We start from the raw sequence: 144,179 nt of genomic DNA, 5'->3' as shown, positions 1-144,179 counted from the left end.
ATAAAGACATTGGAAGGGTCAAGAGAGGCGTTGGTTTTGTCAACATGCAGCTGAAAGCTGGTCCATCTCTGCGGACAATGTCACCAAAGGGCAGCATGTGGATGAGGAAGAGGAGGGAGCAAAGCATTGAACCTGTAGATACTTCAGATATAACGGTGATAGGGTGGGAAGAGAAGCTACTCCTGGCCATGATCAGATCGGTGAGTGAACCAAGCGAGGGTAGTCCCACCCAAAGAGGCCAGTGTCAGAGGAATAATGTGTCAGGTGAGTTTACTGCAGGTGTATGGGGAAATTTGCAGGGTCATGCGACTAATTGGACAGCTCTTTCAAAGAGCCGGCTCAGGTACGATGGGTCGAATGGCCTTCTGTGCAGTCTGATTCTATCATTTTATGTGTGGGGTGAGGGTGCAGAATGGTGGGCCCTGGAAAAATTTAAACCCAGGATTGAAAATTTCAACTGTAAGGCGACATTGAACTGAGAGTCAGTGAGGTTCAGTGAGGCCAAACAGGACCTGGATTGGGTTTGAAGATCGAAGATGAGTGGCCGGGCAGATGTGAACTGAAGTAATGGAGTCTGGGCTGAACAGAAGCATGGATGAGAGTTTCAATCGCAATCGGCTGATGAAGGAATGACGGCGGGTGAGAGAAGCACCGGGACTTTGTGACGGAGGTCAAATCGGGTCATGAGCTCTGCTCAGTTACACGGGACCAATTTTACTGGAGCCAAGAATCAAATGTAGAATAAAAGGGGAAACATCTGCCGTAAAACAATGGAGAGAGGAATGGCAATGAAGCTCGTTCAGTGTCCGACCCGTAATATCACCCACAGTCATTTCTCGGCAACAACCCTGAACCTGCCCTTTAGCTTTCCCCGTGTCAGAGACTCAAAATTCAGATTTTAAGTGGGAAACTGCAGGGGCATATAGAAATGGGTCTGTTTGGGTTCTTGGATTCAGTGTACACTATGGAGGTAACGCTGATAAATGAATCGGCAGGAGTTAACATGGTCAGATGTTGAGCTAACTGGCCTGTAGTTTCCTGCTTTCTGTCAACCTCCTTTCTTGAATAGATGAATTACATAGTTCAAGGGAACTCCTATAAAGACCCAGACAGCTCCTACATAGAACCAGACAGTTCCTACATAGAACCATACAGCTCCTGCACAGATTTGGACAGCTCCTACACAAATCCAGACAGCTCCAACCCAGACACAGACAGCCCCTGCAAAGAACCAGACAGGTCCTACACAGACAGGGGCAGCTAATTCAAAGACGCAGACATTTTCGACACTGACCCAGACGTCTCGTACACAGAGCCAGACTGCTGCAGCCCAGATGCAGAAAGCTCCTACACAGACGCATTGAGCGTCTACACAGACACAGACAGCTCCTATAGAGGCCCAGGCTGCTCCTCCGCAGAAACAGGTAGCTCCTACACAGGTCTCAGACAGCGCCTACACAGAACCACGCAGCACCTACACAGAACCAGACAGCTCCTATACAGATCCAGGCATTTCCTACAAAGAACCGGACAGCACCTACACAGACCGAGGCAGCTCCTACACAGAACCAAACAATTCCTATCCGGACCCACACGTCACATACACAGACATTACCTCACAGACGCTGATAGCTCCTAAACAGACCAAGAATGTTCCAACACAGGCCCCGCCATCTCCTACACAGAACCAGACGGTTTCTGCACAGACTCAGACAGCTCCCACACAGGCTTAGACACTCCTAAACAGATCCGGACAACACTAAAACCACGCAGGGAACGCCTACATCGACATAGACAGCTCCTCCACAGATCAAGTCAACACCTACACAGTCCCAGACAACTCCTACCCAGACCCATTTAACATCTACACAGACTCAGGCGGCCCCTACACAGATACTGACACTTATAAACTGACCCAGACGTACGTACTGATCCAAGTAGCTCCCAGACAGACTCATGGAGCTCCGACATAGACCCAGGGAGCTCCAAAACAGACCCAGGAAGCTCCGACACAGACCCAGGGAGCTCCCAGACAGACCCAGGGAGCACTGACACAGACCCAGGAAGCTTTGAAACAGACACATGGAGCTCCGATATAGACCCAGACACCTCGCACACAGACACCGACAGTTCCTGCACAGTCCCAGACAACACCTACACAGATACAGAGAGGTCCTACACAGACACAGAAATATGTGGAGCTCTCTCACAGAACCAAACAGCACATAAACTAACCCAAACCATTTCTACCAAGTACCTGACTGCACATGCACTTAACCAGTCTGATCCAACCCAGACCCAGACAGTTCCTACACAGCCCAAACAGCTCGTACTCAGATTCTGGCTGCTCCTACAAAGTGTGTGGCCCGTGTGTGTCTCAGTGTCAGCGCCTGTACATGTACAGTACACAGTGGATAAAATGTAATAATTCACTCCCGTCTGGTAATGAACGGCGTGTGTGTCTCAGTGTCAGCTCCTGTACATGTACAATACACAAAAAGCAAATGGAAATGATCACTCCTTCACTTACTGTATGGCCCCCGTGTCTGTCTCAATGTCAGCGCCTCTACATGCACAGTGAACAGAAACCAAACGGGAACGATACATTCCTTACTGGCGAATCGAATAACTAGGGCGGTAGATAGGCTTTAAAATAATGGAAGGGTGGTTGGGGGGTGTTCAGGTAAGGGCACATTTATTCGCCTCAAAAGAAAAGTCATGATTGTAGAGCAGAGCACGGATTTGGGTGAAAACAAGCAGAGTGTGTCACGAAGGGGCAGAGAGTTTAACAAAGATAATAGGGCAATAGTGACTAAGGTCACGTCAGGGTAAATAGTAAAAAGTTACAACTAAAGGCGCTAGATATGAATGCGTGAATCATTTGTAACAAGATAAATGAATTAATGGCACAAACAGAGATAAAAGGATTTGATCCAGTAGCCATTACTGAGACGTGGTTGCAGGGTGACAAAGATTGGGAACTAAATATTCCAGGGTAATGACCATCTTCTTCCAAGTGCCAGGCAATGATCATCTGCAACAAGAGAGAGGCAAACCACCTCCCCTTGACATTCAACGGCATTACCATCGCCGAATCCCCTAACATCAACATCCTGGGGGTCACCATTAAACAGAAATACAACTGGACCAGCCATATAAATACTGTGACTACAAGAGCAGGTCAGAGGCTGGGTATTCTGCGACGAGTGACTCACCTCCTGACTCCCCAAGGCCTTTCCACCATCTACAAGGCACAAGTCAGGAGTGTGATGGAATGCTGTCCCATTGCCTCGATGAGTGCAGCGCCAACAACACTAGAGAAGCTCGACACCATCCAGGACAAAGCAGCCCCCTTGATTGGCACCCCATCTACCACCCTAAACATTCACTCCCTTCACCACCGGCGCACCGTGGCTACATATGTCCCAGCCACCGGATGCACTGCAGCAATTCGACAAGGCTTCTTCGACAGCACCTCCAAAACCCGCGACCTCTACCACCTAGAAGGACAAGGGTACCAGGCACATGGGAACGACACCACCTGCACGTTCCCCTCCAAACCACACACCTTCCCGAGTTGGAAATATATGGATTTTCCTTCATCGTCGCTGGCTCAAAATCCTGGAACTCCCTCCCTAACAATAAAGTGGGAGCATCTTCACCACACGGACTGCAGCGGTTCAAGACGGCGGCTCACCACTACTTTCTCAAGGGCAATTAGGAATGGGAAATAAATGCTGGCCTCGCCAGCGACGCCCACATCCCATGAACAAATAAAAAAAAAATACCCGAAATGACTTTTGCTCATTCAGTGGACAACTAATGAACACAGTCCAAATGAAACTCAACAGCAACTCGCATTCACAGATCGCCTTTAATGTAATAAATATTCCCAAGGGGATTCACGGAGGGATGGGTAAAAACGGGCACAAAAGGAATAAGATGATATCAGGATGACTGGCGAAAACCTTGGTCAACGAGTGGGTTTATTGAGGGTGTAAAAGGAGGAGAAGCAAATGGAGAGACGGAGGTGATAAAGTTGGATTTCAAAAGTAGAATTAAATGTCTGAAGGAATGTGCACCAATGGTGGGATGAAGAGAGTGGAGGATGGTAAAATATAACAATAACTGCTTGCATTTATATAGCGCATTTAACACAGATTAATATCCTAAGCCTATTTACTGATTTCATAATCAGACAAAAATAGATCCCCAGACAAAGAAGGAGACATTAGAAAGGATGACTCAGGCTTGCAGCAAGAGATGGGTTTCATGGGAGGTCTGAAATAAGGAATGAACTGGCCATTATACAGCATCTTTCACGACGTCTGGACGTCCCAAAACGCGTTCCAATCAATGAAATACATTTCGAAGTGTAGTCACTGTGGTAATGTAGGATACGCGGCAGTCAATTTACACACAGCAAGATCCCAAAAAATTGCAATGAGGCAAATGATCACAAAATCGATTTTAGCAATGTTGGCTGAGAGATAAATATTGGCATCGGGGTGAACACGGTTATGTCTTCCTGAGATTTGCTGAAGGGCCCTCGGTTTAACGTGTCGTACGAAAGTCAGCACCTGAGACAGTGCAGCATCCCCTCACTACTAACCCTCAGACAGTGCAGCGCTCCCTCAGTACTGCCTCTTCGACAGGAAAGGACTCCCTCAGTACTGAAAATCCTAGAGTGCAGCAATCGTGCAGTACTGACCCTCCAACAGCACAGAGCTCCCGGCAATGCAGTGCTCCCTCAGTCCTGACACTCTGACAGTGTAATTTTCCCTCAGTTCTGCCCCTTCTACAGTACAGCACTCCCTCAGTCCCGACACTCCGACGGCAATGACCATCTCCAACAAGAGAGAGTCTAACTACCTCCCCTTAATATTCAACGGCATTACCAACTCAGAATCCGCCACCATCAACATTCTGGATCTCACCGTTGATTGAAACTTAACTGGACCAGCCATATAAACACTGTGGCTACAAGAGCAGGTCAGAGGCTGGGTATTCTGTGGCGAGTGATTCTCCTCCTGACTCCGCAAAGCCTTTCCACCATTTACAAGGCACAAGTCAGGAGTGTGATGGAATGCTCTCCACTTGCCTGGATGAGTGCAGCTCCAACAACACTCAAGAAGCTCGACACCATCCAGGACAAAGCAGCCTGCTTGATTGGCAACCCATCCAACACTCGAAACATTCACTCCCTTCACCACCGGCGCACTGTGGCTACATATGTCCCAGCCACCAGATGCACTGCAGCAATTCGCCAAGGCTTCTTCGACAGCACCTCCGAAACACGCGACCTCTACCAACTAGAAGGACAAGGGCAGCAGGCACATGGGAAGACCACCACCTGTTCGTTCCCGTCCAAGTCACACACCATCCTAACTTGGAATTATATCGCCGTTCCTTTATTGTCGATGGGTCAAAATCCTGGAATTCCCTTCCTAACAGTACTGTGGAAGAACCGTCACCATACGGACTGCAGCGGTTCAAGAAGGCGGCTCACCACCAGCTTCTGAAAGGCAATTAGGGATGTGCAATAAATGCTGGCCTTGCCAGCGACTTCCACATCTCATGAACGAATAAGAAAAATCCTACAGTACATCACTCCCGAGAGTGCAGCGCTCCCTCATTACTGGCCCTTCGACAGTAAAATGTTTCCTCAATGCTGCACTGCAAGCTTCGCCTGGATTACCTTTCCATGTATTATGGAGTGCAACTCGAACTTACAACCTTTTGATTGAGAGTTGATACAGGTACCACTGAGCCACGGCCGAGCACCTGAAAGGGGGAGAAGGAGATCGAGGAGCTTAAGGGCGACATTCTGGAGCATGGATTATGGCTGAAGGCACGGCAGTGGAAAATTGGACAATTGGACTGTGGATGCACAAGCGTCCAGTGGTGGAGGAGCGGAGTGTTTGGGAGGGGCTGTCGGGTTGGAGGAGGCTACAGAGATAGGGGGCAGAGGCTCTTAGCGACTCAACAGTCGATAAGTCAGCGGTGGGGTTGTAATCAATGTCAAGGATGATGAGTGGAGATTTTGGGGCCAAAGGCCATGTCTTCCCAATTTATGACTGGAGGAAATTGCGGCTCATTTAAAACAGAACGTGGGTCTGACAACTCAAAGGCATTGGAATGGCCAAGAGAGGCGGTGGCTTAGTCAGCTTGTCCATACATGTGGATTATGTCACCAAAGGGCAGCATGTAGATGAGGAAGAGGAGGGAGCCAATAATTGAACCTTCAGAGACATCAGTGATAACGGTGATAGGGTGGGAAGAGAAGCTTACCCCGGCTATGATCAGATAGATGAATGGAACTAAGTGAGGGTAGTCCCACCAAAAGAGTTCAGAGTCAGATGAATGAGGAGGTTACGGGTGAGTTTGATGTAATGTATGGGGAAATGTGCAGGGTTATGGGGAAAGAGCAGGGGAGTGCAACTGATTGTATAGTTCTTTCAAATAGCCGGAACAGGCACGAATGGTCGAATGGCCTCCTTCTGTGCTGTATTATTACATCATTTTATGTGTGGAGCGGGGAGGGGTGCGGATGTGGTGGGGTGAACAATGGAGGGATTTGAATCCAAGAATGAGAGTTTTAAATGTAAGTCGATGGGGAACTGGGAGCCAGTGAGGGTCAGTGAGGCCGAGCAGTACCCGGTGTAGGTCGGAAGGTGGAGGATGGATGGACGGCCAAGAGTGAACTGGAGGAATAGAGTCTGGAGGAGACAGAGACACTGATAAGGGTTTCAATGGCAATGGGCTGAGGAAGGAATGAAGGTGGGTGAGGGAAGCACGGGGCCTTTGTGATGGAGGTCAAATTGGGTCATAAGTTCAACTCAGTTCCACGGGGCCAATTTTACAGGCAAACATCTCCAGTAAAAGAACTGAGATAGGAATGGCAATGAAGCTCGTTCAATGTCCGACCTCTAATATCACCCACAGTCATTTCTCCGCTCCAATCCTGAACCTGGCCTTTAACTGTCCTTCTGTCAGAGACTCAAAATTCATGTTTTAACTGGGAAACTGCAGCACCTGAGTGAAACAGGTCTTTTTGTGTCACTGGATTCAGTGTACACTCCGGAGAAATCGACATAAATTATAAATGAGAGAACAGGAGTGAACATGTTCAATACAATGAGATGAAAACTGCAAATGAACTGCTCATTATTGTTGGATCAGTCCTGTATGAGCACAGCTTGTAACCTTATTCCTGAGTGAAGTCTTATTAAGGTAATGTCCTGGAATTTGAGGTATTTCTGTTATATCCACGTCAGCATTTTTCACTGGAGTGCAAGCTGTTGATGTGATGTGTTTGTTCAGGTGTCTGTAACTAATCGCAATAATCAGGGGTATAACCGTATCAGTGCAGACCTATCTCCTGTATAAATCCGGGCTCGTTGAAATGAATCAACTCACAGTGCCTGCTGGAGTTGTGGTTTCGAGGCCAACAGAAGTCACTGCTTCTCACAGAAATGGGATATCTGCTAATCCTTCTGATAGAAAATATTTATTATCCTGTTCTTGCAGCCTTTGGAGTTTCTGGTAAGCCGTAATCTCAGTTGTTAATGGTGTAAATCGCTGTTAACTGTGCTGCTGCACTTGGTATTTTATTTCTCCCATCATCTTTTACACAGCCACGTTTTCTTGTGTTCTATCAGTTAATGGAATGTCCTGTATTAGCTCTTTCGATCTTGTAGAAGCTGCATTATATCTGTTACGATCTTTGTAATCCAAACCTGGCAATGTTGCTGGATTATTCTCTGGACTGAATGTACTGTTGAATAATGGTATGTCCTTAATTTCTAAACGTTCGGTCTTGCAGCAATTGTATTATCTCTGTAATGTACTTTTTATATCCAAAACCTGACATTGTTACTGTATTAGTCCCTGTACTGAATGTAGCGGAATCAGGTGTCTGGTCTAAGAGCTGGTATCAGATCATCAGGAGCTGTGACAGTTTCATCTTGTGGAACTAACCTGTCCTGGAATATTTTTTCATCAATATGTTTTCAGTGATTGATAATGAGGCAGCTCACGGTCTCAGTGTTAAAAGGAGGCAACGCAATGTCCAGAAGACCATAACAGGTAGAAGTAGGGGTCGGCCATTTGGCCCTTTGCGCCTGCTTCGTCAATTAATGAGATCATGACTGATGGGATTTTTACCTCAACTCCACTTTCCCGTCTTTTCCCCATATCATTTGATTCACTTGCTGATCAAAAATTTGTCTAACTCAGCCTTGAATGTATTCAATGAGTCAGCCTCCACAGCTTTTTGGCGTAAAGAATTTCAAAGATTGACGACCCTCTGGGAGAAGAAATTCCTCCTCATTTCTGTCTTAAACGGGCGACCCCTTATTCTGAGACAATGTTCCCTAGTTTTAGATTGCACCATGAGTGGTACTATCCTGTCAGCATCCACCCCATCGAGTCTCCTCAGAATCTTATATGTTTCAATAAGATCTCCCCTCATTCTTTTCAACTCCAATGAGTACAGACCCAACCAGTTCAATCTTTCATCATGGGACAGCCCTTCCATACCCGGAATCAACCTCCTCAACCTTCTCTGAACTGCATCCAATGCAAGTATGTCCTTCCTTAAATAAGGGCACCAGAACTGTCCGCAGTACTCCAGGTGTGGTCTCACCATCACCCTGTACAGTTGTAGCATGACTTCCCTGCTTTCATACTCCATCCCCCTCGGAATAAAGGCCAATATTCCATTTGCCTTCCCGATTACCTGCTGCACCTGTATGCTGACCTTTTGTGATTTATGTATGAGGATACCCAGATTCCTCTGTACCGCAGCATTTTGTAATATTTCTGCATTCAAATAATATTTTGCTTTTTTATTTTTCTGCCCAAATTGGATGGCTTCTCATTTTCCCACATTATATTCCATCTGCCAAATTTTTGCCCATTCGCTTAATATCCCTTTGCAGACACTTTGTGTCCTCATCGCAACTTGCTTTTCCACCTATCTTTGTATCATCAGCAAAGTTGGCCAGAAGACACTCTGTTCCTTCATCCAAGTCATGAATATATATTGTAAATAGTTGAGGCCCCAGCACTGAGCCCTGCGGCATCCCACTAGTTACAAATTGCCATTTTGAAAATGACCATTTATCCCGACTTTTTGCTTTCTGTTAGTTAGCCAATCCTCTATCCATGCCAGTAGATTACCGCGAACCCAAGAGTTCTTATGTTGTGCAGTAAACTTTTTGGTGGCACCTTATCGAATGCCTTTTGGAAATCTAAATATACTGCATCCATTGGTTGCCTTTTATCCATCCTGCCCATTACTTACTCAAAGAACTCTAATACATTTGTCAGGCACGATTTCCCCTTCATAGAACCATGTTGACTCTCCTTGATTGTATTTTGAGTATCCAAATGTCTTGCTACTCTTTACTTAACAATGTATACTAGCATTTTCCCAATGACATATGTTAGGCCAACTGGTCTATCGTTACCTGCTTTCTGTCTCACTCCCTTCTTGAATGGCGATATTACGTTTGCAGTTTTCCAATCCGCTGAGACTTTTTCAGAATCTATTGAATTCAGAACGATTACAACCAATGCATCCATTACCTATGTATTCAGGTATTGCTGCAGTTATATAAGGTATTGGTGAGACCGCACCTGGAATACTGCATACAGTTTGGGTGTCCATACTTAAGAAAAGACATACTTGCTCTCGAGGCAGTACAAAGAAGGTTCACTCGGTTAATCCCGGGGCTGAGGGGGTGAACATATGAGGAGAGGTTGAGTAGATTGGGACTCTACTCATTGGAGTTCAGAAGAATGAGAGGCGATCTTATTGAAACATATAAGATTGTGAATGGGCTTGATCGGGTGGATGCGGTAAGGATGTTCCCAAGGATGGGTGAATCGAGAACTAGGGGGCATAATCTTAGAATAAGGGGCTGCTCTTTCAAAACTGAGATGAGGAGAAACTTCTTCACTCAGAGGGTATTAGGTCTGTGGAATTTGCTGCCCCAGGAAGCTGTGGAAGCCACATCATTAAATACATTTAAAACAGAAAAAAAACAGTTTCCTAGAAGTAAAGGCAATTAGGGGTTACGGGTAGCGGGCAGGAAATTGGACATGAATTTAAATTTTAGGTTAGGATTAGATCAGAATGGCGGAGCAGGCTCGAGGGGCCGATTGGCCTACTCCTGCTCCTATTTGTTATGTTCTTACATCCTAATAACACCATCAAGTCATATTTCCTCGTAATAATTTTACTGGAAGTTTCAGCAGTTCATTCCAATTAATTGATCACCGGGCTGCTGTTTTCTCTCTCTCTCTCTGATTCTCTGGCTTTCTCTATCTCTCTGTCTCTGTCTCTTACTGTCTCTCTTTCTCAATGCCCCTTTTCACTTCCGATTCAATCCTAACATTCTGCGTTTGCATTCTATTTATCTGCCCCGTGTTCCAACGATCCAATTCTCAGTGTCAGTTTCTTAAATGCTGAAGCCTTTGTGAAAAGTTTACTGTTTCCACAGATCATCCAGGTCTCCATCTTTTCACCGACACTGTTCACTTCATCTACAATGCATGGAATAAACAGAATAGAATGCCTCTTCCACAACATGCCTCACAATAATTGAAATTCCTTCTCCTGCAATTGCAAAGTACAACGTTAGATGGCGGCATTATTCAAATAACTGAACGCCACATCATCAATTCTGCTTAAAATCGACCATCGGATGCAAGCCATCAGGTCCAGTGGACTTGTGTCCTCCCTGCCCAATAGCATGGTTCAGTTAAACGGGGATTTAAATGTATTTATTAGATATCAATGTTATGAAAGATAATTTCAATTTGTGTGTATCTGATGCCGCTTCAGATGCCTGGCTACTGAACTGAGTTTTCTGCTGATTCTTTCAAATCTCATCCTCTGATTAACTGTGGATGAATTCAATGCAAAATGCAATGATTTCAGGTTATGTTGTATCAGTGTTGCATTGTATCTCTTGGAATTAAGAGCCCTTTTATTTATCTCTCGATTTGAAGCAGAAGTGATAATGTGGCGTTCAGTTATTTGAACAATGCCGCCATCTAACGCTGTACTTTGCAATTGCAGGAGAAGGAATTTCAATTATTGTGAGGCATGTTGTGGAAGAGGCATTCTATTCTGTTTATTCCATGAATTGTAGATGAAGTGAACAGTGTCGGTGAAAAGATGGAGACCTGGATGATCTGTGGAAACAGTAAACTTTTCACAAAGGCTTCAGCATTTAAGAAACTGACACTGAGAATTGGATCGTTGGAACACGGGGCAGGTGAATAGAATGCAAACGCAGAATGTTAGGATTGAATCGGAAGTGAAAAGGGGCATTGAGAAAGAGAGACAGTAAGAGACAGAGACAGAGAGATAGAGAAAGCCAGAGAATCAGAGAGAGAGAGAAAACAGCAGCCCGGTGATCAATTAATTGGAATGAACTGCTGAAACTTCCAGTAAAATTATTACGAGGAAATATGACTTGATGGTGTTATTAGGATGTAAGAACATAAGAAATAGGAGCAGGAGTAGGCCAATCGACCCCTCGAGCCTGCTCCGCCATTCTGATCTGATCCTAACCTAAAATTTAAATTCATGTCCAATTTCCTGCCCCCAACCCGTAACCCCTAATTCCCTTTACTTCTAGGAAACTGTTTTTTTCTGTTTTAAATGTATTTAATGATGTGGCTTCCACAGCTTCCTGGGGCAGCAAATTCCACAGACCTAATACCCTCTGAGTGAAGAAGTTTCTCCTCATCTCAGTTTTGAAAGAGCAGCCCCTTATTCTAAGATTATGCCCCCTAGTTCTAGATTCACCCATCCTTGGGAACATCCTTACCGCATCCACCCGATCAAGCCCCTTCACAATCTTATATGTTTCAATAAGATCGCCTCTCATTCTTCTGAACTCCAATGAGTAGAGTCCCAATCTACTCAACCTCTCCTCATATGTTCACCCCCTCAGCCCCGGGATTAACCGAGTGAACCTTCTTTGTACTGCCTCGAGAGCAAGTATGTCTTTTCTTAAGTATGGACACCCAAACTGTATGCAGTATTCCAGGTGCGTTCTCACCAATACCTTATATAACTGCAGCAATACCTCCCTGTTTTTATATTCTATCCCCCCAGCAATAAAAGCCAACATTCCGTTGGGCTTCTTGATCACCTGCTGCACCTGCATACCAACTTTTTGATTTTCTTGCACTTGGACCCCCCAGATCCATTTGCACTGCAGTACATTCCATTTTCTCGCCATTAAGATAATAACTTGCTCTCTGATATTTCCTGCCAAAGTGCATAACCTTACATTTTCCAATATTGTATTGCATCTGCTAAATTTCCGCCCACTCACCCAGCCTGTCTATATCCCCTTGCAGGTTGTTTATGTCCTGTTCACTCTCTCCTTTCCCTCCAATCTTTGTATCATCTGCAAACTTTGATATTTTACACTCGGTCCCCTCCTCCAAATCGTTAATACAGATTATAAAAAGTTGGGGACCCAGCACCGACCCCTACGGAACACCACTGGCTACTGGTTGCCAGTCCGAGAATGATCCATTTATCCCAACTCTCTGCTCCCTTTTAGATAACCAATCCTCCACCCATGCCAGAATATTACCCCCAATCCAGTGATTCTTTATCTTGAGCAATAATCTTTTATGTGGCACCTTGTCGAATGCCTTCTGAAAGTCTAAATACTCTACGTCCACTGGTTCCCCTTTATCCACCCTGTACCTGATGTCCTCAAAGAACTCAAGCAAATTTGTCAGAAATGACTTCCCCTTCGTAAATCCATGCTGACTTTGTCCTATTAAATTATGTTTATTCAAGTGTTCCGCTACTGTCTCCTTAATAACAGACTCCAAAATTTTACCCACCACAGCTGTTAGGCTAACTGGTCTATAATTTCCAGCCTTCTGCCTACTACCCTTTTTAAATAAGGGTGTTACATTCGCAGTTTTCCAATCTGCCAGGAACTTTGCCGAGTCCAGAGAATTTTGGAAAATTATGCCAAAGCATCCACAATCCCTACTGCCACTTCCCTCAAGACCCTAGGATGTCAGCCATCAGGTCCAGGGGATTTATCCGCCTTGAATCCCATTAATTTACTGAGTACCAATTCCTTAGTGATTTTCATCGTATTAAGCTCCTCCCCCATAGCCCCCTGTTTGTCCAGTGTTGGGATATTCTTAGTGTCCTCTACCCTAAAGACGGAAAAAAAATATTTGTTCAGCATTTTTGCCATCTCCATGAATCCCACCATTAATTTCCCGCTCTCATCCTCTAAGGGACCTAAGCTTGCCTTAGCCACCCTTTTTCTTTTTCTATAACTATAGAAACTCTTGCTATCTGTTTTTATATTTTTGCTAATTTATTTTCATAATCTATCTTCCCTTTCCTAATCAATCCTTTCGTTCCTTTTTGCCGTCGTTTGAAGACTTCCCAATCTTCTATCCGCCCACTAAGTTTGGCTACCTTATATGTCCTTGTTCTTAATCAGATACTATCCTTAATTTCTTTACTTAGCCACGGATGGCTGTCATTTCGTTTACACCCTTTTTTCCTCAGTGGAATATATATATTTTGAAAGTTGTAAAATAACTCCTTAAATGAACACCGCTGCTCATGTTCCGTCTTACACTTTAATCTATTTTCCCAGTCCACTTTAATCAATTCCGCTCTCATGCCATCATTGTCGCCTTTATTCAAGCTCATTACGCTTGTTTGAGAACGAACCTTCTCACCCTCTAATTGGATATGGAATGTAACCATGTTATGGTCACTCATTCCAAGGGGATCCTTAACTGGGATATTATTAATTAATCCTGGCTCATTACACAGGACCAGTTCCAAGGTTGCCTGCCTCCTTGTAGGATCAGTTACATACTGCTCAAGAAATCCATCCCGAATACACTCAATAAACTCTTCCTGAAGGCTGCCATGCCCAATTTGATTTGTCCACTTAATATGATAGTTAAAATCCCCCATAATTATAGCAGTTCCCTTATTACATGCCCCGACTTTTTCCTGATTAATACTTCTTCCAGCAGAGTTGCAACTATTAGGAGGCCTATATACTCCGCCCACTAGTGTTTTTTCCCCCTTATTATTCCTTATTGTCAGATGTTGTCAGATTGTGAGAGTTTTATGGTAGTCTCACCAGGTGTGTTTATCACTTTCCGGTCCTCAGTCTATTTAGGTGAATGTTCCTTCTCCCATTTCCTGACAGAATAAATAAGCATAATTTAACATAAGAACATAAGAAATAAGAGCAGGAGTAGGCATTATGGCCCCTCGAGCCTGCTCCACCATTTAAAGAGTTCATTGCTGATCTTCGACCTCAACTCCACTTTCCAGCCTGATCCCCATATCCATTTATTCCCCTACTATGCATAAATCTATTCATCTCAGTCTTGAATATATTCAATGACTCAGCATCCATAGCCTCCTTGTGTCGGGAATTCCAAAGATTCAGAAACCTCTGTGTGATGAAATTCCTCTTCATCTCAGTCTTGAATGGCCGACCTCTTATCATGCCACTATGCCCCTTAGTTCTAGACTCTCTTGCCAGGGATATCAATCTCTCAGCATCTACCCTGTGAAAACCCCTAATAATCTTATGTGTTTCAATGAGATCACCTCTCATTCTTCTAATCTCCAGAGAGAATGGGCCCATTCTTCGCAACCTCTCCTCATAGGACAACCCTCTCATCCCATTAATTTAAGTTGTGAACCTTCGTTGTACCGCTCCAAGGCAAGTATATCCTTCCTTAGATAAGGAGACCAAAACGATACGCAGTACCCCAGGTGAGGTCTCACTAAACCCCTGAACTACCGTCATGAGACTTCCTTACTCTTTTTCTGCAAACCCCTTGCAATAAAGGCCAACGTGCCATTTTCTTTCCTAATTGCTTGCCGTACCTGCATACTAACTTCTTGTGTTTCTTGTACGAGGACACCCAAGTCTCTCTGATTACCAACATTTCATAGTTTCTCACCATTTACAAATATTCTGTTTTTTATTCTTCCTGCCAAAGTGAATAACCTCACATTTCCCCACATTATACTCCATCTGCCATCTTCTTGCCCACTATTTAATCTCTCCATATCCCATTGAAGACCCTTTGTCTCCTCCTCACAGTTAACTTTCCCATCTACTTTTGTATCGTCAGCAAACTTGGATAAATTGCACTCGATCCCTTCATCTAAATCATTAATATAGATTGTAAATAGCTGAGGCCGAAGCAGTGATCCTTGCGGCACCCCACTAGTTACAGCCGGCCAACTTGAGAATGACCCGTTTATGCATACTCTCTGTTTTATGGCCTTTAACCAATCCTCTATTCATGCTATTATTTCCCCAATCCCATGAGCCCTTACCTTGTGTAACAACCATTTATGTGGCACCTTGTCGAATGTTTTTTGAAAATCCAAATATACTACGTATACTGGTTCTGCTAGTTACATCCTCAATAAAACACGAATCAATTTGTCAAACACGATTTCCCTTTCATAAAACCATGTTGACTCTGCCTAATCATATTATGATTTTCTACGTGCACTGTTACTACTTCCTTAATAATGGATTCCAGCATTTCCCGACGATCGCTATCAGGTTAACTGGTCTGTAGTTCCCTGTTATCTCTCTGCCTCCCTTCTGGAATAACGGGTCAACATTTGATACCTTCCAAACCACTGGGACCGTTCCAGAATCTAGTGAATTTTGGAAGATCATAACTAATGCATTTGTTATCTCTGCAGCCAGCTCCTTTAGAACCCAGGAATGTAGGTTATCAGGTCCATGGGATTTTTTGGCTTTTAGTCCCATTAGTTTGTCCAGTACTTTTTCTCCAGTGATATTAATTGATTTAACTTCCTCACTCCCATTTACCTCTTGGTTCTCTACTATTTCTGGTATTCTTTCTGTGTCTTCCATTATGAAGACAGACACAATATATTTGTTTAACACATCTGCCATTTCCTGATTCCCCATTATAATTTCTCCTGTCTCAGCCTCTAAGGAACCATCGCTTATTTTTGCTGTTCTCTTCCTTTTTGTAGAAGCTCTTACAATCTGTTTAAATATTTCTTGCTGATTTAATTTCATATTCTATTTTGTCTCTTTTTCTCAATTTTATGGTTGTCCTTTGTTGGTTTCTATAACTCTCCCAATCCCCAGGCTTATTATTCTTCTTGGCAACATCTTAAGCCTCTTCTTTCAATCTAATACTCTCCTTAACTTCTTTATGTGGAGATGCCGGTGATGGACTGGGGTAGAAAATTGTAAATAATTTTACAACACCAAGTTATAGTCCAGCAATTTTATTTTAAATTCACAAGCTTTCGGAGGCTTCCTCCTTCCTCAGGTGAATGTTGTGGAAATGAAATCCTCGAAATGAAATTGCATTTATAAATCACAGAACAATGCTTGATGATTATAGACAGTTTTTTCAACTGCCCGTTGCCAAGGCAATCAGTGTGCAGACAGACAGGTGTTACCTACAAGGTCTCCGAATATACAAATCACCAAAAAAAACAGAGATAGAGAGGTAGAAACATAGAAAAGACAGAAACTGACCCGTTATATTAAAAACAGATAACATTTGTTCGCTAGTGGGGTAACTTCTTTAGTTAGCCGCGGGTGGATCATTTTTCCAGTGGGGTTTTTATTTCTCATTGGAATGTATATTTGTTGAGAATATTGAAATATTTCTTTAAATGTTTGGCATTACTTTTTAACTGTCAAACCCTTTAATTTAATTTCCCAATCTACCTTTGACAACCCGCCCCTCATACCTATGTAACAAGTGTTATTTGAGTTAAGGACTAGTTTCTGACTGAACTACATTTCTTGACCGTTATGGATTATTAAGTTACTCTATTCAAAAAGTTATGTGTCAGTTTTATTCAATAAAAAATGAGGCTGTTTTTATGAATACAATTCAATTTAATTTTAATTGAATGCGCAAATAAATTTATTGAAATCATTTTCTATCCAACGAGCTGTTCTCTGACACCAATAACCACAGAAATCAATGTTTGAATTTATTGATTGGATTGTGTTTGTGCGACTTATAGATTAGATTTCCTCTGACACTCTGCTGCAGTCTCTTCCTGTGAATCCCAGCCTCTCCTCGAACTGCACTGAATACTTTCTCTCCTCACCCGTTGCTTCATTTTATCCGTTTTCCCAAACCATCTGCTCCTGACTCCCCTCCAGCTCCTGCATGTCCTTTTTCTTGACTCCCTCACAATCAAACGCACTGGCTTGGTCTCCAGCTGCATTTCCCGTTTTGTGCCAGCCCCTGTCGGCTCTCCTATTCCAGAGCAACAAAGCAGCTGCACAACCCTCTGTCCCGTCACATTCCCCACCCTTCACTGTCTTTCCCCATCCGTTTGGAGCTCAAATCCGGCTTTAATCCGATGGATTTCCGCTCAGTAAAAGCCCTTCTCATTCCCCACCGCCACTGCGTCCTCGCTCAGCCCTTCCAGTGGATCCGGCGCTCAATTTATTCACTTTCTGTAACAATTTCCCAATTCATTATTGATCATTGTGTTTAAAAACGTCTCTCTGCCCGAAAGCGCTGCCCAGGTCAGTGAATCAGTTTCCAACGTTTGATGCAGCAACAAAGCTGGAAATTTCACCCCAGATCCTCTCAAACTGCTGCTTTGGCTCCAGGTCTGATCAGTAATTTCTCTGCTTCCTTTTCTCTCTCTTACAGTTAACCTGTTGGCGATTGTGATCCTGTCCCGAGGAAAGTGCGGACTCTCCAAATGTATCAGTCGCTACCTGGTGGGAATGGCAGCGGCCGATCTTTTGGTCGTTATCACTGATGTGATATTGAGGCGGATTAATGCGATTAATTTGCCAGCTTCATTCGTGAACATTACTCCCGTGTGCAGTCTCGTTAATTTCACGGTGTTTGCAACGACAGAGGTTTCTGTCTGGCTCACAGTCGCTTTCACCTTTGATCGATTTGTGGCCATTTGTTGTGAGAAGCTGAAAACAAAATATTGCACCGAGAAAACGGCGGCTGTGGTTCTGGGAACAGTGAGTGTGCTGCGCTGTTTAGAGAGTCTCCCCTGGTACTTTGTATATGTAGCTTCATTTATAATTGATAATTTTCCTTGGTTTTGTGTCTTTAAAGCGAGCTTCAGTACTTCCCCTGCATGGGTCGCATTTGACATGTTTCACCGTATTTGAACCCCTTGTGTCCCGTTCTGTCTGAATTTGCTGCTCAATGGTCTAACGGTCAGACGTATTTTAGTGTCCAGTCGAGTCCGCAGGGGACTCCTGGGCCGAAGTAATGGAGAAGCTCACAAGTATCCGGAGATGGAAAACCGAAAGAAATCCATCATTTTACTCTTCAGTATATCGGGCAGTTTTATATTGTTATGGGTGACACAGATTGTATTTTCTATCTATCAGCGAATTACAAACATTTATTCTTACTTCACCACTGACCCTCTTTACATCACCGAACACACAGGAGGAATGCTGCAGCTTCTCAGTTCCTGCACAAACACGAGTATTTATGTCCTGACCCAAACCAAATTCAGAGAGGAGCTGAAGAACGCGGTGAAATACCCACTGAATCTAATTGTTAAATTAGTTAAATTATATAAAGAACTGAAGGGTTTCAAGCACTAGAAATGAATCCCATTTCATATTCTATCCCCTACACTTCACATTGGACAGACATTACATTTTATATTAGCAGCATTGAGCCCGGAAATTATCTTAAATCTGGTACTGATAATATGTATTATTGATAATCTGACCTATTGAGGCAGGAGTTGTTTTGCAGACGATACATTAATTGTTGCTCAAATGGCAGCATTGAAGAGCTCAGCTGGACTTCAACTAAATGGCCGCCCTGCACCGACATCAAAATGGGCAAATCTGGCAATCACGGTCACTGCAGTGGGATCAGAATGGGTGCAGTCTATATAAAAGGAGAAATAGAAGGAGAAAAATAGACAGACAGAAAGTCAGAGAGATAGATGATAGAGTTACGTTATGGGGCCAGGAGACACTGAGACACATGGGGCACAGGGAGAGGATGAGACAGATTTTGTGGGGATCCCTTGGTTACGTTATTGGACCAGGAAAGCCTGAAATTCAATTGGCACAGGGGCAGGGGGAGACCTGCCATTGGGGTGGTTCCTCGGTTAACTTATGGACCAGTAGACACTGAGACACGTGGTGCACAGAAGCAATGGGAGACAGGCTGTGAAGGGACCCCTGAGTTATGTTAGAGGACCGGTGACACTGAGACGTACGGGGCACAGAGGAAGGGGGAGAAAAGCTGCGAGCTTGACCCCTTAGTTACGTTATGGGACCAGCGACACTGACACACACACACACACACACACACACACACACACACACAGACTGTACAGTCAGCAGACACGTGTCCCTTCTACACAGATTAATGATGAATTGAAATCAGCTGTGCCAAAAGTGAATATGGGATTAAAATATCAAATTGAAATCACTTTGCTCCAGGGCTTCACAATTTAGCCTCAAGAGACTCTCTCAGAAGTTAATAGAATCGGAGTGAGTGAGAGAGAGAGAGGATGAGATAGTGAGGAGGTGATAGAAAGAGCGAGAGAGAGAGAGAATGAGACAGAGTGAGAGAGGGTGACAGAGAGAGAGACAGCGGGAGAATGAGGCGGGGAGACAGAAGAAGCAGAGAGAGAATGAAAAGGAGGCAGAGGGAATGAGCGTGAGAAAGAGAATTGGGCGGAGAGAGAGAGAATGAAACAGAGAGAATCAATCATAGATAGACTGAAAAAGATACATTCAGAGAGAGAGGTAATGTGGGAGAGAGGGGTTGTTGGTTAGATTGAAAAGAAGAATGAAAAATATGTGGGTCGAGTTGGCGTTTGGTTGCTCCAGCAATATCAGTTCAATCTGGGAAGAATTGGCCGAACCAGGCCAAAAGATTGGGGGAATTTTAAACGTCAACGAGTTGCACACAAGACCACGTAGGTTGGTATTTTCAGCCATCTTTTCCGCTGGTTGTAGATTCAATTGTCCAGGATCAGGTCCCGCCCGCAGAACCGACCATTTCCCCAGGTCGATATTGCGAGATTCCACCGATTGTGCTGGTTTGGGAAGCCTTTCAAATTGCTTCCGTTTTCTTAGGCGCGTAGGCAATAATTGGCGCGTTGCAAAAGGTTCTTCACATCAAAAAATATTTTAATATATTAACTTACTAAGGAATTGACTGGCGTACATCAATGAAACAAGTAAATGGTTCAATATAGTTGTTTAAAGTCATTTTCAGTGATTATAACCCATGTTACTCACAGGTGGGGGACTGGAAGCTCTTACTAAAAATGCTTATTTTTGGTGTTAAAAACCATTTTTAGCCGTATCAATAAAACTGCACCAGGTCAGCACTCTTAAATACATCAAACAGTGCTTTTTAATGAAAAGAAAATAAAGGAAATCATTACGTTCGATTACGCTGTCTGATTTTGCTGGTTTATTGAAGGTGATATGTTTGTGATTATGCAAATGATTTTTGAAGCAAACTTGAAATACCCTGATCCCTGGTCTGTGCAGATTATCTGATAGTTTACTGGGTAAAGGACCTGATCCCTGGCCTGTGCTGAATCTATGAGAGTTTACTGGATAAAAGCCGTGATCCCTGGTTTGTGCTGATTCTATGAGAGTTTACTGGGTAAAGGCTCTGATCCCTGGTCTGTGCTGATTCTATGAGAGTTTACTGGGTGAAGGCCCTGATCCCTGGTCTGTGTTGATTCTATGATAGTTTGCTGCGTAAAGGCTCTGATCTCTGGTCTGTGCTGATTCTATGATAGTTTACAGGGTAAAGGCCCTGATCCCTAGTCTGTGATGATTCTATCATAGTTTACTGGGTAAAGGCCCTGATCCCTGGTCTGTGCTAATTTTCTGATAGTTTACTGGGTAAAAGCCCTGATCCCTGGTCTGTGCTGATTCTATGAGAGTTTACTGGGTAAAGGCTCTGATCCCTGGTCTGTGCTGATTCTATGATAGTTTACTGGGTAAAGGCCCTCATCCCTGGTCTGTGCTGATTCCATCATAGTTTACTGGTTGAAGGCCCTTATCCCTCGTCTGTGCTGATTCTATGATAGTTTACTGGGTAAAGGCTCTGATCCCTGGTCTGTGCTGATTCTATGATGGTTTCCTGGGTAAAAGCCCTGATCCCTGGACTTTGCTGATTCTATGATAGTTTAAAGGGTAATGGCCCTGATCCTTGTTCTGTGATGATTCTATGATAGTTTACAGGGTAAAGGCCCTCATCCCTGGTCTGTGCTGATTCTATGATAGTTTACTGGGTAAAGGCTCTGATTCCTGGTCTGTGCTGATTCTATGATAGTTTACTGGGTAAAGGCCCTGATCACTGGTCTGTGCTGATTCCCTGAAAGTTTACTGGGTAAAGGCCCTGATCCATGTTTTTTGCTGATTCGCTGAAAATTTACTGGTTAAATGTTAACAAGTGTGTCAGTCTTCTCTTTTAACGAAGACTTGTGAATACCTTTATTAAGCAGAATCCAATAGGCTTCTTCTAAAGAAAATAAAGTCTCTCCTGTATTGAGAGCAGTTCAACAAACAGGTGCAATGAAACGTAAACGTACGTTCTTTAATTCCAGCCTGTTTCTGGATACATACAGTAGAGACAGCTCCTTCAGTATTGTACCGAAACGGAAAACTAACAGCAAAGAGCGTGGTCTTTTGAAGATCAAAACTTGGCTACAATCAGTGCATTCAGGACCCGAATGTTACAATGAAACGTGACAATATCTAATTAACCACTGTCAGCCCACACGTGCAGAACTTCACTGGATAAACAGCCTCACCAAATGTTAAAGCACATCTCGTAGCAAGGTCCACACACCCAACACACTTTCCCCCTTTTTAAAGTGAGCCTTCTTCTGCGAATTCATTGTCACGATCGTGGCAGTAGGAGTCCTCGTCAAGCAGCGGATGTGATATGTCTGTCTGTCTCTGTTTCCCTCTCTATCACTTCCTGTCCTTCTTTTTGTCTCTCTGTCTCTCCCTCCGTCTCTCTCTGTCCCTTTCTCTCTGTCTCTCTCTCTCTGTCTCGGATCTCTCTGTCTCTCTCTATTTCTCTCTGTGTCGCTCCCTGTGTCTCTCTACCTCTCTCTATCTCTCTCTCTCTTTCTCTATCTCTCTGTCTCTCTCTGTCCCCCTCTATCCTTCTGTCTCTCTCTCTGTCTCTCTCTCTCTCTGTCTCTGCTCTCTCTCTCTCTCTACCTCTCTCTGTCTCTCTCATTCTCTCACTGTGCCTCTCTCTCGCTCTCTCTCTCTTTCTCTGTCTCTGTCTCTATCTCTCTCACTCTGACTCTCTATCTCTCTCTCTGTCACTCTCTCGATCTGCTTCTCTCAGTCTATGTTTCTGTCCCACTCTTTCATTTAATTGTTAGAGTCAAAGAATCATAGAATCATAGAATGGTTACAATACCGAAAGAGGCCATTCGGCCCTTCGAATGCTTGCCGAATCTCTGCAAGAGCAATACTGCTAGTCCCACACCCCCGCCCTATCCCGGTAGCCCTGCAAAATGTTTCCCTTATCCAAGTCCCTCGATGTGTAAAAAAGTTTTTTTATCATGTCGCCTTTGGTTCTTGTGCCAGTCACCTTAAATCTATTTCCTCTGGTTCTTTACCATTCCGCCAATGGGAACAGTTTCTCTCTATCTGCTCTGTCTAGACCCTTCCTTATTTTGAATACCTCTATCAAATCTCCTCTCAACCGTTTCTGCTCTAAGGGGAACAACCCCAGTTTATCCAGTCCATTAACTTCACTGAAGTCCCTCATCCCTGGAATCATTCAAGCAAATCTCTTCTGCATCCTCTCGAAGGCCTTCATATCCTTCCAAAAGTGCGGTGCCTGGAACTGCACACAATACTCCAGTTGTGGCCGAACCAGTGTTTTATAAAGGTTCCCCATAACCTCCTTGCTTTTGTAATCTATGCCTCTATTTAGAAAGACCAGGATCCAGTATGTTTTTTAACCGCTTTCACAACCTGCCTTGCCACCTTCAAAGTTTTGTGCACACATAACCTCAAATCTGTCCGTCCTACAACCCTTTTAGAATTGTACCCTTTCGATTTTATTGCCTCCCCTCGTTCTTTCTCCGAAATGTATAACTTCTCACTTTCTGCGGTAAATTTCATCATCCACGTGTTCGCCCATTCCAGCAACGTGTCTATGACCTCTTGAGGTCCAACACTATCCGTCTCACTGTTCACTACCCTTCCAAGTTTTGTTTCATCAGCACATTTTGAATGATTTCCCTGTGCACACAAGTCCAAGTCATTAATATATCTCACAAAAAGCAACGGTCCTAGTACCGATCCCTGGAGAACACCTCTGTATACCACCCTCCAGTCCGAAAAACAAGCGTTCACCACTTCTCTCGGTTTCCTATTATTTAGCCAATTTCATATCCATGCTGCCACTGCCCCATTTATTCCATGGGTTTGAACTTTGATGACAGGCCTACCATGCAGCACTTTAACAAACGCCTTTTGGAAGTCCATATACACCACATTAACCGCATTGCCCTCATCTACTCTTTCTGTTCCCTCATCAAAAACTCAATCAATTCTAACTGCCCCGGATCGCCTTCCTCCACCCTTTAGGGTTCCCAGCCATCCAGTACTGTCCGGAGGCTCCAGGAATAAAAGATTAATCTCCTGGACATTACTGCGTGCAAAAATTTGGGAGAAAAACCATAACAAATTTAAACTTTGAACACTTTTGTTTATTAGTGATAAAAATATTGGAGAAAGAAAGGCTGTTTGACCGGGTGAGGGGTGAATGGGACTTGGTGCGAGTTAGGATCGGGCAGCGGGAGTTTTGGATGAGCTGAAGTTTAGAAAGGGTGGCAGATGGGATACCGGCCAGGAGAGCATTGGAATAGTGGAGTCTGGAGGTGACAAAGGCATGGATGAGGGTTTCACCTGCAGGTGAGCTGAGGCAGGGGCGGAGACGGGCTATGTTCCGGAGGTGTAAGTCGGCAGTCTTGGCAATGGAGCGGCTATGTATGTCTCTCTGTGTCTGTCTCTCTGTGTCTGTCTCTCTGTCTCTATCTCTCTCTCTCAGTACAGTAGTCAGGGTGGTGCTGTCCTTCAGATGACACGTTAAAGGGATGCCCTCACAGGTGAACGTAAAAGATCCCATGGCCACCTTTCGAAGAAGAGCAAGTTCTCCCCACTTTCCTGGCCATATTTATCACTCAAACAACATTTAGTGATCACCTACACAGATTACCTGGTCATCACCACATTGCTGTTCGTGGGATCTTGCTGTGCACAATTTGGATGCCGCCTTTCTAACATTTCAACAGTGACTATACTTCAAAATACTTCATTGGCTGTAAAACGCTTTGGGATATCCTGAGGTCATGAAAAGCGCTGTATAAATGTGATACTTTCTTTAAACTCACCTCAGTTCAAAATCAGGACAGATGTTTACCGGGGACAAAGTGACAAAAACTTTCCAGATTCGATTAAATGAATATTTAGTTTTCCAGTTGTGAAGGTCACTTTATGAAGCTTGGGCCTCGGTTACAATCTCTCAATGGCTCCACAAGTTCATCTGAAGGTCACGTTCGCTCCACACATAAGCCACAAATAGTTATGTCTCTCTGTGTTCTTGCAACGAACAAAGGGAGGAATTTGGGCCGGAGCAGAAGCTGATTTTCTGGCATTACTGAAGTGGGTGAAGATGAGCAATTGGGCCCACAGCATTCCTGCCCTCCCCACCACATCTGCGTTAACTAATATTTTTGTATTGCTAGATACAGCATGTAAGGGGTTAACTCCGAACACCACACAAAGTTTGCTTCTAACAAGACAGGTACCATTTGTAATCGCGAATCGGAAGTACAATCTCAAAGTTTGCGGTTGACGCCAAATTGGGAGGATTGGTTAATACTGAGGAGGGCTGCGATAAAATACACAAAGACTTTAATAAACTTGCTGATGGGCGTGTAAATGACAAATGAATTTCAAAGTAATCAGAGTGAGGCGATGCATTTTGGTAGGAGGAATAAGGAGGCCACAAACTTCTTGGAAAATAATATTCTATATGGGGAAGAGGAGCAATGGGATATCGGGGTACAAATACACAAATCATTAAAAGTAGCAACGCAAGTTAACAAAGTCATTAAAATAGCAAATAAAGCTCTGGGGTGCATTTCTATGGGATTGGAATTGAAAAGCAGGGAAATTATGTTCAGCTTGTATAAAGCCTTGGTTAGACCACACTTGGAGTACTGTGAACGGTTCTGGCCTCCATATTATGAAGAGGATATAGAAGATCGGAGGAGGTTAAAAAAATATTTAAAAGGATGATATCAGAATTGAAAGAGGCACTTCTCACATCACAAAGATTTTTTTTTGCTGATTTGCAACCTTTCCACTCCCAAAATCCTTCTGGGGAATATTACTGCAGGTGGAAACAGTAATAAAGTGATCGCACTTTCCCCACTGACCCGGAAACAACTCAGAGAAGCCCCTTTCACAGGGTTCGGGGCAAAGAACGGGCCTCAGTGAAAGAGATCGATTCCAGACACAGCTCAAACCCAACACCCAAAAACAGGGGCTGGAAGGAGCAAAGTGAGGACATGGGACACATTCCTTCTACACACACAGATTGTACAATCAGGAGAAATGTGTCCGTGTATGTAAAAAGAACAATTCATTCCCGCCTGGTGCTGTACGGCCCGTGTGTGTCTCAGTTTCAGCTCCTGTACATGTACAGCATGCAATGGGTAAAAGGGAACAATTCACTGCCGTCTGGTACTGTACGGCTCGTGTGTGTCTCTGTCAGCTCCTGTACATGTACAGCATGCAATGGGTAAAAGGGAACAATCTACTGCCGCCTGGTACTGTACGGCTCGTGTGTGTCTTTGTCAGCTCCTGTACATGTACAGCACACAGTCGGTAAAAGGGAAGGATTCACTCCAGTCTGGTACTGTACCGGTGTGTGTCTCAGTGTCAGTTTTTTTTATTCGTTCACGGGATGTGGGCGTCGCTGGCGAGGCCGGCATTTATTGCCCATCCATTATTGCCCTCGAGAAGTTGGTGGTGAGCAGCCTTCGTGAACCGCTGCAGTCCGTGTGGTGACGGTTCTCCCACAGTGCTGTTCGGAAGGGAGTTCCAGGATTTTGACCCAGCGACAATGAAGGAACGGCGATATATTTCCAAGTCTGGATGTTGTGTGACTTGGAGGGGAACGTGCAGGTGGTGTTGTTCCCATGTGCCTGCTGCTCTTGTCCTTCTTGGTGGTGGAGGTCGCGGGTTTGGGAGGTGCTGTCGAAGAAGCCTTGGCGAGTTGCTGCAGTGCATCCTGAGGATGGTACACACTGCAGCCACAGTGCGCCGGTGGTGAAGGGATGCCAATCAAGCGGGCTGCTTTATCTTGTATGGTGTCGAGCTTCTTGAGTGTTGTTGGAGCTGCACTCATCCAGGCAAGTGGAGAGTATTCCATCACATTCCTGACTTATGCCTTGCAGATGGTGGAAAGGCTTTGGGGAGTCAGGAGATGAGTCACACGCCGCAGAATACCCAGCCTCTGACCTGCTCTCGTAGCCACAGTATTTATATGGCTGGTCCAGTTAATTTTCTGGTCAATGGTGACCCGCAGGGTGTTGATGGTGGCGAACTCGGCGATGGTAATGCCGTTGAATGTCAAGGGGAGGTGGTTAGACTCTCTCTTGTTGGAGATGGTCATTGCCTGGCAATTATCTGGCGCGATTGTTACTTGCCACATATGAGCACAAGCCTGGATGTTGTCCAGGTCTTGCTGCATGCGGCTCGGACTGCTTCATTATTTGAGGGGTTGCGAATGGAACTCAACACTGTGCAGTCTTCAGCGAACTTCCCATTTCTGACCTTATGATGGAGGGAAGATGATTGATGAAGCAGCTGAAGATGTTTGGGCCTGGGACACTGCCCTGAGGAACTGGTGCAGCAATGTCCTGGGGCTGAGATGATTGGCCTCCAACAACCACTACCATCTTCCTTTGTGCTAGGTATGACTCCAGCCACTGGAGAGTTTTCCCCCTGATTCGCATTGACTTCAATTTTACAAGGGCTCCTTGGTGCCACACTCGGTCAAATGCTGCCTTGATGTCAAGGGCAGTCACTCTCACCTCACCTCTGGAATTCAGCTCTTTTGTCTATGTTTGGACCAAGGCTGTAATGAGGTCTGGAGCTCAGTGGTCCTGGCGGAACCCAAGCTGAGCATCGGTGAGCAGGTTATTGGTGAGTAAGTGCCGCTTGATAGCACTGTCGAAGACACCTTCCATCACTTTGCTGATGATTGAGAGTAGACTGATGGGGCGGTAATTGGCCGGATTGGATTTGTCCTGCTTTTTGTGGGCAGGACATACCTCGGCAATTTTCCACCTTGTCGGGTAGATGCCAGTGTTGTAGCTATACTGGAACAGCTTGGCTGGAGGCGCAGCTCGTTCTGGAGCACAAGTCTTCAGCACTACAGCTGGGATGTTGTCGGGGCCCATAGCCTTTGCTGCATCCAGTTCACTCAGCCGTTTCTTGATATCACGTGGAATGAATCGAATTGGCTGAAGACTGGCTTCCGTGATGGTGGGGATATCGGGAGGAGGTCGAGATGGATCATCCACTCGACACTTCTGGCTGAAGATGGTTGCAAACGCTTCAGCCTTGTCTTTTGCACTCACGTGCTGGACTCCGCCATCATTGAGGATGGGGATGTTTGCAGAGCCTCCTCCTCCCGTTAGTTGTTTAATTGTCCATCACCATTCACGACTGGATGTGGCAGGACTGCAGAGCTTTGATCTGATCCGTTGGTTGTGGAATCGCTTAGCTCTGTCTATGGCATGTTGCTTCCGCTGTTTAGCATGCATGTAGTCCTGAGTATAGCTTCACCAGGTTGGCACCTCATTTTTAGATACGCCTGGTGCTGCTCCTGGCATGCTCTTCTACAATCCTCATTGAATCAGGGTTGATCCCCTGGCTTGTTGGTAATGGTAGAGTGAGCAATATGCCGGGCCATGAGGTCACAGATTGTGCTGGAATACAATTCTGCTGCTGCTGATGGCCCACAGCTACTCATGGATTCCCAGATTTGAGCTGCTAGATCTGTTCTGAATCTATCCCATTTAGCACGGTGGTAGTGCCACACAACACGTTGGATGGTGTCCTCAGTGCGAAGACGGGACTTCATCTCCACGAGGACTGTGCGGTGGTCACTCCTACCAATACTGTCATGGACAGATGCATTTGCGACAGGTAGATTGGTGAGGACGAGGCCATGTCAGTTTTTCCCTCGTTTTGGTTCGCTCACCACCTGCCGCAGGCCCAGTCTCGCAGCTATGTCCTTCAGGACTCGGCCAGCTCGGTCAGTCGTGGTGCTACCGAGCCACTCTTGGTGATGGAGGAGGACTGATTCATCAGCTGAGGGAGGACGGTAGGTGGTAATTAGCAGGAGGTTTCCTTGCCCATGTTTGACCTGATTCCATGAGATTTCATGGGGTGCAGAGTCAATGTTGAGGACTCCCAGGGCCACTGCCTCCTGACTGTATATCACTGTACCGCCACCTCTGGTTCGTCTGTCCTGCCTGTGGGACAGGACAGGGATGGTGATGGAAGAGTCTGGGACTTTAGCTGAAAGGTATGATTCTGTGAGTGTGGCTCTGTCAGGCTGTTGCTTGACTAGTCTGTGTGACAGCTCTCCCAAATTTGGCACAAATCCCCAGATGTAAGTAAGGAGGACCTTGCAGGGTCGACTGGGCTTGGTTTGCCGTTTTCGTGTCCGGTGCCTCGTGGTCCGATGCCGGGTGGTCCGTCCGGTTTTTAAATTCTTATTATGACTTTTCGTAGCGAGATTTTACAACTGAGTGGCTTGCTAGGCCATTTCAGAGGGCAATTAAGAATTAACCCGCTCCTGTACATGTGCAGCACAGAGCGGGTAAAAGGGAACAATTCACTCCGGTCTGGTACTGTACGGCCCCCGTGTGTATCAGTGTCAACTCATGTACAATTGCAGCGTGTAAAAGGGATACTTTATGGGACCAGAAGTCAGCTGGAACACAGAGGGAGGAGAATACAGGCTTTGAGGGGGACCCCTTGGTTACGTTATTGGACAAGTGACACTGAGACACACACACACACACACACACACACATATACACAAACACACACAGACTGTACAGTCGGAAGACACGTGTCCCTTGTGCACACATTGATTGATTTGAGCTGAGCTGAGCCACAAATGAACATGGGATTAAAATATCGAATTCATATCAGTTCGGTCCAGAGCTTCACAATTTTGCTTCAATATACCTCTTCAGAAGCTGATAGAATGAGAGAGTGAGAGAGGTTGATAGCGAGAGAGAGAGAGAGAGTGGGAGAGGTGATAGAGAGAGAGACAGACAGAGAGAGAATGAGAGACAGTGAGAAAGGGTGCTCGAGAGAGAGAACGAGAGAGGATGAGACAGCGAGATAGAAAGAACAGAGGCAGAATGAAAATGAGGCAGAGAGAATGAGACAGAGAGACAGTGAATGCAACAGGGAGAATCAAGCATGGAGAGAATGAAACAGATACAGACAGAGAGACAGATACTGTGGGAGAGGTGTGTTGTTAAGGTAAATTCAAAAGGAGAATGTAAAATATAGGGTCTGAGTTTATATTTGTTTACACTGGTAATAATAGTTCAAACCGGGGGGAATCGGCCGAACCAGAGCAAAGGTTCGGGGGAATTTTAAACATCAGTGAGTTGCACCCAAAATCACTTAGTTTGCTGTTTTCGGCCATTGGTTGAAGATTCAATGTCCGGAATCAGGTCCCACCCACAGAACGCACCATGTTGCCAGGTCGACTTTGCGAGATTCCACTGATTGCGCTGAATCGGGAAGCCCTTCAAATTGCGCTCGTTGTCTTTGGCACACAGGCCAGAGTGGGCACATTTCAAAATGTTCTTTACATCATAAAATATTAATTTACTATCAAATTGACCAGTGTACATCAATGACGCATGAGGAGAGATTGAGTCGACTCGGCCTATAATTCACTAGAGTTTAGAAGAATGAGAGCTGATCTCATCGAAACATATAAAATTCTAACAGGACTAGACGGACTAAATACACGGAGGATGTTCCAGATGGCTGGGGAGTACAGAACCAGTGGTCACAGTCTCAGGATACGGGGTATGACATTTAGAACCGAGATGAGGAGACATTTCATCACTCAAAGGGAAGTGAACCTGTGGAATTCTCTACCAGAAGGCAGTGGAGGCCAATTCATCAGATGTATTCAAGAAGGAGATGGATATATTTCTTAATGCTAAAGGGATCAAGGGATATGGGGAAAAACCGGGAACAGGGTACTGAGTTCGACGATCAACCATGATCTAATTTAATGATGGAAGAGGCTCGTCGGGCTGAATGACCTACACCTGTTAGTATATTCCTAAATGCAACCATCCGCAATAAGGTTGTGGATGGCAAGGGCCTTGTTCAAAAGTGAATGGACATCTGGAGGGAGATGCGGAGAGAGGAGGTGTCTGGTCAGGGAGTGTCTGTAAATGCAGCAGAAATGGTGACCGGTCAGGGAGTGTCTGTAAATGAAGGAGAAATGGGGACTGTCTGGGAGTGTCTGTAAATGAAAGAGAATTGGTGATTGGTCATGGAGCGTCTGTAAATGAAGCAGAAATGGTGAAAAAGTAATGGGGTGTTTGTAAATGAAGGAGAAATGGTGATTAGTCAGGAAGTGTCTATAAATGAAGGAGAAATGGTGACTGGTCATGTCGTGTCTGTAAATAAAGGAGAAATGGTAACTGGACATGGATTGTCTGTAAATGAAGGATAAATGCTACCGGGTCTGGACGTATCTTTACATGAAGGAGAAACGGTGACGGGTCAGGGAGTGTCTGTAAATGAAGGAGAAATGGTGTCTGGTCACGGAGTGTCTATAAATGGGAGGAGAAATGGTGACAGGTCAGGGAATGTGTGCAAATGAAGGAGAAATGGCGACATGTCAGGGAGACTCTGCAATTGAAAGAGAAATGGTGATTGGTCAGGGAGTGTGTGTAAATGAAGGAAAATGGTGTCTGGTAAGTTAGTTTCTATAAATGGGCGGAGAAGTGGTGACAGGTCAGGGAGTTTCGATGAATGAAGGAGTAAAGCTGACGGGTCAGGGAGTGTCTATAAATGGGCGAAGACATGGTGACAGTTTAAGGAGTGTCTATCAATGAAGGAAAAATGGTGACGGGTTATATGGTGCCTGTAAATTAAGGAGAAATGGTGACCGGTCAGGGAGTGTCTGTAAATTAAGGAGAAATTGTGGCGGTCAGGGAGTGTCTGTGAATGATGGAGAAATTATGTTTGTTCATGAGTGTCTGTAAATGAAGAAGAAATGTTGACAGGTCAGGTAGACGGGTCAGGGAGCATCTATTAATGATGGAAAATTGCTGACGGATCAGGGAGAGTTTGTAAATGAAGGAGAAATGGTGAAGGGTCGGGGAGAGTTTGTAAATGAAGGAGAAATGGTGAAGGGTCGGGGAGCATCTATGGAATGAAGGAGAAATTGTGTTTGGTCAGGGAGTGTCTGTAAATGAAAGATACATTGTGATAGGTTAGAGATAGTCTTCAAATGAAGGAGAAATGGTGACTTGTCAGGGAGAGTCCGTTACTAAAATTGGGAGTTTTCACAGATGGACTGCTTACAGGCAGCTATAGGGAGGGACATAGTGTCGAAATGTAGGGCAGAACATATACGCACAGCCAGAGTCAGCATCTCCAGGAGAGGAGAGGGGAACCAGTGAGTGTTGAACTGAACCCAGTCAGAGTCAGCAACTTCAGGGGAGGAGAGCGAGCGGAACCAATGGGTGTAGAACTGAACCCAGTCAGAGTCAGCATCTTCAGGAGTGGAGAGGGGAACCAGTGAGTGTAGAACTGAACCCAGTCAGAGTCAGCATTGTCAGGAGAGGGGAGGGGAACCAGTGAGTGTAGAACTGAACCCAGTAAGAGTGTAAATCTTCAGGGGAAGAGACGAAGGGGAACCAGTGAGTGTAGAACTGAATCCAACCAGAGTCAGCACCTTCAGGGGAAGAGAGGGAGGGGAACCAGTGAGTGTAGAACTGAATCCAACCAGTGTCAGCACCTTCAGGGGAAGAGAGGTGGGGGAACCAGTTAGTGTAGAACTGAACCCAGTCAGAGTCAGGATCTTCAGGAGAGAGAGAGTGTCATTCTGGTGAATCTGCTCTGTACTCTCTTCAAGGCCAATATATGCAATATGTTCCAGCATTGACTGTGTTCATAACAGGACTGACTCACGCAGCACTGACTGTGCGTATAACAGGACTGACTGTCTCAGCACTGCCTGTGTGTAGATCAGGACTGAGTGTCCCAGCACTGACTGTGTGTATAACAGGACTGAGTGTCCCATCATTGACTGTGTGTATAACAGAACTGAGTGTCCCAGTATTCACTGTGTGTATAACAAGACTGAGTGTCCCAGTATTCACTGTGTGTATAACAGAACTGACTGTCCCAGCATTGAATGTGTGTATAACAGAACTGAGTGTCCCAGTATTCACTGTGTGTATAACAGAACTGACTGTCCCAGCATTGAATGTGTGTATAACAGAACTGAGTGTCCCAGTATTCACTGTATGTATAACAGGACTGAGTGTCCCAGCACTGACTGTGTGTATAACAGAACTGACTGTCCCAGCATTGACTGTGTGTATAACAGAACTGAGTGTCCCAGTATTCACTGTATGTATAACAGGACTGAGTGTCCCAGCACTGACTGTGTGTATAACAGGACTGAGTGTTCCAGCACTGACTGTGTGTATAACAGGACTGAGTGTCCCAGCACTGACTGTGTGTATAACAGGACTGAGTGTCCCATCATTGACTGTGTGTATAACAGAACTGAGTGTCCCAGTATTCACTGTGTGTATAACAAGACTGAGTGTCCCAGTATTCACTGTGTGTATAACAGAACTGACTGTCCCAGCATTGAATGTGTGTATAACAGAACTGAGTGTCCCAGTATTCACTGTATGTATAACAGGACTGAGTGTCCCAGCACTGACTGTGTGTATAACAGAACTGACTGTCCCAGCATTGACTGTGTGTATAACAGAACTGAGTGTCCCAGTATTCACTGTGTGTATAACAGAACTGAGTGTCCCAGCATTGAATGTGTGTATAACAGGAGTGAGTGTCCCAGCACTGACTGTGTGTATAACAGAACTGAGTGTCGCAGCACTGACTGTGTGTATATCAGGAGTGAGTGCCCCAGCAATGATTGTCCGTAGAGTGTACATGGGCTGTGGGAGGAGATAAATTGGTGGGGTAGAATCCATGACAGGGTGGAGTGACATGGGGTTGTCGGTGGAGATTAAATCGGTTGGAGGAACTTACAGAGATAGGGAAGGGGTGAGGACCATGGAGGGTTTTGAACACGAGGATGAGGACCTTAAAATAGAGGCAATGCCGGACCGGGAGCCAATGTAGTAACACATGAACAGAAACTTACGGTTCACTGCCCGGCAGGCAGGTGGAGAAGATATTGATGACCGCGGAGGAAAAGTCAGGGTCAAAGCAGCAGTCGAGGTTGCAGACTCAGCCTGTCAGGAACGGCTGGAACAAGACACGCACACACACACACACACACACACACACAGATCTTACAACAGAGCAGGGAGGGTCTCAAAGACCACCTCCCTCCCATGTCTGAATATACGATCGCCGTCTTCTCCAGCTCCTAAAATCAAGCTGCAGACTTCTCCTCCATTCATTTTCTACTCACCGAATTACAGCTTCCAGATACCCAGCACAACCCACTTAATAAATAATAATAATTAAGTCGAGAAAATTGAGAAGCTGGGATTACTCTCTTTGGAGCAGAGAAGGTTCAAAGGAGATTTACCAGAATGGTACCGGTGATGAGCGACTTCAGTTAAGGCGAGTGACTGGAAGAGCTGGGATTGTTGTCCTTAGAGCAGAGACGGTTTAGGGGAGATTTAATAGATGGTTTTAAAATGAGGAGGGGTTTTGATGGAGTCGATGGGGAGAAACTGTTGCCACTGGCGGGAGGGTCTGTAACCAGAGGACACAGATTGAATGGAATTGGGAAAAGAGCCAGAGGGAGATGAGGAGAATGTTTTCAGGCAGCGAGTTGTTCTGATCTGGAATTCACTGCCTGAAAGGGCGCTGGGAGCAGATTCAATAATAACTTTCAAAAGGGAATCGGATCAATCCTTGGAGTGCGGAAATTTGCGGGACTGTGGGGAAAGAGCATGGGGGAGTGGGACGAATCGGATCGCTATTTCACAGGGCCGGCACAGGCGCGATGGGCCGAGCGGCCTCTCTCTGTGCTATTTGATTCTTTCTCACTTTTGGGCTACGACCCACAGCCCGTTTGACGGGGAGGCGGTAGAGTGACTCCCCCACGAGCCCAGCTCGACACCGGTCGCTGCCAGAGTGGAGATTCACGGGGACCTCAGGAGGCCTCATGTAACTTCCCCCGTCACCCCGCACCCCGTCAACCCCGCTCGCCCCTCCCAGGCCATTCCCGGGTGCAGGCCCTTCCTCTGTCGGCCTCGCCCCCGCCCACAGCAGCAACCGCACGACTTCTGGCTCAAAGCCGCGATCATCACACACCCGGCGCCGACCTGTTGCAAAGGCAACGCGGCGCAAGGACCGCGTCTTGACGTCAGCGCGCTAAGGTGAGCGGCGCTGCTGCGTGTTACATGATGGGAGGAGTCAGCCCGGGGTAGCGGCGGGGGGGCGGGGGGTGGGGGGGGGGGGCGGGTGGAGGTGGTGCGGTGGAGGTGGTGACAGCTGTCAATCAAAGGGCCCGGTGGTTCCAAGAACTCCAGGGAATCTTGGATGTCAGGGGATATACGAGAATGGATTAGGAAAAAAAGGAGGGCTTTTGGCAGATACAAAAGGCTAAAGACGGAGGAAGCCCAAGAGGAGTACAAAAAGTGCAGGGGGATACTTAAAAAGGAAATTAGGTGATCAAGGAGGGGCCATGAAAAAACACTGGCGAGCAAAATAAAGGAAAAACCTAAGATGTTTTATAAGTATATTAAGGGTAAGAGGATAACTAGGGAAAAAATAGGGCCCATTAGGGACAAAAATGGCAATCTGTGTGTGCAGCCGGAAGATTTAGGAGGGGTTCTAAATGAATTTTTTGCATCTGTTTTCACTATGGAGAAGGACGACGTAGACATTGAAATACGACAGGGGGACTGTGATATACTCGAACATATTAACATCGAGCGGGGGGAGGAATTGTCGGTTCTAGCAGGCCTAAAAATAGATAAATCCCCAGGCCCGGACGAAATGTATGCCAGGCTACTGTGTGAGGAAAAGGAGGAGATTGCGGGGGCTCTAACACATATATTCAGAACCTCTCTGGCCACAGGGAATGTGCCAGACGACTGGAGAACCGATAATGTAGTACCATTATTCAAGAAGGGGAGTGGGGAAAAACAAGGGAACTACAGGCCAGTGAGACTAACATCAGTGGTTGGAAAATTATTGGAAAAAATTCTGAAGGACAAAATTAGTCTCCACTTGGAGAAGCAAGGATTAATCAGGGATAGTCAACATGGCTTTGTCAAGGGAAGATCATGTCTGACTAATTTGATTGAATTTTTTGAGGGGGTGACTAGGCGTGTGGATGAGGGTAACGCAGTGGATGTGGTATACATGAATTTCAGTAAGGCCTCCGATAAAGTCCCGCACAGGAGACTGGTCAAGAAGGTACGAGCCCATGGAATCCAGGGTGCCTTGGCAATTGGATACAAAACTGGCTTAGTGGCAGAAGGCAGAGGGTGATGGTCGAAGGTTGTTATTGTGACTGGAAGCCTGCGGCCAGTGGGGCACCACAGGGATCTGTGCTGGGGCCCTTGCTAGGAATCTTACAACACCAGGTTATAGTCCAACAAATTCATTTTAAAATCACAAGCTTTCGGAGATTATCCCCTTCGTCAGATGAATGAGTTGAAAGGTTCTCAAATCGCATATCTTATACTAAGTTGGGACAGCATCACACCAATCAAAAGGTGTCGTTGTTATTCAAACAGGCCAGTCACGGAGAACAGCACGTCCCAGTACACTGGATATACATTGTGTCGATTACACAGGCAGGCAGAACGAAACTCAAAATGGCAGAGAGAGAGAGAGAGAATATTAAAAAACATATAATTTTTTCCCCCTTTTTGCTGGTGGGGTTACGTGTAGCGTGACATGAACCCAAGATCCCGGTTGAGGCCGTCCTCATGGGTGGGGAACTTGGCTATCAACTTCTGCTCGACGATTTTGCGTTGTCGTGAGTCTCGAAGGCCGCATTGGAGAACGCTTACCCGAAGATCGGTGGCTGAATGTCCTTGACTGCTAAAGTCTTCCCCGACTGGGAGAGAACCCTCCTGTCTGGCGATTGTTGCGCGGTGTCCGTTCATCCGTTGTCGCAGTGTCTGCATGGTCTCGCCGATGTACCATGCTCCGGGGCATCCTTTCCTGCAACGTGTGAGGTAGACAACGTTGGCCGAGTCACAGGAGTATGAACCATGCACCTGGTGGGTGGTGTCCTCTCGTGTGATGGTGGTATCTGTGTCGATGATCTGGCATGTCTTGCAGAGGTTACCGTGGCAGGGTTGTGTGGTGTCGTGGACGCTGTTCTCCTGAAAGCTGGGTAATTTGCTGCGAACGATGGTCTGTTTGAGGTTGGGTGGCTGTTTAAAGGCGAGCAGTGGAGGCGTGGGGATGGCCTTAGCGAGGTGTTCGTCGTCATCGATGACATGTTGAAGGCTGCGGAGAACATGGTGTAGGGCCCCTGCTGTTTGTGGTCTACATTAACGACTTGGATATGAATGTAAAAGGTATGATCAGTAAGTTCGCTGATGATACAAAAATTGGTAGGGTGGTAAATAGCGAGGAGGATAGCCTCAGTCTGCAGGACGATATAGATGGGTTGGTCAGATGGGCGGAACAGTGGCAAATGGAATTTAACCTGGAAAAGTGCGAGGTGATGCACTTTGGAGGGACTAACAAGGCAAGGGAATACACAATGAATGGGAGGACCCTAGGCAAGACAGAGGGTCAGAGGGATCTTGGTGTGCAAGTTCACAGATCCCTGAAGGCGGCGGAACAGGTAGATAAGGTGGTAACGAAGGCATATGGGATACTTGCCTTTATTAGCCGAGGCATAGAATATAAGAGCAAGGAGGTTATGATGGAGCTGTATAAAACACTGGTTAGGCCACAGCTGGAATACTGTGTGCAGTTCTGGTCGCCGCACTACAGGAAGGATGTGATCGCTTTGGAGAGGGTGCAGAGGAGATTCACCAGGATGTTACCAGGGCTGGAGCGCTTCAGCTATGAAGAGAGACTGGGAAGATTGGGTTTGTTTTCCTTGGAGCAGAGGAGGCTGAGGGGGGACATGAATGAGGTGTACAAAATTATGAGGGGCACAGATAGGATGGATACTAAGGAGCTTTTTCCCTTCATTGAGGGTTCCATAACAAGGGGGCATAGATTCAAGGTAAAAGGCGGGAGGTTTAGAGGGGATTTGAGAAATAACTTTTTCACCCAGAGGGTGCTTGGAGTCTGGAACTCACTGCCTGAGAGGGTTGTGGAGGCAGGAACCCTCACAACATTCAAGAAGCATTTGGATGAGCACTTGAAATGCCGCAGTATACAAGGCTACGGACCAAATGCTGGAATATGGGATTGGATTAGACTGGACTTGATGGCCGGCGCGGACACGATGTGCCGAAGGGCCTCTATCCGTGCTGTATAACTCTATGACTCTATGATTCAGCGCTCACTGCGCAAAGGGTTTGGAGAATTTGTTTAAAAATGCATATCTGCAATAATGAAATTAAAATATAAAGGTACAAAAAAAGGGAAAAATTGCAAATAATATAAACTGAATTAAAAACAGAAACGTCCAAACTCATATAAGGCTGACGGTCTGGGTCCTCCCGCCACTATAAGTCTTCTCTACCTGGGGCACAGGAGGCGCAGAATGATTGAATGTAACCTTTTTAATGCAGACGGCGCTGGATGTATGGAATGGACCAGCAAGGGAGGCAGTGGGGCCTAATTATATCAGCAAATTCCAGAGAGTTGGCGAAATACCTGACAGCAGTACCTTGGGATATGACAGACGAGAAATTGGGACCTTTAAGTTTTGGACATGTGCAGTAACTTTTCGTGATTGTTGTACCTGGACACCCAAATCCATTTGCTCCTCCACAGCCCCTAGTTTCTCATCATTAAGACATTAATCCTGTTTCTCACCTGGTGCCTGCAACAGATGTTCTTTTGATAACTCCGCACATCTCTACTGTCCGGCTGTGTTTCCATTGTTCACTGTCCAATAACAGCACACACGGTGAGACTGGAACTTTTATAAAATATTTCAAGATATACTTTATTTCATAAAATGTATGGATACACACACTTCAATGTAAATACCACAATTGCAATTCAAAACAATAGAATAGATATCGTGCACGCTACGATTCCATTATTACAATTGAAAACATGGAACATATTTTCAAATATATGCTGCACAATACAAGATGAAATGGCCTTACACGGTGGTCTTTCCCCATAGAGCTTTTGGGCAGGCCGCATCTTACTTCACTGCGTCCCACAGCACGGAATCCTGGACCTTGGAGTGTGCCAGGTGACAATACTCGGCCGTGAACAGCTCCTTCAGCTAGAAGACCAGCTGGTCTTAGGAAGACCGGAGGGCCTCCTTCACCGAGTTGATGGCCTTCCAGCAGCAGTTGATATCTATCTTGAGGTGCGTCCCAGGAAACTGCCAGCAGAGCACTGCATCCTGTGTTACCGAGCTGTTGGGGTTGAACCCCACTTCGACTCCACGGTATCGGTGTCCTGTCGCTGTGGAGGGAGGATTTCACCTTTTACCTGAATAACCGGATCCATTTGCCCACATTCATGTCAGTGTTTGGCAAACATTATCTGATGTCTTTCACACACCTGGCGAACCTTGGGGTCAGAGATGTCGTGGTAATTTCACCTTCACTGCTTGGTCGATCAACTGACGGAACAGAAATTAAAATCGGGCCGGTTCTGTAAAGAGCGGGTGATCCCCTCTCCCAGTTCAGCCCCCAGCGATGGTGAAAATTTCCCTCCACGTGTTGTGAACAGTGCAGTTTGAGAAAATGGACCAGTTTGTGGGCTTCGAAGATTGATACCAGGGCGGAGGTCAGGAAAGGTGTGGTCGATTTTATGTATCCCCGCCTGGCTGAAATGGCGTGAAAGAGGCTAGTAAATGGTATCAGGTCACTTACCGCCCCTTTAACGCTGGCGCTCCTGCCTCCACCAACGTGGGTAGGGTCCTGAGAAGAGCGGCCGGATAAACACCCTCCTGTTTCCGGTCAGGCCACGTGAAATATGTAAATCAGAGTATTATGACGTAAACGGGACACCATTTAATGTTATTTACAAATGGGTGCAGGAGCCGCCATTTCGATGGGCATTGGTCCAGAACACCGAGACTTTTCTTTTTAACTTATATTTTGCTGGGCGAGGAAGAGCAGGAGAGCTTTCCCTTGTCCTGCTAGTGCCATGAGTGATATCGCGAAACCTGTTCGTATCGGAAATGTATCAGGCGGTTTCCTTATAGATCTGTGTCCCATTCAACTCCTTGCAGTGAGTAAACTTTGCTGCACAGCAGCTCAGAGAGGAAACGATCTCCGGAACTCCCCACTGGAGTTTGAAATTACATTAATATTTTACCAGTTAGTAACGGTCCGGGTGTTGGTCCATTATTATTCTGTTTTGGTCAAAACAAATGTCCCAATGAACAGGACGCTGTCTGACCCTGACAGCTCACCCTCAGTCCATCCCACCGGGCAGTGTGTGTGATGGGAAATATTTATCACCAAAAAGGAGGATTTGATTTTTTACATTTCAGGATTAAACATTTAATACTGAAATCATATTACTTCCAGACTAATAACAGCAAACCATTTCATGTCAGGATCACATCTTGTATTATTTCACAACACTGCATTTGTCGGGTAAAATATAATTCCTGTCTGCTATATCCAAATTTATTGAAAGTATCGGATTGATATTGGTTACTTTAGTTATCTCATTGATGTCAATAGATAGTAAAATCAGTCGCGGTGAATAAAGGGCGCCCGATCCGCTACCGCCCATCTAAGGTCACCGCCAAACGTGAAACTCTAATTGACTCTAATTGAGTTTTATTTAATTTCGGATGGAAAGTCGTCAGATGTTTCTATGATTTAACTAGTGTAACAATTAGATTCAGTGCGTATTTCACCCCATTATTCAGCTCCTCTCTGAATTTAGTCTGGGTCACAGCATAAATACACGTGTTGGTGCAGGAACTGAGAAGTTGAAGCATGACTCCGGCTGATTCAATGTCACTGACCGCATAGGACTGGGCGTTTGTTATACGCAGAGAGATAAAGTAAAAAACGAGCGTGCTCCATAACAATATAAAACTGCCTGATATACAGAAGAGTAAAATGATGGATTTCCTTCGGTTCTCCATCTCTGGATCCTTGTGATTCTCTCCTTTGCTGCGGCCCCGGAGTCCACTGCGGACTCTAATGGCCGATAAAATGTGCCTGGCGGTGAGAACATTGAACAGCAAAATCAGAATGAATGGGAGACAAGACATTAACACAAGATTAAACAGGTCAAACGCTGCCCATGCGGGTAAAGTAAAATAGGTCGGTTTCAAGACACAACCTCGGGGTACATTGTCCATTATATATTCCGGGTCTAATACAAAATACCAGGGAATGTTTAGTAAACAGCTCAGCGCACTCACCACCCCGATAACAGCAGCCGCCGTTTTCTCAGTGCAATATTTTGTTTTCAGCTTCTGACAACAAATGGCCACAAATCGATCAAAGGTGAAAAACACTGTGAACCAGACAGAGGTCGCTATGGCTGCAAAACTCACGACAACAGTAAGACGGCACACAGGGGTAATGGTCAAGAATGAAACTGGGAAATAAATAACAACAGTGCGCCACATTATGATATCAGTGATAACGACCAGGAGATCGGCCGCTGCCATTCCCATAAGGTAGCGAGTGATACATTTGGAGAGTCCGCACTTTCCTCGGGACAGGATCACAATCGCCACCAAGTTAACTGTAAGAGAGAGAAACGGAAGGAGAGAAATTACTGATCAGACCTGGAGCCAAAGCAGCCGTTTCACAGCATCTTTGCTGAAATTTCTCACTTTGTTGCTGCAACAAACGCTGGAAACTGATTTACCTCCCTGGGCAGCGCAAATGGGCAGAGAAATGTTTTAAACACAATGATCAATAACGATTTGGGAAATCGTAACAGAATTTGAATAAAATGGGCAACGGAACCGCTGGAAGGCCCGAGTGAGGGCGCAATGCCGGTTGGGAAGGAGAAGGACTTTTACCGACCGGGAATCCAGCGGGTTAAATGCGGATTTGGGCTCCACATGGACTAGAAAGTGAGCGAGTGCCGGTGAGATGAGGGGACAGGGTGAGGTGCTGCCAGTCTTTTGCTCTGGGTTCAGAGAACCGACAGGAGCCTGCACTAAACGGGAAAGTCGGAGATCCACGCCCGTGTATTTGAGGCTTCCGATCGGAACGGAAGTGGCAGCTGGAGGCCGAGCGAATGAGTGAGATTAGGAGGGAGATAAGGAAAAGGACGTTTGGTGCTGGAGGGGAGTCAGGAGCAGATGGCTTGTGAAAGCAGATAAAATGAAGGAATGAATAAGGAGACAGATGATTCAGTGCTGTGGGAGGAGAGGCTGGGATTCACAGGGAGAGACTGCAGCAGAGTGTGAGAGGAAATCTAATCCATAGGTCTCAGTAACACAATCCATTTTATAAATTCAAACTCTAATTTCTGTGTTTATTGGAGCAGCTCGTTGGTTACATAATGGTTTTCAATAAATTTATTTTGCACGTTCAATTATAATTAAATTGCATAAGAACATTAGAAATAAGAGAAGGATTAGGCCATCAGGCTCCTCGAGCCTGCTCCGCCATTTAACAGGATCATGGCTGATCTTCTACCTCATCGCCATTTTCCTACACCATCCCCATATCCCGTGATGCCCTTATGATCTAGAAATCTATGGATCTCTGTTTTGAATGTACTCAATGACTGAGCCTCCACAGCCCTCTGGGGTAGAGAATTCCAAACATTCACCGCCCTCTGAGTGAAGAAATGTCTCCTCATTTCAGTCCTCAATCGCCTACCCCTTATTCTGAGACTGTGACCCTGCTTCTAGACTTCCCAGCCAGGGGAAACATCCAACTTGCAGCTACCCTGTCGAGCCCTGAAATTAAAATGCATAAATTAAATTAGCACAGCTTCCAGAATACCATTTCTTAATAATTCAATGCGATCAAGAATTCACTGATTTTATTCTTTAAATACATTTCAGTTTTGTTTATGTATTCAGTCAGTAAACAAGTAAAAGGAATATTCATATAAACAGACTGAGGTCCTGATCGCAATAAACCCATCCGGAGCGAGTACAATAAAACTCTCACAATCTGAAAACATCCTAATAACACCTTCAAGTCACATTTCCTCTTCATAATTGTATTGGAAGTTTCAGCATTTCATTCCAATGAATTATTCACACCGCTACCGCTCTCTCCCTCTCTCTCTCTCTGTCTCACTCTCTCTCATTCTGCGTGTGTATCTATCTCTCTCTCCCCCAATGTCTGCCTTTCTCTCTCTGTCTCTCCTTCTCGCGTTCCATCTCCCCCTCCCTCTCGTTTTTCTTCTCAGTCTCTTTCCCTATCACTACTCTCAATCTCTCCGTACTCTCTCTACTCTCTTACTCAATGCTTCTTTTCACAGCTGAACAAATCCTAACATCCTGCACCCGCCTTCTCTTCCCCAGCCCCGTGTTCCAACGATCCGATTCTCAGTGTCAGTTTGTAAAATCGTGAAGCCTCTGTGCACAGTTTAATGTTGCTACAGATCATCCAAGTCTCCACCTGTTCACCTGCACTGTTCACTTCATCTACAATGCATGGAATAAACAGAATCGAATGCCTCTTCCAGACACACCTCACAATAATTGAAATTCCTTTTCCTGTAATTATAAAGTACAGCGTTAGATGGCGGCATTGTTCAATTAACAAAACGCCATCATCACCGCTGCGACTGATAATCCACAGGTGAATAGAAGGGCTCATGATTCGAACAGATAAAGTGCAAACTGATGCAACATAACCACAAAACATTACATTTTACAGTGAATTCATCCACAGTGAATCAGAGGAGATGTGAAGGAATCAGCAGTAAACTCAGTTCAGTAGTCCGACTTCTAGAGCTGCGTCAGATGCACACATAATGAAATAATATTTCTTAACAGTGATAACCAATAAATACATTGAAATCCCAGTTTAACTGAACTACGTCATTGTGGAGGGAGGACATTGCGCTCCCTCCTTGTAACATTGAGGCCGTGAGCTCTCCGTGTGGTGAAGGTTCTCCCATAGTGCTGTTCGGAAGGGAGTCCAGGATTTTGACCCAGCGACGATGAAGGAACGGCGATATATTTCCAAGTCGGGATGGTGTGTCTTGGAGGGGAACGTGCAGGTGGTGTTTTTCCCATGTGCCTGCTGCCCTTGTCCTTCCAGATGGTAGAGGTCGCGGGTTTGGGAGGTGCTGTCGAAGAAGCCTTGGCGAGTTGCTGCAGTGCATCCTGTGGATGGTACACACTGCAGCCACAGTGCACTGGTGGTGAAGGGAGTGAATGTTTAGGGTGGTGAATGCGGTGCCAATCAATCGGGCTGCTTTATCTTGGATTGTGTCAAGCTTCTTGAGTGTTGTTGGAGCTGCACTCATCCAGGCAAGTGGAGACTATTCCAACACTCTCCTGGCTTGTGCCTTGTAGATAACGTTAACAAATCCTGATGGTCAGATACCTACTCTTATCCCAGACATCTGATTCCAATACATTCAGTACAGAGATCAATCCAGTAGCAATGCCAGGGTAGGACAAACAACATTCACTACAGATATAATGCAATTGCTACAGGGCCGAACGTTTAGAAGGATAGTCTGTATCCACGCTAAATTCAGTGCAGAGAATAATCCAGTAACAATTCCAGCGTTGGATATGTAAAGATCATAACAGATATAATGCAGCTGCTACAAGACCAAACGTTTTGAAGTTATAGACATAACATTATTGAACAGTATCTTCAGTGCAGAGAACAATCCATTCAGAGTGCCAGATTTGGATGTACAAAAGCTAATTGCAGATATAATGCAGCTCTTACAAGACTGAAAGAGCAGACTTTACAGATTCCAACATTCAACTGATATAAGAGAACAGGTGGCAGCGTAAAACATGGTGGGAGAAAAAATAATTAGCCAAGTACAACATCACAGTTAACACCGATTTACAATGTTGACAGATGAGATAATGGCTTACCTGGAACTCCAATGGCGGCAATTAATGGATAGTAAATGCTTTCTATATGGAACATTAATGAATATCCCATTTCTGTGAGAAGCAGTGATTTCTGTTGATCTGAACACCGGAGCTCCGGCAGGCACTCTGAGCTGATAAATTGCAACAAGCCCTGATTTATATAGGGGATAAATCTCCACTGACACGGTTATACCCCTGATCATTGCTATGAGTAACAGTCACTTGAACAAACACATTACATCAGCAGCTTTGTCTCCAATATAAATAATGACGTGCATATATCACAAACATCTCAAAGTTCAGAACCTTGCTTTAATCAGACCTCTCTCAGGAATAAAATTAAAAGTTGTGCTCAGAAAGGACTGGTCCAACAACAATGAGCGGCTTCATTTACAGTTTTCATATAATTGTATTCACCATGTTCAATCCTGCCGATTCATTTATAAATTTTACCGATTTTACCGCGTGTTCCCTGAATCCAGGGACACCAGCAGACCCGCTTCATTGAGTGCCTGCAGTTTCCCAGTTATAATATGAACATTGAGTCTCTGACACGGCGATAGTGAAAGGCCACGTTGAGGATTGCAGCCGAGAAATGACTGTGTGTGATATTAGGGGTCGGACACTGAACGAGCTTCATTGCCATTCCTCTCTCCATTATTTTACTGCAGATGTTTACCCTTTTATTTTATATTGGTTGACGGCTCCAGTAAAAATGGTCCAGTGTAACCCCGAGCTAAGCTCATGACCCGATTTGACCTCCATCACAAAGGCTCCGTGCTTCCCTCACTCGCCTCCATTCCTTCCTCAGCCCATTGCCATTGAAACCCTCATCATGCCTCTGACCCCCCAGACTCCATTCCTCCAATGCACTCATGGCCAGCCAGCCAACCTCCAACTTCCAACCAGTACCAGTTCCTGCTTGTCCTCACTGACACCCACTGATCGCCTAACATTTCAAATTTTCATCCTGGAGTTTAAATCCCTCCATGGCCCGCTCCACCCCATCTCTGCCCAGTCTTCCACACCTACAAGAAACCCACCCGTGACCTCCTCATTCATCGATCTTTGGCCTATTTTGGTGGGACTACGATCACTTGGTTCCACCCACCAATCTGATCATAGCCAGGAGAAGCTTCTCTTCCCACCCTATCACCGTTATATCTGATGTCTCTAAAGGGTCAATGCTTGGCTCCCTCCCCTTCCTCATCCACATGCTGCCCTTTGGTGACATTGTCAGCACACATGGACCAGCTTTTAGATGGTCGCTAACAAAACCACCGCCTGACTTGAACCATCCAATGTCTTTGTGTTGTCAGAGCGACACTCTTTTTTAGATGATTCACAATTTCCTCCAGTTAAAAATTTGGAATTCATGATCGTTGGCCCCAAAATCACCACATCCTAGCCAATGATTATATCCTCACCTCTCTCGTGTTGATTGGTGAGTCCTTCACCAATCACCCAAGTCCTTGCTGACCTGTATTACCTTACGGTCTCCCAAGCTTGTAGTTCATTTTTATTCTTTCTTACAAATAAATCCACTAGGGACTCACCCCTCCCTATCTCTGTAACCTCCTCCAGCTCCGCAGCCCCTGCCAAACACTCCGCTCTTCCACCTCTGGCCGATTGTGCAACAGCAGGCCATTTGGCCTACTTTTGACAGCCGTGCCTTCAGCCTTATCCACGCTCCAAAATTCCCTCCCAACTCCACGCCATCTCCATCTCTCCCTTTCAGCCAGGGATCAGCGGTTGCAGTTTCGCTACTGAGTTAGAAGGTTGTGCGTTCAAATCTCACTTCAGAGACTTGAGCACATAACCCAGGCTGATAATGCAGCGCAGTACTGAGGGAGCACTGCACTGCACTGTACCGACGAAGGTGTCGGCTTTTATCGGACTCATTAAACCGAGGGCCCATCTGTCCTTTCATGTAGATGTGATAGATGCCATGGCAATATTCGAAAAGGAGCAGTGGAGTTCTCCCTGGTGTCCTGGGAAATATTTATCCCACAAGCATCATTATTAATACCGATTTTCTGGTAATTTATCTCATTGTAGTTTGTGGGAGATAGTTGTTTGCAAATTGACTGGCGCGTTTCCTACATTACCACACTCACTGCACTTCAAAATGTACTTCATTGACTGCAATGCGTTTTCGGGCGTCCTGGGGTCTTGAAAGGTGCTATATAAAGGCAAGCTCTTTCATTCGTTCAGACATTCGAAGGACGCCATCTCTTGTTTTATGACTTTGTCATCCCTCCTAATGTCTCCTTCTTTGGCTTGGGGTGCATTTTGCCCGTTTATACCACAGTATTCGGCTTGGGATATTTATCAATGTTAAATGCTCTACATAAATACATGATGTGGAGATGCCGGTGATGGACTGGGGTTGACAATTGTAAACAATTTTACAACACCAAGTTATGGTCCAACAAATTTATTTTAAATTCCACAAGCTTTCGGAGGCTTCCTCCTTCCTCAGGTGAACGGTATGGAAATGACATTTTCGAATCCTTCGCATTTGAAAATCACAGAACAAACAATGCCTGGTGATTACTGCCCGTTGCCAAGGCAATCACAGTGAGAAGACAGAAAGGTGTCACCTAAAAGGCCACGGAATATACAAACCCCCCCAAAAAAAGAGAGAGAGAGAGAAGGAAGACAGTCAATGACCCGTTAACGGGATGGTGAAGGGAGTTCACCATCCCAAGGAATCCTCCTAACCCAGCAGGCCAGCTGATACATCTGATTCCAATGTCACAATAGTAGGGAAAATGTGAGGGTGTTGCAAACTGACGAGACTGTGACTAGTGAAAACGGGAGACAATGCTCAGTGGGAGCTACTGGCGAGAATTTGATGGCAGTCTCAGGTCAACTCTACTGAAAACGGTTTAACATCACTGAGGGGCACTGAGAATTTGTAAAGTAAGTTTTCTAGCTCCATTTGGAGGCCTTTACTGCTTCCGCTCACTGTATTGCTTTCGCCTTAGAGCTGCTACATTGGCTCTGCAAAGACCAAGGTTGTATTTTCTGTTCGTCATGAAGCAGTTTTCTTTAGAAATATGAAGGATTCTAACACAGAATTTGAAGGCCAAGTTCTATTTAATTTTAAATCAATTTCTTGTTCAGTTACAGAATTTGGGTTGTTGCGTGTTACAAATGACAAATCTGAGTTTGAACCACACCCGCAGAGCTGCTGCAACTCTCTGTAAATTTGTCGAACGTGCACGTATTATTTACACATGTAAATGGGTTTCCGCCGCACTTACGCTGAAGTTATGGTGATGGAGTGGGAGCAGCAGAGAATGAGAGAGGGGAACCCGGCATACAAAAGGGAGGTAGAGATGAAGAGAGGGGAACTGTATGGATAAAGGGGAGAGAGAGAAGACGATGGAGCAGCGCCGAGGAAACTATAGGTTCACTCATGTTCATTCCCTCTTTATGATTGCATGGCCGTCTCCTATTCTCTCTCTGTCTCCTTTATCCCTCGGTTCTCCTTTCATTCTTTCTCACTCCCCTTTACCACTCGGTTTTCTTATCATTCTCTCTCTCCGTTATCCCTCGGTTCTCCTCTTATTTTCTCTCTCCCCTTTATCTTCCTCGGCCTCCTCTCCCATTCTCCCTCGCCCTTTTATATGCCTGGTGTCCCTCTTTCATTCTCTCTCTCAATCTTTGTCTCCCCATTATTCTCTTGTTCTCGCCTCCTATTCTCTCTCCCCCTTTATCCACGCAGTTCCCCTCTCTTCATCTCCACCTCCCTTTTGTATGTCGGGTTCCCCTCTCTCATTCTCTCTCTCAGTCTTTCTCTCTCCCCATTATCCTCCTATTCTCCTCTCCATTTCTCTCTCTCCCCTTTATCCACCTCGATTCCTTCTCTTTTTCCTCTCTCCCCTTTATCCGCCTGGTTCCCCTCTCTCATTCTCTACCTCCCTTTTATTTGTGGTGTCACATCGTTCACCTGACGAAGGACGAAGCCTCCGAAAGCTTGTGAATTTAAAATAAAATTGCTGGGCTATAACTTGGTGTTGTAAAATTGTTTACAATTCCCTTTTATTTGCCAGATTCACCTCTCTCATTCTCGCGCTCTCTCTCTCATCATCCGGGTTCTCTTCTCTCAATCTCTTTCTCTTCTTAAACCACCGCTTCTCCCCTCCCATTCTCCCTCGCTCCTCCTCTATTCTCTTGTTGTCTCACTCGTTGGCTCTCTCCTCTATTAGTCTGTTCCCAATCTTTCCCTCTCTCCGTTTCTTCCCAGAAGTGAATTTCTTGAGTGTTTTCAGGACAGCTTTCTGCAACAATATACTCTCGAACCAAGAAGGGGGCAGGCCAAATTAGCTTTAACAATGAGTAATGAGCCAGGTTTGGCTAACAGCCTAATAATGCATGAACATTAATCGAATAGCGATCATGATATGATCAAGTTCAACGCTGTGTTTGAAAGGGAGAAACCCGTAACAGCGACTGAGATTCTAAATTTAGGTAAGGCCGACTTCACCGGATGAAACAGAGACTGTCCACAGTAAACTGGGAAAATCCGTTCATGGGTAAAACGACAGAAGATCAGTGGGAAGTGTCCAAAAAGAATTTTCCGTGATACAGAAACAATTTATCGCCAAAAAGAAAAACAGCCATGGATGACAAAAGAGGTAAGGGACAACACAAAACTAAAAGAAGAAGCATACAAAAATGCAAAAATAGCACAGATACTGGCGACTGGGAGAGATACAAGGAACAGCAAAGGATGACAAAACAGATATTAATAGCTACAAAAAGGGAGTATGAAAAGAAACTTGCAAGAGATGTCAAAATCAATACAATTTTTTTCACAATTTATATTTGGAAAATGAGAGTGATCAAAGGCAATGTGGGTCCCTTAAAAACTGATAATGGTGATATTGTAATTGAAAATAAGGGAGTGGCACAAATGTTAATTAATTACTCTGCGTCAGTATTTAGAGTAGAGGAAGAGGATCGCCTGCTGAATGCTCCACGGAAACTAATTTTGAATCAGGGATGAGGAATCACCATAATTAACGCAAGCAAATTAACAGTAATGAAGAAAATAATGGCATTAAAGAGTGGCAAATCCGCAGAATCAAATGGTTTCCACCCCAAGGTTTTGAAGAAAGTAGGTGAGAACATTGCAGAAGCTCGAACTATTATCTTCCAAAGTTCACTCGATTCAGGAATTGTTCCTTTGGAATGGAAAATTGCACAAGCCACTCGGCTATTTAAGAAAGGTGAGAGGGAAACCAGGGAATTATGGATCAGCTAGCCTCACATCTGTTGTCGGGAAATTCCTAGAGTCTATAATTTAGGATGGAGTGACTGAACACCTTGAATCAGTGATTTCCAATCACTCCGATAGGGCACAGTTTGGAAACAGTTTTCCGGCTGGTAGAAAGCAGATAATTGAAGATTTGCGGTTGGTTGTTGGCAAATAAGTTGATCTCCGCGTTCATTTAAAAATCAAAAACAATTAAACCGTCCGAGCCAAAGGCATCCGTTTTAGGTTGTCTGTGCTGATGGTCATTTGAAATGTTGCTGACCTTAAAACAGTGCAGCGTTTGCGACGTGCAATTGCACGGAGCCCTGAGCAGATCTAGTGACGGAAATTAGCTGATCACTGAGGGTCTGCCGGTACCTTGTGGTGGGGAAGATATGTTTGGAATCGGGTCTATTCCCCACCGATTCGTTGCAACTCGAGTCAGATAAGCAATGAATGGAGACGGTGCGCAACAAAGCGCCGAGATTCTGCGGCCAATCACATAGTCCCGCTGGCATTGAGCAGCATGGAGCAGTGACTAGTCATCAGCACAGTGGGAAAAGGCAGTTACGGAACGGTGCAGCTGGTGAGACAGGTGAAGAACATGAAACTGGTAAAGAGTGGGCGGCAGAGAAAGGCTGCTCACCAACCCGTCCCAGGTTGGATAGATGATACCACCATTTTCATCAAAAGTTCTTCTGCTAGGATTGTAAGCTGAGCAGCTCTTTATCGAAGGGAGTAGCCCGACAAAAACACCGTCCCTGCCTTAAGATAAAGGCCCACCGTTTCGGCTGTCTGCAAACTGACTTCATTTGTTCAATATCGTAATGAGGACCTTTCAAAAACTCTTGAATATTGTGTTAATGTGTCATTATCAAACGTGTTGGGGAAGAGGGGAGAGAAGGGAGACTAATTAACTAAAGTTTATGGTGTTTTCCGATCAGAGTTTGTATTGTTCCATCCACTGAAGGGCAAGAGAACTGCACGCACCTGAAGCTGAAACCGAGACAGCCTCACATCCAGACCCCTGGACAAAACCTACCTCGAGATTGAAGAGGGTCAACCAGGATCAAAGCAGTGCAGAGTGAGCTCAGAGAGGATAATGGAAACACAGCAGGAAAAGAAGTATTTCAGCAGCTCCGACACGAAGGAGGACAGCAACAAACTAGAAAGTCGCTATCAGTTCTGCGGGCACACTTTGAGAATCACTTGGGACTCCAGCAATAACCTTGTGATACCAGCAATAATCTGGGAAGCTGTAAGTCCAATGTTTGTTGTAAATGCTTGGATCTGATCCAGGGAAACAAAACCCAGAGCCTCTTCCTTCCACTACAGCAACCGCCCCACCCCTCCAACCCCACCCCCGCCATGTTGAGCAAGCCCTACTCGATGCATTGGTTTTGCAGACGAACATACATAAGAACATCTGAGTTGCTGGAAGAAAGGTTAATGTACATCTTGCTCACCGTCTACATCCCTGGTAGTCACATGACACAGTGAGAACCGAGTTGCAGACTAATAATAGCAATGGAACCCCATCAATTAGTCTCCATCAGACCCAGCCATGAGGCGAGGAAAACCCTCGCTTGTTGAGAGCTTTGGGAATCATAGGTCCAAAGTCACATGTTCCTTCCAAGTCTGCTCCACTCACCACATGTCATGTCTCCAATTAATCGTCTACTTGCCCACTCATTTAACCTGTTTATGTCCTTTAGCAGACACTTTGTTTCCTCATCACAGCTTATTTTCCCACCTCGCTTTGTATCGTCAGCAAAAACTGGATATATCACACTTTGTTCCTTCATCTAAGTCATTAATATAGATTGTAAAAAGCTGAGGCCCAAGCAGGGATCCCTGTGGCACCCCACTAGTTACAGCCTGACAACCTGAATATGACCCGTTTATCATTACTCTCTGTTTTCTGTCCGTTAACCAATCCTCTATCTATTCTAATATATAACCCCCAAACTCATGAGCCACTTTTTACTCATTTACTCTATCATAAGCGTTTCTGAATTTGAACACATCTTTTGAATCTCACCTTAACCTCCTCTGGTCTAAAAGAACAACCCCAGCTTCTCCAGTCTCCCCACTGAACTGAAGTCCCTCATCCATGGTACCTTTCTAGTAAATCGACACTGCACTGCCCCTAAAGCCTTGACATTCTCCCTAACGTGGTGCTCAGGATTAGACACAATCCTCCAGCTGCGGCCTCACCAGTGATTTATAAAGGTTTAGCGTCACTTCCTTCCTTTTGTATTCTGCGCCAATTCTGATAAATCAAGGGTCCCGTATGCTTTTTGAACAGCCTTCCCAACTTGTCTTGCCAACTTCAAATATTTGTGTACGAACACCCCGAGTTCTCTCTGTTCCTGTACCCCCTTCAAAATGGTAACATTTTGTTTATATTGCCTCTCCTTATTCTCCCTATCAAAGTTTATCATTTCACAGTTCTCTGCGTTCAATTTCATCTCCCTTGTGTGTCTGGTCTCCTGAAATCTGTTCTTAGCCTCCACATTGTTTACTGCGTTTCCGAGTTTCGTGTCATCTGCAAACTTTGAAATTATACCCTCTATACCCAAGTCCAGTTCATTAATATATATCAAAAAGATCAATGGTGCTAATACCAACTGGGGAACACATCCAGCCTGAAAAATAACCGTTCACAACTACTCTCTGCATTCTGTCTCTGAGCCAATTTCATATCCACGCTACCACTCTCCCGTTAATCCCATGGGCATCAATGTTGCGAACTCATCTACAACGTGGTACTTTGAAAATTCATGTCAACAAACATAACTGCACGAACACCATCAACCTCATTAATTACTTCATCAAATAACTCAATCAAGTTTATCAAACACGATTTGCCTTTAAGAAATCCGTGCTGACAGTAATTTATTAAAACATGTTTTTCCAAGTGACAATTAATTTTGTCCCAGATTAATGTCTCTAAAAGTTTCCCCACCACCGACGTTAGGCTGACTGGCCTTTAGTTACCTGTTTTATCCTTCTCCCCTTTTTCGAACAGGAGAACAACATTTGCAACCAGTCATTCCTCTGGCACCATCCCCATATCCAAGGAGGATTGAAAGATTGTGGCTATAACCTCTGCTATTTCCACCCTTACTTCCCACAACAACCTAGGATGCATCCCACCTGGACCGCGCGGCTTTTCTACTTTGAGTACTGCCAACCGTTTTAGTGCATCCTCTACTATCTCTTCCTTTAGTGGGACATTGGCAGCATCCTCTTTTTTTTGTGAATGTAGATGCAAAGTATTCATGTAGTACCCCAGCCGCCACTCCACAATGAGTTCGTTCTTTTCTCGCTAATTGGCCCCACCCTTCCTTTGACTATCCTTTTGCTATTTGTCTGTTTATAAAAGACTTTACTGTTCCCTTTTATGTTATCTGTCACTGTTTTCTCGTACACTCTCTTCGCCCGTGTTATTTCCTTCATCAGTTCTCCTCTGCACTTTATGTATTCTGCTTCATTTTCTAATATATCATGGTACTGACATTGGTCATAAGCCTCCTTTCTCTGTTTCGTTTTAGTCTCTATATTTTCAGTTATCCAGTGAGCTCCAGCTTTGGATGCCCTTCCTATCTCCCTCATAGGAATATGCTTAATTTGCGCCCGAACTCGCTTCTCCTTGAAGACCTTCCATTGCTTATTTACTGTTTTTACAGCCAGTCTTTGTTTGCATTCAACATGGGCCGGATCCCTTTTCAACTCACTGAAATTACCCCTCAGCGCCTTCAAGTTTGATTGATCAATGTCTCTTTCCATAAATACTCTACACCTAATATATAACATCCATGGCACCATGTTCTGTCTTCATACCATCCATGGCACCATGTTCTGTCTTCATACCATCCATGGCACCATGTTCTGTCTTCATACCATCCATGGCACCATGTTCTGTCTACGTACCATCCATGGCACCATGTTCTGTCTTCATACCATCCATGGCACCATGTTCTGTCTTCATACCATCCATGGCACCATGTTCTGTCTTCATACCATCCATGGCACCATGTTCTGTCTTCATACCATCCATGGCACCATGTTCTGTCTTCATACCATCCATGGCACAATGTTCTGTCTTCATACCATCCATGGCACCATGTTCTGTCTTCATACCATCCATGGCACCATGTTCTGTCTTCATACCATCCATGGCACCATGTTCTGTCTACGTACCATCCATGGCACCATGTTCTGTCTTCATACCATCCATGGCACCATGTTCTGTCTTCATACCATCCATGGCACCATGTTCTGTCTACGTACCATCCATGGCACCATTAAATTGTTTTTACCCGCCAGGCCACATTTACAGGGTTTTCCTCCTCCCTGACACAATGTAATGGGTATATAACCTTCTTGTATCATGTCTTGGATTTATACGTTCCAAGTCACCATACCGTGGGTTTATGCCGTCGTTATCGTCATGTACTCGGTTTGTACCCCAGCTGGCACAAAGTACTGAATGATGTATCCTCCTTGCAATCAATATGGGGTTAATACTCCACCAGCACCATGTATTATGTTTACACCCTCCTTGATCCCCTACACTGGGAATCCACCATCCTTGACACCCGACACTGGGTATCCACCATCCTTGATCCCCTACATTGTGTATCCACCATCCTTGATACCCTACATTGGGTATCCACCATCCTTGATCCCCTACATTGGGAATCCACCATCCTTGATCCCCTGCACTGGGTATCCACCATCCTTGATCCCCTACACTGGGTATCCACCATCCTTGATCCCCTACATTGGGTATCCACCATCCTTGATCCCCTACACAGGGTATCCACCATCTTTGACAACCTACACTGGGTATCCACCATCCTTGACACCCTACACTGGGTATCCACCATCCTTGCTACCCTCCATTGGGTATCCACCATCCTTGATCCCCTACACTGGGTATCCACCATCCTTGATCCCCTACACTGGGTATCCACCATTCCTGATCCCCTGCATTGGGTATCCACCATCCTTGACACCCTACACTGGGTATCCACCATCCTTGATACCCTACATTGGGTATCCACTATCCTTGGCAACTTGTGCGGTATAAACACGATTGTTAGCACCGTGCGCGAGGTATTTATTTTTATTTCTTCATGGGATGTGGGCGTCGCTGACCATGGCAGTATTTATTGCCCATCGCTAATTCCCCTTGAGTATACACAATCCTTAGCACCATGCGCGGTGTGTGCACCATCTTTGACACCATTCCCGTTGTATACACGCCATCATTGACACCATGCGCGGGGTATACCCTATCCTTGACAACAAATATTGAGTTTATACCCATCACAACACGATGTTCAGATTTTTATATCTTCCTTGGAACTAAGTACTGGATTTATATCTTCCTTGGAATTACTTACTGGCTTGCACCCTCCCTTGCTCCCTCCCTTGCACCCTCCCTTGCTCCTTCCCTTGCACCTTCCCTTGCACGGATCCCTGCACCCTCCCATGCTCCCACCCTTGCATCCACGCTTGCTCTCTCCCTTGCACCCTCCCTTGCACACAACCTTGCTCCCTCCCTTGCACCTTCCCTTACACTGATCCCTGCAATCTACCATGCTCCCATCCTTGTATCCACGCTTGCTCTCTCCCTTGCACCCTCCCTTGTTCCAAATCTTGCACCTTCCCTTGCACCTATCCTTGCACCCTCTCTTGCTCCGACACTTGCTCCCTCCCTTGCACCCTCCCTTGCAACCTCCCTTGTAGTGTGAACTTGGATTCAGATATTTGCAGGGGAATAAATTCTAACGTCAATGCCATATTTTGTTTCAGGGCCTCGTTCTCTGCCGGTTCTTTGAGAAAGAGAATATCAATTTTTCTGGGAAGAAGATGATTGAATTGGGGTCCGGCACTGGGATCTTGGGGATTCTTGCCATCCGGCTGGGTGAGTTAAAGGTTCCAAGCGATAGCACTTTGCATGTGAGAGGGAGAGCGATGAACTTTAATGGAATAGGACGGCTATATAGTGAAGGACCATGACAGTGACTGGTCACTGGGGTGATTAAACCCCCAGTAATATGCACGTTTTGTGAACGCTGCAGTCTGTTCTTTTGAGGTCCTTACTGTCAGGAACATAGGAACATGGGAACAGGAGTAGGCCATTCAGCCCCTCGTGCCTGCTCCGCCATTTGATAAGATCATGGCTGATTTGTGATCTAAATCCATATCCCTGCCTTTGGCCCATATCCCTAAATAGCTTTGGTTGCCAAAAAGCTATCTTTCTCAGGTTAAAATTTAGTAATTGATCTAGTATCAATTGCCGTTTGCGGAAGAGAGTTCCAAACCTCAACAACAATTTGTGTGCAGAAATGTTTTCTAATCTCGCTCCTGAAAGGTCTGGCTCTAATTTTTAAACTGCGCCCACTGCTCCTAAAATCCCCAACCAGCGGAAATAGTTTCTCTCTATCCACCCTATCTGTTCCCCTTAATATCTCATAAACATCGATCAGATCACTCCTTAACCTTCGAAACTCTAGAGAATACTACCCCAATTTGTGTAATCTCTCCTCGTAACTTAACCCTTGAAGTCCGGGTATCATTCTACTAAACGACGCTGCACTCCCTCCAAGGCCAATATGTCCTTCCGAAGGTGCGGTGGCCTGAACTGCTCACTGTACTCCAGGTGCGATCTAACCGGGGTTGAAAGTACTTCACCTCCAGTTTTGTTCTGTTTGAAAGAGAATGCTTTCAAAGCACAGGACCCTTACCTCAGGTAATAAGATTGATGCCTCAGAAAAGTCGCAGCTTTCAAGACTCAGCCGCTCCACCTGCCATTTTGGAGCAAGTCCCTCCTCCCATCGGGAAGCGGGATTTCAATTGAACTGCTGTTGATCTGTGAAAATCCAGTAAACGTAAAATTCCAGTAAATGAAAAAGTCAAACATTTGAACACTTTTCTCCTTGAGCTGATGAGCTGAGAACTAGATACCTATCAGAAATGGACTGGTTATATTCAATGTAATATTTGCACAACATCCTGAACATCTCGACTCTGAACAGATATTAAAAGGGGAAGCTGCAGCTTTTGATCATGTTTTTGAGTACTTGTGAGCTCCAGTCACGTGTCCAGCACCCAACTGATGGCCAAATTATGTACCATAAAACAGTAAGCATGCTTTAGAATAAAATAATGAAGCTGTCCGTGCCGGCATACAGCACAATCTGGACAATATCCGGGCTTGGCTGTTATGTAGCAAGTAACATTCGCGCCAGACAAGAGCCAGGCAATGACCATCACCAACAAGACAGAGTCTAACCAACTCCCCTTGACATCAAACGGAATTACCATCGCCGAATCCCCCACCATCATCATCCTGGGGGTCACCATTGACCAGAAACTTAACTGGGCCAAATGCTGCCTTGATGTCAAGGGCAGTAACTCTCACCTCACCTCTCGAATTCAGGTCTCTTTTCCATGTTTGGAACAAGGCTGCAATGAGGTCTGGAGCCGAGTGGTCCTGGCGGAACGAATTCAAACCGGTTCTGGCCAGTTCAGACCAGTGACTGAACTCCTGGTCACCCCAGTTCAAAAGTCAGTGTCTTTGTTAGCACTTCGAATTAAGCTCAATAGGTTTCTGCAGCCTCTGGCCAACACCATGTTTGGACCAAGGCTGTAATGAGGTCAGGAGCCGAGTGGTCATGGCAGAACCCAAACTGAGCATCGGTGAGCAGGTTATTGGTGAGTAAGTGCCGCTTGATAGCACTGTCAACATCGTCCATCACTTTGGCGATGATTGAGAGCAAGCTGATGGCGCGGTAATTGGCCGGATTGGATTTGTCCCGCTTTTTGTGGACAGGACATACCTGGGCATATTTCCACTTTTTAGTCGGATAGATGACAGAGTTGTAGCTGTACTCGAACAGTTCCGGACGGGGCACAGCTTGTTCTGGAGTACAGGTCTTCAACACTGCAGCCGGGATGTTGTCGGGACACACAGCCTTTGCCAGTCCATGAAATCAGACATTTATTGTTATCACGTGGTGTGAATGTTATTGGCTGAAGTCTGGTATCTGTGATGATGGGGACCTCAGGAAGAGGCTGAGAATGATCATCCACTTGGCACTTCTGGCTGCAGATTGTTGCAAGCGCATCAAACTTTGTTTTGCACTCAGGGAATCAAGGGATATGGGAATCGGGCGGGAAAGTGGAGTGGAGTTCGAAGAGCAGCCATGATCATATCGAATGAGGGAGCAGGCTCGAGGGGCCGTATGGCGTACTCCTGCTCCTATTTCTTATGTCCTTATGTTCCCATGTGCTGGGCTGCGCTCTTGTTGAGGATGAGAATGTTCATCGAGACTCCTTCTCCTATTGGTTGGTTAATTTGCGACCACCATTCGCGACTGGATGTGACCGGATTTCAGAGCTTTAACCTGATTGTTTGGTTTGGGGATTGCTGTACTCCGTGCACAGCATCGTGCTCCCTCTGTTTATAATGCCTGGTGCTCTTACTGTTTGTAATGCATGGTGCTCTCACTGTTTACAATGCCTGGTGCTCTCATTGTTTGGAATGCAAGGTGCTCTCACTGTTTATAATGCATGGTGCTATCACTGTTTATAATGCATGGTGCTCTCACTGTTTATAATGCCTGGTGCTCTCATTGTTTGGAATGCAAGGTGCTCTCACTGTTTGTAATGCATGGTGCTCTCACTGTTTACAATGCATGGTGCTCTCACTGTTTATATTGCATTTTGCTCTCACTGTTTATAATGCCTGGTGCTCTCATTGTTTGGAATGCAAGGTGCTCTCACTGTTTATAATGCATGGTGCTATCACTGTTTATAATGCATGGTGCTCTCACTTTTAACAATGCCTGGTGCTCTCACTGTTTGGAATGCATGCTGCTCTCACTATTTATAATGCATAGTGCTCTAACTGTTTATAATGCATAGTAATCTTTTGCTGTAGCTTCACCAAGTTGGCACCTGATTTTCAGATGTGCCTGGTGCCTCTCCAGGCATGCTCTTTTGCATTTCCCATTGAAACAGATTTGGTCACCAAGCTTGATTGTGATGGAGAAGTGAGGGATATTTCGGGCCCTGCGGTGACAAGATTGTTGTGGCATTCCATTATGCTGCTGCTTCGGGCCCACGGCGCCTCATGAGTGCCCGGTTTTGAGCTGCTAGATTTGTTATTAATCTATCCCGCTCAGCAGGGTGGTAGTGCCACACGACACGATGGACGGTTTCCTCAGTGTGAGGGCAGGTCTGTTTCTCAGAGTATGTCAGACCGTTGCTTGACTAGTTTGTGAGGCAGCTCTCCCGACTTTGCCAACAGTTCCCAATTGATAGCGAGGAGGAACTTGTAAGGTCAGCTGGGCTTGGTGTGCATTTTTCTGTCCCAATCCGATGCCGAGGTCGCAGCTTTATCCTTACTTTGATACCGCGGCGTTGTTCACAAGGCCACACGAGAGGGCAGTAAAGCATCAACCTCATTGGTGTTGGACTGGAGTCACACACAAACCAGATTGGTTAAGGACGGCAGGTTTCCTTCCCTAAAGGACATTAGTGAACCGATTGGGTTTTTGCGACAATCGGATAGTTTCATGGTCACTTTGGGGCGGATATTGACTTCGAGCGGCAGTTTAAAACGTGTGATAGCTAAAAATAGAAATCGGGAGGAATGTTCAACGGGAGACAAACTCGTTGTCATCGGTTTTACGCTATGGCAGAAAGTCAATATCGCCCCTTTTACTGATATCAGCTTTTTATATTGACATTTTTGAATTGAAAATCAAAATCTCAAACTGCCGCGGTTGGATTTGAACTCAAGGTGCTGGATTTTTATTCCGCAGTGTTGGATTACTAAATCCAGTGAAATAACCGCTGTGATAATGGAATCGCTGATCAATGCTGTGATACTGCACAAGTTCATCATTATAGATCACAGCCTTTGCTGTGTTAATCTGCTTTGCCCCGAATCCCTTTTGCCCACATTTACCATTTACAGGTTGGTGTCATTGGGAAACAATAAGTGAAGATACGTCATTGCTCCTTTACATTCTTCTGGCAGGTGGAGATGTGACCTTGACAGACAAACCAGAAGTTCTGAATCAAATAGAACTTAACGTGGCCAACAATGTCCCCTCTTCAATTATCCATCGGTCAAAAGTCTCTGCTCTCTCGTGGGGTGAAAACCATGATCAATTTCCGACAGACTACGATATCATCCTGGGATCCGATATCGTCTACAAGAAACGTGAATTCCAATTACTGCGAAATACCCTACAACATCTGAGCAGCCAAAACACTATCATTTACATCTGCTCGAAAATGCGTGAGTTCATGTGAGCCATGAATTTTCACGAGAAGCTCATTGCACAGCATTTTAACTCCGAAATTGTTCACAGTGTCCCAGAAAAAGAAATCAACCTGTACAAAGTGACCAAAAAAGTTCCTGGCGCTTATTAAGGAGGAAATTCCAGAGAATAGGGTGGAGGCAATTAAAGGTCTGATAATGGGAAGAAGCGAGGGGGAGAAGGGCACAACAGGCAAGAGTCAGAGGACTGAATGATTTAGGAGGAGGTTGCAGAGATAGAGGGATTGGGATTTCCATTTACTCGAACACCCTAACCCTGACACTCTTACCCTAAACCCTAACCCTAAACCTGATACCCTAACCCTAATGCTGACTTTATAGCCCTAGCCAAATCCTAACCTTCGCTCTAGTCCTAGCCCTAACCAAAACCCGAATCCTATTAATGCCATTATAATCTGACTAGAGTATTGTTGGCAGGGAGGGTTAGAGTTTAGGGTTAGGAACCCTCGATAGAGTCAGCTTCACCCTGTATCTAACTTCAGTCTAGCACTGCAGAACACAGCACAAGATTTACATTTTTCCCCTCCTGAAGTGTTGCTCTCCCAATACATTCACGTTTGTGTGATGATTGCATCAACGAAAGCTCCTTTAAATTGACCCAGTTGAAGACTGCGGTGATGTTGTGCAGCAGAGAGTATATTACGAGATCAATACTTAGGCCCTCCCTACCGTACAGCTGAGTGGGATAAACGGACTGCAGCCGTTCAAGAAGAAGGCTCACCACCACTTTCTCAAGGGCAACTAGGAAGAGGCAACAGATTCTTGATTGTCAGCGACGCCCACACCCTTATAATGAATATATAAAAAAAGAAAACTTGTGAAGTTCTCTGGTTCAAATTATTCCCTTTTCCGCATTTTGCTGTGAACTTCAATATAGAAAACACAAACGCTTTTACAAGAAGATTCACTCACGGGGACTTAGCTCAGTTTTAGCGGGGTACCAACTGGACACACGGAACTGACATCGTTCCCTAACCCCAACCGATTTGAACCCTGGTGCGGGAGGGTATCTGACACACTGTGACACCTGGTCCTCCTTTGCCTGGAGGCAAGATAGTACAGCTGGAGTCATTACAGCTAGATACAGGATAGTGCAGCTGGAGGCAATACAGCTAGATACAGGATAGTGCAGCTGGGGGCAGTACAGCTTGAGACAGGATAGTGCAGCTGGAGGCAATACAGCCAGATACAGGATAGTGCAGCTGGGGGCAGTACAGCCAGATACAGGATAGTGCAGCTGGAGGCAGTACAGCTAGATACAGGATAGTGCAGCTGGAGGCAATACAGCTAGATACTGGATAGTGCAGCTGGAGGCAGTACAGCTAGATACAGGGTAGTGCAGCTGGAGGCAATACAGCTAGATACAGGATAGTACAGCTGGAGGCAATACAGCTAGACAGGGGCTAATGCAGCTGGAGGCAATACAGCTAGATACAGGATAGTACAGCTCGAGGCAGATAGTGCAAAAGCAAGAAAGTTATCCTAATCCTTTATAAATCATTAGTTGGGCCTCAGGTTGACTATTGTGTTCAATTTGGGGCACGGTACCTCAGAATTGATGTCAAGGCCTTAGAGAGGTTGCAGAAGAGGTTTACTAGAATTGTACCAGGAATGGGGGAGTTCGGTTTTGTGGAGAGACTGGAGAAGCTGGGATTGTTCTCCTTAGAACTGACAAGGTCAAGTGGAGATTTGTTAGAAGTGTTCAAGATCATGAATGGTTATGAATGAGTAAATAAGGAGAAACTGCTTCCAGTGGTAGAAGGGTCGGTCATCAGAGGATAATGATTTAAGGTGATCGGCAAAAGAGCCAGGGGCGATATGAGGATAAATTTTTTATGCAGGGAGTTGTAACGATCTGGAATGCACTTTCTGTAAATGTGGTGGGTGCATATTCAATGTTAACTTTTTAAAGGGACTACGATAAATACTTGAGGCAAAAAAATTCGAGGGCTATGGGGGAAGAGCAGGGGTATTGGACTAATTTGATAGCTCTTTCAAAAAGCCGCACAGGCACGTTGGGCCAAATAGCTTCCTCCTGTGCTGTACCTACTATGATACTGTGATACTATGTGAAAGAGTTAGCAGGAATCTCAGTTCAGTGGCCAGACATCTAAAGCTGTGGAAGGAACACACACAATGAAATAATATTTCATAACAGTGATAACCAAAAAATACTTTGAAATCCCAGTTCAACTGAACCATGTTATTGGGAAGAAAGGACACTGCACTGACTCCTTGTAATACTGAGACCGTGAGCTGTCTCGATATCAATCACTGAAAACACATTCATGAAAATATATTCCAGGACAGGTTAGTTCCACAACATGAAACCGTTAACAGCTCCTCGTGGTATGATGCCACGCCTTAGCCCAATCATCTGATTTCAATACATTTAGTACAGATAATTAGCCAGTAACATTCTCAGGGCTGGATACACATAGTTTATTGCAGATATAATGCAGCTCTCGCAAGACCAAAAGCGTACCAAGTTTACACACGATATCAACTGGTAGAACACAACAGGTGACTCTGCAAAAGATGATGGGAGAAGAAAATTGTAAATTTCAGCAGGAGAGTTAAAACAGATTTACACCATTAACGGATGAGATAATTGCTTATCCGGAACACCAACGGATACAAGAATAGGGTAGTTAATGCGTTTTATCCAAAACATTACTGAATATTGGGTCAAGTGGATCAAGCATCAATAGGGGAACATTTAGGGAACAGTGATCATAATATCATACGGTTTATATTAGTTACGGAAAAGGACGGGGAGCAATCCAGAATAAAAATACTTAATTGGAGGTAGGCCAAATTCAGTGGGTTGAGAACGGATATGGCCCGGGTAAATTGGAATCAAAGATTGGCAGTCAAAACTGTAATCGAATAATGGGTGGCCTTTAGGAAGGATATGTTTCGGGTATAGTCTAGGTTCATTCTCACGCGGGGAAAGGTAGGGCAACAAAAGCCAGAGCTCAATGGATGACGAAAGAGATAGCGATTAAGATGAAGCAGCAAAAGGGGGTGTATGACAGATGTCTGGTTGACAACACAAGTGAGAACTAGGCTGAATCTAGAAAGTAGAGAGGGGAAGTGAAAAAGGAAATAAAATGGGTAAAGGGAGAGAATGAGAATAGACTGGTGGCCAACGTAAAAGGGAAACCAAAAGTCTTCGATGGACAGATAAGTAGTAAACGGGTAGGAAGAGGAGATGTGAGGCCGATTAAAGACAAAAAGAGGGTCTATGCATGGAGGCAGAGTGCAAGGCTGAGACACTAAATGAGCACTTTGCATCTGTCTGTAACAAGGAAGAAGATGCAACAAAAGTCAGAGTAAAAGAGGAGGTCGTTGAGATAATGAATGGCCTAAAAATTGAGAAAGAGAAGGTACAAGAAAGGCAGGCTGTGCTTAGAGTAGAAAAGACACCCGGTTCGGGCAAATTTATATGTCTCCTCTTTGGATCTGTTTTTTTTTTGTAAGCCACGGTTGAGCCACCTTTCTTGTTTTATTTATGCGCCAGACATGGATGAATAATTCTTTTAATTCCTGCACACGTCCTTTAAACATTGTCCACTGTCATCCCTTTTCGTAAAGCTTCCCAATCTATCATAGCCAACTCGCACCTCATACTTTCGTAATTTCCTCTATTTAAATTCAGGACCCTAGTTTCGGATTCAACTACTTCACTCTCCATCTTAATGAGGAATTCTATCATGTTACGGTCGCTCTTCCCTAAGGGACCGCGCACAACATGATTGTTAGTTAATCCTTTCTCATTGTACAATACCCAGTCTCGGATCGCCTGTTCTCCAGTTGGTTCCTCAACGTATTGGTCGAGAAAATCATCACGTACACACTCCAGGAATTCCTCTCTCGCAATATTAATGCTAATTTGGTTTGACCAATCTATATATAGATTAATGTCACCCATGATTATAGTTGTACCCTTCTTGCATATGTCTCTAATTTCCTCTGCATTTCTACATCTACATCTCCACTACTGTTTGGGGGCCTATAGACAACCCCCACCAACGTTTTCTGCCCCTTGGTGTTTCTTAGCTCCACCCATACAGATTCGACATCGTGATTTTCCGAGCCAATATCCTTCCTCAATATTGCATTGATATCCTCCTTTACGACCAACGCAACCCCACCTCCTTTCCCTTTTTGCCTGTACTTCCTAAATATTGAATACACCTGGATGTTCAGTTCCCACCCTTGGTCACCCTGCAGCCATGTCTCTGTAATCACAACCACATCATAACAGTTAATTTCTATCTGAGCTGTTAATTCATCTACCTTATTGTGAATGCTCCGCGCAGTAAGACGCAATGCCTTTAGACTTGTCTTTTTATGATTACTAGTCATTTTAATTTTATTTTGCACTATGGCCCCATTTGTTTTTCGCCCTTGTTTTCTCTGCCTTCCACTATTGCTTCTTCCCTTTCTGTCTTTTGTTTCTATCCTTGTTTCCCACTCCTCTGTCTCCCTGCTCAGGTTCCCATCCCCCGGCCATTCTAGTTTAAACCTTCCCCAACAACACGAGCAAACACCCCCGAGAGCACATCGGTCCCGGTACTGCTCGGGTGTAACCCGTCCCACTTGTACAGGTCCCACCTTCCCCAGAACCGGTCCCAATATCCCAGGAATCTAAGTCCCTCCCTCCTACACCATCACTGCAGCCGCGCATTCATCTTGTCTATTCTCCTATTCCGATACTCACTAGCACGTGGCAATGGTCGTAGTCCTGAGATCACTAGCTTTGAGGTCCTTCTTTTTAATTCATCTCCTAACTCCTTAAATTCACCTTGCAGGACCTCATCTTTTCTTTTTGCCGATGTCGTTGGTACCGATATGGACCCTTCCCCTCCGGAATGCCCTGCCGCTGCTCCGTGACAACCTTGACCTTAGCAACAGAGAGGCAACATACCATACTGGAGTCACGATTGCGGCCGCAGAAACGCCTATCAGTTCCCCTTACAATTGAATCCCCTATCATTATAGCCCTGCCACTCTTATTCCGCCCCTCCTGTGCAGCAGAGCCACCCGTGCTGCCACGAACTTGGCTTTTGCTGCTTTCCCCTGATAAGCCATCTCCCCCAACAGTATCCAAAGCGATATATCTGTTTGAGAGTGAGACGGCCCAAGGGGACTCCAGCGCTACCTGCCAAGTCCTTCTACTCTTCCTGGCGGTCACCCATTTATTTTCTTCCTGCATAATCTTTACCTGCGGTGTGACCACCTCACTGAACGTGCTATCCACGATAATCTCAGCATCGCGGATGCTCCACAGTGAATCCACCAGCAGATCCAGCTCCAAAATGCGGTTAGTCAGTATCACCCTCTCTCACTGTCACTCATTCTCTCCGTCTCTCTCTATCATCCTTTCTCAGTCTCTCTAACTCGATTTACTTCTAACGAGGTATATCGAAGCAAAATTGTGAAGCTCTGGAGCAAACTGGATTGAATCTGATATTTTAATTCCATATTCATTTGTGGCACAGTTCAGCTCAATTCAACATCATTGTTTGGACAAGGGACACGTATCTCATGCATGTTCATTCCGTGTGTGTTTGTGTGTGTCTCAGTTTCACTGGTCCAATAATGTAACCAATCCCCCTCGAAGCCAGTCTTCCCCTCCCTTTGTGCCCCATGTTTCTCAGTGTCTCCTGATCCAATAACATAACCCAGTCACACCCTTCACAGCCTGCCTCCACCTCCACCTCTGCCATATGTGTCTCATGCTCTCCTGGTCCAATAACGTAACCCAAGGACCCCCTCCCCTGACAGTCTTAATCACTCACCCCCTTTGCCAGTGTGTCTTAGGCTCTCCTGGACCAACAACATAACCCAGGGACCACCCGCACAGTCTGTGTCACCCTCCTCTCTTGCCCCGTGCGCCTTAGGTTCTCCTGGTCCAATAAGGTAACCCAGGGACACCCCCCCCCCCCCACACACACAGTCTGTCACCCCCTCCTCCTGTGCCCCGTCTGTCTCAGGCTCTCCTGGTCCAATAACGTAATCCAGGGACCACCCTCACAATCTGTCTCCCCAGCCCCCCGTTTGCCCGTTGTGCCTCCTGGTCCCATGATGAAAACCCTGTCAGCTCTCACTCTGTCTGTCTATCTCACACATTCTGTCTCTCCAATTATGTCGAGTTCACCCATTCTGATCCGGCCCACAGCAGTGACTGTGATTGCCAGTTTTGCCCATTTCCTGTCGGTGCAGGGCGGCCATTTAGTTGAAGTCCAGCTGAGCTCTTTAGTGCCGCCTTTTTGAGTAGAAATTCATGCGTCACCTGCAGAGCGAGCCCTGCCTCAATAGGTCAGATTATCAATAAAATATATCAGAATCAGATTTGCGATAATTTCCGGGCTCCGTGCTGCTAATATAAAATGTACTTACCGTCCAGTGTGAAGTGTAGGGGATAGAATATGAAATGGGATTTAGTTCTAGTGATTGAAACCCTTCAGCACTTTCTATAATTTAACTAATTTAACAATTAGAATCAGTGGGTATTTCACCGCGTTCTTCAGCTCCTCTCTGAATTTAGTCTGGGTCAGGACATAAATACACGTGTTTGTGCAGCAACTGAGAAGTTGCAGCATTCCTGCTGTGTGTTCTGTGATATAAAGAGGGTCAGTGGGGGAGAAGTAATAATCATTACTGTTTGTAATTCGCTGATAGAAGTAAAATACAACCTGTGTCACCCATAACAATATAAAACTGCCCGATATACTGAAGAGTAAAATGATGGACATTTTTCGCTTCTCCATCTCTGGATCCTTGTGATTCTCTCCATTGCTTCTGCCCCGGAGTCCCCTGCGGACTCGGCTGGACACTAAAATATGTCTGACCGTCAAACCATTGAACAGCAAAATCAGACAGAACGGGACACAAGGGGTTAAAATGCGGTGAAACAACTCAAATGCGACCCATGCGGGAGAAGTATTGAAGCTCGGTTTAAGCACACAAAACCAGGGAACATTATCAATTATAAATAGAGGTTCAAATGTAAAGTACCAGGGGAGACTCTCCAAACAGCCCAGCACACTCACTGTTCCCAGAACCACAGCCGCCGTTTTCTCGGTGCAATATTTTGTTTTCAGCTTCTCACAACAAATGGTCACAAATCGATCAAAGCTGAAAGCGACTGTGAACCAGACAGAGGCCGTTGTGGTTGCAAAAATCAGGAATGCAACGAGACAACACACGGGAGTAATTTTGATGAATGAAAGTGGGAAATAAATCCTGTGAATCTGCCTCAATATCACATCAGTGATAACGACCAGGAGATCGGCCACTGCCATTCCCACCAGGTAGCGAGTGATACATTTGGAGAGTCCGCACTTTCCTCGGGACAGGATCACAATCGCCACCAAGTTAACTATAGGAGAGAGAAAAAGAAGCAGAGAAATTACTGATCAGACCTGGAGTCAAAGCAGCAGTTTGAGAGGATCTGGGGTGAAATTTCCAGCTTTGTTGCTACATCGAAGAGTGGAAAGTGATTCATTGGCCTGGGCAGCGCTTTCGGGCAGAGAAATGTTTTAAAACACAATGATCAATAATTAATAGGGAAATCGATACACAAAGTGAATAAACTGAGCACCAGATCCTCTGGAAGTTCTAAGTGAAGGCACGGTGCCGGTGAGGAAGGAGAAGGGCTTTTACCCAGCGGGAATCCAGCGGATTAAAACCGGATTTGGGCTCCAAATGGACGTGGCAAGAGTGCGAACGGTAGGAAGGTGAGGGAACAGCGGGAGGTGTACCTGGTTTGTTGCTCTGAGTTAGAAGAGCCGACACGTGCTGGCACTACACGGGGAAGGGCAGCTGGAGACCGAGCCTGTGAGTGAGATTGGGAGGGAGACAAGGAAAAAGACATGTAGGAGCTGGAGGGGAGTTAGCAGCAGCTGGTTTAGGAAAGCCGATAAACTGAAGCAACGGGTGAGGAGAAAGAGGATTCCATGCAGTTGGAGGAGGTGCTGGGATTCACAGGGAGAGACTGCAGCAGAGTGTTAGAGGGAATCGAATCCATAGGTCCCGCTAACACAATCCAATCAATGATTCCTTGGTTATTTTTGTCAATGAACAGCTCGTTTGGCATCAAATGTTTTCAATTTATTTACTTTACACATTCAATTAAAATTAAATTAAAATGCATTTATAAGTCAGCCTCGTTCTTTATTGAATTAAGCTGACACACAGCTTTTAGAATACAGTATCCGAATAATTCATAACGGTCAAGAAATGACTGAGTCTATTCTTTAAATACATTTCAATTATGTTTATTTATTCAGTCAGTAAATAAGTAAAAGGAACATTTATTTAACCAGACTGAGGACCTGATAGCGATAAACACACCCGGCGTGAAAACTCTTACAATCTGACAACATCCTAATATCACCTTCAAGTCACATTTCTTCTCAATATTTGGACTGAAAGTTCACCCCGGTGCTGCTTTCTCCCTGTGTCTCTGTGTCTCCCTCCTTTTGTGCGTATCTCTCTGTCTCTGTCTTTCTCTCCCAGTTTATCTTTCTTTCTCTAGTTCTCTCTCTCTGCCTCTCTGTGTGTCTCTCTGCGTGTCTCTCTGTCATTCTCCCTTCCATTCTGGCGTTAATTTTCTCCATCCCTCTTGTTTTCCTCTTCAGTCTTTCTCTATCGTTCTTTTCTGTCTCTCTGCATTCTCTACTCTATTTCTCAATGCCCCTTTTCACATCCGATTCAATCCGAACATTCTGCGCCTGCTTTCTCTTCACCAGCCGCGTGTTCCAACGATCATATTCTTAGTGTCAGTTTGTTAAATAGTGAAGCCTCTCTCAACAGTTTAATGTTTCTACAGATCATCCAAATCTCCACCTGTTCACCTACACTGTTTACTTAATCTATGATGCATGGAATAAACAGAATCAAATCCCTCTTCCAGGCACACCTTACAATAATTGAAATTCCTTCTCCTGTAATTATGAAGCACCGCGTTGGATGGCGGCATTGTTCAATTGACAAAACGCCAACATCACCGCTGCCAGTTATAATCTACAGATAAATAGAAGGACCATGATTCGAACGGAAACTGTACAAACTGACACAACATAAACTCAAAACTTTGCATTTTACAATGAATTCACCCACAGTGAATCAGAGAAAGAGATGTGGAGTAATCAGCAGCAAACTCAGTTCAGTGGACAGACATCTGATTCGGCGTCAGATACACAAGTAATGACATAATATTTCGTAACAATGACAACCAATAAATACATTGAAATCCCAGTTAAACTGAACCATGTTGTCGGGGAGGGATGACATTGCGCTGCCTCCTTGTAACACTGAGACCGTGAGCTGTCTCATTGACAATCACTGAAAACACATTGATGAAAAAATATTCCAGGACAGGTTCGATCCACAACATGAAACTGTTAACAGCTCCTGATGGTCTGAAACCAGCTCTAAGCCCAGATCCCTGATTCCCATACGTTCAGTACAGAGAATAATCCAGTTACAATACCAGGGTTGGATATAAAAAGTACATTACAGATACAATGCAATTGCTGCAAGACCGAATGTTGAGAAGTTAAGGACATACCATTATTCAACAGTACATTCAGTGCGCAGAATAATCCAGCAGCACTGACAGGGTTGCATTACAAAGATGATAGCGGATATCATGCAGCTGTGACAAGACTGAAAGAGCCGAGACAGGACATTCCATCAACTGATAAAACAGAACAGGCAGCTGTGTAAAGACTGATGGGAGAAATAAAATACCAAAAACGGTAGCACAACTAACATCGATTTACACCATAAACAGCTGAGATAATGGCTTACCAGAAATTCCAACGGCTGCAAGAACCGGATAATAAATTTCTTGTATCTGGTACATTCCTGGATATCCCATTTCTGTGAGAAGCGCTGACTGCTGTTGGCCTGGAAACCACAGCTCCAGCAGGCACTGAGAGCTCATTCATTTCAATGAGCCCTAATTTATACAGGGGCTGAGTCTCCACTGACACGGTTATATCCCTGATCATTGCTACTGGTTACAGTCATTGAACAAACACATTATATCAGCAGCTTGGAATCCTTTGTAAAGAATGACGTGGAAATATCAGAAACATCTCAAAGTCCAGGACATTATCTTAATCAGACTTCTCTCAGGAATAAAGTTATAAACTGTGCTCATACAGGACTGATCCAACAATAATGACTTCATTTACAGTTTTCATCTAATTGTATTAACCATGTTCACTCCTGCTGATTCCTTTATCATTTATAACGATTTCTCCGCAGTGCACACTGAATCCAAGGCCACAAACAAATCCGCTTCATGCTGCTTCTGCAGTATTCCAGTTAAAATATGAATTTTGAGTCTCTTACAGAAGGACTGTTAAAGGGCAGGTTCAGGATTGTAGCTCAGAAATGGGGTGATATCAGGGGTCGGACACTGAACGAGCTTCATTGCCATTCCTCTCTCCGTTATTTTACTGCAGATGTTTCCCGTTTATTTTACGTTTGATTCATGGCTCCAGTAAAATTAGCCCCGTGCAACTGAGCTGAGCTCGTGAACCGACTTGACATCCGTCATAAAGACTCCGTGCTTCCTTCACCCGCCTTCATTCCTTCCTCAGCCCATTGGCATTGAAACCCTCGCCTATGCCTTTGTCCCCTCCAGCCACCATTGCTGCAGTTCATTCCAGGCCGGCCATCCATCCTCCACCTTTCGACCCGCACCAGGTCCTGCTCGGCCTCACTGACCCTCACTGATTCCCACTTCCCCATCATCTTACGTTTAAAATTCTCAATCTTGGGTTTAATTCCCACCAAGGCCCACCGCTACACCACCCGCCGCCCCCCACCACCGCCCCCCCCAAACCCGCCGCTACACACATAAAATTATAGAATCATATCGAACAGAAGGAGACCATTCTACCCATCGTGCCTGTGCTGGCTCTTTAAAAGAACTATCCAATTAGCCGCAATACCCAGCTCTTGCCTGATTGCCCTGCAGATTTCCCCATACACCGACCGCAAACCCACCCATGACCTCCTCATTCATCTGACCTTGGCCTCTTTTGGTGGGACTACCCTCACTATGTCCCACACTCTTATCTGATCATTGCCAGGATAAACGTCTCTTCCCACCCTATCACCGTTATCTCTGATGTCTCAAAAGTTCAATCCTTGGCTACCTCCTCTTCCTCATCTACATGTTGTGCTTTGGTGACATTGTCCACAGACATGGACCAGCGTTAGATGTACGCTGATAAAACCACGGCCTCTCTTGACCCTTGCAATGTCTTTGTGTTGTCAGACTCATCTGCTAGAAACATAGAAAATAGGAGCAGGAGTAGACCATTCGGCACTTCGAGCCTGCTAAGCCATTCAATATAATCATGGCTGATCCTCTATCTCAATACCATATTCCCGGTCTCTTCCCATACCCCATGATGCCTTTCGTATCCAGAAATCTATCCAGCTCATATATTCAGTGATATGGCCTCCACCGACTTACATGGTAGAGAATTGCACAGGTTCACCACTCTCTGAGTGCAGAAATTTCTCCCCATCTCAGTCCTAAATACCTACCCCGTAGCCAGTGATTGTGAATCCTCGTTCGGGACCTTCCAGCCAGCGGAATCTTCCGCCCTGCATCCAGTCTGTCTCGCTCTGCCAGAATGTTATATCTTTCAATGAGATCCCCTCTCATTCTTCTAAACTCGAGTGAATACAGGCCGAGTCGACCCAATCTCTCCTCATATGATAGTCCTTCCATCCCAGGGATCAGTCTGGTGAACCTTCGCTGCACTCCCTGCATGGCAACTATATCCTTCCCGAGGAAAGGAGTCTAAAACTGCACACAATGCTCCAGGTGTGGTCTCACCGAGGCCCTGTAAAACTGCACTAAGACATCCTTGCTCCTGTACTCACATCCTCTTGCATTGAAGGCCAACATACCATTTGCCCTCCGAACTGCATGCCACAGCTGTATGTTTGCTTGCAGTTACTCGTGTACAAGATCACCCAGGTCCCTTTGTACATCATAATTCCCCAATCTATCACCATTTAATTAATACTCCACCTTTCTGTTTTTCCTTCCGAACTGGATAACTTGAAATTTATCCACATTATACTGCATGTGCATGCATTTGCCCATTCACTCAACTTGTCTAAATCGTCTTGAAGCCTCTTTGCATTCTCCTCACAAATCACGATCCCACCTAGCTTTGTTTCGTCAGCAAACCTGGAAATATTACATTTCGTTCACTCATCCAAGTCCATATATATTGTGAATAGCCGGTGCCCAAGCACCGATCCCTGCGGTACCCCACTAGTCACTGCCTGCCACCCCGAATGCGATCCACTTATTAGTACTCTCTGTTTCCTGTCTGTTAAACAATTTTCAATCCATGCCAGTATATTACCACCAATCCCATGTGCTTTAATATTGCACACTGACCTCTGATGTGGGACTTTAACCAAAGGCATTCTGAAAATACAAATAAACCATTTTCACTGTTTCTCCCTTATCTATTCCACCAGTTACAGCCACAAAAAACTCCAGTAGGTTTGTCAGACATGATTTCCATTTCATAAATCTATGTTTACTTTGTCTAATCCCGTTGATATTTTCTAAATGTCCTGTTATCACATATTTTATAATGGACGCTAGCACTTTCCCTGCTACTGATGTGAGGTTAACTGGTCTGTAGTTCCCTGTTTTCTCTCTCCCTTCTTTTTGAAATAGTGGGATTACATTTGCCACTCTCAAATCTGCAGGAACTGTTCCATATTCTTTGAATTTTGGAAGATCGCAACGAATGCATCCACGCTTTCCATGGCTACCTCTTCTGGTAGTCTGGGATGCAGATTATCAGATCCTGGGGATTTATCGGCTTTCAGTCCCATTTATTTCTCCAGCACTACTTTTTTACTAATACTAATAACCTTTAATTTCTCCTTCTCACTGGACCCTTGGTTCCCTAGCATTTCTGGGAAGTTATTTGTGTCCTCTTCCGTCAAGACAGAACCAAATTATTTGTTTAATTGCTCTGCCATTTCCCTGTTCCTCATTATAAATTCTCCCGTTCCTGACTGTAAGGGACCTACATTTGTCTTCACTAATCTTTTTCTTTTTACATACTTATAAATTCCACTTTAATGTTCCTTGCAAGTTTACTCTCATACTCTATCCCCCCTCCCCCCCACCCCTTAATCAATCTCTTGGTCCTTTTTTGCTAAATTCTAAACTGCTCCCTATCCTCAGGCTTGCTACTTTTTCCGGCAACTTTATATGACTGCTCTTTGGATTCAATACTATACTTAATTTCTTTCGTTAGCTATGGTTTGGCCGCATTTATAGTGTTTTTGCGCCAGAAAGGAACGTATAATTGTTGCAATTCGTTCCTTAAATGTTAGTCATTACCTATCCAACATCATGCCTTTTAATAAAGCTTCCCAATCTATCATAGCAACTCACAACTCATACCTTCGTAGTTTCCTTTGTTTAGATTTAGGACCCTAGTTTCGGTTTGGACTACTTCACTTTCCATCTTAATGAAGAATTCTATCATGTTATAGTCACTCTTCCCTAAAGGACCCCGCAGAACATGATTATTAATTAACCCCTTCTTATTGCACAATACCAAATCTAGGATAGCCTATTACCTGGATAACCTGTCTGAGATGAGCCACAATTTCTTCCAGTTAAAAATTGGGAAGTCAAGATCTTTGGTCCCACAATCTCGACATCCTTGCCGCTGATTGCATCCCCTTCCTGGGCTTTTGTTTGAGGCTAATCCAGACTGTTCGTAACTTCGACATCCTATTCAACAACCAGCTGAGCTTCTGACTCCCTATCCTCTCCATTGCAAAGACCGTCTACTCCCGTGTCCGTAATAATAGCCGTCCCACCCTTCCGTTCATCCCTGCCCTGCCATCTGTTACTGACAACCTCAGGCATGCCTTTGTAACAGCTCTGGTAAACACACACGGGCTGTACAGTACCAGACTGGAGTCAGTCGTTCCCTTTCACCTTATGTATAGTGTACATGTACAGGAGTTGACACTGAGACACACACGGACTGTACATTATCAGACGCGAGAATCATTCTCATTTACTTTCTGTGTACTGTAGATCTACAGGAGCTGACAATGAGAAACACGAGGCGTACAGTACCAGACGGGAGTGAATCATTACCTTTTACCCACTGTGTACTGTACATGTGCAGGAGCTGCCACCGAGACACACAGGGGCCGTACAGTACCAGACAGGAGTGAATCGTTCCCTTTTACAAGCTTGGTGCTGTACATATACAGGAGCTGACACTGGGGCACGCACTAATCGTACCGTAAAGGAAGAACTGAATCGTTCTCATTTACTTTTACATAGAATCACATAAAATGTACAGCACAGAAACAGGCCATTCCCGTGTTTATGCTCCACATGAGATTCCTCCCTCCTCACTTCATCTCACCCTATCAACATATCCTTCCATCACTTTCTCCCTGATGTGTTTATCCAGCTTCCCCTTGAATGCATCTATGATAGTCGACTCAATTGTTCCTTGTGGTAGTGAATTCCACATTCTAACCACTCTCTGGTTAAAAAAGTTTCTCTTGAATTCCCTATTGGATTTATAAGTGACTATCTTATATTTATGGCCCCGAGCGCTGATCTCCCCGGCAAGTGGAAACATTTTATCGAAGTCTACCCGATCAAAACCTTTCATCATCTTAAAGACCTCTTTTAGTTCACCCCTCAGTTTTCTCTTTTCGAGTGAAAAGAGCCTCAGCCTGCTCAAACTTTCCTGATAAATGTACATGGACAGTGAGACACACAGGGGCCATACAGTACCAGGCGGGAGTGAATCGTTCCTTTTGCACGCTGTGTATACTGTATGTGCACTGGAAATGACATTGGGACATACATGAGTGGTACAGTACCAGACGGGAGTGAATGGTTCCATTTTACATGCTTTGTACTGTACATGTACAGGAGCTGATAATGAGGCACACGGGCCAGACGGGAATGAATCGCTCCCATTTTACCCACTCTGTGCTGCGCATATACAGGAGCTGGCAGTGAAACACACACGGGCCGCACATCACCAGACAGGAGTGAATCATTCCCTTGTATCCGCGGTGTGTTGTACATATGTAAGAGCCGACACTCAGTCACCGTTTGTCTCCCTCGCTCTCTCTCTCTCTCTTTCTCTGGCTCCTGTCTCTGTTCCCATATCTCAACTTGTCTCTCTCCCTCTTTCAATTGTTCTTTCGTTCTCTGTGTTATGTCTCCCAAAATTTCTTTATTGAAACGTACCCTGAAATATTTCATTCTCATTATTTAAAATAACAACACATCACATTTCTACGGCATTTTAAAATGTTAAACATTCCAGCATTTTGGAACTCCCTGTTAAATATAGAGAGACAGGAGATGGGATTGTTCAATGGAGATTGACGATTTGTTCAATTCAATAGGGTGAGAATTGGATTGTGTCCCTCACATCTACACAGGATTGAAGCTGTTCACAGTATACAGCCTGAGATGATGAAATGGTTGAACAATGTCAGCGAAACTTCAAACTGACAAAATACATAAAAGAACAGGAGTTGGGAGAATATACTAAACCTGAGGCTCCGACCAGAGCGGAAGGAAGGTGTCAGCACCCTTCCAGTTCGACATCAATTATGCCTTTGGAGCAGATTCTGTTTAACTTTAGTTATTTAAATGTCGTCGCCGGGCAATGTGGGATTCGTCGGGGTCCTGGGATGCTTGGGCCACAGGAGGAGGCGAGATGGGCTGCGAGGGGAACCCGTGTGCTTGGGCTCCAGGGGGGAGTGAGCGATAGGCTGCGAGGGGACCCCGGGTGCCTCGGCCTCAAGGGGAGGAGAGATACGCAGTGAGGGTTCCCTGGGGTGCTTGTGCCACAGTGGGAGGTGGAGACAGGCTCTGAGAGGCCTCTTGGGTGCTTGGGCCAGAGGGGTAGGGAGACACAGGCTGAGAGACGACCCCGGGGTGTCTGGGGCCACATGGGGTGGAGAAACAGGCTGCGAGGGTACAACGGGTGCTTGGGCCACAAGGGGAGAGGAGACAGGCTGCGACTGTTCCCTGGGGTGTTTGGACCAGAACGGGAAGGGAAGACAGGCTGTGAGGAGAGCCAGGTTTGATGGGCCACAGTGAAAATGGGAGACAGGCTGAGAAATGACCCCGGGGTGCTTTGGCCACAAGGGGAGGGGAGACAAGCTGTGAGAGGACCCTGGGTGCTTAGGACACAGGGGAATGGAGACAGGCTGCGAGAGGCCCCTGAGTTACATTATGCGCTCAGTGACACTGAGACACACACACACACGTTGATAATCAGTCACATATGTCCCGTGTATGTGCTGACCCATTTGTGACACTTTTGTTCCATCAAATCAAACATTCCTAAATATGACAGCGAGTCCCTGCGTATCATTTTCTTTTAATCCACGGTGTACTGTACATGTATAGGAGCTGACACTGAGACACACATGGGCCGTGCAGTACCAGTCAGGAGTGAATCGTTCCCTTTTATCCACGGTGTACTGTAGATATACAGGAGCTTACACTGACACACTCAGACCGTGCAGTACCAGTCAGGAGTGAATCGTTCCCTTTTATCCACGGTGTACTGTACATGTGCAGGAGCTGACTGACACACACGAGCCGTACAGCATCAGACAGGAGTGTTTTTTTAAATTTTGGTGTGGGATTACTAGGTCACTGAGGGGTATGGTTCCCTCTGGAGTTACTGGGCCACTACGGGGTTACTGGCTCACTGTGGGGTTACTGTATCACTGTGGGGTTACTGTATCACTGCCTGGTTATTGGGTCACTGTGGGGTTATTGGGTCATTGTGGGGTTATTGGGTCACTGTGGGGTTATTGGGTCATTGTGGGGTTATTGGGTCACTTTGAGGTTACTATGTCAGTGGAGGGTTATTGGGTCATTGTGGGGTTATTGGGTCACTGTGTTGTTATTGGGTCACTCTGGGGTGACTGTATCACTGTGGTGTTATTGGGTCACTGTGGAGTTACTGAGTTACTGTTGTGTTATTGGGTCACTGTGGGGTTACTGAGTCACTGTGGTGTTATTGGGTCACTTTGAGGATACTGTGTCTCTGCAGGGTTATTGGGTCATTGTGGGGTAATTGGGTTACTGTTTGGTTGCTGGGTCACTCTGGGGTTACAGGGTCATTCTGGGGTGACTGGGTCACCGAGGGGTGACTGGGTAAATCTGGGGTTACTTGGTCACTGTGGGGTTACTGAGTCACTGTTGGCTTACTGGGTCATTGTGGGGTTACTGAGTCACTGTTGGCTTAATGGTTCATTGTGGGGTTACTGAGTCACTGTTGGGTTGCTGGGTCACTGTGCGGTTACTGGGTTATTATGGGGTTACTCAGTCACTGTTGGGTTACTGAGTCACCGTCGGGTTACTGGGTCACTGTGGGGTTACATTGTCACTGTAGGATTACTGGGTCACTCTGGGGTTACTGGGTCACTGTTGACTTACTGGGTCATTGTGTGGTTACAGAGTCACTGTTGGGTGACTTGGTCACTGTGGGGTTACTGTGTCAGTGTGGGGTGACTGAGTCACTGTGGGGTGACTGAGTCACTGTGGGGTGACTGAGTCACTGTGGGGTTACTGAGTCACTGTGGGGTTACTGGGTCACTGTGGGGTTACTGGGTCACTTTAGGATTACTGAGTCACTGTGGGGTTACTGGGTAACTTTAGGATTACTGAGTCACTGTGGGGTTACTGGGTCACTTTAGGATTACTGAGTCACTGTGGGGTTACTGGGTAACTTTAGGATTACTGAGTCACTGTGGGGTTACTGGGTCACTTTAGGATTACTGAGTCACTGTGGGGTTACTGGGTCACTTTAGGATTACTGAGTCACTGTGGGGTTACTGGGTCACTTTAGGATTACTGAGTCACTGTGGGGTTACTGGGTCACTTTAGGATTACTGAGTCACTGTGGGGTTACTGGGTCACTTTAGGATTACTGAGTCACTGTGGGGTTACTGGGTCACTTTAGGATTACTGAGTCACTGTGGGGTTACTGGGTCACTTTAGGATTACTGAGTCACTGTGGGGTTACTGGGTAACTTTAGGATTACTGAGTCACTGTGGGGTTACTGGGTAACTTTAGGATTACTGAGTCACTGTGGGGTTACTGGGTCACTTTAGGATTACTGAGTCACTGTGGGGTTACTGGGTCACTGTGGGGTTACTGGGTCACTTTAGGATTACTGAGTCACTGTGGGGTTACTGGGTGATGATCACCTGTTCCCATTAGATTTGTGGTCCTTGAGTTTTTTGCTGATCGTCCAATTTAACTTTCGTATCTCTCTCTGCAGCTCCTCCTCCATCTCACTCGACATCTCCATCACTCTCCATGTACCTTTCCCTCCATCTCACTGTACATCTCCATCACTCTCCATGTACCTCTCCCTCCATCTCACTCTACATCTCCATCACTCTCCATGTACCTTTCCCTCCATCTCACTGTACATCTCCATCACTCTCTCTGCAACTCTCGCTCCATCTCTCTCAACATCTCCATCACTCTCGATGGACCTCTGCCTCCACCTCTCTCTACATCACCATCTCTCTCAATGTACCTCTAACTACATCTCATTCTGCATCTCCATCACCCTCTAAATACCTCTGCCTCCATCTCTCTCTGCACCTCCATCTCTCTCTCTCTGCACCTCTCACTCCTTACTCGACATCTCCGTTTCCCTCTCTGTACCTCACTCTGTTTATCTTTATTTCTCCACCTCTCGCTCTGTGCTTTTCATTATTTTTGTTTATTTCTGCAAATCTGTAGTTCTGTATTTTTTAATCTCTGTCTCGACATCTCTCTCTCTCTCTCTCTCTCTCCATCTCTCTTTCAGTCTTCCAGTTTCTGTATCTCTGTATCTCAGTTTCTCTCTGGTTCTCTGTGGATCTGGGTGAGATGAGATAGGAGAATTGAAGGTTTTTTATTGAAATGGGGGAGACAGGCAGTGAGGGAGGAGCATGTGTTATATTCTGGTAACAATGACACTGAGACGCACAAAATCTATATATTTAGAGACATGTTTCCTGTGTGTATACATTGGAGTTAAATTTCCACTGGGATTCTCCCGGTAGTCCAAAGCAACCTGTATGTTTCTCCATCTACAGCTCCATCTCTCTCTCTACATTTCCATTTCTTCCAGTCTCTACCTCTTCTTGCATCTCTCTACCTTTCCATCTCTCTCTCTGCATCTTTATATTTAATTCTGCATCTATCTCTATTCATATCTCCGTATTTCTACAATTCTTTATATCTCTTTATCTCTCTATTTCTTCATATCTCTTTATCTATCCTGTCTCTTTGCATCATTGTACCACTCTCTTTTTATGTATCTCTTTCTTTATGTCTCTATACCTCTCTCTATAAATGCAGCTCTCTTTTTATGTTTCTCTCTTTCTAATAAGGTCTATCTCTCTTTATTTCTCTCTACCTCTCTCTTTATATGTATTTCTCCCTTTGTATCTCTGTATCTCACTCTCTATATGTAACTCTCTTTTTATGTTTCTCTCTTTCTAATAATTTCTATCTCTCTTTTTATTTCTGTACTTCTCGACTTATATGTATTTCTCTCTTTATATCTCTGTACCTCTGTCTTAATGTGTAGATCTCTATTTATATTGATCTCTCGACATTTCTGTTTCTTCTCTATATTACTTTCTAACTCTCTTTACATCACTTTGTATTTTTACTCTCTGCATTTTTATCCGTCTCGCTTTGTATTTCTTTCTGCCCTTTTTAAATCTCTTTCTGTCTGCACATCTCTCTCTCTCTCTGTTTCTGAATATTTCTGCCTTCTGGTTTCAGTCTGTGTGTGTGTGTGTGTGTGTGTATGTGTGTGTGTGTGTATGTGTGTGTTGATCTCCCTTGCTGATATTCTCTCTCTATCTCTGCCTTTCTGTCCCTCTGTTTTCTGTTTCTCAGTCCCTCTCACTGTGGGCAGATGTTGACTGTGTGCGATAGTGTAAATTGGGTGACAGCAAATCAGGAGCCTCTTTTACATCTCTCCTGAGGTTTTTCCCATTAATGTTAAAATGGGGAGAGATGTAAACCCTCGCGATCACCCAGTTTACACTATCGCATGAAATCACAATCTACCCAGTGTTTATTCCTATCACTACATATCTGCTCCCCTCACTGTCTCTCCTCTCTCTCTGTATCTCCCCCTCTTCTGGATGAGTTGAGGTTCAGATCACCTGTGATGTAACTGATTTACGGAACAGGCTCGAGAGACTGAATGGCCTCCTCCTGTTACAATGTCAGCCATGTTTGTGTCTCTCTGTCCTTGTCTCTGTTCATAGAATCTTTGAAATTTAAGGCGCAGAAGTAGGCCATTCGGTATATCGTGTCCTTGCCGGTCGAAAATGAGTTATCCAGCCAAATCCCACTTTCCAGCTCTTGGTCAGTAGCCCGGTAGGTTATGGCACATCAAGTTCACATCCAAGTCCCCTTACAATCCCATCACGGTTTGTCAACTACCACCCTTTCAGGCAATGATTTCCAGGCACCCACCACACTCTGGGTGAAAACAATTCTCCTCAACTCCCCTCTAATCATTCTACCCATCACTTTAAATCTATGGCCCCTGGTATTGACCTCTCTGCTAAGGGAAATAGGTCATTCCTATCAACTATCACTAGATCCCTCATAAACTTATACACATCAATCAAATCTCTCCTCAGCCTCCTCTATTCCAAAGAAACAACCCCAGCTTATCCAATCTTTCCTCAAAGCTAATGTTCTTCTGTTCTTGCAACATCCTCACAAATCTCCTCTGTACCCTCTCCATTGCAAACATATATTTCCTGTAATGTGGTGACCAGAAATGTACGCAGTACTGTACCTGTTGTCGAATTAGTGTGTTATACAAATTTACAATAACCTCCCTGTTCTTATATTCTATGCCTCAGCTAATAAATGAAAGTATCCTGTATGACATCTTAACCACCTTATCTACCTGTCCTGCTGCCTCAGGGATCTGTGGACATGCACTCCAAGTTCCTTCTGTTCCTCTACAACTCTCAGCATCCCACCATGTATTTTGTATTCCCTTGCCTTGTTTGCCCTCCCCAAATGCATTATCTCACACTTCTCCAGATTGAATTGCATTTGCCACTTTTCTGCCCACCCGACCAGTCCATTGATATCTTTCTGCAGACAACAGCTTCCTTCCTCGCTATCAAACACACGGCCAATGTTTGTATCATACGCAAACTTCTTAATCATGCTCCCTACATTTAAGTCTAAATCATTTGATATATGCCACCAAAGCAGGGGTACTATTACTGAGCGCTGCGGAACCCTACTGGAATCAGCCTTCCATTGACAAAAACACCTTTTGCTTCGTGCCATTGAGACAATTTTGGATCCAATTTGCCACTTTCCATTGGATCCCATGGGCTTTTACTTTTCTCACCAATCTGCGATGTGGGACCTTGTCAATAGCATTGCTAAAATCCATGTAAACTGCATCCAGCGCGCTAACCTCATCGACCCTCCTTGTTACCTCCTCAAACGAAAGATCAGTCACGTTAGTGAGACACGAGCTTCTCTTAATAAATCCATGCGGATTCTCCCCGATTAATCCGTGCCTTTCTAAATGATGATTAACACTGCCTCTCAGAACTTTTTTCAGTAATTTGCCCACCATCGACATTAGACTGACGTGCCTGTAATTACTTGTTCCAACCCTTTTTCCCTTCTTAAACAATGGTACAACGTTAGCAGTCCTCCAGTCATCCGGCTCCACGTCTGCAGCTAGAGAAGATTGGAACATGATGGTCAGAGCCTTCACTATTTCGTCCCTTGCTTCCCTTAACAGCCTAGGGTACATTTCACCCTGACCTGCGGTTTATCGACTTGCAAAGATGCTAAACCCCTTAATATTGAATCTCTTATTAGGTTTATCCAAACAATGATTCGCACTCCTCCTCCTTAACTACAAAGTCTGCATCGCCTCCTTCTTTCGTGGAGACAGACGCAAAGTATTCGTTAAGAACCATACCCACGTCTCCCGCCTCCAAACACAGGTCGCCTTTTTGTTCTAATAGGCCATGCTCTTTCCTTAGTTATCTTCTTGCTCTATATGTATTTAGAAAATATCATTGGATTTTCCTTGATTTTACTTGCCAATATTTTTTCATGTCCCTCTTTGCGTTCCTAATTTCCTTTTTAACTTCACCCCTGCACTTTCTATGCACCTCCAGGCTTTCTGGAGTATTGAGATCTCGGTATCTGACATAAACTGCCTCATTTGCCTTATCCTACCCTGTATGTTCCTTGACATGTAGGGGGCTCTTGATTTGGGAGTCCCACCTTTTGACTTTGTGCGAACAAATTTACACTGAACCCTCACTATCTCATCCTTGAATGTCTCCCACTGCTCTGACACTGATTTACCTTCAAGTCGCTGTTTCCAGTTTTCGAAACCATGTCTCAGCATAGCGATATCGGCCTCTCCCCAATTGAGAACTTTTACTCCTGACCTATCTTTGTCCTTTTCCATAACTACGATATATCTAGAGTCATAGATTCATAGAGTCATAGAGTTATACAGCCTGGATAGAGGCCCTTCGGCCCATCGTGTCCGCGCCGGCCATCAGCTCTGTCTACTCTAATCCCATATTCCAGCATTTGGTCCGTAGCCTTGTATGCTATGGCATTTCAAGTGCTCATCCAAATGCTTCTTGAATGTTGTGAGGGTTCCTGCCTCCACAACGCTTTCAGGCAGTGAGTTCCAGACTCCAACCACCCTCTGGGTGAAAAAGTTCTTTCTCAAATCCCCTCTAAACCTCCCGCCTTTTACCTTGAATCTATGTCCCCTTGTTATAGAACCCTCAACGAAGGGAAAAAGCTCCTTAGTATCCATCCTATCTGTGCCCCTCATAATTTTGGACACCTCAATCATGTCCCCCCTCAGCCTCCACTGCTCCAAGGAAAACAAACCCAATCTTCCCAGTCTCTCTTCATAGCTGAAGCGCTCCAGCCCTAGTAACATCCTGGTGAATCTCCTCTGCACTCTCTCCAAAGCGATCACATCCTTCCTGTAGTGTGGCGACCAGAACTGCACACAGTACTCCAGCTGTGGCCTAACCAGTGTTTTATACAGCTCCATCATAACCTCCTTGCTCTTATATTCTATGCCTCGGCTAATAAAGGCAAGTATCCCATATGCCTTCTTTACCACCTTATCTACCTGTTCCGCCGCCTTCAGGGTTCTGTGAACTTGCACACCAAGATCCCTCTGACCGTCTGTCTTGCCTAGGGTCCTCCAATTCATTGTGTTTCCCTTGCCTTGTTAGTCCCTCCAAAGTGCATCACCTCGCACTTTTCCGGGTTAAATTCCATTTGCCACTGTTCCGCCCATCCGACCAACCCATCTATATCGTCCTGCAGACTGAGGCTATCCTCCTCGCTATTTACCACCCTACCAATTGTTGTATCATCAGCGAACTTACTGATCATACCTTTTACATTCATATCCAAGTCATTAATGTAGACTACAAACAGCAAGGGACCCAGCACCGATCCCTGTGGTACCCCACTGGCCACAGGCTTCCAGTCACAAAAACAACCTTCGACCATCACCCTCTGCCTTCTGCCACTAAGCCAGTTTTGTATCCAAAGTGCCAAGGCACCCTGGATTCCATGGGCTCGTACCTTCTTGACCAGTCTCCTGTGGGGGACTTTATCGAAGGCCTTACTGAAATCCATGTATACCACATCCACTGCGTTACCCTCATCCACACGCCTAGTCACCCCCTCAAAAAATTCAATCAAATTAGTCAGACATGATCTTCCCTTGACAAAGCCATGTTGACTATCCCTGATTAATCCTTGCTTCTCCAAGTGGAGACTAATTTTGTCCTTCAGAATTTTTTCCAATAATTTTCCTACCACTGATGTTAGGCTCACTGGCCTGTAGTTCCCCGGTTTTTCCCTACTCCCCTTCTTGAATAATGTTATTACATTAGCGGTTCTCCAGTCCTCTGGCACATCCCCTGTGGGCAGAGAGGTTCTGAATATATGTGTCAGAGCTCCCGCAATCTGCTCCTTTGCCTCACACAGTAACTAAACTATCATCACTACCACAAAAATGCTATCTCACTGATACACCTTTCACCTGCCCAGCTTCATTTTCTAAAACTAAATCCAGAACTGCCCCTCTCTTATTTGGTTTGCGAAAAACTGGCTCAAGAATCATCCCCGGAATGCAATTATTCAATTCTCTGCCCTCTATACCTTTTACACTGATTCTATCCCAGTTAACATTCGGGGACTTGAAATCCCCTACCATTACTACCCTATTGTTTTTGCACTTCTCAGAAATTTGTCTGCTTATTTGCTCTTCGAACTCCCTCTGATGTTTGCGGGGTCTATAGTTCACTTCCAGATTTCTGATTGCCCATTTTTTGTTTTTTGTTCCACCCATATGGCCTCATTTGATGATCGTGGTGACATATCATCCCTCATCAGAGCTGTAATTGCTTCCTTAACCAATTTTTATCCTTTTTATCCATTTTTATCCTTTTTTAACACCACCTCTATTTCTGTTCTCATATCTTTCTCCGTTCATGGGTAAGGGACACCTAACTTGGGTTTGTGATTCCCTGTAGTGATGGGAGGAACACCTTTCTGCAGTGAGGGATATGTCTGGGACTTGGATCCTCCTGTGTGTAAAGGTGTGTCTCTTTATTGCTGCCTGCCTATACATCTCTTACTCTGAGTCAACCCCTCAATCTGTCCATTTAGATTGTCCTCAACTCTTTTGGTTTCTCTCTGTAACTCCCTGATCTCTGTCTCTCTCGATTCGCATCTTCAGGCTTCTGTCTCCCTCTCCATTAACGAGGGAGATCCATTTTGTCTTAGAAGCAAGAGAGCCATTTTGTGTTAGGTGCAAGACATCCATTATGTTAAATTCCAGCAGTGCTCCATTTGGTCCATTTCATTTCCAGATAAATTTGTGGTGAGATTAGTCCACGGCCAGAAGAGATCTAGGGCGGTGATTTTTAAACCTTTTAAATTTTGTCAGGATGAGCATAACACAGAGGGTGGAGATTACACATAGGGAGAATATAACCCAACATGGAATATAACACAGATTGTGAGATTAAAAAGATGGGGAGATTACACACAATGGGAGGTTGCACATTGTGGGAGATTACACAGCATTCAATATTACACACTGGGGAATATGAGGGTGGATATTACACAGAAGCGGAGGTTATACAAAGAGGAATATTACACGGATGGTATTTGACATCAGACGGTAATATTACACAGAGGGCGAGATTACACGGAGTGTGAGATTACGCAGAGAGGGGGAGATTACCTAGAGGGGGAGATTACACAGAGGGAAGATTCTACAGGAGGGAGGTTATGCGAGGAGGAATATTACACGTGGAGGGGGATATTACAAAGAGCATGGTGATTACACATAGGGGAATATTACACTTTAGGGCAGATTATACAGATGGGGAAATTACACAGAGTGTGAAGATTACACAGATGGAGGATATTGATATGTATCTTTATTTTTATCTGTTTATCTCGTTCTATAAAACTCTATCTCTCTTTGTATCTCTGTAACTCTCTCTTTATGTGTATGTCTCTGTATATCTTCCAATTTTCTCTGCATCACTTTATATATCTCTCTCTCCATCTTTTTAATCTCTGCATCTTTATCCGTCCCGCTTTGTACATCTATGCATTTGTTTCTGCCTTTCCTTTATCTCTATCCAAATCTCTCTCTCTCTCTCTCTCTCTCTCTTTGCGAATATCCCTGCCTAGTATCACAGTTTCTCTCTCCCTCTGGTGATCTCCCTCGCTGTTATTCTCTCTGTTTCTCTTCTTTTCTATCCTTCTGTTTTATGTTTCTCGATCGCACTCACTTGAGGTAGATGTTGACTTTGTGCAATTGTGTAAAGTGGGTGACAGCGAATCGGGAGCCCGTTTCACATCTCTCCCGAGTTTATTTCCCATTGATACAAAAATGGGGAGAGATGTAAAACCTCGCTATCATCCGGTTTACACTTACTCATAAAATGAAAATCTACCAATTTTTATTCCTCTCTCAACATATCTGCTCCACTCACTGACTCTGCATGTCTCTCTCTCCATCTCTCTCGCTCTCTGTAACGCTCCCTCTTGTGGGTGAGTTGAGGTACAGATCAGCCACGATCTGACTGATTGGCGGAACATGCTCGAGAGACTGAATATCATTCTTCAATTCCTATCTCGCCCATGTTTTGTGTATCTCTGCCCTCTTCTCTGTTTTTTTTATCTTGGGTGTCCAGGGCACAATTTCAAAATTTGCAGATGACACAAAACTTGGAATGGTAGTGAACGGTGAGGAGGATGGTGATAGTCTTCAAGAGGATATAGACAGGCTGGTGGAATGGGCGGACATGTGGCAGATAAATTTAAAGCAGAAAAGTGTGAAGTGAAATATTTCTGAGGATGAGCGAGGGGAGGCAATATTTAACGAAAGGGTACAATTCTAAAAGGGGTGTAGGACGGAGAGATCTGAGGTTAGATGTACCCACATTGAAGGTGGCAGCGCAGGTTGAGAAAGCGGTTAAGAAAACATACCGGATCCTGAGCTTTATAAATAGAGGCGTAGAGTACAAAAGCAAGGAGGTTATGATGAACATTTATAAAACACAAGTGGAGTATTGTGACCAGTTCTGGGCACCGGACTTTAGGAAGGATGTGAAGGCCGTAGAGAGGGTGCAGAAGAGATTTACGAGAATGATTCCAGGGATGAGGGACTTCGGTTACTTGAATTGACTGGAGAAGCTTGGATTGTTCTCCTTCGAGCAGAGAAGGTTGACCGGAGATTTGATCGAGGTATTCAAAATCATGAAGGGTCTAGACAAAGTAAATAGAGTGAATCTGTTCCCATTGGAGGAAGGGTCAAGAACCAGAGGACATAGATTTAAGGTGACGGCGACATTAGAAAAAAAACTTTTTTACACAGCGAGTGACTGTCATCTGGAATGCACTGCGTGAGGGGATGGCGGAAGTTGATTCAATCGGGGCTTTCAAAAGGGAATTGTGTAACTGGATAAGCACGCGAAGGGAAAAAGATTTGCAGGACTGCGGGAATAGGGCGGGGGAGTGGAACTGGCTGGAATGCCCATGCAGAAAGCCAGCAAGTACTCGACGGGCCGAAAGGCGTCCTTCAATGTTGTAACCATTCTATGATTCTATGATTCTAAGATTTAAATGAAATAGAGTAACAGAAATAGAGACTGCGAGAGACAGAGACAAAGACAATGAGACACAGACAGAGAGCGAGTTAAAGAGAGAGAGAGACAGAGAAGGAGGCAAAGACAGGCAGACCGAGAGAGAGAGGGAGAGAGACAGAGAGAGAGAGAGACGGTGAGAGAGAGAGAGACAGAGAGAGAGGGAGAGAGAGAGGGACAAAGAGTGAGAGAGAGACTCAGAAAATTCAGTAAACTATCAGTGAATCAGCACAGACCGGGGATCAGGGCCTTTACCCAGTAAACTATCAGTGAATCAGCACAGACCGGGGATCAGGGCCTTTACTCAGTAAACTATCAGAGAATCAGCACAGACCGGGGATCAGGGCCTTTACCCAGTAAACTATCAGAGAATCAGCACAGACCGGGGATCAGGGCCTTTACCCAGTAAACTATCAGAGAATCAGCACAGACCAGGGATCAGGGACTTTACAGAGTAAACTATCTGGGAATCAGCACAGACCGGGGATCAGGGCCTTTACCCAGTAAACTATCAGAGAATCACCAAACACCAGGGATCGGGGCCTTTACCCACTAAAGTATCAGTGAATCAGCATCGACCAGGGATCAGGGCCTTTACCCAATAAACTATCAGGGAATAAGCTCAGACCGGGGATAAGGGCCTTTACCCAGTAAACTATCAGAGAATCAACAAAGACCAGGGATCAGGGCCTTTACCCAGTAAACTATCAGAGAATCAGCACAAGCCAGGGATCAGGGCCTTTACCCAGTAAACTATCAGAGAATCAGCACAAGCCAGGGATCAGGGCCTTTCAAATTTCAGCTAAAATACATTTGCATCATCATTAGCATATAATCTTCAATAAACCAACGTAATCGGGCAGCGTAATAGAACGTAATCATTTTTTTCCATTACAAAGTATTTCTTGATGTATTTAGGAGTGGTAACCCGGTGAAGTTTTATTCTAAAAACTAAAAATGAGGTTGATCGACAAGAATAAGCATAATTAGCGTTTCGAGTCCTCTGCCTGTGAGTAACCTGGTTTTTCGTCACTGAAAATGAATTTAAACAGCTATATTGAACGATACACTTGTTTCATTAATGTACACTAGTCAGTTTCTTAGTTAATTAATATTTTTTTTATGTGATGAACATTTAAAACCGTGCCCACTCATGCCTGGGTGCCAGAGAAAACGAGTAGAATGTGAAGAGGTTCCTGAACCAGCGCAGTCGGTGGAATCTCGCAATGTCGACCTGGAGATCTGGTCAGTTCTGTGGGTGGGACCTGATCCCGAACAATTGAATCTTCAACCAGCGTAAAAGATGGCTGAAAATACCAACCTAATGGTTTTAGGTGTAACTCACTGACGTTTAAAACTCCCCCAATCTTTTGCCCTGAACCTGACGATTCCGCTTGGATTGAACACGACCCCCTATACTTTACATTCTCCAATTTAATCTACCCAAACAACACCTCTCTCCCAAACTATCTCTCTCCCTGCCTGTATCTGTTCATTCTCTCTATGCCTGATTCTCCCTGTTTGGTTCTCTCTCTTTGTCTCATTCTCTTTCTCTCTCTGATTCTGCCGGCCTCATTTTCTTTCGGTTTCTGTTTCTGTCTGTCTCTCTGTCACATTCTCACTCTGTCTCTCTATCTCTATCACCCTCTCTCGTTCTCTGTCATTCTCTCACTATTACCCTCTCTCACTCTCTCTCTCATTCTCTCCCTATTACCTTCTCTCACTCTCTCTCCGTCTATCTCTCAACCACCCTCTCTCACTCTATATCACCCTCTCTCACCCTCTCTCATTCTCTCTGTATCACCCTCTCTCACCCTTTCTCATAGTGTCTCTTTCTATCGCCTTCTCACTTTCTCTCATTCTTTCTCTCTCTATCACCATTTCTCATCCCCTCTCTCTCTCTCTCTTTCTAGCCACTTCTAACATGGCATATTGACGCATAATTGTGAAGGTCTGGAACGAACTCATTTGAATTTGATATATAATCCCATATCCAATTATGTCACAGCTCAGCTCAGTTCAACATCAAGCATGTAAAGGGACATATGTCTCCAGGCTGTACAGTCTATGTGCCTCGTGTGCCTCAGTGTTACCGAACTCATAACGGCACATTGGGGTCCCCCTCACCGCCTGTCTCCGCCTCCCCTTGTGCCCCATGTGTCTCAGGCACTACTGGTCTTATAACGGAACCAGCGATCCCCCCTCACAGCCTGTCTCATCTCCCCCCTGTGCACCATGTGTGTCTGGCTCTCCTGCTCCAATAATGTCACCCTGTCGCCTGTCTTTCTGTCTGTCTGTCTCTCTGTCTACCTCTTTCATTCTGTCTCTCCATTGATGTAGAGTGCACCCATTCTGATCCGACCCACAGCAGTGACTGTGATTGCCAGGTTTTCCCATTTTGCTCTCGGTGCAGGGCGGTCACTTAGTTGAAGTCCGGCTGAGCTCTTTACTGCCGCCACTTTGAGCAACAATTTATGTGTAGTCTGCAGAACAAACTCTGCCCTCAATAGGTCAGATTATCAAAAAAGTAGAATATCAAAATCAGATTTAAGATCATTTCCGGGCTCAGCGCTGCAAATATAAAATGTAATTTCCGTCCAGTGGGAAGTGTCGGGGTTAGAATGTGAAATGGGATTTAGTTCTAGTGATTGAAACCCTTCAGCTCTTTCTATAATTTACCTAATTTAACAATTAGAATCAGTGGGTATTTCACCGCGTTCTTCAGCTCCTCTCTGAATTTACTCTGGGTCAGGACATAAATACACGTGTTTGTGCAGGAACTGAGAAGCTGCAGCATTCCTGCAGTGTGTTCTGTGATATAAATAGGGTCAGTGGGGGAGTAATAATAATAACTTTTTGTAATTCGCTGATAGATGTAAAATACAACCTGTGTCACCCATAACAATATAAAACTGCCCGATATACTGAAGAGTAAAATGATGGATTTCTTTCCGTTCTCCATCTCTGGATCCTTGTGATACTCTCCATTGCTTCTGCCCCGGAGTCCCCTGCTGACTCGGCTGGACACTAAAATACGTCTGACAGTCAGAACATTGAGCAGCAAAATGAGACAGAACTGGACACAAGGAGTTAAAATACGGTGAAACATATCAAATGCGGCCCATACGGGGGAAGTACTGAAGCTCGGTTTAGTCACACAAAACCAGAGAACATTATCAATTATATATTCGGGTTTATATATGAAGCACCAGGGGAGACTCTCTAAACAGCTCAGCACACTTACTGTTCCCAGAACCACAGCCGCCGTTTTCTCGGTGCAATATTTTGTTTTCAGCTTCTCACAACAAATGGCCACAAATCGATCAAAGGTGAAAGCGACTGTGAGCCAGACAGAAACCTCAGTGGTTGCAAAAATCAGGAAGGTAACGAGACTACACAATGGAGTAATGGACAGGAAGGAAAACGGGAAATACAGCTCACGAATCCACCTCAATAACGGATCGGTGATAACGACCAGGAGATCGGCGGCCGCCATTCCCACCAGGTAGCGAGTGATACATTTGGAGAGTCCGCACTTTCCTCGGGACAGGATCACAATCGCCACCAAGTTAGCTGTAAGAGGGAGAAACGAAAACAGAGAAATTACTGATCAGACCTGGAGTCAAAGCAGCGACTTGAGAGGTTCTGGGGTGAAATTATCATCTTTGTTGCTGCATGGAAGGGTAGAAAGTGATTCATTTACCTCGGCAGCGTTTTCGGGCAAAGAGACTTTTCTAAACGCAATGTTCAATAATGAATTGGGAAATCGATAAAGAAAGTGAATAAAGTAAGCGCCGCATCCATTGGAAGGTCTGAGTGAGGGCGCAGTGCCGGTGGGGAAGGGAGAAGGGGTTTTACCGAACAGGAATCCAGCGGAATTAAGCCGGATTTGGGCTCCAGACTGACAGGGAAGAGAGCGAAGGGTCAGGAAGGTGAGGGGGCAGGGGGAGGTGTAACTGATTTGTTGCTCTGGGACAAGAGAGCCGAAAGGAGCTGGCACTAAACGGAGGAAGGCAGCTGGAGACCGAGCCAGTGAGTGCGATTAGGAGGGAGACAGGGAAAAGGACATGTAGGAGCTGGAGGGGATTAAGGAGCAGCTGCTTTGGGAAAGCGGATTATCTGAAGCAACGGGTGTGGAGACAAAGGATTCAATGCAGTGGGAGGAGAGGCTGGGATTCACAGGGAGAGACTGCAGCAGAGTGTTCGAGGAAATCTTATCTATAGCACGCATTAACACAAACAAATCAAAAAATTCAACGATTGATTTCTGTGGTTATTGGTGTCAAGAAACAGCTCGTTGGGTATAAAATGAGTTCAATAAATTTACTATGCACATTTAATTATAATTTACTTAATGCATTAAAGAAATCAGCCTCATTCTATATTGAATTAAGCTGACAAATATCATTTAGAATACAATATCTTAATAATTCATAACGGTCAAAAAATGACTGAGTCTATTCTTCAATTAAATTTCAATTATGTTTATTTATTCAGTCAGTAAATAAGTAAAAGGAACATTCGCTTAACCAGACTGAGGACCTGATAGCGGTAAACATACCCGGCGGGAGTACAATAAAACTCTGACAATCTGACAACAACCTGAAAACACCTCAATTCACATTTCCTTTGAATATTTGTACTGAAAGCGTCAGCAGTTCATTCCGATTAATTGTCCACTCCGGTCTTGGTCTCCCTGTCTCTATGTGTCTCTCTCGCCATGTGTCTCCCTATCTCTCTCTCTGTCACTCTCCCCTCACTTTCCCTGTCTAACTATCTCTGTCTTTCTCCCCCTCTCTATTTCTGTGTCTCATAGGAACATAGGAACAGGAATAGGCCATTCAGCCCCTTGTGCCTGCTCCGCCATTTGATAAGATCATGGCTGATATGTGATCTAACTCCATATACCTGCCTTTGGCCCGTATCCCTTAATACTTTTGATTGCCAAAAAACTATCTATCTCAGATTTAAATTTAGCAATTGAGCTAGTGTCAATTGCCGTTTGCGGAAGAGAGTTCCAAACTTCTACCATCCTTAGAATGTTTTCTAATCTCGCTCCTGAAAGGTCTGGCTCTAATTTTTGGACTGTGCCCTCTCCTCCTGGAATCTCCAACCAGCGGAAATAGTTTGTCTATCCACCCGATCTGTTCCTCTTAATATCTTATAAACTTCGATCAGATCACCCCTTAACCTTCGAAACTCCAGAGAATACAACCCCAATTTGTGTCATTTCCCCTCGTAACTTAACCCGTGAAGTCCAGGTATCATTCTAGTAAACCTACGCTGCACTCTCTCCAAGGCAATATGTCCTTCCGAAGGTGCGGTGCCCAGAACTGCTCACAGTACTCCAGGTGGGGTCTAACCAGGTTTTGTATAGCTGCAGCATAACTTCTGCCCTCTTGTACTCTAGTCCTCTAGATATAAAGGCCAGCATTCCATTAGCCTTACTGATTATTTAATGATCGAGTCTCTCTTTCATTTTATGTGTGAGACTCTATACCTCTGTCTCATCCTACCTCCCTCTGTGTGTCTGCCCCTCTCGCTCTGTGTCTCTTGCTCCTTCTTTATCTTTTTCGCGTTCATTCTGCCCCACCTTCTCTCTGTTTCTTTTTCCCGTTCTCCCACTCTCTGTATCTCCCTGTGTCCCTCTCACTCTCTCTCTCTCTCTCTTTCTCAGGTTCCTTCGCTCCATCGCGCTTGTTTTCCTTCTCAGTCTCTTCCTCTATTGCTTTTTCTCATTCTCTCCTTTCTCCCTACTCTGTTCATCAATGCCCCTTTTCACATCCGATTCAATCCGAACATCCAGCACCTGCATTCTGTTCACCAGCCACGTATTCCAACGATCCTATTCTCAGTGTCAGTTTATTAAATGGTGAAGCCTCTGTGAACAGTTTAATGTTTCTACAGATCATCCAAATCTCCACCTGTTCACCTACACTGTTCACTTCATCCACAATGCATGGAATAAACAGAATCGAATGCCTCTCCCAGATACACCTCACATTAATTGAAATTCCTTCTCCTGTAATTAAAAGGTACAGCGTTAGATGGCGGCATTGTTCAATTAGTAAAACACCAACATCACCGCTGCTGCTTATAATCTGCAGAAAAATAGAATGGCTCCTGATTCCAAAGTGCAAGCTGATAAAACAACACCAAAACAAAGCCTTTCCACCATCTACAAGGCACAAGTCAGGAGTGTGATGGAATTCTCTCCACTTGCCTGGATGAGTGCAGCGCCAACCACACTCAAGAAGCTCGACACCATCCAAGATAAAGCAACCCGCTTGATTGGCACCCCATCCACCACCCTAAACATTCACTCCCTTCACCACCGGCGCACTGTGGCTGCAGTGTGTGCCATCCACAGGATGCACTGCAGCAACTCGCCAAGGCATCTTCGACAGCAAATCCCAAACCCGCGACATCTACGACCTAGAAGGACAAGAGCAGCAGGCGCATGGGAACAACACCACCTGCACGTTCCCCTCCAAGTCACACACCATCCCGACTTGGAAATATATCGCCGTTCCTTCATTGTCGCTGGGTCAAAATCCTGGAACTCCCTTCCTAACAGTACTGTGGGAGAACCGTCACCACGCGGACTGCAGCGGTTCAAGAAGGCGGCTCACCACCACCTTCTCAAGGGCAATTTGGGATGGGCAATAAATGCTGGCCTCGCCAGCGATGCCCACATCCCGTGAACGAATAAAAAAAATACAGTGAATTCATCCACAGTGAATCAGAGAATGAGATGTGAAAGAATCAGCAGCAAACTCAGTTCAGTATCCAGACATCAGAAGCGGCGTCAGATACACACACAATGAAATCATCTTTCAAAACAGTGATAACCAATAAATATATTGGAATACCAGCTAAACGAAACCCTATCATTGGCAAGGGAGGACATTGTGCTGCCTCCTTGTCACAATAAGACAGTCCGCCATCTCATAAGAACATCAGACATAGGAACAGTAGTATGCCATTCGGCCCCTCGAGCCAACTCCGCCATTCAATAAGATCATGGCTAATCTTCCACATCAACTCCACCTTCGCTCCCGATCCCCATATCCCTTGATTTCCCTAGAATCCAAAAATAGATCCATCTCAATATTGAATATATTCAATGACTCAGAATCCACAGCCCTCTGGGGTAGAGAATTCCAAAGATTCACAACCCTCTGCGTGAAGAAATTCCTCCTCATCTCAGTCTTGAATGGCCGACCCCGTATCCTATGATTCGGCCCCCTATTTCTAGATTCTCTAGCCAGGGGAAACAATTTCTCAGCACCTATCCTGTCAAGCCCCCTCATAATGTTTCAATAAGATCTCGTCTCATTCTTCTAAACTCGATGGAGTATAGACCCATTCTACTCAAACTCTCTTCATTGGACAACACTTTCATTCCTGGAATTAATCTAGTCAACATTTTTTGCACGGTCTACAATGCAAGTATATCCTTCTTTAGATAAGAAGATTAAAACTGTATGCAGTACTCCAAGTTAGGTCTCACCAATGCCATGTACAACTGTGGTAAGGCATTCTTACACGTGTACTCCAACCCCCTTGCAATAAAGGTCAACATGCCATTTGCGTTCCCAATCACGTGCTGAACCTGCATTCTAACAATTTGTGTTTCTTGTACGAGGACACTCAAGTCTCTCTGAACACCAACATTTAATAGATTCTCACCATTAAAAAAAAAATCACTTTATCTATTCTTCGTACCAAAGTGAATAACCTCACACTTCCCCACATTATACTCCATCTGCCATCTTCTTGCCCATTCACTTAGTTTGTCTATATCCCTTTGTAGACTCTTTGTGCCCTCATCACAGCTTACTTTCCCACCTAGCATTGTATCATCTGCAAATTGGATACATTACACTCGGTCCCTTCATCTAAGTCATTAATATAGATTGTAAATAGCTGAGGTCCAAGCACCAATCCATGTGGCACCCCACAAGTTACAGCCTGCCAACCTGAAAATAACCAGTTTATCCCCACTGTTTGTTTTCTATCCGTTAACCAATCCTCTGTCAATGCTAATATGTTACCTCCAAACCCATTAGCCCTTACGTTGTGTCACAAACTTTTATTTGACTTTTGAAAATCCAATTATACTATATCCACTGGTTCTCCTTTATCTACTCTGCTGGTTACATCCTCAAAAAAACTCCAATAATTCTTTTTAAACACGATTCCCTTGCACAAAACCATGTGGACTCTGGCTAATCACATTAGGATTTTCTTATTTTCCTTTTACCACATCCTTAATAATGGATTCCAGCATTTTTCCGACGACCGACATCAGGCTAACTGCTCTGCAGTTCACTTTTTTCTATCTCCCTCCCTTCTTGAATAGAGGGGTAATATTTTTTTCTTCCAATCCACTGGGACGGTTCCAGAATCGAGAGAATTTTGGATGATCATAACCAACACATCCACTAACTCTGCAGCCACCTCTTTTAGAACCCTAGGACGTAGGCCATCAGCTCCGGGGGATTTGTGAGCTTCTAGTCCCATTCGTTTTTCTAGCACTTTTTCTCTAGTGATATTAAGTGTTTTAAGTTCTTTACTTTCTTTTAACCTTTGGTTCCCCAATATTTTTGGTACAATTTTTGTGTCTTCCACTGTAAAGACAGATACAAAATAATTGTTTCTCGCATCTGCCATTTCCTGATTCCCCATTATAATTTATCCTATCTCAGCCTCTAATGGCTCAACGTTTACTATTGCTTGCAAGTTTACTTTCATATTCAATTTTCTCCCTTTTTATCAACTTTTGGTCGTCCTTTGTTGGTTTCAAATGCTCTCCCAATCCCCAGGCTTATTACTCGTCTTGGCAACATTAGAAAATTCTTCTTTTAATTTAATACTGCCCTTGACCTCTTTAGTTAGCCACGGGTCTCATTTTCAATCACCGAAAACACAGTGAAGAAAAAAATATGTCAGGGCAGGTTAGTTCCACAAAATGAAACTGTTAACAGCTCCTGATGGTCTGATACCAGATCTTAGCCCAGACACCTGATTCCAAGACATCCAGTACAGGGAATAACCCAGTGTCAATGACAGGGTTGGATTTCCAATGTACATCACAGGTATAATGCAATTGCTGCAAGACCGAAAGTTTAGAAGATAGATAAGGACGTACCATTATTCAACAATACATTCAGTGAAGAGAATAATCCAGCAACAATCGCAAGGTTGGATATACAAACTACATTACGTAAACATTGTAACTCCTCCAAGAACGAAAGAGCAGAGACAAGACATCCCATCAACTGATAGTACAGAACAGGTGGCTGTGTAAAGCATGATGGGTGAAAAAGGTGTCAAGTGCAGCAGCACAGTTAATATCGATTTACACCATTAACAGCTGAGAAAACGGCTTACCCAGAACTCCAACGGCTGCAAGAACAGGATAATAAATGCGTTGTTTCTGATAGGTTATGGGATATTCCATTTCTGTGAGAAGCACTGACTTCTTTTGGCCTGGAAACCACAACTCCGGCAGATACTGTGAGATGATTCATTCCAACGAGCCCTGATTTATGCAGGGGATAAGTCTCCATTGGCAAGGTAATACCCCTGATCATTACATTATTTTTACAATCATTTGAACAAACACATTACATCAGCAGCATTGACTCGAATGTAAATAATGATGTGGATATACGACGGTACCTCAAAGTCCAGGACATTAGCTTAATCAGGCCTCTCTCAGGAATAAAGTTACAAGCTGTGCTCATACAGGACCCTGAAGGCGGCGGAACAGGTAGATAAGGTGGTAAAGAAGGCATATGTGATACTTGCCTTTATTAGCCGAGGCATAGAATATAAGAGCAAGGAGGTTATGATGGAGCTGTATAAAGCACTGGTTAGGCCACAGCTGGAGTACTGTGTGCAGTTCTGGTCGCCACACTACAGGAAGGATGTGATCGCTTTGGAGAGGGTGCAGAGGAGATTCACCAGGATGTTACCAGGGCTGGAGCGCTTCAGCTATGAAGAGAGACTGGGAAGATTGGGTTTGTTTTCCTTGGAGCAGAGGAGGCTGAGGGGGGACATGATTGAGGTGTACAAAATTATGAGGGGCACAGATAGGATGGATACTAAGGAGCTTTTTCCCTTCGTTGAGGGTTCTATAACAAGGGGACATAGATTCAAGGTAAAAGGCGGGAGGTTTAGAGGGGATTTGAGAAAGAACTTTTTCACCCAGAGGGTGGTTGGAGTCTGGAACTCACTGTCTGAAAGGGTTGTGGAGGCAGGAACCCTAACAGCATTCAAGAAGCATTTGGATGAGCACTTGAAATGCCATAGCGTACAAGGCTACGGACCAAATGCTGGAATATGGGATTAGAGTAGACAGGGCTGATGGCCGGCGCGGACACGATGGGCCGAAGGGCCTCTATCCGTGCTGTATGACTCTATGACTCTCTATGACTCTAGGACTGATCCAACAACAATGAACGGCTTCATTTACAGTTTTATGGAACTGCATTGAACATGTTCACTTCTGCCGACTCATTTATAACTCATATCAATTTCTCCGCAGTGTACACTGAATCCAGGGACACAAACAGACCCATTTCACTCTGTTCCTGCAGTTTCCCAGTTAAAATATTAATTTTGAGTCTCTGACAGAAGGACAGCAGGATTGTAGCCGAGAAATGACAGTGGGTGATATTAGGGGTCGGACACTGAACGAGCTTCATTGCCATTCCTCTCTCCGTTGTTTTATTGCAGATGTTTCCCGATTTGTTCTAGATTTGACTCATGGCTCCAATAAAATTGGCCACGTGTAACTGAGCTAAGCTCACAGCCCAATTTTATTTCTGTCATAAAGGCCCTGTACTTCTCTCACCCAACTTCATTCCTTCCTCAGCTCAGTGCCATTGAAACTCTCAGTCTTCCTCTGCCCCTCCAGACTCTGTTTCTCCAATCCACTCCAGGCCGGCCATCCATCCTCCACTTTCCTGCTCGGCCTCACTGACCCTCACTGACGCCCACTTCCACATCGCCTTACATTCAACATTTTCATATTTGGGCTTAAATCCCTCCATGGCTCATCACTCCGCATCCACCTCCCCTCATCTACACATAAAATGATAGAAGCACAGAAGGACGCCATTCGACCCATCCTGCCTGTGCTGGCCCTTTGAAAGAGCTACACAATTAGCCACAGTGGCCTGCTTTTCCCCGATCGCCCTGCAAATTTCCCCTTACAGCGACAGCAAACCCACCCATGACTTCATCATTCATCAGTCACTGGCCTATTTAGTTGGGATTACCTCAATAGTTTATATTCAACTATCTGATCATAACCAGGAGAATCTTCTCTTCCCTCCTTATCATCTTTATCTCTGATGCATTTAAGTGTTCAATCTTTGGCTCCCTCCTCTTCCTCATCTACATGCTGCCCTTTGGTGACACTGTCTGCAGATATGGACCAGCTTTCAAATGTACGCTGACAAAACCATCGCCTCTCTTGGCCCTTCCAATGTCGTTGTGTTGTAAGACCCATATCCTGTTGTAGATGAGCTGCTATTTCCTCCAGTTACAATTGAGAAGTCATGATCTTTGTTCCCTCAATCTCGACATCCTTGCCGCTGATTTCACCCCATCCCGGGATTTTGTCTGAGGCTGGTCCTGACCGTTCGTAACTTTCACGTTCTATTCAACTCCGAGCTGAGCTTCTGAACCCCTCTCCTCTTTATCGCAAGGACCGTCTACTCCTGTGTCCATAATAATGCCTGTCCGACCTCTCTACACTTCTGCTACTGAAAACCTCACACTGGCCTTTGTAAGCTCTCCGGTAAACTCACACGAGCCACTCATTACCAGACTGAAGTCATTCATTACATTTTAGCTGATGTGTACTGTACATGCAGAGGAGCTGAAACTGACACATACACGGTTACTACAGTATGCATAAAAACATAAGAAATATGCGCAGGAGCAGGCCACACGGCCATTCGAACCTGTTCCGCCATTAAATGAGCTCATGGCTGATCTTCTACTTCAAATCCATTTCCCACCCAATTCCCAAATCCCTTGATTTTTAGATTCCAAAAATATATCGATCTCAGCTTTGAATGTACTCAATACTCAGCATCCTCGGTATTCTGGGGTAGAGAATTCCAAAGATTCACAACCATCTAAGTGAAGAAATTCCTCCTCATCTCAGTCTTAAATGGCCGACCACTTAACCCGAGGCCATGCCCCATAGTTCTAGACGCTCCACCCAGGGTAAACAAGCTCTCCGCATTTACCCTGTCAAGACCCGTAACAATCTTATATGCTTCAATTAGATCACCTTTCATTCTTCTAAATTCCAGATAGTATAGGCCCATTCTACTCAATCTCTCCTCATACGACATCCCTCTCATCCCAAGAATCAATTTAGTGAACCTTTGTTGCACCGGCTCGAAGGCAAATACATTCTTCCTTGGATAAGGAGACCAAAGCTATACACAGTACTCCAGGTGAGGTCTCACAAAAGCCCTGTATAATTGTAGTAATTCTTCCTTACACCTACCCCCTTTGCAATAAAGGCCAACATGCAATTTGCCTTCCTATTTTATTGCTGTACCTTCATGCTAACGTTTTGTGTTTCGTGTACGAGGACATCCAAATCTCTCTGAACACCAACATTTAATACTTTCTCACTATTTAAAAAATATTCTGTTTTTCTATTCTTCCTCCAAAAGTGAATAACCTCACATTTCCCCACATTACATTCCATCTGACACCTTCTTGCCAACTCACTTAACCTTTATATCTCTTTGTAGACTCCTTATGTCCTCCTGACAACTTGCTTTCCTACCTAGCTTTGTATCGTCACCAAATTTGGATACATTACACTCGGTCCCTTCATCTAAGACGTTAATATAGATTGTTAATAGCTGAGGCCAAAGCACTGATCCGTAAGGCACACCACTACTTATAACCTGCCAACCTGAAAATGACCAGTTTATCCCTACTCTCTGTTTTCTCTCCGGTAACCAGTCCTCTATCCATGCTGATATATTACTCCCAAACCCATGAGTCCTTATCTTGTGCAAATACATTTTTATGTGACACCTTATTGAATGCCTTTTGAAAATCCAGATATAATACATCCACTGGTCTGACTGTGTCTCTTAGGGGTTATTGGGTCACTGTGGGTTTACTGGGTCACTGAGGGATCACTGGATCACTGTGCGGTTACTGGGTCACTGTAGGGTGTCTGGGTCACTGTAGGGTGTCTGGGTCACTTTGGGATTACTGGTTCACTGTGGAGATACAAAGATGGGGAAATTACACAGGTATTGAATATGTATATATATTTTTATCTGTTCCTCTCGTTCTCTAAATCTCTGTATCTCTCTTTATGAGTAACTCTCTCTCTATGAATAGTTCCCTCTTGATATGTCCATCTCTCTTTATGTCTTCATATACATACAAATACACACAGATATATATATATATATATATATATATATATATATATATATATATGTATATATTACCTTCTGTGACTTTATCCATCACGCTTGACACATCTGTGTATCTCATGATGCCTTCCTTTTTCAATCTTTCCGTCTACAAACCTCCCTCACTCTTTGTGAACATCTCTGCCACCTTGAATCAGTTTCAACCTCTCCTTCCGATCTCCCTCGGTTGATCTCTGCCTTTCTGTCCCTTTGTTTTCCGTTTCTCAGTCCGTTTCACTGGGGGTAGTTGTTGACTTTGTGCAATAGTGTAAAGCGGGTGACAGCGAATCGAGAGCCTGTTTTACGTCTCTCCCGGGTTTTTTTCCCATTAATGTAATAATGAGGATAGATTGAAAACATTTCTATTAACCGGTTAACATGATTGCATAAAGTCAAAATCTAGCCCAATGTTTATTCTATTCTGTGCATATAGGTTAATAGGGGTGAGTCAACAGTAAGTAAATGAATAATAATCGAGTATTTAAAGAGCGTTTAGAGGTAAAGAAAATAGGTTGATGAACAGAGGGGCAGATTGCACGGCGGGGGAGATTACATAGAAGGGGAATATTACGCCGAGAGGAACATCACACGCAATGAGGTGGATTATTACACAGCGGAAAACATGGGATTCGAGACAGAGTGATCGGTTGCACACAATGGATTGATGCCTGCTCACAATTGTAGCTGATCTGATGCATCGTGTCCATAGCCTACTAGTGCTCAGCGTGAGTCATTGGTTGCGGTACTTGCCTGCATCACATGCAAGGTTTGGGATGGTTCAGGAGAGAAGTGAGCAGGTTCAGTTGCAGCGACAGTGCTGTTCAACAAACAATGCCATGCCAGAGAGAAAATCCAACTATTCGAGGGATGAGGCCTGGTAGTTCATGGCGGAGAAGCTAAAGATGCCAGTGGTACCACCTGAGAAGGTGGCTGGAATATCCCAGAAATGTGCTCGCAGTCTTGAATTTTCCCACCCATTCATTCTGACAGTTAGGAAGCCGCAGAGCAGCGAGCGCATAAGTCATAAGCCCAGTTACTGGGTTTTGGATTGCTGTGTTGGAAGATTTGGCCAGATTGAGACAGTGGCATGAAAACAAGTCCCCTCAGCAGGGGCCATACTTCCAGCCCACTTGCAGGACATTAATCCACAACCATTTCAACATGAAGACCATTGTAACCAAGCAGATGTGTAACAGCTGTAACACTTACCGCTGTCTGGGTCAACTCCCAGGTGGCCACCCATACTGGACAAGGTGCATTTTCACAGAAATGTACTGGAAGCTGGTGGCGATTGGTATCTCCAGTCTCTTGTTAATAGTTGCCACTGTGTGTGACGATGTCTTCGACAAGTGGCTGCCAGTCGCGTGCAAGAAGAGAGTTGATATTCACTGAAATCTGAGCCCTTCGCTAAGGTTAGATAAGGGTGGCAGGGCAGGTGGTTCGTCGTAACTGCAGTATGTGGAGACCAGTGAGATTCTGAGCAAAGCAGCCACATATGCGATAAGTGTCCGAAACTCGAGGAATTTCGGCTCCGAGTTTTTGAGCTGAAGTGTGAGCTGCACACATTGCGATGCATCAGGGATGGGCGAGAGTTATCTGGACACTTTGATCCAGGAGGCAGTCACACCCCTTAGGTTAAGTAGCAGTTTCGAGTTGGTGAGTGGTCAGGGACATGAAGGGTGTGACTGCGAGTCCGAAGGTGTGGGGACACAGGATGAAGTGATGGAGAATCCTAAGCCCTTGACATTGTCCAACAGGTACGAGATAATTGCTATCCGTATAGATGTGAACAAGGATTGCAGGCAGGTTGGTAAACTGACCAAGGCACAGTGGTACCGGTGGACATTCAAGTGGGGAGAGTAAAAAGGAATGTGGTACTGGTAGGGAACAGTACAGTCAGGAGCATAGATACGGTTCTCTGTAGCCTCGATCACGAGTCCAGAAGGCCGTGTTCCCTGCCCGGTGTCAGGGTTAAGGATATCGCCTCGCAGAATTTGCAGCATGACGGGGAGGATCCAGTTGTCGTGGTCCATGTAGGAACCAACGAATTAGGTAGAACTAGGAATGAGGTTCAGCTGAGGGAGTTTGAAGAGTTCGGGACCAAATTAAAAAGCAGAACCTCAAAAGTAATAATCTCTGGAATACTGCCTGAGCCATTACCTGAGCAAATTGACATAGGGTCAAACATATCAGAGCTTTAAATGCGTGGCTGAAAAAGTGGTGTGGGCGACAGGGGTTTAGATTCATGGGGCATTGGCACCAGTACCAGGAGTGAGAAAGGATCTTCGCTTGGAAGATCAGGAATTAGAATCAGGATGGAGATAAGAAACAATAAGGAGAAGAAAACACTGGTGGAAGCAGTTATTGGAGCCCCTTACAGGTGCTAAACCATTGCACAGAGTATTAATCAAGGAACAATAGGAGCTTGTAACAATGGTAATGTCATAATCGTGGGAGACTTTAATCTTCATGTAGACTGGACAAATCAAATTGGCAAAGGTCGTCCGGATGACGAGTTCATAGAATGCATTCGAGGCAGTTTCCTAGAAAAATGCTTCGTGGAACCAACCAGGGGATAGGCTATTTTGGATGTTGTTTTGTGTAATGAGTCTGGGTTAATTAGTAATCTCTTGGTAAAGGATCCTGTGGGGAAGAGTGATCATAATATGATCGAATTTCACATTGAGTTTCGAAGTGATATAATTCAGTCAGAAGCTAGAGTATTAAACTTAAATGAAGCCAATTCCATAGGAATGAGGGGGGAGTTGGAAACATAGAACCATAGAAAAGGTACAGCACAGAAGGGGGCCATTCGGCCCATCGTGTCTGCGCTGGATCGAAGAGCAACCAGATGCCGATTCCAATCCCACCTTCCAGCACCTGGTCCGTAGCCCTGTAGCTTACAGCAATTTAGGTGCAGGTCCAGTACTTTTTAAATGAGTTGAGGGTCCCTGCCTCGACAACCAATTCGTGCAGCGAATTCCATACACCCACCACCCTCTGGGTGAAAAAGTTTTTCCTCAAGTCACCTCTATTCCTTCCACCAATCAGCTTAAATCTATGCCCTCTAGTTATTGAACTCTCCGCTAGGGGAAACACGTACTTCCTGTCTGCTCTATCTGGGCCCTTCATAATTTTGTACACCTCAATCAAGTCTCCCCTCAGCCGCCTCTGCTCCAAGAAAAACAACCCCAGCCGATCCAATCTCTCCTCGTAGCTGCAATTTTCAAGCCCTGGCAACATTCTTGTCAATCATCTGTGCACTCTCTCCAGAGCAATTACGTCCTTCCTGTAATGTGGTGACCAGAACTGCGCACAATACTCCAGCTGTGGCCTTACCAGCGTCTTTTTCAATTCCATTATTACATCCCTGCTTTTGTATTCTATACCTCGGCTAATAACGGAGACTATTCCGTAAGCCTTCTTCACAACCTTATCTACCTTTACTGCCACCTTCAGGGACGTGTGCACATGCACTCCAAGATCTCTCACTTCCTCTACCCCTCTCAATATATTCCCATTTACTGCGTATTTCCTTTTACGCTTTGCCCTCCCTAAGTGCATTACCTCAGACTTCTCCGGGTTGAACTTCATTTGCCACTTTTCGGCCCACTCCACCAACCCATTGATATCTTTTTGGAGTCTACAGCGATCCTCTTCACTATCAACTGCATTTGCCAATCATGTCGCCAACATTGAAGTCCAAATCATTAATATATGCCACAAACGGCAAGGGACCCAACACTGAACCCTCTGGCACACCACTGGAAACAGATTTCCATTCGTAAAGACATCCATCGATTTTTACCCTTTGTTACCTGTTACTGCGCCAAATTTGGATCCAATTCGCCACACCTCCCTGTATCCAATGGGCTTTTACCTTTCTGACCAGTCTGCCATGTGGGACCTTGTCAAATGCCTTACTAAAATCCATGCAGACAACATCCACTGCATTACCCTCATCATTCCTCCTTGTCATTTCCTCAAATCATTCAATCAGATTTGAAAGACATGACCTTCCCTGAACAAATCCATGCTGACTATCCCTGATTAAAACATGCCTTTCCAAGTGACAGTTTATCCTATCTCTCAGTATTGATTCTAATAGTTTGCCCACCACCGAGGTAAGACTGATTGGCCTATAATTGTTCGGCCTTTCCCTCGTACATTTTTAAACAATGGTACTACGTTTGCAGTCTTCCAGTCCTCCGGTACCTCCCCTGTATCTAGTGAGGATTGGAAAATGATCCTCAGAGCATCCGCTGTTTCCTCCCTGGCTTCCGTTAATAGCCTTGGAAACAATCCATCCAGCCCTGGTGACTTGTCAACTTTCAAGGATTCCAGTCCCTCTAGTACTTCCTTTCTCGTTACGTTTACCTTATCCAATATTTCCCACCTCTCCTCTTTAACTACTATGTCCGGATCATCACTTTCCTTTGTGAATACGGAGACAAAATAATCATTTAAAACACTACCCACATTCTCTGCTTCTTCACACAAGCTACCCTTATCATCCCTGATAGATGCCACCTTTTCCTTAGCTAGTCTCTTGTTCTTAATGTATTGATAAAACATCTTTGGGTTTTCTTTAATATTACTAGCTAATATTTTCTCATGCCCTCTCTTTGCTTTCCTCATTTCCTTTTTAACGTCATCCCTGTACTTTCTATACTCCGCTAGGCTTTCTGCAGTACTTAATTTGCTGTGAGTCATAAGCTTTCTTTTTCTGTTTTATCTTGCCCTGTATACTTCTAGACAACCAGGGGGCTCTAAATTTGGCAGTGCCACCCTTTTTCTTTGAGGGGACGTGTCTCCATGTGCCCGTAGAATTTCACTTTTTAGTGCCTCCCCTGGCTTGCCAGTGATTTCTCCTCAATTAGTTATGTCCAGTCCACTTCTGCCAAATCACCTCTTAGTTCTGTAAAATTTGCCTTCCCCCAAATTAAAACGTTTACTCCTAATTTAACTCTGTCCTTTTCCATAATAATGCTAAAACTGACTGAATTGTGGTCAACAACCCCATATGGTCACCCGCTGTCAATTCACCCACTTTCCCATCTTCATTTCCCAGGACTAAATCTGGAATTGCATCCCCTCTTGTTGGGCTTTTCACGTATTGGCTAAAAAAAGTTCTCCTGGACACTGATCAATAATTTTGCGCCCTCTGTGCCCCTCACACTGTTTGAATCCAACTTGATGTTCGGGTAGTTGAAGTCCCCCACTATTATTGCCCTCTTATTTTTGCAGTCAGAAATTTGCCCACATATTTGTTCTTCTATCTCCCTTTCGCTATTCGGGGGTCTATAGTATACGCCTAGTAGTGTGACTGCCCCTTTTTTATTTCTTAGCTCAACCCATATGGCCTCGATTGATGATCCATTTAGCATATCATCCCTTCTCACAAGTGTAATTGATTCTTTAACCAATAATGCTAACGCCCCTCCCATTTTATCACACACTCTATACTGCCATAAAAAAACTCTGTTTCCAGGGACATTGAGCTGACAATTATCCCGCTCTTTAAGCCCGGTTTCCATTATAGCAATGATATCATGCTGCCGTGTGTATATCTGTGCCCTTAGCTCATATGTTTTGTTTGTAATATTCCTTGCATTGAAGTATACACCCTTCAACCCCGTCAATTTCCTCTGCTGAACACGAATTAACCTTTGCTTCTTTTGTCTTTCTGAGTTGCTAACTACGTCACTGTTAGGGTAAAATTTGGGCTGTTGGGTTAAAGGCAAAGATGAAGTGACTATTGTGTGCATGGCTGCGGTCATTGCCCCAAGACCACACTGAAATGCGCTTTGTGCAGACCAGACTAACCCTAATTAAAAGCTTAAACATAACACGTGCCTACTAACAAAATGGACTCTACTAAACAAAATGGATTCTGTGACTGTGGGAAAGACAGTTAAAGTGCAGAGTTTGTATATTCCGAAAACTGACTTACAGTCTGGGAATACAAAAGACATTTCACAACGAGCTGATAAAAACTACAGAACCAGACTGAATAGACAAAGACCATACTGTCTTAAGGTGATAATAGTTGTTTTAATATGATTGGAGGTCCGTGGTTGCTGTGCTAATGTATACACTAATAAAGACTAATGATGTAATAGCTACTGAAAATCTGTATTTCAAAGGTATAAAAAAGCATGACAACCATTTTGAAGTTGAGAAGGTAGTTGCGAACGCTGCGGAGCGTCCAGTTCTTCTCCCAAAGTACTTTGTCCAATAAACTGCATGTTGAATCTTTAAGTCTGACTCCGAGTGGTGATTTTCCCACAACAAATTGGCGTAGTCGGCAGGTTCTCACTGCTGGTGAGCTGATCAGTTGGCCTCTATCAGCGAACTGGAGTAGAGATTATTGAACTGTGGGAGTCAGACTGAGCCAACAGTGCAGTTAAAAACGTGGGGTAAGTTAAGAGAATTCATGGGACTGTTGGGTATAAACAGGGACTGGTTGCTTGTGCTGATCCGGTATCAAACTCTGTAGTGGCGAACAAACGCAGAGATTAGAGCATAAGTTAGAGCTTAAGTTAATTTACGATGTGTACTATCTGATCATATTAACCTGGAGCCGAACTCCATGCGAGGAAGCACATTACCAAACCGGTAATTGTGGCCGTGAGTATTTAGTTGCAACTGAAAGTAAAATCTGGAGTTGAGTTCGGGCTGGGATTTCAGAAAGTTTCAGAAAGTTTGGGAGGAAAAAGTAAGTCTGGTGAGACCGGCAGTGACCGGTGATTTGAGGTCGGCAGTGCCCGACAAGACCGACAGTGATCGATGATTAGATCCGGCTGAGTTCCGGGGCCAGGATCCGAAAGTTTGAGAGAAAAGAAAATCCGGTGAGAGACCGGAACCCGAAAGATTGAGAGAAAAGAAAACCCGGTGGGTGGACCGGGACCCGAAGGATATAGCGAGATCAGGACACAGCAATTAAAGATGACAAGTGAACAACCTAGATGGGGACCTGCGGGTTCCCTTATTGAGAAGAATATGACAGACAGACGCTCGTTGATTAAGCAGATGCAAAAGGATGGTTGAGATATTTCTCAGACCTTAGAACAACAGAGAAAGTGGATAGATGGGGAAAAGAAGGATAGTACAAAAAAGGCAGGAGTATTACTAGTCCACCAACTAGTCCACCAAGTAGGCACCTCCACTAGAAAGTGGAGCGAAGATAAGGATAAAATAAGGGAATTCGAAAAAAAAAATCAACTAAAATGTTTAAAAGACAGAGACACGGAAAAGTAAGGGTGTACTGTCTCTTTAAAAAGCCTGTCCTGATTGTGAGTGTTTTTTTTTCGGTGTTGTGGGCCACGCCCCCTTCTTACTGCGTCTTACGTGTTTTCTTCTTTTGTGTGTGTTTTGTCTTGTGTTTAATTCTGAGATTGCTGAATTAAAATTGGAGTTATTGAGGTTAAGTCACCTATTAAATCCTGATTCTTATAAAATGTGAGCATGTCAAATTCCAGACATGGGATCTTCTAAGAATTGGCATTTGAATTTTTATCTTGTGATTGGCTGTGGTTAAAAAAAAAGGTTAAAAAAAAATAACGGGACAGATATAAAAAAGCTATCTGGTATCACCGTGATCGGAAACGTTGGAAAGCTGGAACAGCTCGGAGAGTTGGTCACAATCATACCCACTAAATGTATGTAAAAAAAATCAATTGGAAAGCTATAGTTGTGTATGACGAGCAAATTTCAAAACTTACGAAGACTAACTATAAACTAAAATGTACGATGGGAGATGTTGTTTCCCGGTATGAATTTTTTTTAAAAAAGAATTTATGTGAAAATTACGTTGACGTATGCTTAGAAAAGTTTAACCTTCCCAAGGACACCGATATCGGTTTCCAATTCACCAAGACAAAATGAGGTTTTAATTGTAAAGAAAGATAAAGTGCAGATTTAAAGAATTACAAGTTACAATTGCAGGATGATCTCTAGTTATAATTTAAACTGATCTTCGAAGCATTTTGTGCTATTGTGATTGATTAAACACTATGATTAAAATAAATCTCAAAAAATAGTGTGAGAAAGATAAAGTGAAAGCAATCCACAAATGTGAGAAGTGAAAAAAAAATTCAGTCAAAGCTGTGTGAAGTTAATTTTAACCCCTTCCATCCCAAGAAGCCAGACTGTCATGCCAAGCAGTTCAAACAGATAGAAATGACCCAACCCAGTCGGTTGAGAACTGTCTGAGGCTTGCCCAGAACACAGGTTGAACATGAGGTAACAATTGGTATAGGTTATATTATTAAAGTTGACCCAATTACTCGGAAATGCCAAAGGCACCCAGACAATGCTACAGTGGAAAAAATTGATAAGAAAGGAATGTAAAACAAATCATATGAAGAGAAAGCATAGGTTAGACAATTGGAAGTCCATTACTTGAGCTATGTACTGACAGAGCGTACTAAACGCCTATCAGTTTTACCCCGCCACAGTATGAAAAGGAACTTCGACAAGTTCGGGGGCTATTCACGAATAATAGATAGAATACAAATCTGACCATCGAGGGGAGACGTTCCCTGACAAATTATATAACTCGCATTGAGAATGCTAAGAAAATTCAACAATTATCTCAACACCTCCTAACTCAAGTGTTAAAACAAAGCGAGACATGGAATAGAGGTGGACATCGTAAAAGAGATAGACAAATATGGAGACCTAAAGGTCTGTGATAAGTCATTGATTTGGACATCTTGAAAACACGGGGATTAGGACTTGGAGTTGGGAATTCCAGTCTGCAGTCCTACGTACATCTGAATGTGGGAGAGGCAGTGTTTATTTCAGACAGGCTGCGTGCTCCAGAGAGAGAGAGAGAGAGAGAGAGAGAAAGAGACAAGGCAATTTCTCTCTCCTGTTTTGTTTTCTCATTTGGTTTCGGGTAAAGGGATTATTCCTTTGGACAAAATAAATAATAAATGAAGATTTGACAAATTAACCCCTTGGGCTCTCAAGAAGAGCCGCAATAGATTTTCTGTGTTTCTTTCAAAACAGGTGACCCTGGTTTTTGGGACCACATGAGTGTTGATGTTGCAGGATTACCAAGAGTAATTACAAAGTTACGATGCAACCTTTGCTGGACAAATTTGGTGCATGAAACGATCCAGTGATGTTAAAGATTTAAGACTTTAGCTGCAGACATCAGCAGATACCAAATGTCACAGCGTGGTGATATCAACCTGATTCACTTACTTTGAAAACATTTTGATTTGTTTTGTTTTAACCCATTTATTGTCTTCTGAGACAGAGTGCTCGAGGTGGGAAAATATGGGAGTTACATCCAAAAAAAAAATTATGAGTACTTCATCTCTACTATAAAACCACAAAGCCTGGACATAATTTGTTTCTGAAATTGGAATTGATAACAAAAATTTATATGAGGAGAAAAATTCACTGGTAATTTCAGGGGATAATCAAATTATATATTAAAATAAAAGAAGTCCAGTCTAAATGGTTCCTATTGAATGCTGTGTATCAAGAATTCTTTTCGGGAGGGAAGAAAATTTTACATTCACAAGTCCTGTCAGTCCAACAATACTGCTCTCAAGTTGGGATAATTGTGAAATGATAGAAGGGACTCGGGCACAATGTAGTGGGATATTTTGGGAAATGAAAAGCGGTTCAAGAAGAAATTACGTAAAATAAATAAATTTTGGGATATTGGAGCTAACTGTAAATATTGTATCGGACAGTAACATTGATTTGGCAATATTAGATCAAAAGGTCAGAGATTTAGGGCCTCGCATTAAAGATATATTTAAAAATAAATGAAAATACAGATAAGGAATTGTCTAAGGATCAAATACTGATCATACATTTGCACAGGATAGCTACAGTGCTAGAAACACATGCCCGAACGATTAATAAATTAATAAAAGACGAATATAATGTATCTTAGCAGGCGGCTGCTAATAACATCTGCAGTACATATGGTAACTGGATTGTGGAACAGACACGAGAGAACCTAGCCCAGATACAGGCAGGGGAAGTACCCTTATGAATAACGAATCAACAAACTGAGGGTGAGCCTGACCTGTGGGCATGATGGAGGTGGTACCTCCAACCGGCTGTTACCAAACAAGAACATCACCCCTTGCCAATTCAGGGCAATGGAGCGAGTGTACCCCACTCAAGTGGAGTGTAAACCTGACGGAGGAGGGCTCCTAGGGTTGGTACTAGTAATACTGGTGATGGCACCCGAAACCCAGGGACGAGAGGTGTAACAAGAATATTGGGGTAATGAAGGACGGAATGCACATATCCCATCACAATATGTTACAATATGCTGAAAAAAAAAATTAAAGGGAATTTGGCTGGAACAAAATTGAAGGGATGTGTTACTTGACATGCTGTGACTGTATGTCCACATAGTGTTGGACACAGCCCAGAAGCACAGGGTGAGATAATTTACAACAGAAATGCGTATGTGCCGCCCCAACAGCCGAATAGCATAAAGATAGGGCACTTTTCACCCAAAATCTGTAACATTTAACCTGTGAGTTACGGGTTAGGCATACGCACAGAACATCACGGAAGATAAATACCCGAAAGGCTGTGTATTAAGTGTCGGACCAATGTTCCATGGACTTTATCGGTATTGGTCTCAATGATTATTAAGCCATAATCATGACCAAAAGGGGGGTATGTTACGGTAAAATTTGGGCTGTTGGGTTAAAGGCAAAGATGAAGTGACTATTGTGTGCATGGCTGCGGTCATTGCCCCAAGAGCACACTGAAATGCGCTTTGTGCAGACCAGACTAACCCTAATTAAAAGCTTAAACATAACACGTGCCTACTAACAAAATGGACTCAACTAAACAAAATGGATTCTGTGACTGTGGGAAAGACAGTTAAAGTGCTGAGTTTGTATATTCCGAAAACTGACTTAAAGTCTGGGAATACAAAAGACATTTCACAACGAACTGATAAAAACTACAGAACCAGACTGAATAGACAAAGACCATACTGTCTTAAGGTGATAACAGTTGTTTTAATATGATTGGAGGTCCGTGGTTGCTGTGCTAATGTATACACTAATAAAGACTAATGATGTAATAGCTACTGAAAATCTGTATTTCAAAGGTATAAAAAAGCATGACAACCATTTTGAAGTTGAGAAGGTAGTTGCGAACGCGGCGGAGCGTCCAGTTCTTCTCCCAAAGTACTTTGTCCAATAAACTGCATGTTGAATCTTTAAGTCTGACTCCGAGTGGTGATTTTCCCACAACAGTCACTAACTGCTTTTCTACTTCCCGTTTCCTGTTCTGAATTTGTCCGATCTGTACCTGACCTTTGGTTCCCATCCCCCTGCCATACTAGTTTTAATCCTCCACAACAGAACTAGCTAATGACCCCGCGAGGATATTGGTCCCGGTTCTGCTGGGGTGCAACCCGTCCAGCTTGTACATGTCCCGCCTTTCCCAGAATCGTTCCCAATGCCTCAGGAATTTAAACCCCTCCCTCCAACACCATCTTTCAAGCCGTGCATTCATCTGGTCTATTCTCCTATTTCTGCTCTCGCTAGCACGTAGCACTGGGAGTAATCCTGAGATTACGACCTTAGAGGTCCTGCTTTTTAATGTATTTCCTAACTCCATATATTCTGCTTGCAGGACCTCATCCTTTTTTTTAAAAAAAGTTTTTGTTGGTACCGATATGGACCACGACCTCTGGCTGTTCACCCTCCCCCTTCAGAATGTCCTGCAGCCGCTCCGCGACACCCTTGACCCTCGCACCAGGGAGGTGACATACCATCCTGGAGTCACGTCTGCGGCCGCAGAAACGCCTATCTGTTCCCCTTACGATGGAATCCCCAATCACTATTACTCTCCCATTCTTTTTCCTCCCCTTTTGTGCAGCTGAGTCACTGGTGTTGACCCGGTCTTGGCTCTTGATGCATTCCCCTGATAAGCCATCTCCTCAAACAATATCGAAAGCGGAATATCTGTTTGAAAGAGAGATGGCCACAGGGTCTCCTGCTCTAATTGCCTCGTCCTTTTACTCTGCCTTGCGCTCACCCATTTCCTTTCTGACTGCGTAATCTTTATCTGCAGTGTGACGACCTCACTGAACGTGCTATCCACGATAATCTCACATCACGGATGCTCCACAGTGAATCCACCCGCAGCCCCAGCTCCGAAATGCGGTTAGAAAGTCGCTGCAGCTGGACATACTCCCTGCACAGATGGTCGCCAGGGACACCGGTAGTGCACATGACTTCCCACATAGCGCAGGAGCATATCACGTGTGCGAGCTCTGCTCGTTAAGCTCGTTAATTATTGAGTTTACTCCTTTAAATTACTCCTAATTTAGAGAATGTTAACTACACTAGGGACCTTGATTCACTTGCTATAACTAAATTAAGTTGCGTTTTTTAAAGTTTAGTTTTACGCAATGAGTTACTTCGCCCACAGTGCGAAGAAAGAAGAATACAGAAAAGATTCTCACCACCAACCACCGACCTGCCTTACCTGCGACGTCACACTGCAGTTTTGTGTTGTTGTTGCTGTGGCCCGCTCTCGGTTCGCTCCTCTCCGCTCTGATGACTAATCAAATGCACCTCACCCCTGACTGCACCAAATCGTCAATTATAGACTCTGTCGAAACCAAACTCCGTCGATGGCGATGGCTGTTGCTTCTCCATGCTCCCTCATTCCCGTGCATTAGGAAAACCTTTCTTAATTTATGCTCGCTAGAATACCAGTCACCTGAGTGAGCCCAGCTGACAGTAGATTACCAGTTCTAACAAGTCACCGAATTAACTAGGTGACCAACTGTCACTTCAAGCTGCTTGTTTACCACTAACTGAAAACTGCAAGTTAAGATTAAATTTAAGGTAAATGCTTGATGCCAAACTTAATGAAATTTTAGATGAAGGTCAACCCTTAAAAATCCCCTCACTCACCAAATTCCCAATCACAGACTCTGTCGAAACCAGACTCCGTCGATAGCCGTTACCCCGTGCTCTCTGATTGATACAACTCACGTGAGTCTCATCGGGTGCAGCCTGCGGTGAATGTCTCAGTCCTTCCCGTCTGGAGAGAAAGCTTCTTGTCCAATGATTGATTAGAAAGGAGAAATAAGGTGCACAGAGGACTGGGAGAGACAAGTAGCATTAGAATAAAGAATAGTTCAGAAATAGCAGGGACCAGGCAGGGGGCAAATGTGGGGCAGTCTTTGATGACATTGGAATGCATGTCCATAAATGGGCGTAGCTTGGGAAATAATGTCGGTGAGCTGCAGGCTCAAGTCCAGATGGCACTATGATATAGTGGCAATAACAGAGACTGGCTCAAGGTGGGGGAGGATTGGGAAGGGGACGTACTTAATATTCCTGGCTAGAAGGTATTCAGGAAAGATAGGGAAGGAAAGAAGGGAGAGGGTGGCAGTATTAATCAAATAAACTATTATAGCACTGGAAAGGGATGATGTCGTTGATGCGGCCAAAGACAGAATCTATTATCTGGTGCAGAAACTTAAATCCGGGACAAAATAAATTGGCACTTGGAAAAGTATGGCCCAACAAATGAAAGTCGGGACGGATTTGTGGAAGTAAAATCGCGTTTGACTAAATTGATTGAATTCATTGATGAAGTAACGTAAGGATTGATGAGAGTAGTGCGGTTGATGTGTATGTGGATTTTCTAAAGGCATTTGATAAAGTACCACTTGTTAGCAAAATCAGAGCCCATGGCATTAAATAGACAGTGGCAGCGTGGATATAAAATTCGCTAAGGTACATAAAGCAGAGAATAATGGTAAAGAGTTGTTTTTCAGACAGGAGAGAAGTAAACAGTGGTGATCCCCAGGAGTCAGCATGAGGACCATTGCTCTTTTTGATATATGTTAATGACCTGGGCTTGGGTATAGAGGGTATAATTTCAAAGTTTGCCGATTACACGAAACTCGGAAATGTAGTGAACAATGTGGAGGATAGTAACGGACTTCAGGAGGACACAGACAGACTTCTGAAATGGGAGGACACACGGCAGATGAAATTTAATGCAGAGAAGTGTGAAATGATGCATGTTGGTACGAAGAATGAGGAGAGGCAATATAATGTAAATGGTACAATTGTAAAGGGGGTGCAGGAACAGAGAGATTTGTGGGGGTGCACACACACAAATCTTTGAAGGTGGCAGGACATGTTGAGAAGTCGGTTAAAAAGCCTATTTGATCCTGGGATTTATTAAGCATGGAAGTTATGCTAAATCTTTGTAAAATAATGGTTAGACCTCAGCTGGAGTATTGTGTTCAATTCTGGGCACCATGCTTTAGGAAAGGATGTCAAGGTCTCAGAGAGGGTGTCGAAGAGATTTACCAAATTAGTGCCAGGGATGAGGGACTTCAGTTTCGTGGGGAGATGGAGAAGCTGGCGTTGTTCTCCTTGGAACAGAGAAGGTTAAGGGGAGATTTGAGAGAGGTGTTCAAAATCATGAACGGTTTTGACAGAGTAAACAAGGGGAAACTATTTCCAGTTGCAGAACGGTCGGTTACCAGAGACACGGATTTAAGGTGATTGCCGAAAGAGCCAGAGGGGAGATGAGAAAACATTTTTTTTTTACGCAGCGAGTTGCGATGCTCTGGAATGCACTGGAAGCAGATACAATGGTAACTTTCAAAAGAGAATTGAATAAATATTTCAAGGAAAAAAATACAGGGCTATGGGGAAAGAGCGGTGCAGTGGAACTAATTGGTAACTCTTTAAGAGAGCTGGCATAGACACGATGGACCGAATGGCCTCCTCTTCTGCTGTACCTACTATAATACTGTGATACAATGATTCCTCCTCCCAAAATTAATCTTTCTTGATCTACTCGTTGCGATATTTTGACAAACATATCCTAAGGGTAGAGGGAGAGAGAGAAAAGGAATTGATTAAGAAACAAAGCAAGGTATTAAAAACAAAGAGAAAGAGCCCAGGGCTCCCTCACCCTCACTCTCTCCGTTACTCGGGCAATCTCTCAGCCACAACATTGACAAACAAATCCCATTTACAAACCAGAAGATCTACAGGGGATAGCGAAAAGTTGGGAGAGACAGAAAGATACTTAGGACAGACTGAAGAGCACAGGCTGACTGAGAAATTCTCCCCACCCCCCGAGAGAAAGGGGAAAGGGTTTGGGATGGGACACACCGCCCAGCCATCCTCTCCCATGTGAACTCCTTGCTTGAGCCTTTGACGTGTTGGGATGAATCGCAATCTACTCCCTTGGGTGCCTGTCCATTGTGATGTTAATCCATAGACAGCCCAGGCCAGGACTGGTTTGACCAGGAGACATGTTGGAATGAGGCACATTCAAATGACCTCGTTTGCTGATTTGAAACCATTACAGTCTGTCTACCCTCCCCCTGTGGCCCAAACACCACAGGATCCCATTGCAGCCTGTCACCACCTCCCAATGTGGCCCAAGAACCCCGGGTCCATTCACAACCTGTCTCCTCATTCCCCTGAGGCCCAAACACCACAGGGGCCCCTCGCACATCCCATACTGCCTGGCAACGATATTTAAAGAACTGAAGTTAAAAAGAATCTGCTCCAAAGACACTATTGATTCAGACTGGAATTGGTGTTGACACAGGTTTTGTGTATTCTCCCATCTCTTCCTTTCTGTATTTTGTCATTTTGAAGTTTTTCAGACATTTTTTAACGATATCCCATCTGGTACTTTACGGCCTGTGTATATCTCAGTTTCAGCTCCTTTGCATGTACAGTGCACAGTGGGTAGAGGGGACGGTCACTCTGGTCTTGTAATGTGCAGATCATATGTGTCTCAGTGTCAGTTCATGAACATGTACTGTACACTGTGGGTAAAAGGAAATGATTCACTCCCATCTGGCACTGTACAGCCAATGTGTGCCTCAGCGTCAGCTCCTGTACATGTACAGCATACATAGGATAAACGTTGATGATTCATTCTTGTCCAGTACTATACAGCTCACGTGTGTCCCAGTTACCGCTCTCGTACATGTATAGTGCAAAGCTTATAAAATGGAACGATTCACTCCCGTCTTCTAATCTATGGATAGTGTGTGCCTCAGTTTCAGCTCCTGTATATGGACAGTACACCGAAAGAAAATGGGAATGGTTCACTCCTTACTGGCGAGTCGAATAACTAGGATGGCAGATCGGGCTTTAAACTAATGAAAGAGGGGGCAGGGTTCAGATAAGGGTAAATTGATAAGTCTAAAGAGAATAGTCAAGGCTGGATATCAGAGTAGCGATTTTGGTAATAACAAGCAGAGTGTGTTCGGAAGGGACAGCGAGTTTAACAAAGGTAACACGGCTTTAGAATAGAATCACAGAAATTTACGGCAAATAGGAAGCCATTCGGTCCATCATGTCTGTGCAAACCGAAAAAGAGCTATCAGGATAATAATTCCACTTTCCGGCTCTTGGTCCGCAGCCTTTTAGCTTATGGCACTTCAAGTGCATTTCCAAGTACTTTTTAAATGCGATGAGGTTTCCAACTCGTCCACTCCTTCAGGCAGTGAGTTCCAGACTCCCAACACACTTTGGGTGAAAAACATTCTCCTCAACTGCTCTCTAATCTTTCTACCAATAACTTTAAGTCTATACCCCTGGTTATTGAGCTCTCTGCTAAGGGAAACAGGTCCTTCCTATCCACTCTCTCGAGGTCCCTCATAGTTTTGCTCACATCAATTAAATCTCCCAATAGCCTCCACTGTTCCAAAGAAAACAACCCCAGCCTATCCAATCATTCCTCAAAGCTAAAACTCTCCAGTCCTGGCAACATCCTTGTAAATCTCCTTTGTACCACCTCGAGTGCAATCTCATCTTTCCTATAAAGTGGTGACCAGAACTGTAGGCGGTACTCAAGCTGCGGCCTAACTACTGTTTTATAATCTTGAGCATAACCTCCCTGCTCTTACTTTCTATGTCTCTGCTAATAAAGGGAAGTATCCGGTATGTCTTCTTAACTGCCTTATCTACCTGTCCTGCTATCTTCAGGATCTGTGGACATGCACTCCAATGTCCCTCTGTCCCTCTTCACCTCTCAGTATCCTTCCATTTATTGTGTACTCCCTTGCCTTGTTTGCCTTCCCCAAATGCATTACCTCAGACGTCTCTGGATGGAATTCCATTTGCCACTTTTCTGCCAACCGGACCAGTCCATTGATGTCTTCCTGCAGTCTACAGGTTTCTTCCTCACTATGAACCACACGGCCAATTTTTGTTTCATCTAAAACTTCTTAATCATGCTGCCGACATTAAGTCTAAATCATTGATGTATACCAAAAAAGCAAGCGACCTAGTAATGAGCCCTGCGGAACCCCACTGGAAACAGCCTTCCAGTCACAAAAAGACCCGTCGACCATTGCCTTTTGCTCCCTTCCACTGAGCCAATTTTGGATCCAACTTCCCACTTTCCCTTGGATTCCATGGGCTTTTACTTTTATGAACAGTGTGACATGTGGAAACTTGTCAAAAGCCTTGCTAAAATCCATGTAGACTACTTCAAAAACACGACCCTCATCAACCTTCCTTGTTGCCTCCTCAAAAAATGCAATGAAGTTAGTCAGACAGATCTTCCATTACAAGTCCATGCCTACAGTCCTTGATTAATCCGTGCCTTTCTAAATGTCGATTTATGTATCCATCAGAATTTTTTCCAATAATTTGCCCACCACCGAGGTTATGGTGACTGGCCTATAATTACACGGTTTCTTCCCTGCTCCCTTTATAATCAATGGTGCAACGTCAGCAGCTCTCCAGTCCCACAGCACCACACCTGTAGCCAGAGAGGATTGGAAAATGATGGTCAGAGCCTCCGCTGTTTCGTCCTTAGTTTCTCTTAACAGCCTGGGATACATTTGATCCGGGCCTGGCGATTTACCTAATTTCAAAGATGCTAAACCCTTTAATATTTCCTTTATCACTATGTTTATCCCATCCAATGTTTCACAATCCTCCTCCTTAACTACAATGTCTGCATCGTCCCCCGGTTTTTGAAGACAGACGCAAAGTATTCCTTAAGAACCATACCCAGGTATTTTGCCGCCACACACAGGATACCTTTTTGGTGTCTAGTCGGCCGTAACCTTTCCTTAGTCATCCTCATGTTCTTTATGTATTTTTTAAACATCCTTGGGTTTTCCTTGATTTTACTTGACAATACATTTTTCCCGTGCCTTCCCTTTGCTTCCTTAATTTCCTTTCTAATTTAGTTACTGCACTATCTGTACTCCTCTTGGCTTTCTTGCAGTGTTGAGCTCTCGTTATCTGACATGAGCTTCCATTTTTTGCCTTCACGTACCCTGTATGCTCTTTGACATCCAGGGGGCTCCAGGCTTGGGGGTGCCACCCTTTTACTTGGTGGGAACATGTTTGCTCTGAACCCTCCTTATCTCCCCCTTCAATGCCTCCCACTGCTCAGACACTTATTTATCTTCAAGTAGCTGTTTCCAGTCCACTTTTGCCAAATCATATCTCAGTTAAGTAAAATTGGCCTTTCCCCATTGAGAACTTTTTTTCCTGTTCCATCTTTGTCCTTATCCATAAATACGCTAAATCTAACTGAATTATGATCACTACCACGAAAATGCTCTCCCACTGATACTGCTTCCACCTGCCCAGCTTCATTCCCTAAAACGAAGTCCAGAACTGCCCCCTTTCTTGTCCAGCTTGCTACATACTGGGAAAAATAAGTTCTCCTGAATGCAATTTAAGAGTTCTGCCCCCTGTATACCTGTTGCACTGATTCCTCCCAGTTAATATTAGTGACTAAGGCCATATCAAGGAAAAATAGTAAAAAGTTAAAATTAAAGCCGCTATATCTGAATGCACGAAGCATTCGCAACAAGATAGATGAATTAATGGTGACCAAGGCTAGGAACTAAATATTCCAGGGCACTTGACTTTTCGACAAGAAATGCGAAATGGAAAAGGAGTGGGGGTGTGGGTGGGGGGGGGGGGGGTGCGAGGGGAGGTGGGGTGGTGGTAGTTCTGATAATAAAAGATGAGATGAAGTCAGTCGTGAGAAAGGACCTTAACTCAGAAAATCAGGATGTAGAATCAGTATTTTTAGAGCTAAGAAATTACAAGGGGCATAAAACACGGGTGGGCGTAGTTTCTCACACCTTAACAGTTATAGTATTATACAAAGTATGCATCTGCACATTGGAGGTGCATGTAACAAGGGCAATGCAATAATCGTGTCGAACTTTAACCCTCATATAGACTGGGAAAACCAAATTGGCAAACGTAATTTGGATGACTAGTTGATGGAATGCAATCAAGACAATTTTCTAGGACAATATATCGACGGATCAACTAGGCGACAGGCTATTTTACATTTAGCATTGTGGAATGAGACAGTGTTAATTAGTATTCTTGTCGTAAAGTATCCTCTGGTGAAGAGTGATCATAATATGATAGAATTTCATATAGTGTTAGGACGTCGTGTATTTAAGTCCGAAACTATGGTCTTAAATTTAAACAAGAACAATTCTATAGGCATCACGGGTGAGTTGGCTAAGGTAGATTCGGAAAGAATATTGAAGAGCAATGGTGAATATTTAAAGAAATAATTCATAATCCTCAACGAATATACATTCCCTTGAGGAATGTAAACTCCACAGGAAAGTGATCCAAACGTGGCTAACTAGAAAAGTCAAGGGTAGTTTTCGATTAAAAGAAGAGGCTTACAATGTTGCCAAAAGACTAGTAAGCTTGAGGATTGGGAGGATTTTAGAAATCATCAAAGGATGACAATGAAATTGATGAAGAGGAAGAAAATTGAAAATGAGTGTAAACTAGCAAGATATATAAAAACAGATTGTAAAAGCTATTACAAGCATGCAAAAAGGATGAGATTGGCGAACGGAAACGTGGGTCCCTTAGAGGCAGAGACAGGATCGTGCATGAAGAGGAATAAAGAAATGGCAGAGACGTTAATCAAATACTTTTATCTGCCTTCACAGTAGAAGACACAAAAAACATAACGAAAATATTTGGGAATCAAGGCTCTAATGAGGGTGAAGAACTTAAATTAATTAAGATTAGTAAAGAAAAAGTACTGGAGAAGTTAATGGGGCTAAAAACCAACAGAACTCTTGGACCTGATGGCCCCTATATCCTAGCGTATTAACAGATATGGCTGCAGTGATAGTGGATGCATTGTTTTTGATCTGAAATCAGTTGTAGGAAAAATGCTGGATTCTATTATAAGGACGTAGTAATGGGGCACTTAGAAAATCATAAAATAATTCGGCAGCGTCAACACAGTTTTATGAAAGGTGTTTGAAAAATCGATTGGAGTTTTGTTAGGGTGTAACTAGCTGAGTAAATAAGGGGGAACCAATGAATGTATATTTCGATTTCCTAAAGGCATGCGATAAGGTGCCACATAAGAGGTAGTTACAGAAGATTAGGGCTCATGGGATTGGGGGTAATATATCAGCATGGATTGAGGATTGGTTTAACGGACAGAAAAGAGAGGGTCGGAATAAATTGGTCATTTTCGGGTGGCAGGTTGTAACTAGTGGGATGCCGCAAGGATCAGTGCATGGTCCTCAACTGTTTACAATATATATCAATGACTTAAATGAGGGCACCGAGTGTAATGTTTCCAAATTTGGTGATGATACAAAGCTAGGGGGTAAGTAAGCTGTGAGGAGGACGCTAAGAGACTGCAAAGGGATAGATAGCGGTTAAGTGAGTGGGCAAGAAGTTGGCAGCTGGAGAATAAGATGAAAAACAGTGAAATTATCCACTTTATAGGAAGAATAGAAAAACGGAATCGTTTTTAAAAGGCTAGAGACTGAGAAATGTTGATGTTCAGACGGATTTAGGTGTACTTGCACACGAACCACAGAAAATTATTATGCAGTCTGAGCAAACAATTTGGTAATGAAATGTTGTGTTAGTCTGTGTTGCAAGAGTTTCGGAGTATGAGAGTAAGGAAGACATGCTGCCATGATATAGGGTCTGGTGAGACCACATCTGGAGTACTGTGCACAGTTTTGTTCTCCTTATCTAAAGAAGGATATACTTGACTTCGAGTGGTGGAATAAAGGTTCACTGGATTAATTCCTGGGATGAAAAGGTTGTCCTATGAGGGGAGATTGTGTAGAATGGGCCTATAGTCTCTCGAGTTTAGAAGAGTGAAAGATGATCTCATTGAAACATAGAAGATTCATAGAGGGCTTGACAGGGTCGGTGCTGAGAGGCTGTTTCCCCTTTCTGGAGAGTCTAGAACTCGGGGTCATCGTCTCAAGATAAAGGGTCGGCCATTTAGGGCCAAGATATGGAAATATTTCTTCACTCAGAGGGTAGTGAATCTTTAGAATTCTCTGCCGCAGAGAGCTGAGGATGCTCCGTTGTTGACTGAGATCAATAGATTTTGGGGCACGAAGGGAATCAAGGGATATCGGGTTGGGGCGGGAAGGTGGAGTTGAGGTAGAAGATAAGCCATGATCTTATTGAATGGTGGAGTAAATTGAGGGGCCATACGGCCTACTCCTGCTCCTATTCTTATATTCTTATGTTCGTATGAGAGAGAGAGAGAAAGAGAAACAGAAATGGACCGGTGCAAACTTGGATCGGTGGATTGGTCGGGTCTGGCTTTCAGATTGGGTGATATGGGATGCAGTTTTGAGAAACCCTTATTCAATATTTTAAAACAAAACACAGTTTTCAAACACAACACGATCTGCATTTGTGTTTTACTTCTGCAACTTCTGACCTGGCAGATGCAATTTAATGCAGATAAGTGTGAAGTGATGCACTTTGAGAGGAACAACACGGAGAGGCCGCATAATCCAAATGGTACTATTTTGAGTGAGGTGAAAGAGCCGAGGGACTTCGGGGAGGCGGCGGGAGAAAATATTCATAAATCTTTGAAGGTGGCAGTGCAAGTTGATAAGTCGGCTAAGAAAGCAAATGGGATACTTGGCTTTTTAAATAGGGACATTGAATACAAAAACAAGGAAATCATGTTGGACATTTACAAAATACAGGTTATGTCTCAGCTTGGAGTGTTGTAGTCAATTCTGGGCACCACACTTCAGGAAGGATTCAAAGGTCTTGGAGCGGGTACAGATGAGATTTACAAACATACCAGGGGTGAGGGACTTCATTCATGTGAAGAGATTGGAGAAGCTGGGATTTTTCACCTTACAGCAGAGAAAGTTAAGGGGAGCTTTAATAGAGGTGTTTAAAATAATGAAGGTTATTGATAGAGCCAATAGGGAGAAATTGTTTCCTCTGGCAGGCGGGTCGGTATCCAGAGGTCATAGATTTAAAATAATTGGCAAAAGAATTAAAGCGGAAATGAGGAGAAATGTTTTCACACAGAGGGTTGTTAAGATCCATAACTCATTACCTGAAAGAGTAGTGAAAGCAGATTCGATACGAACTTTCAAAAGGCGATTGGACATGTACTTCACAAGGATTAATTTGCAGGGTTATGGGGAAAAAGCTGGGGTGTAGGATTGAATGGGATAGCTCTTTGGAAGAGCCGGCACAGGCACGGCGGGCTAAATGGCCTCCTTCTGTGTTGTATGATTCTATCATTCAATGATTTTGTGTATTTCGTGGTCCTCTGTACAGTGTGTGTCTTTCCCAGTGAGGAGAGGTACTCTGTAAAAATGTCCCAGTGCTGTGTTAACACAAAATGGTGCCTAAGAACAAACTCAAAATTGAGGTCAGCACTTGAATCAAAATCGCTGTATTTACATTAAAATAAAATGTCTCTCTCAGTCTGTATCTCCTTCTCTGAACTCTACGGCCATGTGTGTCTCAGTGTCAGTTCCTGTACATGTAGGGTAGACATTAGGTAAAAGGGAACGATTCATTCCTGTCATCACTGTACATCTCCTCTCTGTCTCAGTGTCAGCCCCTGTACTGGAGCCGCACATAGCGGGTTAAAGGGATCGATTCACTCCCTGCTGGTAATATGTGTGTTTACCGGAGACACTACAAAGGCATGTCTGAGGGTTTCAGCAGCAGATGAGCAGGGCGGTGGGACGGTCATTATTACCGGCACGGAAGTCGGTGGGCTTTGCAATGGATAGGATAGGGGATCAGACGCACAGCTCGGGGTTGAATCTGACATCGAAGTTACGAACAGTCAGGATTAGCCTCAGACAAAAGCCCGGGATGGGAATGCAATCAGTGCAAGGAAGTGGAGATCGTGAGACCATGTATCATGACTTTCGAATTGCAACTGTCTCATTTAAAACCGGATGTCGGCCTGACAACACAAAGACATTGGAAGGGTCAAGAGAGGTGTTGGTTTTGTCAGCATGCAGCTGAAGCTGATCCATCTCTGCGGACAATGTCACCAAAGGACAGCATGTAGATGAGGAAGAGGAGGGCGCCAAGGATTGAAACTTTAGAGACATCAGAGATTACAGTGATAGGGTGGGAAGAGAAGCTTCTCCTGCCTATGATCAGATAGGTGAGTGGAACCAAGCGAGGGTAGTTACAACCAAAGAGGCCAGTGTCAGATGAATGAGGAGGTCACGGGTGAGTTTACAGCAGGTGTATGGGGAAATTTGCATGGCTATGGGGCAAGAGCAGGGGCATGCGATTAATTGGACATCTCTTTCAAAGAGCCAGCACAGGGACGATAGGTCGAATGGCCTTCTGTGCATTATGATTCCATCATTTTATATGTCGGGGTGGGTGGGGGGGGGGGGCGGAGGGGAGTGCGGATGACTGGGCCATGGAAGGATTTAAACCCAAGACTGAGAATTTCAATTGTAAGGCGATGTGGAACTGAGAGACAGTGAGGTTCAGTGATGGCAAACAGGACCTGGTACACGTCCTAAGATGGAGAATGGGTGCCCGGCCAGAAGTGAACTGGAGGAATGGAGTCTGGAGGGGACAGAGGCATGGATGAGGGTTTCAATGGCAATGGGCTGAGGAAGGAATAAAGGCGGGTGAGGGAAGCACGGGGCTCAAATCGGGTCATGAGCTTCACTCAGTTACACGGGACCAATGTTAGGGAGCCATAAACCACATGTAGAATAAACGGGGAAACATCTGCAATAAAGCAACGGAGAGAGGAATGGAAATGAAGCTCGTTCAGTGTCCGACCCCTAATATCACCCACTGTCATTTCTCGGCTAAAATACTGAACCTGCCAGTTAATTCTGTCAGAGACTCAAAATTAATATTTTAACTGGGAAACTGCAGGAACAGATTGAAATGGGTCTGCTGTGTCCGTGGATTCAGTGTAAACTGCGGTGAAATTGGTTTAAATTGAAATGAATAGGTAAGAATGAATATGGTGAACACAATTAGATGAAGACTGTAAATGAAGCAGCTCATTATTGTTGGATCAGTCCTGAATGAGCACAGCTTGTAACTTTATTCCTGAGAGAGATCTGCTTTATTAATGTCCTTGACTTTCAAGTGTTTCTCTTATAACCACGTCATTATTTACACCGGAGTCAAAGCAGCTGATTTAATGTGTTTGTTCAAATGACTGTAACTGTAAAGCAATGATCAGGGGTATAACCGTGTCAGTGGAGAATTATTCCCTCTATATATCAGGGATCGGTGGAATGAATCAGCTCACAGTAGCTTCCCGAGCTGTGGTTTCCAGGCCAACAGAAGTCAGTGCTTCTCACAGAAATGGGATATTCAGTAATCTATCAGATACAACTCATTTATTATCCTGTTCTTGCAACCATTGGAGTTCTGGGTAAGCCGTTATCTCAGCTGTTAATGGTGTAAATCAGTGTTAACTGTGCCGCTGTACTTGGCACTTTTTTCACCCATCAAGTTTAACACAGCCACTTGTTTTCTTCTATCAGCTGAAGGAATGTCTTGTCTCTGCTCTTTCTGTCTTGTAAGAGTTACATTTGTTTATGTAACGTACATTTTATATCCAATCCTGCGATCGATGCTGGATTATTCTCTGTTCCGAATGCATTATTGAATAATGGTATGTCATTAATTTCTAAACCTTCGGTCTTGCAGCAATTGCATTATATCTGGAATGAAATCTGTACATCCAACCCTGGCAGTGTTACTGGATTAGTCCCTGTATTGAATATATGGAAATCAGGTGTCTGGGCTATGAGCTGGTATCAGACAACCAGAAGCTGTTAAACAGTTTCATGTTGTGGAACTAATGTGTCCTGAAATATTTTTTCAATCAATGTCTTTTCAGTGATTGATAATGAGACAGCTCACTGTCTCAGTGTTACAAGGAGGCAGCGCAATGTCCTCCCTCCCCAATCACATAGCTCAGTTTAACTGGGATTTCAATGTATTTATTGATTATCATTGTTATGAAAGATTATTTGATTGTGTGTGTATCTGACGCCGCTTCAGATGTCTGGCTGCTGAACTGAGTTTGCTGCTTATCCTTTCACATCTTCTTCTCTGATTCACTGTGGATGAATTCACTGTAAAATGCAATGCTTTGAGATTATTTTGCATGAGTTTGCACTTTATCTGTAGGACTCAAGAGCGATTCTATTTATCTTTGTGTTTTTTGCAGCAGCGGTGATGTTGGCGTTTTGTTAATTGAACAATGCCGCCAACTAACGCTCTACATTGTAATTACAGGAGAAAGAATTTCAATTATTGTGAGGTTTGTCTGGAAGAGGCATTCGATTCTGTTTATTCCATGCATTGTAGACGAAGTGAACAGTGTACGTGAACAGGTGGATACCTGGATGTTCTGTAAAAACATTAAACAATTCACAGAGGCTTCACCATTTATCAAACTGACATTCAGAATAGAATCGTTGGAACACGGGACTGTTGAACAGAGTGCAGGCGCAGGATGTTAATATTGAATCGGATGTGAAAAGGGGCATTGACAAGGGGAGTAGGGAGTGAGGAGAGATAGAGAGAAGAGATAGAGAGAGACCGAGAAGGAAAACGAGAGGGGGAGAGAAGAAACGTGAGAAAGAGAAAGTGAGAGTGAGAGATACACAGGGAGACACAGAGACAGGGAGAGAGAGAGAGAGAGAGACAGAGAGAGAGAGAGAGACAGAGAGAGACAGAGACAGACAGACAGGGTGAAAGAGAGAGAGAGCAGCAGCGGGCTGAACACTTAATCGGAATGAACTGCTGAAACTTCCAGCACAAGTATTTGGAGGAAATAAGACTTGAAGGAGCTATTAGGATGTTGTCAGATTGTGAGAGTTGTATTCTGCTCTCTCCAGGTGTGTTTATCGCTATCAGGTCCTCAATCTCTTTAGATGAATGTTCTTTTTTCTTATTTACAAACATAAATATATAACATAAACATATATAAATAAACATGATTGAAATGTATTTAAATAATAGACTCAGTCATTTCATGACCGTTATGAATTATTTGGATATGTATTCTAAAAGCTATGTGCCAGCTTAAATCAATATAGAATGAGGCTGCATTCTTTAATGCATTAATTTAATATTAATTGAATGTGCAAAGTAAATTTATGAGCACATTTTATCTGCAATGAGCTGTTTCCTGACACCAATAACCACAGAAAGCAATGGTTGAATTTATTGATTGGATTGTGTTACTGGGACCTATAGATTAGAACTCCTCCATCACTCTGCTGCTGTCTCTCCCTGTGAATCCCAGCCACTCCTCCCACTGTATTAAATCCTCTGACTTCTGATCCGTTGCTTCAGTTTATTCTCTTCCACAAACCATCTGCTCCTGATTCCCCTCTAGCTCCTACATGTCCTTTTCCTTGACTCCCTCCAATCTCACTCACTGGCTCAGTCACCAACTGCCTTTCGTCGTTTACCCAGCCCCGTCGGCTCTCTTAACCGAGAGCAACAAACCAGCTGCACCTCCCCCTGTCCCCTCACCTTCCCGGCCCTTCGCTTTCTTTCCCCATCCATCTGGAGCCCAAATCCGGCTTTAATCCTTTGGATTCCCGCTCAGTAAAACACCTTCTCCCTTCCCAACCGGCACTGCTTCCGCACACGGCCCTTCCAGTGGATCCGGTGCTCACTTTATTCACTTTCTTTATCGATTTCCCAATTCGTTATTGATCATTGTGTTTAAAAACATTTCTCTGCCAGAAAGTGCTGCCCAGATCAATGAATCACTTTGCACCCTTCGAGGCAGCAACAAAGATTGAAATTTTACCCGAGATCCTCTCAAATTACTGCTTTGGCTCCAGGTCTGATCAGTAATTTCTCTGCTTCTTTTCTCTTTCTTACAGTTAACTTGGTGGCGATCGTGATCCTGTCCCGAGGAAAGTGCGGACTCTCCAAATGTATCAGTCGCTACCTGGTGGGAATGGCAGTGGCCGATCTCCTGGTCGTTATAACTGATGTGATACTGAGGCGGATTAATGCCTTTTATTTCCCAGTTTTATTCCTGGACATTACTCATGTCTGTCGTCTCATTAATTTCCTGGTTTTTGCAACCACCGAGGTTTCTGTTTGGCTCACAGTCACTTTCAGCTTTGATCGATTTGTGGCCCTTTGTTGTGAGAAGCTGAAAACAAAATATTGCACCGAGAAAACGGCGGCGGTCGTTCTGGGAACAGTGAGTGTGCTGAGCTGTTTCGAGAGTCTCCCCAGGTACTTTATATATGAACCTAAATATATAATTAATAATGTTCCCTGGTTTTGTTTGATTAAACCAAGCTTCAAGACTTCCCCCGCATGGGCCGCATATGAAATGATTCACCGCCTTTTAACCCCATGTGTCCCGGTCTTTCTGATTTTGCTCTTCAATGCTCTGACGGTCAGACGTATTTTAGTGTCCAGTCGAGTCCGCAGGGGACTCCGGGGCCGCAGCAATGGAGAGAATCAGAAGGATCCAGAGATGGAGAACCGAAAGAAATCCATCATTTTACTCTTCAGTATATCGGGCAGTTTTATATTGTTATGGGTGACACAGGTTGTATTTTACATCTATCAGCGAATTACAAACCGCTATTATAACTCCTACACTGACCCTCTTTATATCACAAAACGCACATCAGGAATGCTGCAGATTCTCAGTTCCTGCACAAACACGTGTATTTATGTCCTGACCCAGAGTAAATTCAGAGAGGAGCTGAAGAACGGGTTGAAATACCCACTGATTCTAATTGTTAAATTAGTTAAATTATAGAAAGAGCTGAAGGGTTTCAAGCACTAGAACTAAATCCCATTTCATATTCTGTCCCCTACACTTCCCACTGGATGGAAAGTACATTTTATATTAGCAGCACCGAGCCCGCAAATGATCTTAAATCTGATTTTGAAATATTTTATTGATAATCTGACCTATTGTTGCAAGTCTTGTTCTGCAGACGACACATGATTTGTTGCTCAAAAAGGCGGCACTTAAGAGCTCAGCTGGACTTCAACGAAACGACAGGGAAATGGACAAAGGTGGCAATCATAGTCACTGCTGTGGGTCGGATCCGAATGGGTGCACTCTACATAAGTGAAGAGACGGAATTGCGGAGATAGACAGACAGACAGACAGGCAGACAAACGACAGTTAGGTTCTGGGACCAGAAAACCCTGAGACACATGGGGCACAGGGGGAAGGGGTGACAGGCTGCGAGTGGACCCCTGGTTTAGGTTATCTGACCAGGAGAGCCTGAAAAACATGGCGCACTGATAAAAGGTAAGACAGGCGGTAGAGTGGGAGCCCTAAGTTACGTTATTGGACCAGGAGTGTCTGATACAGATGGGGCACTCCTGGAGAGGGGGAGACAGGATTTGAGGGGGACCCCTTTGTTACGTTATGGGACCAGTGACACTGCGGCACACACAAACATACACACACATACACACACACAAACATACACACACACACACAAAATGTACTCTTAGGAGACACGTGTGCCTTGTACACGCATTGATGTTGAATTGAGCTGAGCTGTGCAACGAATGAATATGGGTTTAAATATCAAATTCAAATCAGTTTGTTCCAGAGCTTCACAATTTTGATTCAAGACACTTTGTCAGAAGCAGACAGAATGAGTGAAAGTGAGAGAGGGTGAGAGAGAGAGAGAGAATGAGGCAGAGAGGCAGAGAGAAACAGAGAGATTAGGACAGATACAGACAGAGAGAGAGATAGTGTGGGAGAGAGGTTTTATTGGGTAGATTAAATAGAAGAAGGTTAAATTGGGGTCGAGTTTGCAACTGTTTACACCTATGGTATCAGTTCAATCCGGGTGGAATTGGCCGAACCAGGGAACAGATCCGGGGAATTTTAAACGTCAGTGAGTTGCACACAAAAACACTTACGTTGATATTTTCAGCCATCTTTTACATTGGTTGAAGATTCAGATGTCCGGGATCAGGTCCCGCCCACAGAACTGACCAGATCCCCTGGTCGACATTGCGAGATTCCACCTGTTCTGCTGGTTCGGGAAGCCCTTCAAATTGTACTCGTTTTCTTAGGCACTCAGATAATAATGGGCACGTTTTAAAGGTTGCTCACTTCAAAAAAATATTAATTTACTAAGACATTGACTAGTGTACATCAATGAAACAAGTAAATGATTCAATATCGTTGTTTAAAGTCATTTTCAGTGATTATAAACCAGGTTACTCACAGGTGGAGGAAAGGAAATTATTATTTAAAATGCTAATTTTTGTGATAAGCCCCATTTTGAGCTGTACTAATAAAACTGCACCAGTTTACTACTCCTAAATACATCAAGGAATACTTTTTAATGGAAATAAATTAAAATAAATGATTACTTTCTATTACACTGCCTGATTACGCTGGTTAATTGAAGATTATACCTTTGCGATTATGCAAAAGAAATTCAACGGAAATTTGAAAGGGTCTGATTCCTGCTGTGTGCTGATTCTCTGAGGATTACTGGAACCCTGTCTATGGTGATTCCCGGATCGTGATTCTCTCTCTCTTAGTCTTTCTTTCTGCCCCTCACTTTCGTTTAATTCTTGCTGCCCCCAATCGCCTCCTTCCTCCCTCTAGGATTACGAGCCCTCAAGTCTTGTCCTGGGGTCTCGAGGAATGAAGGATTAAGCTCCTGGAAACTGCCGTGAGCAAAAAGCCGGGAGAAAAATCAATGGAACGTCAAAAATTACTTTGAACACTTTTGTTTATTAATGAGGCTGTTTGACCGGGTGATGGGTGAACGGGACTTGTTGCGACTTAGGTTACGGGCAGCAGGAGTTTCGGATGAGCTGGAGTTTCGGAGGATGAAAGATGGGAAACCGGCTTGGAGAGCATTGGAACAGTGGAGTCTGGAAGAGACAAAGGGATGTATGAGGGGGACAACTGGATTACGTTTTGGGACCAATGACACTGACACACACACACACACACACACTGTACAGTCAGGAGGCAAGCGTCGCTTTTACTGACATTGAGGCTGAATTGAGCTGAGCTTTGCCACAAGTGAATAGGCAATTAAAATATCAAATTCAAATCAGTTCGCTTCAGACCTTCCCCATGTGGCTGAGTGGTTGAATTATAATACGATTTCACATCAGGGCCCACAATAGATTCTGAATTTCCAGCTATTTCGTTCTGTCTGTGCAGCTTTTTCAAAATAAAACATAAAACTAAGGAAATATTTTAAGGCTGTTTTCACATTTGGGCAAATTGGGTGCTGCAGGGCGCTCCCTGCCAGTTTTTTTTTAATTCGTTCACGGGATGTGGGCGTCGCTGGCGAGGCCAGCATTTATTACCCAACCCTAATTGCCCTCGAGAAGGCTTTCAATTTCAGTTAAAACCACACACAGGTCACATTGTCAGCCGTGGCTCAGTGGGCAGCACTCTCGCCTCTGAATTAGCCAATTGTGGGTTAATAATCCCACTCCAGAGACTTGCGTACAAAATCTAGGCTGACAGTCCTCGTGAGGAACTGAGGGAGTGCTGCACCGTCAGAGGTTCCGTCCTCAGATGAGACGTTAAATTGAGGCCACTTCTGCTTTCTCAGGTGGACCTAAAAGTTTCCATGGCATTATGTTGAAGAAGAACAGGGAGTTCTCCCCGATGCCCTGGTCCATATTTATCGCTCAAACAACATTACTAAAACACGGACGATCTAGTCATTATCACATTGCTGTTTTTGGGGTCTTGCTGTGCGCAATTTGGCAAGATTCCACAAACAGCAATGTGATAAAGACCAGATCATCTGTGTTTTACATCTATCTTTCCTACAGTACTACAGTGACGACACCTGATCAGTACTTCATTGGCTGTAAAACTCTTTGTGGTCGTGAAAGGAGCTGCATAAATGCGATTCTTTCTAACTTTGCACTCGCCCCAATTCAAAATCACGGCAGATGTTAAATGGGGACAACGATTGAGCTTAAATTTTTAGAATCGATGAAATGGATGTCAGATGTCAAGGTGACTTTATGAAGCTTTCTGCTAGTCAAACGTACGTTTACGAATGCATATTTTGTTCTCACTGTTGGTAATAAGTTAAAAAGCTGTCGGAAATGCACACAAAATCTGGACTTCTTTGTCTTTCACTCTCTCTCTCTCTGTCTCTGTCTCTCTATGCCTCTCTCTCTCTCTGTGTCTCTCTCTGTATCTGTCTCACGCTTTCTTTCTCTGTCTCTCTGTCCATCTCTCTGCCTCTTTGTATCTCTGTGTGTGTGTCTCTCGCTTTCTCTCTCTCTCTGCCTCTCTGTCTGTCCCTCTCTTTCATTTAATTCTTGCTGCCCCGATCGCATCCTTCCCAGCTCTAACATTCCCAGTCCTCCAGAAGTTTCCCGGTAGCTCCAAGAATGAAAAAAATAATCTCCTGGACACTGTTGCGAGCAAAAATCCGGGAGAAAAATCATAGGAACGTTAAAAAATGATTAAAATATTACTTTGAACACTTTTGTTAACAAATGATAAAAATATTGGAGAAAAAGAAGGCTTTTTGACCGGGTGATGGGTGAACGGGACTTAGTGCGAGTTAGGATACGGGCAACAGGAGAGCATTGGAATAGTGAGTCTGGAGGTGACGAAGGCATTGACGAGGGTTTCAGCAGCTGGTGAGCTGAGACAGGGGCGGAAACGTGCGATGTTACGGAGGTGGGACGAGGCGGTCTTGGTGATGGAGCGGATAAGATATATCACTGTATATTTCTGTATATCTGTTTCCATCTCTCACTGTCCCTCTCTCTCTGTCTCTCTCTCTCTCTCCCGCTCTGTCTGTTGGTCTATTTCTCTCTCAATCCCGTTCTCTGTTTCTCTCTCGGTCTCTCTCTCTCTCGATGTCTCTCTATCTCTCAGGAGGAGTTTCGGATGTGCTGCAGCTTACAGGGGTTGAAGATGGGAGGCCGGCCAGGAGAGCTTTGGAATAGTGGAGTGTCGAGGTGACAAAGGCTTGGATGAGGGTTTCAGCAGCAGATAAGCTGAGGTAAGGGCAGAGACAGGCGATGTTACGGCGCTGGAAGTACGCGGTCTTGGTAATGGAGCGGATTTGTTACGCCTCTCTGTCTCTCTCTCTCTGGCTCTTTCTCTCTCTGCCTCGCTGTCTCTGTGTTTCTCTCTCTCTTTCTGTCTCTCTCTCTCTCTGTCTATCTAACCCTGTCTCTATTTCTCTCTATCTCTCTGTGCCTGTCTGTCTCTCTCGATATCTCTTTCTCTCTGTTTGTCTCTCTCTCCCTCTATGTCTCTGTTTCACTCTCACTGTCTCTCTCTGCTCTCTCTCTCTGCCTCTCTAACCCTCTCTCTATTTCTGTCTATCTCTCTCGATTTCTCTTTCTCTTTGTTTGTCTCTCTCTCTCCCTTTATGTCTCTGTTTCACTCTCACTGCCTCTCTCTCTCTCTGCTCTCTCTCTCTCTCTGTCCATCTCCAGGTCTGTCTCGGCGGCTCCAGGAATTACAAATTTATGTCCTGGACACGGTTGCGAGGAAAAATCAGGGAGGCAAATCTTCGGAACGTTAAAAATTGATTTTTTTTGAACAATTACTTCGAATAATAGAATAATAGGATCATAGAATGATTACAGCATAGAAGTAGGTTATTGGGCCCGTCGAGCCCGTGCTGGCTCTGTGCACGAGCTCTCCGGCTACTCTCACTCATCTATCCGTTCCCCATAGCCCTGCAACTTATTTTTCCTTCAAACAATTGTCCAATTCCCTTTTGAAAGCCACTATTGAATCCGCCTCCCCCACAACCTCAGTCAGTACATTCCAGATTCTAACCACTCGCTGTTTAAAAAAAGTTTTTCCTCCTGTCGCCTTGGGTTCTTTTACAAATCATCTTAAATCTGTGTCCTCTGGTTCTTGACACTTCCTCCAATGGGAAAAGTTTCTCTCTATCTTCTCTGTCTAGATCCTTCATGATTTTGAATACCTCTATTAGATCTCCTCTCAACCTTCTCTGCTCGAAGGAGAACAACCCCAGCTTCTCCAGTCTATCCACATAACGTAATTCCTTCAGGCCTGGAATCATTCTAGTAAATCTTTTCTGTAACATCTCTAAGGCCTTCACGTCCTTACTAAAGTGCAGTGCCGAGAATTCGACACAATACTGCAGTTGCGGCCGAACCAATGTTTTATAAAGGTTCATCATAACTTCGTTGTTTTTGTACTCTATGACTCTATTTATAAAGCCCATGGTCCCGTATGCTTTTTAAATGCTTTCCCAACCTGCCCTGCCACCTTCAACGATTTGCACACATATACCTCCAGGTTTCTCTACCCCTGCACTCCCTTTAGAATTGTACGATTTAGTTTACATTTCCTCTCCTCGTTCTTCCTACCTAATTGAATCACTTCGCACTTTTCCGCGTTAAATTTCATCTCCCATGTGTCCGCCCATTCGACCAACATGTCTGTGTCCTCTTGAAGTCTATCAATATCCTTCTTACTTTTCACTACAAATCCAAGTTTTGTGTCATCTGCAAATGTTGAAATTGTGCCCTGTGCACCCAAGTCAAAGTCATTAATATATCAATAAAAGATAGTGGTCTTACTACCCACCTCAGGGGAACAACACTGTAGACCTTCTTCCAGTGAGAAGAACAACTGTTCACTACACTCTGTTTCCTGTCACTTCGCCTATTTCGTATCCATGCCACCACTGCCCCGTTTATTCCATGGGCTTCAACTTTGATGACAAGCCTATTAAGTGGCATTTTATCAAACACATTTTGAAAGTCCATATACACAACATCAATCACATTGCCCTCATCTACCCTCTCTGTTACCTCATCAAATAAAACAAACAAGCTGGTTAAACACGATTTGCCTTTGCAAATCCGTGCTGGCTTTAGTTAATCCATACTTGTCCACACTTGTCCATCTGATAGTCCATTTTGTCCCTGATTATCCTTTCCAGATATTTTCTTACAACCGAGGTTAAACTTACTGGCCGCTGGTTGCCGCGTTTATCCTTACACCCTTTTTTTAACAAGGATGTAACAATTGCAATTCTGCAGTCCTCTGGCACCACCTCCGTATCTAAGGACGATTGGAAAATTATGGCCAGTACCTCCGAAATTTCAAACCTTATTTCCCTCAGCAACCTAGAATGCATCCCATTCGGACAGGGTGGCTTATCTACTTTAGGTACAGCCAGGCTTTCTAGTACCTCCTCTTTGTCATTTTTTAGCCCATCCATTAACTAAGCTACCTCCTCTTTTACTGTGAATTTGACAGCATCTTCTTCCTTGCTAAAGACAGATGCAAAACATTCATTTTGTACCCCAGCCATGCCCTCTGCCTCCATGTGCAGATCTCCTCTTTGGTCCATAATTGGCCCCACCCCTCCTCTTACTACCTGTTTACTATTTATACGCCTATAGAAAACTTCTGGATTTCATTTAATGATATTTACCAGTCTATTCTCATATTCTCTGTTTGCCGCTCTTATTTCCTTTTTCTCTTACCCTCTGAACTTTCTATATTGAGCCTGATTCTCACTTGTATTTATGAACCTAACATTCCCTTTTTCTGCTTCACCTTACTCTCTATCTCTTTCGTCATTCAGGGAGCGGTGCTTTGGTTGCCCTACCTTTCCCCTCGTGGAAATGTACACAGACTGTACCCGACCTATCTCCTCTGACAAAGGCCGCCCTTTGATCGATCACTGATTTGCCTGCCTATCTTTGATTCCACGTTACCCGGGCCAGATCCATTCTCAACCCACTGGGTTGGTGCTTACAATTAAGTACTTTTACTGTAGAGTGCTCCTTGTCCTTTTCCATAGCTAATCTAAACCTTATGATACTATGATCACTGTTCCTTTGAACACTTCTGTTAGTGATAAAAGTATTGGAGAAAACAAAGGCTGTTCGACCGGGGTGATGGATGAACCGGGCAGCAGGGGTTTCGGATGAGTGGCAGTTTACAGAGGGTGGAAGATGAGAGTTCGGCTGGAGAGCGTTGGAATAGTGGAATCTGGAGGTGACAAAGGCAGGAATGAGTGTTTCAGTAGCAGAGCTGCCAGAGGCAGTAGTAGAGGCGGGTACAAATTTGTCTTTTAAAAAGCATTTGGACAGTTACATGGGTAAGATGGGTATAGAGGGATATGGGCCAAGTGCAGGAAATTGGGACTAGCTTAGTGGTATAAACTGGGCGACATGGACATGTTGGGCCGAAGGGCCTGTTTCCATGTTGTAACTTCTATGATTCTATGATTCTATAAGCTGAGGCAGGGGCAGAGAAGGGCGATGTTTTGGAGATTGAATTAGGGGACTTGGTGATGGAACGGATATGATATGTCGTTCTATCTCTCATTCTGTCTCTGTCTCTCCCTCTCTGTCTCTCTATGCCTGTATCTCGGACTGTCTCTCTCTCTGCCTCACTCTCTCTCCGTCCCTCGCTCTCTTTCTCTTTCTGTCTATCTATCACTTTGCCTCTCACGCTCTCTCTCTCTCTGTTTGCATCACACACACTCTCTCTCCCTCACTGTCTCTGTCTCTCTTGCTCTCGAACTCGCCCTTTCGCTCGCTCTTTCTCACTGTCTCTCTCTCTAACTCTCTCTCTGTCTCTATCTGTCTCACTCCATTACTGTCCCAGAAGCTCCAGGAATGAACGTTTAATATGCTGGACACTGCTGCGAGCAAAAATCCGGGAGAAAAATCATAGGAACGTAAACAAAAAGGATTTGAAAAAATACTTTGTACATTTTTGTTTATTAGTGATAAAAATATTGGATAAAAAACACGTTTGACCGGGTGATTGGTGAATGCGATTGGTGCGAGTTAGTTTCCGGCAGCAAGAGTTGGTGTTTACGGAGGGTGGAAGATGGGAGGCCGGCCAGGAGAGCATTCGAATAGTGGAGTCTGGAGGTGAAAAAGGCATGGATGGGGGGGATTCCTGTGTTATGTTATGGAACCAGTGACACTGAGGCACACACGCAGAGACTGTTCAGTCAGGAAGCGCGTATCCCTTGTACAGATATTGGGATTGAATTGAGCTGTGCTATGCCACAAATGAATTTCCGAATACAATAATAAATTCAAATCCGTTCACTCCAAAGGTTCCCCATGTGTCTGTGTGGTTGTATTACAATACAATTTCACAACAGGGCCCAAAATGGCTTCTGAATTAACAGCTGTTTCTTTCTGAGTTTTAGGTGCACTTGTTCAAAAATAAAACTTAAAGTAAGAAAACATTTAAAGGCCGTTTTCAGCATTTGTGTAAATTGCAAGTGCTTTTAATTTCAAATAAAACTCTACACATTGTCAGCTGACAATGTAACATATGTAGAGTTTTATTTGACATCAGTGGGTGTCACACTTGCCTCTGAATTAGAAAGTTGTGGGCTGAAGTCCCACTCCCGAGATTTGAGCACAAAAATCTAGGCTGACACTCCCGGTTCTGTACTGATGGAGTTCTGCACTGTCGAACGTTCCATCCTTCAGATGAGACGTTAAACCGAGGCCACATCTGTCCTGTCAGGTGGACGTATAAGATCCCGTGGCACTATTTTTAAGAAGAGCGGGGGAGTTCTCCCGGATGTCCTGACCCATATTTATCCACTGTGATTTGAGCCACATCAAATATTTTGCACCGAGCATGTGCCTTGTTGTCGGGCATGCGCACATGATGTTGAGCCGCATAGGCGCGCGTGGTGTTGAGCCCACGGCCGCGCATGGTCCATCGTGCCGCGCAGACACGCCATGTTCGAACTTCAGCCATCGTAGTAGCTGCCATTGGTAAGCCGTGCCTGGAGGGAGACCGAGTCTGCTGAAGGAACTTTGACCGATGCCTTGCTGGACCAACCGAGCCTACCAGGGGAAGCAAGAACCCCTTTGCTGCCTTGCTGGACTGACCGAGCCTGCGAGGGAACGTTGACGGGGGAACCTTTGACCCGTTTGATACCATGCTGGACTCACCGAAGTTGTTCAATGCTCTGCCGCATAAAGCTAAGTGGATCTTTGTGGTATCTTTGGATGTGCTTTGCTTTTTAATTGTTGATTGCTGGTTCAATATCAGTGAGTTCATAATAGTTGCGCTTTAACCTTCTTGTTGATTGCTGCTTTAATCACGGTTGTATTTTGTGAGTTCATAGTAGTTGCGTGAGCTACCAGTAGAATCGCTTCAACCGCTGTAGCGATTCGTAGATTCTTATCGTTGCACGTTAACATCAGACGTGCTTCGAGATAGCATCATCAACGACTGCATGAATCATAGTAGTCAGGTTAGTGCTTGCTCGATGTGGCCTCACATTTTCCTTTGCTGCACTAACCCTGATGAGCACCGTATTTTTAGCCAATTGAAGAATCCTTCAGGTCTCCCCTCTGTGAAAGTCCGTGGGTACGGTTAACATCACTGTGTGAAAGTCTGTGAGTATAGATCGCTACATGCCGCTTATTGTGTTCAGTGCATTTGATATGATCCATGCAAAACTGCCTGCCTGTTCCTTTGTTTCTTGCGTTTTGCTCCACGTGTTCCGCCCTGTGCCTTGTGTCTGTAGCACGTAAAGCTGCAGCACATTGGGTAAGGCCCATGTACTCCCATTTGTCCACCGAGCTTCCCACCATTAGCTCCCCTTTGCCCATTGTACAACGAGCTTCCAAACATGAGCTCCCCTTTGGCCATTGTACAACGAGCTTCACACCATGAGCTCCCCTTTGCCCATTGTACAACGAGCTACACACCATGAGCTCCCCTTTGCCCATTGTACAACGAGCTTCTCACTATGAGCTCCCCTTTGCCCATTGTACAACGAGCTTCTCACCATGAGCTCCCCTTTGCCCATTTTACAACGAGCTTCACACCATGTGCTCCCCTTTGCCAATTGTACAACGAGCTTCACACCATGTGCTCCCCTTTGCCCATTGTACAACGAGCTTCCCACCATGAGCTCCCCTTTGCCCATTGTACAACGAGCTTCACACCATGAGCGCCCCTTTGCCCATTGTACAACGAGCTTCCCACCATGAGCGCCCCTTTGCCCATTGTACAACGAGCTTCTCACCATGTGCTCCCCTTTGCCCATTGTACAACGAGTTTCCCACCATGAGCGCCCCTTTGACCATTGTACAACGAGCTTCACACCATGAGCTCCCCTTTGCCCATTGTACAACGAGCTTCTCACCATTAGCTCCCCTTTGCCCATTGTACAACGAGCTTCTCACCATGAGCTCCCCTTTGGCCACCTTACAACGAGCTTCTCACCATTTGCTCCCCTTTGTCGGTGTATCCATTTCATTTGTAGTATAACTATGAGAGCTGTGTTTTCTTACTTGCAGGTGCAGGAACCTCGGACAATGTTCCTCCTTTGTGCATTTATTTGGCGCATCTGGACCTAGATTTATCATTTCACAAGCGAAAGACATTGGGGTTTGAGGCCTGGAAGGTGCAAATTTTCTGACCATCTGTAATTTTGCAGTGATCTGTGCAAAGAACAGTTTCTGCACTTAATGTTATGTCTTTTCCTCATGTTCTTCTAGGAACAGAGACATGCCAGTCTCAGTCTGAGCATTTCTTTCAATACGCTGCAAGAAACACGCTGCTCCTGAGAGAAAATCTTTGGAATTCTGCTGTCTGGGCACTGCACGTATTCTGAGCCATTAAACGGTGTTCGGTGATCGATATCTCCCCTTCGGTTCCTTTGTGTTTTTCATCCTCACTCATTCTAAGCCGGGAGCACAGTCAAAGACCGTCCATTTGGCAGCACAATCAGAGACCGTCCTCTCGGGAGCACAGTCAGAGACCGTCCACTCGGGAGCACAGTCAGAGACCGTCCAATCGGGAGCACAGCCAGAGACCGTCCACTCGGGAGCACAGTCAGAGACCGTCCACTCGGGAGCACAGTCAGAGACCTTCAATTGAGGAGCAAAGTCAGAGACCGTCCACTCGGGAGCACAGTCAGAGACCGTCCACTCGGGAGCACAGTCAGAAACCATCCACTGGGGAGCATAGTCAGAGACTGTCCACTGGGGAGCACAGTCAGACACTGTCCACTTGAGAACACAGTCGGAGGCCATCGACACTACCTTCATAGTTGCCGAGAAGCGAAGCCCACTGGAAACGACCAATCAAAATGAGAATTTTGTGAACATTCTCTTTTGTGCTCAGGAGGTTATATTCCGGACATACTTTAATAGTGAGTTACATTTTGTTCCATTGCTTCTTCAGGGTCTATTGTGAGCATGGGAGTCGGGGGGTGGGTGGGGGGACGAGGTGGAGGGCGGTGCTTGGAAGAGCGCCCCAGAGAAGCCTGGGCCGATGGCAGCTCCCCAGCTTGATCTTGGATTCCTGGGGAATGAACACTGCTCTCCAGCTTGACCATGGACTCCTGGCGACTTAACACAACTCTCCAGCTTGATCATGGTCTCCTGGGGGACTTAACACAGCTCTTCAGCTTGGCCATGGTTTCCTGAGGACTTTACACTGCTCTCCAGCTTGACCATGGACTCCTGGGGAACTTAACACAGCTCTCCACCTTGGCCATGATCACCTAGGTGACAGAACGCAGGTCTCCAGCTTGACCATGGACTCCTGGGGACTTAACACTGCTCTCCAGCTTGACCATGGACTCCTGGGGACTTAACACAGCTCACCAGCTTGGCCATGGACTCCTGGAGATTAACACAGCTCTCCAGCTTGAACATGGTCTCCTGGTGGACTGAATACAGCTCTCCAGCTTGACCATGGACTCTGGGAAACTGACGACAGCTCTCCAGATTGAACGTAGACTCTAGGGAACTTAACAAAGCTGGCCAGTGAAATCCGCTGTGATCCTTTCGAAGTAAGGTTAAAGTGGGACCATTTCCGGGCAGTGAAGCCTCACAGCATCAATTCTCTCCATCTCAAAGGCCATCCAACCTCATCTCCGTCACATTGCTTATCCTTGCTCTTGTCTCACCTCAGCCCATCTGCCAATGAAATCACACATTGATGCCTTTGTTAGCTCCAGACTCGATGGGGGTTAATGATGCAGCGTTGTGATCGCTTTTCAGGTGCTACGTTTCCTCATGAGCCCCAAAAATGGCAGGCAGGAAACCGTGTTCACATTTTCACCCGTAATCACCATCGGAATTGGCACCGATCGCGGCCCCTTCACCCTAACACCCCCCATATCCCTCCCGACCGATTGCGACCTTCCCTCCCGATGGTCAGGTTCTCTGCTAACTGGAAGATTGTGGCAGAGCCTCTCAAGCCTTTCCTTGCAGTCTTGTCTGTGGAAGCTGCCTGACCTAACCACTGTTTCCTGCTCCCAATCCTCATTTCACAGAAGCTTGCTAAGTCAGTCGGACTCAAAATGTGAAACAAAACCATTATCAAGACATCCAGGTGTGAGTTCTGTGTATTATTGAGTTATTTTCCCATGTTTTCATTCCAACTTGAGTTGACTGTAGTTGCCATTTGTTCCATGCGCTGATCTGTAGAGCTGCACTCCGTGACAACAATTGAAGGGTCCACTGATGCCATCCAGCAATTCAAGGACATTTTCTCAACAGTGGACGTTGATAGCAATGAAGAGATTACTTTGAAATTGGAGAAGTTTCAACAGGTACCTGTGCTTATACGTGTATTTGTGTCCTTTGTGTTCAGCTGCAGACTCTGTGTTCTTAGCTGTTATTTAAGAACATAAGAACATAAGAAGTAGGAGCAGGAGTAGACCACCAGCAACTATAGGCCAGTGAGTTTAACATCGGTGATGGGGAAACTTTTGGAAACGATAATCCGGGACAGAATTAACAGTCACTTGGACGAGTGTGGATAGATTAGGGAAACCCAGCACCGATTTGTCAAAAACAAATCGTGTACAGCCAACTTGATACAGAGATAACATGAAGGGTAGATGAGGGCATTGCAATTGATGTGGTGTATATGAATTGTCAAAAAGCGTTTGATAAAGTGCCACGTGGTAGGCTTGCTATTAAGATTGTGGCCAATGGAATAAAGGGGGGAATAGCAACATGGATACAGAATTGGGTAAGTTACAGAAAACAGAGTAGTGGTGAACGGTTGTTTTTCGGACTGGAGGGAGGTGTACAGTGGTGTTCCCCAGGGTTCGGCGCTGGGACCACGGCTTTTCTTGATATATATTAATGATTGGACTTGGGAGTACAGGGCACAATTTCAAAATTTGCAGATGACACAACACTTGGAAGGGTAGTAAACAGTGAGGAAGATAGTGGTAGACTTCAAGAGGATATAGACATGCTGGTGGCATGGGCGGACACGTGGCAGATGAAGTTTAACGGAGAAAAATGCGAGGTGAAACATTTCGGACGGAAGAAAATATAAACTAGAAGGCACAATTCAAAAAGGTTTACGGGAACAGAGCGGTCTGGGGGTCCTTGTGCACAAATCCCTAATCCTAACTCTACTGCAGGGCAGGTTGAAAAAGTGTTTTAAAAAGCATACGGGGTTCTGGGCTTTATAAATAGAGAAGTAGAGCACAAAGGGAAGGAAGTCACGATGAAACACTGGTTCGGCCAGAACTGGAGGATTGTGTCCAGTTCTGGGCACTGCACTTCAGTAAAGTTGTGAAGGCCTTAGAGAAGGTTGAGAGGAGATTTGATAGAGGTGTTCAAAATTATGAAGGGTCGACACAGAGTAGATAGAGAGAAACTAGTCCTATTGGCAGAAAGTTCAAGGACCAGGGGGCATAGGTGATTGGCTAAAGAACCATAGGTGACATGACGAAAAACTTTTTTACACAGCGAGTGGTTCGGATCTGGAATGCACTGCCCAAGGGGATCGTGGAGGTAGATTCAATCATGGTTTTCAAAAGCGAAGTCGAGAAGTAATTGAAACGAAAAAATATGCAGAGCTGCGGGGATAGGGCGAGGGAGTGGGACTAGCTGGATCGCTCGTGGACAGAGCCGGCACGGATTGGCTCCTTCCGTGCTGTAACCTTTCGATGATTCTCTGATTATACATGTCCCTCGAGCTTGCTCCGCCATTCGATAAAATCATGGTTGATCTTCGACCTCATTCCACTTTTCCGCCCGATCCCGATATCACTTCATTCCCCTTGAGCCCAAAAATCTATCTAACTCAGCCTTGAATATACTCAAAGACACAGCTTCCACAGCCCTCTGGGGTAGAGAATTCCAAAGATTCACAACCCTCTGAGTAAAGAAATTACTCCTTATCTCAGTCCCAAATGGCCGACTCCTTATCCTGAGACTGTCCCTCTTATTTCTAGATTCTCCAGCCAGGGGAAAAAAGCTCTCAGCATCTATCCTGTCAAGTCCCCTCAGAATCTTATTTGTTTTAATGAGATCACCTCTCATTCTTCTGAACTCCAGAAAGTATCGGCCCATTCTATTCAATCTCTCCTCATAGGGCAACCCTCTCATCCCAGGAATCAATCCAGTGAAAGTTCGTTGCACTGCCTCTAAGCCAATTATATTCTTCCGTAAATAAGGAAGCTAAAACTGTACATAGTGCTCCAGGTGAGGTCTCAACGTTGCCCGGTACAATTATAGTCAGACTTCCTTACTCCAACCCCCTTGATGAAGGGACCGAGTGTTATGAGTGCAGGTTTGGTGATGATGCAAAGCTATGTGGGTAAGTAAGCTGTGGGGAGGACACAAAGAGTCTGCAAAGGGATAAGGGGTCGGCCATTTAGGACTCAGATGAGGAGGAACTTCTTCACTCAGAGGGTTGTGAATCGTTGGAATTCTCTAAACCAGAGGGCCGTGGATGCTCAGTCATTGAGCATGTTCAAGACTCAGATGGATAGATTTGTGAACTCTACGGGAATCAAGTGATATGGGAATCGGGCGGGAAAGTGGGTTACAGGTCGAAGATCAGCCATGATCTTATCGAATGGAGAAGCAGGCTCGAGGGGCCATATGGCCTAGTCCTGCACCTATTTCTTTTGTTCTTATGCATACTGTACTACCCGTGAGTGTCTCCGTGTCAGCTCCTGTACAT

The 144,179-nt window shown here is 44.6% G+C and overlaps 2 protein-coding genes across 2 annotated transcripts; one reads left to right on the top strand and one right to left on the bottom strand.

Moving 5' to 3' along the window:
* Positions 1-50,870: 50,870 nt before the first annotated feature.
* LOC137312490 (EEF1A lysine methyltransferase 3-like) lies at positions 50,871-65,127 on the top strand. Its single transcript, XM_067979033.1, has 4 exons — positions 50,871-51,026; positions 55,595-55,706; positions 59,832-60,095; positions 64,955-65,127. Exons 1-4 carry the CDS (start codon positions 50,871-50,873, stop codon positions 65,125-65,127), a joined length of 705 nt encoding a protein of 234 aa, XP_067835134.1.
* Positions 65,128-66,619: 1,492 nt separating this feature from the next.
* Positions 66,620-102,183, bottom strand: LOC137312489 (probable G-protein coupled receptor 139). The gene is made up of 5 exons (XM_067979032.1): positions 102,150-102,183; positions 90,710-91,038; positions 90,391-90,541; positions 69,963-70,061; positions 66,620-67,527 (listed from the first exon to the last, which is right to left on the bottom strand). Exons 1-5 carry the CDS (start codon positions 102,181-102,183, stop codon positions 66,620-66,622), a joined length of 1,521 nt encoding a protein of 506 aa, XP_067835133.1.
* Positions 102,184-144,179: the final 41,996 nt, after the last annotated feature.

This window comes from Heptranchias perlo, unplaced genomic scaffold (genome assembly GCF_035084215.1).
Source record: "Heptranchias perlo isolate sHepPer1 unplaced genomic scaffold, sHepPer1.hap1 HAP1_SCAFFOLD_43, whole genome shotgun sequence".
Lineage (NCBI taxonomy): Eukaryota > Metazoa > Chordata > Chondrichthyes > Hexanchiformes > Hexanchidae > Heptranchias > Heptranchias perlo.
The sequence above is the reverse complement of the archived record's forward strand: the minus strand, read 5'-3'. Positions and strand labels throughout refer to the sequence as shown.

Bases quoted from the DNA above. Each gene is read 5' to 3' on its own strand.
- LOC137312490 (XM_067979033.1), top strand. From the start codon at position 50,871: ATGGAAACACAGCAGGAAAAGAAGTATTTCAGCAGCTCCGACACGAAG. The intron at 51,027-55,594 runs GTAAGTCCAATG...ATTTTGTTTCAG, and splicing joins CAGCAATAATCTGGGAAGCT to GGCCTCGTTCTCTGCCGGTT. The intron at 55,707-59,831 runs GTGAGTTAAAGG...TTCTTCTGGCAG, and splicing joins GATTCTTGCCATCCGGCTGG to GTGGAGATGTGACCTTGACA.
- LOC137312489 (XM_067979032.1), bottom strand. From the start codon at position 102,183: ATGGGTGGCCACCTGGGAGTTGACCCAGACAGCG. The intron at 90,542-90,709 runs GTAAGTGTGCTG...CCTTGTGTCCAG, and splicing joins CGGCTGTGGTTCTGGGAACA to TTCTGTCTCATTTTGCTGCT. The intron at 67,528-69,962 runs GTAAGCCATTAT...TCTCTCCTATAG, and splicing joins TGCAGCCGTTGGAATTTCTG to TTAACTTGGTGGCGATTGTG.